At 35.7% G+C, this 144,179-nt stretch overlaps 10 protein-coding genes, 1 long non-coding RNA gene, 1 other non-coding gene and 1 pseudogene across 17 annotated transcripts in view; 7 read left to right on the top strand and 6 right to left on the bottom strand.

The window, feature by feature from the left end:
* Positions 1-8,298, bottom strand: part of LOC127800795 (uncharacterized) — a 12,837-nt gene extending 4,539 nt beyond the window's left edge. The window contains exons 1-3 of the mRNA XM_052335611.1: positions 7,883-8,298; positions 7,615-7,742; positions 7,409-7,521 (exon numbers count right to left, since the gene is read on the bottom strand). Coding sequence (XP_052191571.1) covers positions 7,409-7,521; positions 7,615-7,742; positions 7,883-8,241 — 600 coding nt within the window. The 5' untranslated portion in view covers positions 8,242-8,298. The remainder of the gene's footprint in view (positions 1-7,408; positions 7,522-7,614; positions 7,743-7,882) is intronic.
* A 23,637-nt stretch (positions 8,299-31,935) lies between these two features.
* LOC127799485 (growth-regulating factor 1-like) lies at positions 31,936-35,480 on the top strand. Its single transcript, XM_052333555.1, has 4 exons — positions 31,936-32,465; positions 33,069-33,302; positions 33,658-34,012; positions 34,405-35,480. The coding sequence occupies exons 1-4, from the start codon at positions 32,114-32,116 to the stop codon at positions 35,216-35,218; spliced, it is 1,755 nt and encodes a 584-aa protein (XP_052189515.1). The 5' UTR covers positions 31,936-32,113; the 3' UTR covers positions 35,219-35,480.
* A 1,518-nt stretch (positions 35,481-36,998) lies between these two features.
* On the bottom strand, positions 36,999-40,374 carry LOC127799487 (uncharacterized). Its single transcript, XR_008022640.1, has 2 exons — positions 40,212-40,374; positions 36,999-37,462 (listed from the first exon to the last, which is right to left on the bottom strand). It is a non-coding gene; the product is annotated as an uncharacterized LOC127799487 (long non-coding RNA).
* On the bottom strand, positions 39,781-39,868 carry LOC127800880 (small nucleolar RNA snoR8a). The gene has a single exon (XR_008022898.1). It is a non-coding gene; the product is annotated as a small nucleolar RNA snoR8a (small nucleolar RNA).
* Positions 40,375-52,454: 12,080 nt separating the features above from the next.
* Positions 52,455-68,467, top strand: LOC127799486 (growth-regulating factor 1-like). The gene is made up of 4 exons (XM_052333556.1): positions 52,455-53,049; positions 53,623-53,856; positions 66,745-67,102; positions 67,443-68,467. The coding sequence occupies exons 1-4, from the start codon at positions 52,695-52,697 to the stop codon at positions 68,239-68,241; spliced, it is 1,746 nt and encodes a 581-aa protein (XP_052189516.1). The 5' UTR covers positions 52,455-52,694; the 3' UTR covers positions 68,242-68,467.
* Positions 68,468-73,149: 4,682 nt separating this feature from the next.
* On the bottom strand, positions 73,150-75,927 carry LOC127799006 (uncharacterized). 3 transcript variants are annotated; one of them, XM_052332677.1, is made up of 5 exons: positions 75,197-75,927; positions 74,994-75,108; positions 74,426-74,916; positions 74,282-74,341; positions 73,150-73,286 (listed from the first exon to the last, which is right to left on the bottom strand). In XM_052332677.1, exons 1-3 carry the CDS (start codon positions 75,626-75,628, stop codon positions 74,429-74,431), a joined length of 1,035 nt encoding a protein of 344 aa, XP_052188637.1. In that variant the 5' UTR covers positions 75,629-75,927; the 3' UTR covers positions 73,150-73,286; positions 74,282-74,341; positions 74,426-74,428. The 3 variants fall into 3 exon arrangements, with proteins under 3 accessions (XP_052188637.1, XP_052188639.1, XP_052188636.1); XM_052332679.1 differs by having other exon boundaries at positions 74,282-74,359; positions 74,456-74,916; positions 75,197-75,926; XM_052332676.1 differs by lacking the exon at positions 74,282-74,341 and having other exon boundaries at positions 73,158-73,286; positions 75,197-75,926.
* A 2,185-nt stretch (positions 75,928-78,112) lies between these two features.
* Positions 78,113-87,485, bottom strand: LOC127798790 (kinesin-like protein KIN-7N). Its single transcript, XM_052332393.1, is given in 19 exon segments — positions 78,113-78,466; positions 78,469-78,709; positions 80,909-81,175; positions 81,269-81,427; positions 82,182-82,268; positions 82,972-83,265; positions 83,945-84,097; positions 84,530-84,589; positions 84,669-84,737; positions 85,126-85,206; positions 85,295-85,397; positions 85,472-85,614; positions 85,762-85,839; positions 85,938-86,005; positions 86,287-86,368; positions 86,449-86,562; positions 86,767-86,885; positions 87,107-87,196; positions 87,282-87,485. Coding segments are annotated over 19 exon segments (2,559 nt in total). The 5' UTR covers positions 87,439-87,485; the 3' UTR covers positions 78,113-78,272.
* Positions 87,486-100,127: 12,642 nt separating this feature from the next.
* Positions 100,128-103,454, bottom strand: LOC127798696 (U-box domain-containing protein 30-like). Its single transcript, XM_052332243.1, has one exon. It carries the CDS (start codon positions 102,574-102,576, stop codon positions 101,230-101,232), a length of 1,347 nt encoding a protein of 448 aa, XP_052188203.1. The 5' UTR covers positions 102,577-103,454; the 3' UTR covers positions 100,128-101,229.
* A 4,414-nt stretch (positions 103,455-107,868) lies between these two features.
* On the top strand, positions 107,869-108,951 carry LOC127798903 (uncharacterized). Its single transcript, XM_052332544.1, has one exon. It carries the CDS (start codon positions 107,872-107,874, stop codon positions 108,469-108,471), a length of 600 nt encoding a protein of 199 aa, XP_052188504.1. The 5' UTR covers positions 107,869-107,871; the 3' UTR covers positions 108,472-108,951.
* Positions 108,952-110,335: 1,384 nt separating this feature from the next.
* LOC127799326 (peptidyl-prolyl cis-trans isomerase FKBP62-like) lies at positions 110,336-121,869 on the top strand. Of its 2 annotated transcripts, XM_052333258.1 has the most exons (13): positions 110,336-110,616; positions 110,709-110,795; positions 111,106-111,363; positions 111,520-111,600; positions 111,722-111,802; positions 117,785-117,979; positions 118,796-118,885; positions 119,247-119,422; positions 119,991-120,113; positions 120,209-120,355; positions 120,754-120,881; positions 121,005-121,125; positions 121,475-121,869. In XM_052333258.1, the coding sequence occupies exons 1-13, from the start codon at positions 110,418-110,420 to the stop codon at positions 121,574-121,576; spliced, it is 1,788 nt and encodes a 595-aa protein (XP_052189218.1). In that variant the 5' UTR covers positions 110,336-110,417; the 3' UTR covers positions 121,577-121,869. The 2 variants fall into 2 exon arrangements, with proteins under 2 accessions (XP_052189218.1, XP_052189220.1); XM_052333260.1 differs by lacking the exon at positions 121,475-121,869 and having other exon boundaries at positions 120,795-120,881.
* Positions 121,870-122,442: 573 nt separating this feature from the next.
* On the top strand, positions 122,443-127,857 carry LOC127799329 (serine carboxypeptidase-like 2). The gene is made up of 14 exons (XM_052333264.1): positions 122,443-122,683; positions 122,781-122,926; positions 123,022-123,098; positions 123,207-123,329; positions 123,437-123,539; positions 125,533-125,570; positions 125,948-126,049; positions 126,152-126,232; positions 126,326-126,481; positions 126,652-126,723; positions 126,900-127,018; positions 127,115-127,228; positions 127,323-127,368; positions 127,509-127,857. The coding sequence occupies exons 1-14, from the start codon at positions 122,535-122,537 to the stop codon at positions 127,590-127,592; spliced, it is 1,410 nt and encodes a 469-aa protein (XP_052189224.1). The 5' UTR covers positions 122,443-122,534; the 3' UTR covers positions 127,593-127,857.
* On the top strand, positions 124,103-126,049 carry LOC127799328 (pentatricopeptide repeat-containing protein At3g56030, mitochondrial). Of its 3 annotated transcripts, none has more exons than XM_052333262.1 (3): positions 124,103-125,280; positions 125,528-125,570; positions 125,948-126,041. In XM_052333262.1, exon 1 carries the CDS (start codon positions 124,247-124,249, stop codon positions 125,231-125,233), a length of 987 nt encoding a protein of 328 aa, XP_052189222.1. In that variant the 5' UTR covers positions 124,103-124,246; the 3' UTR covers positions 125,234-125,280; positions 125,528-125,570; positions 125,948-126,041. The 3 variants fall into 3 exon arrangements, with proteins under 3 accessions (XP_052189222.1, XP_052189223.1, XP_052189221.1); XM_052333263.1 differs by having other exon boundaries at positions 125,517-125,570; positions 125,948-126,017; XM_052333261.1 differs by having other exon boundaries at positions 124,106-125,280; positions 125,533-125,570; positions 125,948-126,049.
* Positions 127,858-129,577: 1,720 nt separating the features above from the next.
* On the top strand, positions 129,578-135,515 carry LOC127799327 (serine carboxypeptidase-like 2; annotated as a pseudogene).
* The last annotated feature ends 8,664 nt before the right edge of the window (positions 135,516-144,179 follow it).

Raw genomic sequence — 144,179 nt, 5'->3', positions numbered from 1 at the left:
ATTCACATTGATACATGGGAATATTTGGAAATGAAACAATTTCTGTTGTGTGAATATGAAATGGCAATATTTTGAATATGTTTTACTTATACATACGAATAAACTACCACTGAATTATGAGTCGTTACTCCATCTAATCATTTTAGCCTTTTTAGGTGCACCACATAAATCTTCGAGTTGGACTCTGATTGGGTGTCAATCATTACCCTTAGATTCATTTTCCTCTGTTTATTCCAGTTGATATGTAGCTTTATTGAGGATATTGGCATGTTGAAGATTGTTACGGTTTTTCTCTTAATGGGTTTTGAAGATTTTTTAATTGTAATATGTTCTGGATTTTAGGCTTCATGTTCTGTAAATCTCAGCTTGAGATCCACAGCCTATTGTACCACCCATGTGAAGAAAAGGAATGCAACAAATATAGGCAATCATCAAACAGTCAAAGATATCAATTAGGCCCGGAGGCAGGAGCTCACACGCAAGTTTTTGGCATTCATGTTAATGGTGTTCACTGAAGGTCTACCAGTGCCCTCTAGGTGTCACGGAAGGCTCCTGAGAACCTATGATTCAAGTAGCTAGAAGTCTTAGTTATTTTTTGCTTGCTAATGTAATTTCCCTATTGCTGTAATTTTGTTCTTTTTACTGCTGTAACTCCACTATTAATATTAGTTAGTTAAGCTGGAAGATTCTCCACGTGGAGGGGGAATAGAATAAGACAAAAGGGCGGTTATAACTACATGGAGAAGGGATCTATTGTGGTCACCCTCCACCTATCAGTGTATAAATATTCCTAGGCTCGCTAGGAAGAGTATCACTGAATTGAATATCAGAATCGTTTTCTTCCTCCTAATGCTCTAATCTCTTTCACTCTCTTCACTCTCGTTCTCTCCCTCCCTTTCTCTGTTCTGTTCTGTTCTGTTTCGGTAGAAGCCCTCTCCTAACCCACTCCAGGCTAGGAGTGTTCTAAATTCATGGATGCGCCATGACATTTTGGTATCAGAGCCACCTTTCCTCGATCGATTAAGGAAGAAGACGATGATGGCAGAAAGGACCCACATGAAGAATTTGGAATCCCAATTGCAACAGGCCAGCTCAGCCATGACCGATTATCAAAATCAGATCAACCAGCTGGAGTTAGGACCTTCTTGGAGCCATGAGGCAATCATGGCATTGGATTGCCGAGTGGAGAGCACCATGGATGGATTGGAGCAGAGGCTGGAAGGGTCCATCGCAAGGGTGCGAGATGAACTGGGTGCTCAAATGCAACAGTTTATGGTCATGTTTACTCACCAGAACCCGATAAGGTTGTCTCCTAATTTTCCACCCAGAGCATATAGAACCAATCCTACAGAGGACCAGGACTAACAGAGAACGAGGAACTTCAGAGATTGGGGTGGATCTGGAGGAGGAGTTGGCCGGGTTGATGGATAGGGTCGGGAAGGCCCTGTAAATTATCAGCACTCGTGGTTTTCGATGCCCCAAATGGAGATCCCCACCTTCGAGGGAGTAAATCCTCGATGGTGGCTGAGGAAATTTGAGAGGATATTTGAGTGGTATGGTGTTCCTAAGAGGCAGAGAGTACCGCTGGTTGCAGTTGCAGCCTATTTCAATGAGGTGGTTGACGCATGGTACCAAGGAAGCATTAGACAGGGGAGGATTTACACTTGGGAGGAATTCTCAAAAAGGTTGTGTGAAAGGTTTGGGGAAAGAAGTATGGTGGACATTATAGAGGAGTTTAACAAACTGAGGCAAATCGATAGCGTGGAGAGCTACCAAAAACATTTTGAGGAGTTGAGATCTCTCATAATCGAACATAATCCTCACCTATCAGAGACCTACTTAGTGTCGAGTTATCTAAGTGGCCTCAATGACAAGCTCAAACCAATGGTAAAGGTGTTGAGGCCTCAGTCAATGGAGCAAGCCTCAAAGAATGCTAGGCTGCAAGAGTTGGTGGTAGAGGCCTTAATGAGGAAGCAAAGGTAGCAAATGAAGGGAGCAGTAGTAGGGTCATCTAATGCTGCTGGAAGACACCCCAATAGGGATCTGATAAAAGGAAGTAGCGGGGTGAGAGGGGTGGTAGGCCCTAACCCAGCTCCTTTTGGAGGGCAACTGAGGGAACAGAGAAGACTAGTGGGACTATGCTTCCGGTGTGGAGAGAAGTACCATGTGGGACATCAGTGCAAGTGGCAGATTTTGATGCTAGAAGGGGATGAGGAGTCTGATCAAGGGGTAACAGAAGAAGAAGAGGAGGAAGGGGCCAAGGAGGACAATGGAGAAATATCAATCCATGCCCTGAAGAGGGTAACCAACAACAAAATAATAAAGGTAGAGGGGCAGATTAAAAAGGCCTAATGGTCTTAATTAACAGTGGGAGTACCCACAGTTTTTTAGATGAAGGCATGACCAAGAGATTGAGGTGTCAACTCACGGGTACACCACCCTTAGAGTGTGACTGTGGCCAATGGCCAACGGGTGATGAGTACTTCGGCCTGGAACGGGTTTTGCTAGGAGATACAAGGAGAAAAATTTGAAGCAAACCTAAGATTGTTACAACTGGGGGATGTGATGTCATATTGGGGGTGGATTGAATGAAAGGAGTACGCCCAATTAGCTTCAACTTTAACCAAATGGAGGTGTCATTTGAAAAGAAAGGCAGAAGGATGATATTGACAGGAGGTAAAGAGGCTAGAACATGCGAAATGATAACAGGAAGGAGGTTGCATAAGGTACTTAGGGGAAAATGGAGTCAGTTGGCCAATCTCTTCTCCATCATAGCAGCTAAGGAGCTCCCAGGAGGGCACGAAAGGGCCTACCTAACTGTTAGCTCAACTGGGGAACTCCCTGACCAGGTAAATCACTTAGATTGTATTAATGAATTGCTAGCATAATATGAGGACCTTTGCATGGAACCCAATTCCCTACCTCCCACTAGATCATTTAACCACACCATTCACCTAAAGCCAAATACCGAACCCATTAATGTGAGATCCTATCGATACCCTCCACTTCAAAAGAGTGAAATAGAGAAAATGGTTAGGGAAATGCTTCAACAGTCCATTATTAGACCCAGCCAAAGCCCCTTTGCTTCTCCTGCACTATTAGTCAAAAACAAATATGGTTCATGACGATTTTGTGTGGATTACTGTCAACTTAATGCCATGACCATCAAGGACAAATTCCCTATACCTTTGGTGGAAGATCTCTTAGATGAACTTCACCAAGCCCAAATCTTTTCAAAGCTTGATTTGCGTTCAAGGTATCATCAAATTAGGATGGGGTTGGAAGACATACATAAGACAGCCTTTAGAACCCACCACGGGCACTTTGAATTCTTGGTAATGCCATTTGGGCTTACCAATGCCCCAGCTACCTTCCAATCCCTAATGAACCAAATATTCAAACCCTACCTTCGAAAATTTATCCTTGTGTTCTTTGATAACATACTAGTCTACAACCCTTCTCTTAGCCAACACCTAATTCACCTTAAGACCACCTTAGACATCCTCAAATCTAACTAGCTTTTCATTAAGAAATCTAAGTGTGCATTTGGTCAAGGGCAAGTGGAGTATTTGGGGCACATTATATCCAAGGGAGGGGTTAGCACTGATCCAAAGAAAGTGGAGGCTATGGTGTCCTAGCCAAGGCCTAATTCAGTGAGATCTTTGAGGGGGTTCCTAGGACTGACCGGGTACTACCGTTGATTCGTAAGAAATTACAAAATCCTGAGCAAACCATTAACAGAATTATTGAAGAAGAGGAATTTTAGTTGGGGCCCTGAAGCTGAAAAGGCCTTTGAAAAGTTAAAGGAAGCAATGAGTGGAGTGCCGGTATTGGGGCTACCCGACTTTAGCAAGCCCTTTGTCCTAGAGACAGACGCATGTGGGAGTGGTGTAGGGGTAGTCTAGTTCAAGAAGGGAGGCCATTGGCATTCTTAAGCCAAGCCTTAGGCCCAAAACATTTGGGGCTTAGCATATATGAGAAGGAGTTTCTCCCAGTGTTGATGGTCGTAGACAAATGAAGACATTACTTGGAAGTGGGGAGGTTTATAATTAAAACGGACCACGAAAACTTGAAATTTCTATTACAGCAAAAACTACAAACACAGTTGCAAAGCATGTCCAAATTGATGGGTTTAGACTATTCGATACAATACAAGAAGGGAAAAGAAAATGTGGTTGCAGATGCACTTTCAAGGTGTCATGAGAAGGGAAGTGTGGCAGCCATAACTACTCTCATTCCCAAATAGTGCCAGCAGTTGATAGAAAGCTATGAAAGAGATGTTAAAGTGAAGGAATTATTGGAAAGGATGGCAGTGGGATCTGAAGGGTTTGAAGAGTACACACTGTTTGGATGGAATGTTGAGACATCAGGGCCGAATTTTAATTAGGGATAATGAAGACCTCAAAAGGAGGATCCTGCAATCACTGCACGAATCTCCCTTAGGGGAACACTCTAGGATCCAAAACACTTACCTATGGGTGATGCAGCTCTTTCATTGGCCAAGGTTGAAAGCGGAGGTAAGAAAATTTGAGTGGGGCTGTGATATTTGCAAGGGATGCAAAGCTGAAAATGTGGCCTACCCGGGACTTTTACAACCCCTGCCAATGCCCAAGCAAGCCTGGTCTAGTGTCTCTATGGATTTTGTCGAAGGGCCAACTAAGTCGGAAGGAAATGATAGTATAATGGCTGTGGTAGACCAATTCACAAAGTTTGCTCATTTTATAGGATTGGCCCATCCTTATACGACCCAAGAAGTGGCTAGAATCTTCATGGATCAAGTGGCAGTTCTGCATAGGGTTCCTAAGACAATTATCTCCAATTGTGACAAGGTTTTTATAAGCACTCTACGGAATGAGCTTATGAAGGCGTTGGGCACTAAGTTGAATATGCCTTCAGCCTATCATCCCCAAACAAATGAGAATACTGAGCAAGTAAACCAAAGCTTGGAAAATTATTTGAGATGCATTTGCATCTTACAGCCCAAGAGCTGGCATAGATGGCTATCCTTAGCCCAGTGGTGGTACAACTCCAACCACCACTCTTCCCTAAAAATGTCTCCCTTTGAGACTTTCTTCGGATACAAGCCTCCTCTATTACTGGCTATTGGGGAATATCCCACAGTAGCCTTGGTGGAAGAATACTTGTAGCAGAGAAGAGTGGTATTGCAACAGCTAAAACAAGAATTGGCTACAGCTCGAAATAGGATGAAGCAAGCTGCGGATAAGAAAAGAAATGACAGGGAATTTGAGGTAGGGGAGAAGGTATACTTGAGGTTGAGGAAACCCCACTTGAAGGCTATTACTCAAAGACCGGTTTCAAAGCTTGCTCCTAGGTATTTTGGTTCGTTTCCCATATTGGAGAGGGTGGGAAATGTGGCTTACCGTCTACAGCTTCCGAAGGGGACCCGAATCCACCCTGTTTTCCATGTATCCCTACTAAAGGAAACGGCAGGATATGAGCAAGTGAACCCAGCAATGTGCCAATGCCCACCATTCTTGAGGAGGAGGGTAGAATGGAAGAACCGAAAGCTATTTTGGATAGAAGGGTAGTTCACAACCAAGGGGTTCCACTCATCCAAGTGCTGGTTAAGTGGCAAGGTGGGGCAGCAGGGAGTGACACTTGGGAGTACCTGCCTAGTCTACTCAAACGATTCCCAAGAGCTACCAGCCTCCTCAGCATTTCTTGAGGGCAAGAAAGGTGTGAGGGCGGGGGAATTGTCATGAAAGGCCCCCTGAGAACCCATGATTCGAGTAGGTAGAAGTCTTAGTTATTTTTTGCTTGCTAATGTAATTTCCCTATTGTTGTAATTTTGTTCTTTTTACTGTTGTAACTCTACTATTAATATTAATTAGTTAAGCTAGAAGATTCCCCACGTGGAGGGGGAATAGAATAGGACAAAAGGGCGGTTATAACCGCATGGAGAAGGGATCTGTTGTGGTCACCCTCCACCTATCAGTGTATAAATATTCCTAGGCTCGCTGGAAGAGTATCACTAAATTGAATATCAGAATCGTTTTCTTCCTCCTAATGCTCTAATCTCTCTCTTTCTCTCTCACTCTCGTTCTCTCCCTCCCTTTCTCTGTTCTGTTCTGTTTTGGTAGAAGCCCTCTCCTAACCCACTCCAGGCTAGGAGTGTTCTAAATTCACAGACGTGCCGTGACACTAGGCTACCTCATGCAGGTTCATAACCACATATCCTCTAAAGGGTAATATCTCATTATCACTTTATTACTTTTTGTCCAATGAACCAGAACTAAGACCAGCAAGATTACATAACACACAACCTAAGGGAAAAATAATCCAAGTACCAGTGCCTCTTGTGAACCTGAACCCTTAAAATGTTATTACTCATTATTATATTCAAAGTTCAAACTCCTGTGTTCTGTCAACATCAGGGAGTTAAAATGATCATTAGGGCAACAATATTCATGTAAAATATGCATATGCAATAATATCAACAGAGCCACCAAAGTCCAGTGCTTCAATTATATTCATCTCTTGTACAACCCTTGCATCCATTTTCTCCCAGATATCACAATACAAATTTCATAATGTAAATGGAGATCCAAAAGCAAAAATCTACCCTGCAAAGTCTGATGCTAAACTTCAATTAAAACTTTGGCACCCTATTTAAAACAACTTTTTGCATCCACAAATGCCAATTGATAACCTTACCTAAATTGATTCTTATATAATATCAACCCAGAGATCCAAAAACAGATCAGAAATTTCTGACCAATAGTATGCTTGAAAAGCAATTCAACCCCTCAAAATGCCAGTACAAACAGCTCAAAAAATGCCTTCATCCAAGTTGAACATAATCACTGAATTATAGCTTTCCCTAGTAAATAACAAGCTCATTTTTACACAAAGTGACGACCTCAAAAATTAAGGGCCTGTTTAGTTGTATAAAACATTTTCTAATTTTTCAACTCAATTTTCTAATTATTTATGTTTTCTAAATTTTCTAACAATGAATGCTATTACTTTTTGAAACACAAAATGTTAAGAGTATGTTAGTTATAAAATTGGAGTTAAAAACAAAAAAATATTTTCAAAACTGAACAGACACCAAGTATTTTCAGTTCATAGTTGAACTCGAAGATATCAGGTTAGTGATTATCATAACCGTAGAATTAACTTGACAAGCCTCAACTCAACTCAACTATGCGCAAATAAACCTTTTTCCCATCTACTTGGGAACTCAAAAAACCTCTATTCCAATTAGTTGTGATTGGCCAGGTGAATCTATTTTCTTCCTGGGACTAAATTCCAAGTAACTGCTATTACATGATTGACACTTAACACGTCACAGCATTCAACACAATGGGCATTCTTCGACTTCCACTGAAGAGTTATCTAAGTAATGAAGATTAAAGAAATACTAGTAAAAATTCCATCAACTTACCGGGATACCCAGAGACCATGATTTGGCAGCAGCAATGACAGCTTTAGACCGGCCATTCATTCCTCGGCCGTCCTCCCCGTAACCCCCAAGGAAATAAGCACCCAAAAACCATCCTGCAAAGTCCAATAAACCCACACAATCGGATTTGTCAAAAAAAGAAAACAATTGACACTCTTTATCACACATTTAAGTAAAGAAACACGTACCGGCAATAAAAGGATCAGCTGTGCGCAGAGTTTCAGTGTCAAGAACAGAGAATCCATGGCTAAACCTCCCGATTGCAGAGAATAGAAGCAAAGCCAACACATCACCACCAGCAAGAAGAGCCACCCGACTGAAACACAGCGATAAATATATCCACTTAGAATACACACAGAATGTGCTTGTTGAAATGTCACAGAGAACCCCTTCCAATAACAAACAAATTCTCAGAAAACAGTGTTACAGAGTCTCCGGAAATGATCTTTTTAATACCCCCATTTGCTGATAAGCGAAGAAGAATTGGGTTTGTCGAACTGAATGACGCCCTCGAGAGGGACGCTCTCCTCCCCGACAAATGACACGGCGGTGTCGTCGGCAATATAAGGCCGCGGCGCCGGCGGGCTGGGCTTGGTGGCGGGGCCGCCGCCCCCCTCGGCGTTTGCGGCGGTGAGTAGACTAGGAAATCTGTTGGCTTTGGGGTCGCTTCTGGACAGAAACTTGGGGCGGATGTGGACGAAGAGAGAGGAGGAATGGGTGAATTGGGACGGAGAGGATAGGGAGCATCTGGAAGCGGATGTGGCTCCTCCGGCGCTCGGAGGCTGAGCTTGGCTGAGCATCATCATCACCGCCATCTGCAGTCTTCTTGCAATCTTCGCATAATAAGGCCTCGTTTTCACCTATTCCTTCCTTCGCCTTTCCGCCTCAAAATTTTGCTCATTCCAAAATTTAATTTCAAAGTAAATTACAGTTGGACGCCCAAAGTTTGACTTAATTACACATAATACCCTTTGCATTCTAAAACCTATAATAATAAAGGTTGTATCCCTATCCCATATCATAAATGTTATTTAGATAGGGAGGTTATTTATTTTTTTTGTAATATCTAGTACTAATGTATTATTATATATTTACTTGTATAGTGAATAAGTTTATATAAAATTATTTTTTATTAAAATTAAGTGTTACAATTAGCAAAACTGAACTGATCATATATCCCTCCCTTCACCAAAAACTGAAGTAAATAATAGAAGGTTTAAAGATAATCAATATATAATAATGATATCCCGCCCCTCGACGTTTGTCTAATAGAAAGGAATTCAAATGGAATTCAGCCCTAAATTTAATAATATTTATAAATCTAAGGACTAGGACTTCTTCTCCACATTAAGATTTATAGACTGGGCCGTACTGTGGGCCGTGACTCAACCCGGAGTTCAAATAGACATCCAGCAGCCCACTCAAACTACACGGTCGACGGTTCCGTTTCATCTTCCGGCCCTAAACACGATTGCTCTGATTATTTGGGCTCACATAACAACCGTGCCTGGCCAAAACTGGCAGAGAAGATTTCCTTGTTGCGAGAGGAGGGAATGGAAGAAGTACTTCTGCCTCACTTGGAGGGCTATGAAAATGGTTGAAATGAAATATTATAAAATATCAAATATATCATAGTAGACTAGGGGACAGGTGCATGTGCATGTCAAAAAATAAAAAATTAAATGAAGATTCATTTGGCATGCTTGATAGTTCTAATAATATAATTTTTAGTAATTATATTTTTATTTTTTTCTATAATACATTGTAACTCAAGGTTATTTATTTTGTAAAGAATTTTTAAGAATTAAAATTTATTATTTATTAATATTATCCATTTATCTTTTTATTTTAGGTTGATAATCATAGTTTGGTCAAATTACTTATTTGATTTTATTTCTATCTTGATAACATACGAATTGAAATTTAATTCTAATTTTATTTTATTTTTTTACTTTTTATTCGTAATAAAATAAGAAAATTTATCATTTAGTTAAAATCATTAAAAATAGAATTATAATTATAATTCCAACAATCCACTAGAATTGATTTAAAGCATGGCATGGTAATTAAATAAACTGAAAGAGATATCCTTTTTAAAATGTTTGTGTTTCACAACTAGATTAATGAGTTATAATAACATTATTTTCACACAGATCTTGAAACATCTTTAATTTTAAAAAAATAATAATAAATATTTTTCTTGGTTCAAATTAACTATGGTCATATCACAAGAATTTGATAACCAGACAATTAAAGTTAAATAACCAAGATATGATAGTTTATTTATGACTATTCCTTTTGAAAGAAGAATTTGCAAGTTGAGAGGATACGTTAAATTAGTCACTTATTGCATAAGTGAATCGGTCTTTTACACATTTTCTCTTATAAACAACGATTAATTTTCTTGAAAAAAAAAAAAATCTTAGTAGCTACCAGTCAAGATTAGATCCGAAGAAAAAAAGAAAAAGTGATGGAAGCAAGAGGGTTCAACCCCAAGATGTTGTCACATGGGAGGATTGGAGCAGGAGAATAGTAAAAGGCAACAAAGGGTTTGATTAGTACAATGGAGTGGTCTAATGCGTGCGAATATTCGATTCTTGAGCCCAAATTATTATTTTTATGGATGCGTGAATTAATCATTTATCTAATCAATCCTCTCATGTGATGTGTGATCGATGGTCCTGAATCCTGGTGGACCTAGTCGTGTGCTAGCTAGCCAGTAGTTATAATTTATGTACTATAGGATGTGCTTCTGTACTGTGGTTGGTCTTGGTCTCCTCTCCTTTGTGAAATGCCAATATATCTCTCCCAGTATAGTTTGACTAGCTAGCCTTTCCATTTTTAGCCAAAAAAAAAAAAAAAAAAGAAAAGAAACATTAGAGACACTAAACACACATTAACAAGGTTGTCCAGAAACTTAAACACTTGAATGTCACTCTAGAACTCATTAATAATATTCACACTTTTAAATATTTTTCAAAGACAATTATTCATTTTATTTTCATATATACATTCCAATAACAATTCCGTTAAGAACTTTATTGGAATAACATAAACTCTTTTCTCATTAGACCGATATAATTATTATTATTATTATTAAAAGTTAATTAATTAAACAATGATCAAAGAGAAACTGCTAAAAAAAAACTTCCAACTTCAATTAAACCTCCTAATTCCTAATGGGGCTACCTTCTAAGTAGTCCAAGCTTTTTTAATGATGGGAGAAGCATGATTAAGTGGGCGATTTGGGAGTGAACTAACCCATGTGGGGGCTGTTCAAACCTTCATCGCTTGACTAATCTGTGCCACCTTCCCTCAAAGCCGAAGCACCATTTAATATTTAATTATATGCCAAGGCCCAAGGCCACTTTTTTTATCGTCCAGGCACTACATTGCATATATATATATATATTATTTTGTCTTGGGTTACTGCAGATTTTCGAGGAAAATTTGGGGGATGCATTGCATGTCATGAGTGGAAAAGAGCACAAACTTCAAACCCCCCCCAATTAAAAACTACGAAAAACTAGGCACCTTTGTCTTGGAATTTGATCCACACATGCATCAAACCTCTAGCCCCCTCCTTATATAATTTATTTGTTTTTTAGGATTAAAAATTATTAAATTGAAATTATGGTGTTATCTTCAAGTTAGTATGTATACTTTAGTTAGTAAAAAGGTTTTATACAATAAAAAAATATATGGAGAGAAACCCTAGTTGTATAGAGGTGTTCATGTTACCCAGCTCCAGGTGGGGAAGCAGACAAAAACAGCACCCTTTTCCATGCAAATTGAAGGAGCAAACCGGCGAGGCGACTTCATTTGCTACCTATATAACAAATATATATAAAGATATATATGGGCATGCAAATGTGAACATTCTATATTCATTATTATTCAACCACCACCGCCACCACCCCAACCCCAATGCCTGTTATCCATCTATATATATTTAAATCCCATTTAGTAGGTGAAATATCGAATCAGGTTATATTATATTTTTTTTATTTATTTGTAACCTAAATTATTATAGGTGCTTGATAAATGCGGGTTGTTATTATTAAGATAATTAAAAGAAAAAGAAAATCATTTCCACTAACAAACGCCTTCCGATGAGATTGGGATAGCTTCGAAGATGGTGAAGGGCAGCACTACAGAACCAGGCACCTAACCTATTGCACAGTACTACAGGCAGGGCAAGGCGACCAAGGCTGGGTTTTGGCAATTTTATTTTTTCCAATATCACATCAGGATATATATATATATATATCATGTTTCCTATATATATAAAGAACTAACATTTTCGACAATTATAAAAATGGTTTAAATAAGTGTTTTAACTTATATATAATTATTTAATAATATGGTCACTTTGACCAAGGGAGAAAGGTGATAAGACATGCCTTTTGGGGATTACACACTCTCACGCATTGTAAAACCCTAGAAAACGAATACATATATTTCTTTCGTGCACGCTCAAGCATCGATGCCCCGTAGGTTTGTCGCTGTTTTTCCTTGTCAATTTTTTTTTTTAATTTTTTTTTTCATGGTTAAAAATTGGTAGAACTAATAAACAGTTTTATATCACTCGCCATTGCAGTTGCAGCCCCAGAATAGATATGATAGGCCATACAATAAAGGAAAACTTAGTCCCTCTGTGTGTTTGTCCCCCCAAGCACCCCCTTCTCACATGAACCTGCAGCAAGCAGAGAGGGGGGGTACTAATGTCATTTCACGGTCAAGAACCAAGTGGGTTCAAAGGGGACCAAGTGGACCTTTTGAGTCAGCTTGGGTCAGCTAAAGATGAAATATGAAGTGAACAAAAGAAGCAAGTTGATTATGTTACTATATATATACACAACATTATTAATTCCATTCCTTCTAGTTATGATGTTTGTCTGTCTTTAACCACAAGAAATATGTGGTACACACTAGCATATATAATAATAACATTATTATTATTATAGATATTCAAGGTCGATTTAGAGACCGAATTGGTGGACCGAGCATCGGCCTCCAAATTTGAATTAAGTATGATTTATTCTTTATATATAAAATAGTGACTTAGTCTTAAATGCTGAGGAAAAAAAGTTTAAAATTAAATACAATGATATTATAATATATGGTTGGAGTAGTGGCTCAAAAAAAGGGCAACTTTTATGGGGGCAGCAATGGTAGTGTGATTTGTACCGAAAAGGCAAGATGTCAAAGCTAGCTAAGCTAGCTAGTTGTGATATTTATGTACTTTTGTCTCTATTATTTAGCCAGCTCATTCATGCTACTCCTATGGAACTAACCTATCAGTCTATACTTTGCTCATCAGTCATTCCCACAGCTGTTTCCCTGTCCCTATGGGCTACAGTTGTGGGCTTATTCCTATTCTATTCTGTGTTCAGGATCTACTTCATGTCTGTTTCTTTCCCTTCGGTTACAAAGAGACCCAATGTCAAATTAACTTTAACTGCCCTATTTCAATCACAAACTTAATTTGAGTATTTAATTTTTAAAATTCGTACTCTTATATACACGTCACACTAATTCTTAATATTAAAATTTTTATAATAACATTTAAGTCTATAACAAAATTTGTTGAGCCAACTTCGTATTTTTATATAATTGTTAAATTTTGATGATTATCAAAAATTCATATCGTTAATATAAAATGATGCCCCCAAATTATCTTATAAATTACTTTTCTGTTGCAAAAATATTTTTGTGAATGTTATTATGGTTGAGAATATTTTTTGATTAATTTTTGAAAAGGTTTAAAATATTTTCTTAAGTTTATAAAGCATAAAATAGTCCTTTGTATTGATTGAGTCGACTTCCAAGTCGACTCGACCGAAAAGGTGCTTTTTGAGTGTTTTGTTGCTCGATCAGTCAAGTCGAGTCGACGGGTTCAGTGGAGATATTTTTGGTATATCTTTTGCAAGTCGTTCTTTTCTCATATTTAAACCCCTATTCCACGGCTAGAATAACTCTAATGGAACTCTAAGCTCTCACAGCATACAAACCAATCTATCAACACATTCGCGCAAAATCCAAATATCGAATGGCTTCCGAGCGTACTGATCTTCCTTCAACAAGTTGCCAAAGCAGCAATAGTTTATCCGTCATCTTTTGGTCATAAGATCGAGGGTATATTATTCATTCTATTGCTTTGAGTTATTGTGCTTTTATTGTTTATATTTAGTCCAAGTGTGGATAAGTTCAAATATTTGTAACTCTAAAATGTTTTCGTGATTTGTAGTGGTTTTCTAAAACCATTTTCAATCTAGGTGTGTGTGGTTTTAGTTTTCAATGTGAACTAGTGTGGAAACTTTTGTGTTTGACTTAATGGAACCCCAAGAGTGGTTAAGACTTTGAGAGAATAGAATAGGTGTGTGTATCAACACCGAACCACTATATATTGTCGTGTTCTCTATTGTTCATTCTTTATTTTATTTGTTATTGCAGTGGGTTTGAAATCTTAAAATCATTAATCATAGTATTTGTTTGGATTCAATTAAATAAAATTTTTAAGAGCACTCAATTCACCCTATTTCTTGAGTGGCATACCCTAAGCAACCAATAAAATTAACCTTCACTAAAGCTCTAAATGCAAATCATATGTATTATTGCCATGCCTTTTGAAGTTTGGCTGAGTGAGATAAGATTATTCAATTATAAGTGACTTTGCAAATGTAACTAACTAAGGCTACCTTTAGCAAGCTCTTCTCTAGCTCGTTAAAGTTATCTTTGGCAATATTTCATTGGAAATCTTGTTTCAATAGTGCTCATTATGGCCAGATTGCCTCATCAAATTTTTGACAACCTTCAAATATCTCGCTATTGTTGGCAATTAGATTTTCTTGCCATCTCTTTCTCACCCCCAACTACCATCAATGCGTCCCCCCAATGGCCATTAATAGAGAAGAGAAAAGAAGAGAAGGATTGATCGAAGAAGATGACGAAATCAGTTGAACCCGACTTTAGATCGAGCAGCAGTGACGACAACGACTGACAATAGCATCTTCTTTGACAATGACGAGGAGCAAATCAAGCATTGGAAGAGTGATTGTGAGATTTTTTTTTTTTTTTTTTTTTGTATTGGATAAGTGATATTGTGTGTATTTGATTATTTTGTATATTTAATTATTAATTTTGTGCATGTGTATTTAATTATTTTGTATATTTAATTATTAAATTTGTATATGTGTATTTAATTATTAATTATTTATATATTAAAATAAATATAATTAAAATTTATTAATAAATAAATAAAATAGGGAAGCGAGTAAAGAGTATTATTTGAATAAATACAAATTTTAAGATAAAATTAGAATGGGAAACTAATTATTTATAGGATAATAGGAATTGAGATTGGGGCGCTTGTGGGTTTTGACCTTAGGTTTAAGTTACGAGGCAATTATTTCTATACTTTAACTTATTTGACTTTTTTTTTTAAATTAAAAAATATTTTTATTACAAATTTAAAATATATGAATTTGTTCCTTCTGAAAGTAAAAGAATCAATTTCCCTCTAACTTATATTAATATTAACTAATTTGACATTTCACCCAACAAAAATAAAAGGATTATCACAAATATCTACTTAAAATTTGGGTAATGTTAATTTACTTATTTTCAGACAATGTTATTTACTTCATTTTCTTTGCAGCTTTTAAACATTTTTATTAGTTAGTAAAATATTTTATTATTCATTATAAATTAATATTTAAGATATGATAAATGTAATTTATTTTTTAATAATAGATATTTATTGTACTTTATTTTTAATTTTTAAAAATTCCTATTGGTTGATGATGCCTATGGAAAACAAACTATATTTATCACAAACCAATGAGAATGTTTATTGGGTTATGTTAACGAGTCAATAATTGGCAAACTTGACCTTGTCATGAATGTTCACCGATCAATTTAATCCATAAGTTAAAGTACAATAGTCAATTTGACATTTTACTCTCTTTTGTGTTTTCTCAAAAAGACAAATTATTTTCTAAAATTCTAACTCGTAGCCATTGATTTGGTGAAAGGTGGTCGAAAATTTACAATTCATTTGTTTCTACCCTTTTTCTTAAGAGGATACTAACGATCAAAAGCATTAATTTGTGTCAACAAGAAACTGGAAAGAAGATTCTTGGCATGCACAAAGTGATTCACTTTTATCCACCAAATGCTTCAATAAATTATCATGGGCTTAATACATAATTTACACCATAAATTAATCAAAAAGATAGCTTTAAGAATATCAAATAAATTGTACTCACTGTTAATCCCTAGACAAAATAATTTATACACTTTTAGTCCTTGACTTAACCGACGTTAACTGAGACGTTAACTTTGCCTCGTCACCTATACATCACTCATTAGTACTGCCACGTCACAATGACTTAATGTATTTTTTAGTCCCTGGACTAATAAAAAAACTGACTTTAAGGATATCAACTAAATTGTGCTTACTATTCATCATTGGACAAAAAATTTTTATACATTTTTAGTCCTTGACTTAACCGACGTTAACTAAGACGTTAATTTTGGCTCACACGCTGTCATGTCACTCATAATATCCACATCTATTGTCCATATTTCTATAACAAAAAAAAAAAAAAAAAACGTCTCCACAGTTGGGCTCCCCGACCATGGCCATGGGAAGGCTGGGTTCCTCGACCTAGCCGTGGCTAGAATCGAGAACCTAATGATCGGGCGACTGGCCGCCATGGCCGTCAGCTGTTGGGGGTCGAGGAACCCTAGAACCTTGGTCCCTGACCCTTAGTCGTTCCCTGATCGCTGGGTTTAGGGTCCCCGACCCCAGTCGTTCCGAGGCAACCAGCAATGGCTGAATCGACTACGGGTGTAGAGGCAAGAGTGGTCCAAAATGAGGAGATAGGGAGAAAGGTGAAAAATGGCTCCCCATAGCCGCTGACAGCCATGGCTGAGTGTGTGTTGAAGTTGTTTTTTTTTTTTTTAATAAAAATATGAATAGTAGAAGTGAATATTATGAGTGACGTGGCAGCGTGACAAGACAAAATTAACGTTTCAGTTAACGTCGATTAAGTTAGGGACTAAAAGTATATAAAATTATTTTATTCAGGGATAAATAGTAAGCACAATTTAGTTGATATTCTTAAAGTCATTTTCTTTATTAGTCCAAAGACTAAAAAATACATTAAGCCGTGGTGATGCGGCAGTGCTGAGGAGTGACGTGTCGATTTCGTGACAGCGTGATAGACAAAGTTAACGTCGGTTAAGTCAGGGATTAAAAGTGTATAAATTATTTTGTCTACGGATGAATAGTGAGTATAATTTAGTTGATATCCTTAAAGTCATTTTTTTGATTAGTTCAGAGACTAAATTATGTATTAAACCAATAATCATGTCAACTTATATTTCTTTCTACTCCGATTTCAAATAAATTAGTTAGTCATAAAACTCTATAGAATTTTCTCTGCAAGGATTGATTAAATCAGGTGGTTCACTGCCTGGTGTTTAATAAATATTCTATTCTCTTGATGTTTTTCAAATGCCCCTTACTGTGAACTCTTGATTTGATTTTTTATTACGTAAAAGTAATTCTTAACGTCACAAAAAACTAAGGCGCATTTTTTTTTACTGTTTTTAAATTATTTTTCAGTTTTTATATTTTTAAAATAGTGAAAACTCATTTACTTTATTATTTTTAAAAATAAAAAAAATTATAAAGAAAACTCAATGTTATTTTGGTTGTTTTCGGCCAAAATAGCTAAAAAGAGAATGCAATTTATTTATTTATTTATATTTTATTCTTATAATGGGAAAAAATATTACAAGGCTCACTAACTTTAAAATGTATATATTTCATAATAATATATTAGCATTAAATAATTATAATTTATTGAATAATCAAATTTATTAAATAAAATACCATTAAAAAATTATTCTCAAAATTTCAAATAAAACATATTTTCTAGTTTTCTGTTTTGAGAAATAATTTTTCAGAATAACAAACAAAACACATTTTTTGTTTTCTGAAAATAAACTATTAAAATAAAAAATTCAAAATAAATTCAAAACTCAAAATTAAAAATTGGAAGTCAAAAAGAACACAACCAAGTTCATGTTCTTTTTATTATTTTTATGTTATTTTTAATTTTTAATTTTTTAAAATAGTGAAAACGTGTTTACTTTCATATTTTTTAAAATAAGAAAAAAAATTGTAAAGAAAATTTAAAATAATAAAAAGTCGTTTTGACTGTTTTTATTACAAATACGCTAAGAATTTTCAAAATACAAAAAATGCTATAGGTAAAAAAAATGCGTTTTCAATAATTTTAAAATAGACACTCAAAATATAAAATTAAAAATGAATTTAAAACTCAAAATTAAAAACTGAAATATGAAAAGAACAACCCTAAAGATTCTTAAATATACAAAAGAAAAAGTAAGGAGCAACTTTATTTGTGAATTTTATTGGCCCATTTGAAGTTAGGTTGCATTTGATTGCAAGTATGAAACTTGCATGGAAAGAAAATAAGTTTTAGATAATTGAATTACCTATTAATTATTTACATGGAAATTATCATTTAAAATTGTTTAATTGGTTTAATTTTTAACCTATAAATTCTTATATTTTTTTAATTTTTTATGTTTAATTACTATTATTTTTCATAGAATTACCTCCATGCCTCCCCTATCTTTCTTTCTCTCTCCCTTCCCGAACCCATCTCCTTCTTGTCCCTGCCTCCTCTCATCGTTCTCTTTCTTTCTCTTTCTCTCTCTCCTCTTTAGGTTTCGCCCGCTGTAGCAGAGTAGCAAATCCATCATTGCACATGTCGCTGTTGATGCAGACGTTACCTTTGAAGTCGTCGCCATCAACGATTCTGGGAGTTGGTTTGCAATGGCTGTCGCTCACCTCTGACACGATGGAGTTGGTTTGCAACGTTGATGAACGGATGGAGGCTAGAGCAACGACGGCTTCATCGGAGATGAACAGTTCAGGGGTGCAACATGGGCTGCCTTCCAATTCTCTGAAAAAAATTATTTACCCCCCCGTGAGAAAACCTTTTCTAGCAAAAGTATGAAAATAGTATTACATGACTAAAAATGAGAAAATAATTTGCCTGAAAAATTTAACCAATCAAACACTTTAAAAGTTGAAATTTGAGTAGAAATGGCTATTTTCGATAGAAAATATGACCAATCAAATGTACCATTAAGAAGATGACCAATCAAACGCACCATTTAGTGGTTGATGTGGATTTTTTTGGTTAACCTGCATGTTCAATTTGGACCATTGTCCTTTTATAAATGTTAAAAAAAAAATAAATTAACAAAAACTTTATAATTGGTCCATACCTCACTAAGATTTTTAAATGAGGTCAATTTAACCAAAGATCAATTATCAATAGTGTTATAGATTTAAATTGCTATCTAAAATATGATAAAATAAAAAGTTGATAATTGACTAATATGATTCTGCTTAAGAAAGTTTGCCCATTCATTTGACTAATTTTAAATTTTAAACCCATCAAGTTAACAATTATATCCTTAGATTTATTATCACTTGATTAAAACTAAATTAAACTCTGATGAACTTAATAGAAATTTGCTTAAAATAAAAATTCTTGATAGCTTTCACTAATAAAATCATATCGCTAGTAGAATTTATTATCTCCAACCCACCTCCCTATTCCACTCTCTATTATATTATAAACAATTCACTCCCTATTCTGATTTTAACTCAAAAACTGTACGTGCTCTAATCACACTTTATATTATATTCTCTATTTCACTCCATATCCCACTTATTTATTAATAAATTTTAATTTTATTTATTTTATCTCACTTATAATTTTTATTACTATACAAATTTATTATTTATTTGATAATTTAATAATAAATATGACATTATTAGATTTTTATAATATTTAATATATTTGTAAATAAATTTACTAATATTTTTTAAAAACGATTATTTAACAAAATTATTTGAAATATTTCTATAATTCAAAATTTAATATTTTAATATGTTAAAATTAAAATTTCAACAACAATCATATTCTAACTGCTACATTCCATTAGAATATTCCAACAATGGTCATATTCCAATGAAATATTCTAACAACGATCATATTTTAATGATTATATTCCAACAACGGTTATATTCCTATGCATTATAAATAGATGATTCATTTGTTCAAAAATTTACAACTCACAAATCTACAACACCAACTATCATTATCAATGTTTAATAATCTCGCGTTAGCCATCATATCCAACAACATCCGTATGTTCTTTTCAATGATCAATGAAGAAGTTGAAGATGATGAAGAGTATGACGCTATTGCTACGCTTTAGTTGAACACTATGCTCAACATATGGATTGTGACTCTTTTTCACGTTACCGTGGATCCATGCTGAACCGCCATGTCATCAATCACAATAGAGGTGAAGGTCATGAGAGGCTTATCATGATTATTTTACGGATTCACCAACATGTCCACCACAATTATTTCGCAGAAGGTTTTGTATGCATCGATCATTATTTCTACAAATTCAAGCATCAATTGAAACACATAATCAATACTTTGTTCAATGATTTGATTCCTTAGGAGTTTTTGGATTATCATCACTCTAAAAAATGATAGTTGCATTAAGCATGCTTGCATATGAATCACTTGCAGATACTGTAGACGAATATGTTAAGATTGGCAAAAGTACAACAATAAAGAGTTTGAAGAGATTCGCGAAAGTAATAGTTGAAGTATTTTGAGAGCAATATTTAAGGCAGCCAAATACTAGTGATATTGAAAGATTGATGAACGTAGCTAAGCAACGTGGGTTTCCAAGTATGTTGGGTAATATTGATTGTATGCATTAGAAGTGGAAAAATTGCCCAACTGCACGGCATGGAATGTATACATGTCATGCCCGTGAACTAACAATTATTTTAGAAGCAATAGCTTCCTATAATTTGTGGATATGACATGCATTTTTTGGATTACTAGGATCACTAAACAACATTAATATACTAGATAGATCCCATGTATTCTCTAAATTGGCAGAAGGTCACGGTCTTGAAGTTTTGTATACTATCAATAGACATGAATATACCATGGGATATTATCTTATTGATGGTATATATCCATCGTGATGTACTTTTATTAAAACCATTCCATCTCCTCAAGGGAATATGAAGAATTTTTTTGCTGCACAACAAGAGTTTGCTAGAAAGGACGTTGAACAAGAATTTAGAGTCATACAATCATGATTTGCAATAGTACATGGATCAGGGCATATGTGGGATGTTGAAACACTCAAATATATAATGACATCTTGTATCGTGTTGCACAATATGATAGTTGAAGATAAACGTGATACAATTCATGAATATGTGGATTTCAACTATGATACAATTACTGCTACTCCAACAATTGATTTGTCTTGCAATCGCACACGTGAAGTTATGGAGTTCATACAAGTTCACCATCAAATTCGAGACAAATACACTCACATACAACTCCAAAATAATCTCGTGGAGCATTTGTGGGAATTGTATGGTAAACATTCAAATTGAAATAAATTGATGTACTTGGTTTCTATTATATTAGAGAAAAAAAATAGTCAGTTTCGAGTTACCACTCATGAGAAATAGCCATTAATACTAAACACAACAACAATACATTACTAAAAAAAAAATATACATTACTAAATTAATGTTCATGAAGTTCACTTAATGCCAACTCCATATATTACTAAAAGGAAAAGATATATACATACATTAATCCTAACTACATTTTTACAAATCTGATAACCTTGCACTTTGTCTTTTCTGAATAATTTCGAGTTTGAGCTCGTTGAAATATTCAGTTTGAAGTTCATCTATATTACTAGTATCAATGCCCATAATTCTTTCTTCATAAGGCAATTGTTCTCACTCTTCCTTTTTTTGTTTCTCGCTCTTTCCTTAATCTTTCTAGTTCCACCATTTTCTTTTCAGTTTTAACATCTCATTCGATTGTTCAAGTAATAACATTTTGGACTGCATTCTCATTTGAGTAATTTCCGTCAACATATTTTTTATTGAATTAGTAGAAACTTTTGTTACCTTAGATTTTTTTTTCTATTGACCCTCATCTAAAGCATTTCTCCCCATTGGTTGTTTCAATGAAGGCTCGTTGATTCGAACATCAAAATCATATCATATAGGTTCATCGAATTGGGAGTAGATGGTGATGATATTGCAAGACTTGCATATTTAGAAATTTGGGATTTCTTTTTCAAATAACCCAAGAAGAATTTGGGTGGATGTCACAACTTATGCCAGCAATGTAGAAATGTAAAAAAAGATTTTTTTAGACTCTTGTACATCTCTACTGCTCCATAAATTTAGACAGTTAAATAATAATTAATGTTAATAAAACAATGACTAGTAACATGATATTAATAATTAACAAGTATCAAATAATGATGAAGGTTACCTTATTTTGTTCTGTTATTCCACTTTGATTTCTGCCATTTATTTGGTTATAGTATCCAAAGAATTTGCTCACAACAAGTTAAATTGTAGACCAACGATGCATCAGCAAATTACGATTTCGATCAGATTAAAACTTTTTATATTGATTGAAATATGCATGAATCATTTTCCAATACTTTTGTTTTTTTTTTATCGTTACCGTGTAGCATTCGTACTAATATTTAGCCATGTTGATACAAGCATTAAATCCTCTTACATTGAGAAATTTTTTTGTTTGTGACTTTCTTTGAGTATTGAGTTCAGATATATCAACTTGTGATGAAGTAGTTGCCATATTCGCATACTTGTCATAAATATTCAAGTTGTCATTGAGCAAATTTGTGTAGTATTATTTATTATCTCCTTTCATAGCAAATAAAAGGTAATTGATCAAACTAGCTACGTAAAAAAATATAAAAATAAACACTCTTCTTGTGATACAACAAATATTATTTTAAATACAACATTAAATAATCTAATTGAGTAACTTTGACATTTATTTTTAGGATCAACTTCAAAACATTATATTGAAACATGTAGAAAAAATATATGATACACAAAATAAATCAAATACACATAATCAATAATCAAATACACACATATACATATAAACAGATACACACACACATTACATTAAAATAATGAGATACATACATACATACACATAATCAACAATTAAATACATAAAATAATCAAATACACACAAAATGAATAATCAAATACACAAAATAATAAAATACATGCATACACAAAATATATAATAAAATAGACAAAATAATCTAATATGCACATACAAAAAAATGTATAATCAAATACATACATACAAAAATTAATAATCAAATACACAAAATATAATTCACCCAATACTTCAATACACAAAATATATACAAAATACACAATATACACCACAAACCGCAAAGGTCAGGGGCGAATCCAGAGGGGATCCAAGGGGAGGGCTAGAGCTTCAATTTGAGGGAGGGAGTTGTCATTGTTGGAGGAGGGAGTTGTTGCCGTTGCCGCCATTATTAGTCGCTACAACCATTAGTAGTCGAATCTGGTGTCTGCAAGTCGGAGAAAACGACGTTTTACTGGTCGTCGACACTAGATCAGGTTATCGTTCTACTCGTTGTCACTGTTGCTGTTGCTCGTCGTCGATGCTTTCTTTAAATTTCAGATCTGGTACAGAGAGTCATTGGGACAAAATGCAATAAGGAGCAATTTTTCACTCCTGAACTCTAGCTAGCCATTTGAAGCTCGGCCAAAATTTGGAGAGGGACAAGATAGATAGAGAGGTGGGTTGAAGATGATTTTCAACAATTTTTTCCTCAAATTTTGACTTGACTAGAATTTATCCACGTGTTGAAAATGGCCTAAGTAAGCTTCTAATTAAGGTCATATTTTAGTTTATGAGCTATTAGATAGGAAACTCATGATGAAGGCAAAGCCACCAGTAGGACCGAGAATTTGGTAGGATGAGGCATGCACGACACAAAGCCCTAGATGAGACATCTGTTATTCAATATCTAGTATCTAGTTTAGTTTAGTTCAGTTCTTGGTTTGGGTTGTTCTGTTGGATGCGGAAGGCAAGAAGGCTAAACTCCGTCGTAGAGTTTTCTTTGGAAAGGGGTTTCTTATTATTTAAGTCAAAGACAATAGTAAAATAACTATCCAAAATGTAATGGAGTTGATTAGGAGGGAACCGTTTTGTGCACAGGCGACATGTGATATTGATTAGGAAAATGTTATTTGTACAAATAATTAGGTTACCAAGAGAATGATTGAAAGCCTTAAAATTAAAAAATACCTTGATGTAATTTGTTGTCTATGGATCCTATGATGAAGCTCGGTTGAGATGAAGTCCGATTGAACTTCACCCAATGATGATGTCTGGTCAGAGTTCATGGTTGATAAATCTTAATGATTGATGATGAAGTTCAATTTGATTATCAGACTTATACATCTCATCGATACATGTAGTACGGTCTTATTGATTATTAGTAGATGTCGCCGTGATAGGGTGAATAATATACATATATATATTACTTATTTAGGAGATTATATCCTTATTCTGTTATATATGTAAATTGCTTATTTAGCAACGTGACAAATATGTCAACTGCTAGATAACACATTAATTTGGACTTTTTAGTGCCATTTGGAGTCTCAAGCGAGAAATTATCCAATCATAAACGATTTTTAAAACTTAACTGCCTTTTTTGTTACTTAAAACTCCTTAGATTTGGAATTTTGCTAACAAATTTCTTTACCTTTTTGAACAATTTAATAGAACCAGGTATGTATGAGTCTATTAAATTAAACAGGGTTCAAGTTTTGTAAAGTGCCAATAAATTTATTAGTTAGAAAGTAAAGGTATACCAAACTTTATGGTGATTCTTATTCCTATAAAAATTATATATATACCTCAAATAACAGGATAACATTTTACTTCCTAGCCTGAATTGTAAAACTACCTACCGTTACTAGTAATTCTTTATGACAACCCTCCTATAAAAGCACATGGCGCTACTAACAATTAAGAAAAAACCAATCACCTTTACCATTAAGTTTCATTATTTGACATGTGTGTGTATATATATATATATTGTAGAATATTTATATAAAAAAAATGTATCAGAAATTTCAAACTAGCATTACATGTGCTGGCAAAATATAACAGAAAAACAATGAGATTGCCATAAGACTAGCCAGAAAAGCCATACTAATACCTAAGCCAAATTTGGAGTAATAGAGAAGAGGCCAAGGAGGTAAAAATAGTTTAGAACTAATATTAAGAATGAATGCTTGACTCATATGATATATAGATGTTCCTTTTTTATTGTCATATAAAAATAATTATTTGTTTAGTACTATATTTTTTTTATTAGATAACATTTAAGAGTCGCTACCTACCCTAAAATAATCTAGAGGTATCAAAATTACTCTTGCAAACTGCACCTTTAAGATTTAGAAAAAGTATTTTATTCTAAATTTATCAAATTTTGGATTGATTGATATATACTGTAAAAAAATTTAATCTTTAAATAACATTTATTTGTATCGTAAAAGGTCTTTTGAGATTATGAGTTTTCTTGTCATTCGTGTTCTTGATTTTAACGGAAGAGATAAATGATAAGTGAAAGTTTTATTTTACTATGTCGATTAAAAATTAAAACTCATATTTTACTGTTATAAATATAAATTTATTATGATTCAACTAGTTAATCTTTAAAGTAAAACACCTTTCGTTGAATATATATATATATATTCAACGGCTTCTGGTGAGTTGAGGTTGATTGAAGCCCATCCTATGAATGGAGACCGAACCAGACTCGGCAAGTAAGTCAATTAACAGATATCATCAATATACATTGTGCATTGAAAATAATAAATAAGTTTTTTTTCCTTAATATTAATTACAAATGAAAAGCCCAAAAAATATCAAGAGCAGGGGGTGGGGTGGGGCCCAGCGTTGCGGATCCAAGGAGGCCCATGAAGAGAATCGGGCCGTACGAAGATTGACGCAAATGTGGACAAAAGCATGTAAAGAGGGGTGGGGGTGGGGCCCAGGCCATCCTGTCGGCAAAGAGGAAGCGAATATATATATACATATATATACGCACACACATAGGCGCATATATATAGATATATATATAGAGAGAGAGAGAGAGAGATGCATATCGATCGGTTGCTGTAAAGCCCGGCAAATGCAATGTGTCTCGTTGCTTGCTTTACTTTGCTTTCCTTGGGCTGCGTTTGGTTATGGCAAGGCATGGGAAGCCTTGCCTTGGCCTCCCCTCGCTTTTCAATTTGCTGCTGCGGGTGGGGACCACTGGTCCATGTGTTGGCGGGCCCACGTGGCACCTAATTCCACCGTTAAGTCTATGTCACAGCCCCTCCACCCATCTTTGGATAACAGCTAGCTTGCTAGTTAGCTAGCTAGCTGCCTTGAAAGAGATGATAGGTCTTACCACCACGCCTATCCCTCCTCCGCCTTTGGGATTCCAAGATGATATACATGATCAACCCCCGCACCACCCCCATCAGGCACCACCGTCATCATAATGGACATACATCCATCCACCGTCGATTCCTTCCTTAATTTCATGCATTATCTATCTATCTGTCCATCTTGATTTCAAAAATTAAAAGAAAACCAACTAAAGAATCTCTTCAGTATTGGAAACATATTTTTTGAATATATTTAATGATTATTATTTACCGATATTTGAATTTGGATGGCTTGGCTTGGACTGGCTTGGCTTGGCTTGGCTTGCCTCATCCTTGATGTGGTGTCAATTAATGGGTAAAATTAATAAATAGTCACTGAACTTTAAAGTTGTAATTATTTACTCACTCAACTTTAAATTGTAACCATTTACTCACTCAACTTTATTTATCGTTAACCATCCATCACTCGTTATAACTCCGTTAAATATTATAAACGGAAAATACTAACGGAATCTAACGTGACTAACAGAATCTGACGTGACAAAAGTAAATTTAACAAACACTCACTGAACTTTAAAAATGTAACTAATTACTCATTGAATTTTGCTCAACGTTAACCATCTATCACCCGTTACATCACCGTTTGCTCTTGAAAAACACCTGTTACATCACCGTTTTATCTTGAAACATATTAAAATTTTTTTATATACATTTAAGATCACTTACTTTTCAAACAAAAAGTCAAAAACTAAACTAATAATTTAAATTAAAAAAATTATTGATGCAAATCAAAAGTAAAAAAAAAATCTATTTAAATTTTTTTACCTTCATTACGAATAATGAAATTCACAAAAAAAAAATATTCAATAATGAGACCAAAAGTCAAAAACTAATTACAAAAATCGTATTTCTTCTATACAAAAAAATGCATATGATATCATTTTCTTAGAAATACGATTTTTGTAATTAGTTTTTGGCTATTGGTCTCATTATTGAATATTTTTTTTTGTGAATTTCGTTGTTCGTAATGGAGATAAAAAAATTTAAATAGATTTTTTGTTTACTTTTGATTTGCATCAGTAATTTTTTTAATTTAAATTATTAATTTAATTTTTAACTTTTGGTTTGAAAAGTAAGTGATCTTAAAAACATATAAAAAGTTTTTAATATGTTTCAAGATAAAACGATGATGTAATGGGTGTTTTTCAATATCAAACGGTGATGTAACGTGGTAATTGATGGTTAACGTTGAGCAAAGTTCAGTGAGTAATTAGTTACATTTTTAAAGTTCAATGAGTGTTTGTTAAATTTATTTTTGCTACGTTAGATTCCGTTAGCCACGTCAGATTCTATTAGTATTTTTCGTTTATAATATTTAACGGAGTTATAACGAGTAATGGATGGTTAACAATGAGTAAAGTTGAATGAGTAAATGGTTACAATTTAAAGTTGAGTGAGCAAATAATTACAACTTTAAAGTTCAGTGACTATTTATTAATTTTACCCGTCAATTAATATGGGCAGTACTTGGTCGAGTTGTCCTATCCGGAGCGGGGTGCGTTCCAGACCCAAAAGCCCGCGTCCGTATCATTTCCCACGCGCGTTATCATCAACTCTCTCTCTCTCTCTTTATCTCCCTCTCGAATCTTCTTCCCGGACTCCCGATCTTTCCCACACGCGCCGCCCGTTCATCGTTCGTCACCGCCGCTCGCCACCTCAATCCCCCTTGCCTTTCTCGCCTCCATTCCCTTCCCCACAATTCACAGCTGAAATTACATTTCCTGCCATGGGATACTACTACTACTACTACTACTACTACTCCTCATCTAAATTAATTTAAACCAAAAATTTGTTCATGCTTTCATCTCAAAAATAATAAATCTAAATTTGGTGTCGCTGCGTTTTCAGGTACAGTTGTTGAACGTTATTTTTCAATTTAGTTATATGTTTGTTAATCCTAACTATAAACTACCAACAAGAACGAGGGCTTACTCTAATAACTAACAAGCACGATGGACTCAATAGCCAGCTTATCTTAAATGCATAACTTTATACCCGACCAAATAAACTGAATTACCAATCAAATTGAATAAAAATTGTGGGCTCTATTTACATTTACATATATGGGGATTGACGAGCCAACAGTGTCCCAGACAGACAGGTAACTCAAAAGGGCGGAAGAGTGCTTTGAAGGGTTGTACGTTGTGGGGGCGAGGTAAAAATGGCGCTTTGAATACTGATATCTACTTTAGGGGTTGACAGGACTGGTTATTTATTGTAAATCTAGTGTCTCTTTTCCAATTAATTCAACTTCAACCCCTGTCTCCCCCAGGGTAACACTCCCTCAATCATGCTTATGGTGGGGCTCCATCTGGGACGTCCATTCCCTGCTTCCCAATCCCCCCCTTTTTTTTGATCAACCTCAGACTTGCTTTCATCCCATCATTCTGAATGACAATTTCATATAGATGCTATATACATATAAGGTGGCAATGAAGGGGGACGTGGATTTAGGTTGGCGAGCAAGGGAAGGGCGGTCATCTCGAGTACGGGGTTGGCAAAATAGTGATAGCATGTTAAATAAATAATGGAGCCAGCTACGTACAAGAAAACAAAAAAGAGTGAATGTAAGCCAGCATCGGTACCATTGCCTTGAAGGATCTAGCGGCTCTACTAACCCAATACTTAATTGTCTCACCAATAAACCCAATACTTAGTCCTTCCCCCCCCCCCGCCAAATACGCACTCATTCTCTCTCTCTCTCTCTCTATATATATTGTTGAATTATTAGCTGTTACTCATTTCATATATTATTAGATATATCCTTAGATTTATTTTTTATATTATTCTTATTTTCAACAAACGCCCTCACGTCATGTGTGGATAAATTTTTATTATTTAACCAGTCTTATATCACGTGTAATAATTTAAATACTAAATTAAAATTAATACTTAAATTCAAAATTTTTGTTAGGTCATACTGTGTTGAAATAATTGTTAATTAGGATTTGGTTGATATGATTTTTTTTACTTTACCTTTTGTTATTGAGAGCTTATTAAAAAATAAAATTTGTTACGAGTAATCCTCGCTTTACTCCTTATGGGGCTGGGCTTAATTCAATAGACCGACCCAATTGTAAAAGGCCTAATAGACCTCGAGTTGAGCTCATTAAAGTAAGTTCACATGCTGTTGGAGCTCAAGCTCATACGGTTGGATCAAACGAGCTCCCGGTAATGCCTTTAACTTATCAACGTATTCGAGCGGGCTCCTAGCTACGTTTCAAACAAACTCCCAACGATCCTTGTAATTTATTGGCTTAGCCAATCAACTTGCATAACAGAGGGGATGTATGCCATGGTATACCAGAAGGTAAGGGGCCACCCCAGTTGGACTATTCAGGCCCATTTTCTTGGCCCATGTCGATCCTATCCTGATCCCTTTGCTATAGCATCATTACAGTCACGCTTGGGTTTTCGTGTGTTCACCTTAGATCCCTTCCTCATTAATAACGGATTCCATCCACATTAATATGAGTCTTGTCGACGCCTTACTGCTGCATGGACATATCCATCGACGCCAGCTATTCCATTACATCATCTGTATACGTACAATGTATGCAGGAGGGCAAGTGCTCCTATATATCAGCCAGCTTTTCTGAGAGCCACGGTACGTAATTTTTTCTGTTTACGAATACCTTGCTTACTTGCTTCCTGAGTTTGGCATCGAAGTATCTTGTAGGGACGGGCCGATGGGTCAACAAATCGAGCCAGATATCCCATTTACTCCATCTCGAATCCACCACACTAGTGTGGCTCAACGAATCACCGTCGATCAATTCTGAACGTCGACAGAATTGTTTGATTGCAAAATTATAAACAGTTTAATTTTTTACTAAAAAGTTAAACTAATTTTTAGAGCTTGTATCAACATTTAAAAAAAAGCTCTTAAGAAGAGAAGCTAAAAACTCATTAACAAATTACACTTAATAAATATTGTGTTTGTACCAAACACTTTATAAGTTTTTTTTTTATAGGGAAATTTTTCAAAAATGTCTACAAACTCTTAAACGCTTATATAGAATATTAATTTTTATGTTATGAATTATTATGCATAGTCTGAACATTTTCAATGATTTGGGTATGGGTTGAGATCGAAATTGGAACTTGAAATAGGATTGGGAGGGGGAAAGGGGGACGGAAACGGAAATGGGGGCATGAATGTGACACAATTGGGCAACGTAATTTGTTGTGGGTGGGTCACGTGGGGTGGGGTGCACCTTTGTTGATGAAGCCCACCACTCCCTTGCCATATGGATTAAAATTTAAAAGCATGAGCCACGGAGAGAGAGAGAATGAAGGCGCTCGCGGACTTTTGCAAGGAAACAAATTTTGGCCAATAATTGAAACGAGGAGAAGGTCCCAAAAAAAAAAAATCAAAGTGGAATGGAAGACGCCAAGACGGTGGTTTGCTTCCCGGCTCTATGCTTATTTTCAGACGATTATTAATCTGTCTGCTAATTGGTTCAGTGATTTAGGGAGCCTTTCGAAATTTTATTTTCAATTAAAATTAAATAAAAAATAAAAGAAATAAAGAATAAAATTTTAGAGGGGGGAAGAATGGGGCATGCCCCCTGCATGGCAGACCATATACAGCTTCCATCCTTTTCCATGCATCGTGCTCTGCTTGGATTAGATATTACTCCCACTCCCAGCCTCCTCCAACCTACAACCCAGCCAGTGCTTGCATTTTTCAGAGTCAAAGGTGCTCCCAATTTTATCTTCTTCTTCCTATGTCAGCCCCCCCCCTATGCATCCACAAATTCCTCTCTATGATCTGATCTATATATATACTTCCACTTGTTAATTACCTCAGAAAATTCAATGAATTAGTTCCTAAAAATTTGATAAAACAGACTGACTAATAAATAAATGGGGGGGCAATATCCTGAGTTTTCCATTTAATTTCTTTAGCATTCCAGTTATGCTTTTTTAAATATTTTGGGCACTCTTGCCGTTCTGAGCTATGTGGGACACAATAACTAACTATATGTAGAAGAAAATGAGCAAAGAGAGGGAGGAATTTATGTGAGGTATTTATTATTTAACACTGTGCCAGTCAACACAAAATATTACTATAAATAAAAAGAATACGATGTATTACTCAGTACTCACAATCCGTGTAATCAATTTCTGTATTGCTTTCCACCATTTCCATATCATATATGGAACCCAAACTATAGTTATTCATTTATAGCAGCAACCTTGGAAATTGCTTCTTTTTTTGTCAATAAATTTTGGGCAGTGCTCATCCTACATACACACATCAGTTTACTTAATTAATTAATATGATTATATATTATATATATGTGTAAGATGGTCCCAAGTTCATATTTAGATGCCATTACTGATACTCAAAAGTAATACAATGATAGGATTAATTTAGCAATTAATTAGAATTTCTTCTTTATAAATAAAATTGTTTATTTAATTATCAATTAAATTGCAATGGGATGAGATAATTAGGTGGCAAATTTGCGAAGGTGAATTTTGGTGTTATTTTAAAAATAATTTAATTATCTGTTCTAAAAATAATTTAACAACATAAGAGTTTATACATAAAAAGGGATAACCTGCTAATAGTCATATACTATATTATAACTATGATTTATATTAAATTATTATTTTCATAATGTTTTACAAAAAAAGAATTTATCTTTTTTGGGGGAGAAATTCTTTCAATATACATATATATATATTTATTTATGTCGCTAGGAAGAGGAAGATGAACTACTACTGCATACAGCTGCCATGATGTGACGAGGATCCTTGTTTAACCCTCTCCCTAAAGTCTAAACTAAACTGGCCATCATACAGGCTCATGCTCTCGTCTTAAAACATCTCGAGGGATAAAAGCTTCTTTTTTAAGTTTGTCTGATATGCGAAGACCCAAAGAGGAGGGATAAAAGCTTCTTTTTTAAGTTTGTCTGATATGCGAAGACCCAAAGAGGAGCATTTAGTACTGCTAGTAACTCATAGCTCTCCTCTCCCTCCACCCCCCCCCCCAATTATTTTAACTTGACAAACATCAGCTCTTTTTCAGCCCTATAGTTAACCATACATTTGATGCACACCTCCTCTTTAAAATGGTGCTCTCTCCAACACCTCGAGCCTGGCTCTAATATATGTAATGAACCGATGCTCCATTATCTTCTCCTTCTTCTCTTGTAGGCTGTGGTTTCTGGATGGATCTTGGCATGGTGGGCTTGGATGGTCTTGTGGGTTCTGGTACTTCCCTTGCTAATTCCTCCTCATCCACAGATCCTGAGGCCAAGCAAAAGTGGTACGGATCTGCAGCAGGCTGCACCACCCTCAAGCAAGAAAGGTCGGGAGGTTCTTCCGAGGATGAATGGAGGAGCCTCAAAGTGGCCAAAACAGACGATTTCTCGGCTTCCAAACCAATGCTCTTACAGCAGAGAGGCGGTGGCCCTTTGTTGAGATCTAGTAGTACTCTTTTCTCTGATGGCCAGCAGATGCTCAGCTTCTCTTCCCCAACTTCTCAAACTGTGCCATTGCCTTACTATGCCAGAAATTCAGGTACTTGACCATGCAGCTACAGAGTCTGGCTTTTGGTGAATACACACACACACATGTGAGGGAGAAATCGAGTTGGAGCGAGATGTGGGGTTTTCATTGGTTGTTTATGTGTTTTGATTCCAAGTTGTGTTTGGATGATAGTCTTTTCATATGTAAATCTGTCTGTGTGGAGGTTTTCGTTTTGGGTCTTGTCAAGAAAAAGAAAGAAAAGGAACAGTAGAAGCTGTATTGGAGTGCAAAAGAAGAAAATAAAAAGTTGCAAAAACAGGAGAGCTATGTATACATACATATATATGTACATCAGATCCATCATTCCCTGGAATGGCTTCGATTTCTCTGATTCCCTTTCTTTTCTTGTTATGCCGTGGACAAGAAAATTTAATTATTGATGCAGCCTCCTTAAATGTGTAGCAAACGAGGAGTGGAGGGGATTGGTGTGTCCTGCCACATCCCTTTCTATGGCTCAAATTTTTCCCTTTTTCACTTGAATGGTGGACTGGAGGTGGCAGTGAAATGGGGTTTCGATGTTTGGCTTTTCTTTGTCTACCCGAATGGTTCTTTCATGACACTTTTTGGCTGAATCTTGTGATCTTTCTGTTTCAGGATATGGCTCTGGTGGAGGGTTGAATCCTGCAGCAAGCATGCATGGCATATTTACTGGCGTCAGAGGCCCATTTACTCCTTCTCAGTGGATGGAGTTGGAACATCAGGCTTTGATCTACAAGCATATCATCTATAATGTCCCCGTTCCTTCCAATCTCCTCATCCCCATCAGAAAAGCCCTTGATTCTGCTGGCTTCTCTGCCTTTTCAGCCGCCTCTCTAGCACCCAGTACCTGTAAGTTTCCTTCTTTTCCTTTCAAAACCCGAGTTCATTTCATTCTTAGTTGTTAGTCAAATCATCTTTGCTTAGTTACATCTATTAACTTTATGTCTAGTTTTTGGCAAGGCCATTTATTTCTTTAGATCTGCGGATGTGTTTGAGGAGAAAAGTTGTCATTTTTACGCTGGGTTTAAAAAGGGTTGATTTGGAAGGAAAATATTGGAAGATTGTAGATTACTGTTCCAAACATGTTAAGAGTTTGATGGTTTGTGTAAGAGTATGTGCTTGATTTTGATATATGTTCAGTGTTTTGTGGGTTCATTATATTGACTTGGAATTTCTATATATGGTTTCTGATGGTTAATGGTAGATGGATGGGGTGCTTTCCGGCTGGGATTCACCAGCACGACCGACCCGGAGCCGGGGAGGTGCCGTCGGACGGACGGCAAGAAGTGGCGGTGCTCCAGAGACGCCGTTCCTGATCAGAAGTACTGTGAGCGGCACATGAACCGGGGCCGCCATCGTTCAAGAAAGCCTGTGGAAGGCCAAAATGGCCATTCCGTCTCCGGACCCACCTCAACCGCCGCCAAGCTCCTTCCCACCACTTCCTCCACCTCAGCCTCGGCCGCGCCTGGCGGCGGCACGTCCGGCAGCTTCACCCTCGCGGACAACACCCAGCTCAAGAACCTCCAGCCTGGTTGCTCATTTCCCACCCAGATCAACAGGTGTGTTAAGATTAGAACCAGAACAGATTAAGTTTGGGTTACATTTACCCCCCCCCCCCCCCCCCCTTTAGATATATTTCGAGTTCCAACTCTTTATTATATTGTAGATTTATCATTATGTTTCTGATTTGTTCTAAATTTTCTGTAAAATAACTGTGGCATCCATTTAAAACAACAAAGTAGCTCTAATCACACTTGTTAGGAACCTCAAATTGTAATTTTTCGAATCGTAGTTTCTCATACACCAAGTCAGGAGTGTCACTCCCGACTTTCCAAATAGCATTTTCGTTTTTCATAATCTTTGGTGGGATTTCAATGCATGTAGAAGACATGAAACAAATTTGATTTGGGAGCTGTTTAGTTTAGATTCAAGTGTAGTACTCTGATTTCAGGATTGGTCTGAGCAAGGACAACGCGGGGGAGAGGATTCAGGATTCAACGGACCTTTCCATCTTATCTCCCACCATTGGTCTGAAAGAAAATCGGTTTTCATTTCCGAAGCAGAACCCCCCATTCGAAGAGTCCTCCAGACCCGAATTTGGACGAGTTTGCTCTGATTCCCTGCTCAATCCTTTGCAGAAAAGCTCCCCCCTTATCAGCTGCCGTAGCTACGGCTCCTGCCAGGACCTGAACGACCGGGAAAACGAGTCCCAAGTTCGGCACTTCATTGATGACTGGCCTAAGAACCAGATCGTTCACAACTCCTCCATTTCATGGCCCGGGATTGATCTGCAGGCAGATAGGACTCAGCTGTCTATCTCAATCCCGGTATCGGCTTCGGATTTCATGTCATCCACTTCATCTCCCGACAATTCGAAGCTCGCGCTTTCGCCGCTGAGATTGTCTCGAGAGCTCGAGATGGGGCTGGGCGTGGGCAGCGAAACGAACCAGAAGCAAGCAAATTGGATTCCCATTTCTTGGGAGACTTCCATGGGCGGCGGCCCTCTTGGAGAGGTTTTGAATAGCAGTAACAGCGGCACCGGCGACGGGAAGAGCTTGTCGGCCCTGAACCTGATGACTGAGGTGGCGTCGCCGACCGGGGTCCTGCAGAAGATAACGTTTGGGTCGCTTTCGAACAGCAGCGCGGGGAGCAGCCCGACGGCAGAGAGCCACAAGGCGCATGAAGGGGCGGCCAGCAGCAGCCTCTGCAATGACCTTCTCGGCTCGACGACTCTTGTGAGTTCGTCCTCCTTGCCGGCGTTGTAGGAAGGAAGGGAAGCCAGCCAGCCGTGGAAAGAAGCCCCCCTCCGACTCTTTTGAGTGTTTGATTGATGTGGGTGAAATGGACATTGCAATAATAATATTAGCTTAGCTTAGCTTAGCTTGTTCTTCTAGAGTTTGAATTTGTTAATTTCTGAAAGAGTTCTGTTACTGTTTTTATCTCATGTTATGGCGAACTTGACTCATCCCTGTCGGCCATTTTAGCTCTGAATCTTAATCAATCTTGGTTTTGCCTTGTTTCGTTTGACGTGCAGATGCTTGTTGGATCGGTCCTCTTCTAAGAATTTAATCGAGTTGTTAACAAGAATGTAGCTTTGGATCGTTATGACCCGTTGGCTTTATGCGACAAGATTAACATTTCAGAACTATTTTTGACCGGTCAAATACGAGGTCCATCCTTGTCTGTTCGGTGCCTTTGACTGCACTTGTAAGAATTTTTAAAATTCTGTAAGAAATTATAAATTAATGGGTCGGGTGAATCGTTTCCAATCACATTCCAATTGAAGTTTAGGCTTCTCTGATTATGATTTTAGTTTCAGGGAACTAAAGAATATATTAAGATAAGTTTGAAATGTTTTTAAAATATGAAAGGATGAAAATAAGATTGACAAGTATTTTAAATTTTTTATTAATTAAATTTTTAAAATTTTATTGATAATTATATTTTTTTGTTTGTTAATAGATATGATAAATATTAAGATAAGAATTTTTTTTATCAAAATATTCTTATTATCAAATTTATTCAAAATTATTTATTAACATCAATAATAAATTTATAATTAAAATAATATTTTATAATTAATATAAATTGTCAAAAAATAAATATAATATTTTATTTTTTAAATTCATATTTAAAAATAGATTTTAAGAGTTAAAAAATAAAAATAATTATTGTTGGAATTATAATCATTCTATCTAGATAATTAAAAATGATTAAAATATATTTTTATAATAAATAATAAAATATAAAATTAAATAAAATAATTTAAAAATTAGTGAAAGGAATTGTATTATTTAATAAAATATACACATAGACAAATTTAAAGTTTAAAAATTGATAAAAGAAATAATGTAATTTAAATTTTAAAAATTATCAAAATATATAATAATTTTAAAATATATTAAATAATATTAATTATAAACCTTAAATAAATAAGTTCTTTTAATAAATTTAAAATTTTAAAATGCATTAAATGATATTAACTATCCTAAACTTATATGCAAAATGTCAGATAAATTTATCTTAATAAAAGAAGATAAAAAGTCACCTAAAAATTTTTAAAAAATAATCAAATAAGTTAAACACATTAAAAATATGAAACATTCAAAATATTTTCCATACCTGAAATTTTCTCCTTCTCTTTTCTTAGTTAACAACATCCCCTTAATATATTATTTTTAATGACAATGTTGTATTAAATGTCGTGTGATTACTTACTGAGATAGAATTGGTGAGCATCATATATATAGCTGCTGCTTGTTTTTCAAATGAAGACGAGAACAGGCACAAAGAAGTTTTTACCATTTTGATTTGCTGTTTTGAGGTTTTTTTTGGAGAATACCGTCAACAAAAATAATTAACCAACTGTTTTCTAGTTTTCTTTCCAAAAGGAATAAAATAAAACACTAAAAGCCGCCGCATTTAAACTAAATGAGCCCAAAACTTAACTACATATTTTTAAAAAACCTTTTTAAGTTTTTGAGCCCTTCTCGGCTATTCTCTTCTAAAAACCCATTTGGCAGAAGAAAAAAAAATCCCAGATCAAGCAACACACAAATAACGTATCTTCCAAATCCAAAAAAAATTAAAATTCACATTATCTCAACAAGCACATGAAACTAGTTAAGATAGCTGCTACAATTTCATCAAATCAAAACCATAGCCCTTCAGTTTCACCATTCCCGTCTCTTTCCAACGAGGTAGTAACCTGAACCAATTCCAGACAACTGCAACCATCAAAACAACACCAAAGACGACGCTTTCCCCAGAACCCACCGGGGGGACCAAGTCATCCAATCATGGGGATGTGACCAAATGGGTAATTCCTCAATGAATTCATCTGCTCAAAGTCAAGTCTAGAACAAGAATGATGCTTAAAAATCATCAAAGCATCAAACCAGGAACTTGCCAGTGTACGTTAAATCTACATAGCTACAACTGCGTGAGCAGGCCCTGTTCAATGAGCAACTCAAAGCATTCCAGGACTTGAATAGCGTAACAAAATCGACCTGGATGGGGGGCACATAATCAGACAATGCAACAGAAATTGCACACATAGGCGCTGAAACAAAGATAATTCGATTATTAGAGTGCGCAGACTTAAAATCAAGAATTCTTGGGAAATTCTGCAAAGACCAAGTAAAAAAGGGATTGGATGCGAACTACGAAACTTTCTCGGAGGAATTTGGAGGTGAGCGTAACCCTAACCTCTGGATTTCTTTCTTCTGTCAGGTTAGGGCTTTAAACACCACCCAGATCCATTTCCGGAGTGGTCATACATACAGCGCCTACAGTTTTTAGATGCCATATTAATAATAAGACCAACTCCTATATCACATTTCAAGGAGATTAATGGAGGAGAATGTGATGCATGCCAATGGAGTAGACAATATGCAACATAGCATATATCGCAATGTTAACAACTATACCAACAAAGATAACAAATTCCAGCACTTCTAAAAACCAGAAATACACAGCAGCTATCTGAAGTTCTGAACCATTTGAATTTTTATGGTGGCACACTACATTGGACCTGTTTGTTGCAGCTTAAAAGTTGCAACTTTTAACTTCTAGCTTAAAAAAAGTTAGGATATAGTGTTTGTTTTAGTTTATAGAATTCTAACTTATAGCTTTTACTAGCTTTTAGAAGGGGTAGAAGCTGGCTTTTTTAAAGCTACAGTACCCCAGCTTTTACAATTTCTACTTAAATGATTATATTTTTGTAACAATTTTACCCTTATTTTTAACAAAGAATTACTCTTTTGTCTATACAATCATGGGTTTTTCTTCTCCACCGCCATCTCCATTTTCAAATCTCTTCTTCTCTCTCGCCATCTTCCTCTATCTATATAATTTAATTAATTTTTTTATAACACTTGAAACTTATACATATGCACTAATTAATTTTTAAATTATCATTCTATAACTACTAAGGGTATTATGGACAATTATACAAAAATAAATTATTTTACACCTTATGGTATCAAACACCACAACTAATTAACTACAACTTTTAAGAAGTTACAGCAAACAGGTTCACAACTTATTCTAAGTTTTAGAAGCTATAATTTCTTTAATTAAGCTGCAACAAACGGGGCCATTATGAGGATAAGCAAAGACATGATGATGATTATCTCAATTGTAAAAGAGTACATACTGAAACCAGTAACACAGGAAATTACTCCACGCTAGCTGTTACATGCACCCAAATACATTGCAAATCAAACTAAGCCACTTAAGATGATTAACAAAAGGACTTCATTACAATGAATAGAGTGTTCAAGAATGGCTAAAGCATAAATAGTAGTGAATCCATGAATTTCGTGAAAGACAGTGGAAGTGCAATAAGCAGGCTAACAGCCAACTTTTCATTTTGCTGCCAAAAAACCAACCAAACCTGATTCTTCCTAAGAAACCTTAAGCAAGCACAAAGAATATATAAACTGGCAAACTAACATCAAAATTCAATTGAGGAATTCTCACGCAATTTGGTTAATTTTGGAGTATAACCCACATGGGCCACTCCAACTCAAATTTGATCACTACTTTTCCCAATATGACATTATCAAATATCTTCCAGATCTAATTGGGTCTCAATTTTTTTGGCAGTTTCTAAAGGCAAATCCACTTATCCAAAAGGAAAATTGGTTTTGAACTTTTCAATAGATGACCTCGTGAAGTTTCATAACCTAAGGTCCACAAACTCAAAATCAATTATCATATTGAAAGCAACATAAATTCTAGTGTCTCCACACACAACAGACAAATCGTAACCTGCCATATTAAAACCTAAACACACCTCGTTCAGAATAAAAACTGTTGGGAACCTCACAGCAAACCATTTGCTACTTTAAAATGCCGAAATCTTAAAAGCCAAAAAATCCTATAAATGAGTTTTAGAAACGATGACATTGTTCTTGTTGCAGTGACTTAGATATGGAGCATTTTGTCAGAAAGTTAGGTCAGTCAATTCTATAAAAGATCAGATTTTCGGATCATTACGTTCAGTTTCAACTGTAAACACCATAAAGCTCTCAACTAAAGGGTGAGATGGGGATTTATTTCATAACTTCCCTAACATAAACAAAACCAAAATGTCAAAACCTTTTCAGGCGACCCCATCTCTTCTCTTCCCCAAAATAAATAACAAGATGATCTTTATGTTCCAACCCCATAACCTAAAAGAATGCTATAAATGTTCCAAACCCATCATCAACCAGTATACAGAAAGGGCCGGTAATATACCGAGCATCAACAAAACATATAATTTCTTTCCAGGTTGGACTTCATGTTGTATATAATTGAAAGATAGAAACAAGAATATGTGGGTGCTCATATTCTATGGGTGTAAGGCGTCTATCATGCCATGGCAATAGCATTCAGAACGAGGAATTGTTTATAATCATCGCACCCGACCAATTATAAGAATTAGAAAAACAAATAAAAACTTGATTTATATGAATTGCAGGCATCTAAAACATAGAATATCTAGAAATTGGATTCAAACATTGCCTTGGCCAATTAGTAAGTAAATTGAGTGGCATAAAACATTGCTAAGCATTGAAAAACAAATATTCTTCGAAAAGAAAAACTGGAAAACATTGAACATATACGATGGCCATAGCAAAGCTAGGCTACTGCGATTAAAGATCTAATCTTGGATGAACATTCGCAGTAAAACAGAGGAAGGATTGCAAAACAGCAAAGCTTGGTTAGGGGCGGATAAGAGATCAGCCTTGGTTCACAGAAGAATCCCACCGCCGATAGTGTTATATATAGATGAAACATGGGATGGGATGACGCCGAAGCTGAGATGCTTCCAAAACCCTAGCCCAAACAGCCGTTTGGTTACAGGCTTACAGCTCTGCTATTGAATAGGGGGGGTGCTTCTGTCTTTGGGCTGGGCCGTTTGGCAAAATGAGGCCGACGTTGTTGGAATATGGCAATTTCATTAAACCCCGTGAGAGGGGAATTCCTTAAGTTTCATAAATAAATGTTAAATGTGTCATAATTCTCAGGATTTAGGTGCATCGAACGTGGTATTAAATTAAGGGTGCGTTTGATAGAGATGAAAAATAAGAATGGAATTCTAATTTCATGGAATTTCAATTCTCACCCCAATCTCAATAAATTCTAATTCCTTGATTTTAAGAAAAATCTTTACTTTTTGAACTAAGATGGAATTCGAATTCCATAAAATTGAAAAACTGTTTGATAAAATTTCTTAAAATTTAAATGGAATTCAAATTCCACACTTATTTTCTACCCTATCAAATGCACCCTAAATTTCTTTTTGCATCGTTCCAATTTTATGTGATCCTCATGAAATCTTGGGACATATCAAAAGTAAACTAGATGCAATCTCTACGTGTTCCTGTTATCTTTCATATTTTTAAGTTATTTTTAATTTTTTAAAATAGTAAAAATTCATTTACTTTGTTATTTTTAAAAATAAAAAAAAATCAAAATAACAAAAGTTGCAAAACATGAAAAAGAGAAGGTAATTTATTTAAATTTATTCATATTTTATTCTTGTAAAAGAATAAAATATTACAAAATTTATCAACTTTAAAATGTATATATTTTTTAATAATATATTAGTATCAAATAGTTATAATTTATTGAATAATCAAATTTATTGAATAAAATGTCATTAAAAAATTATTCTCAAAATTTTAAACAGAATGCATTTTTTTGTTTTCTGTTTTATGAAACAATTTTTCAGAATGACAAATAAAATGTATTTTTTATTTTTTAAAAATAAATTATTAAAATAAAAAATAAAAATAAATTTAAAATTCAAAACTAAAAATTATAACTCAAAGAGAACGCGAATTAACTTTTTGAGTATATGGTCCCAATTGCACATTTCAAATTGTTTCTTAATTGGATTGAATATTAAAATTTTGTAGTCATGGTCTCAAGCCAATTATTAATAAAAACTTCAAAACTCTAAACCATAATAAAATTCTCTAACTTTACTAAATTGTTATAACAACACTCTCTAAAATTATAAAAAGTTATACATTAATGAGAGTTAATTTTTTCACGTGACATATAACAATGTATGATTATATATCCAAAATGCAAAGATTAAAGGTTAAAAATTGACTTTAAGATACTTATCAATAAATTAAAAGTAATTACAATTTAAATAAAAACATATATCTACAAGATAAATAAACTATCATTTATTGCACTATCAATGATATTAATGAATTTATATTGCTTTGACAAATGTGAAACCTTAGGGCTCAATAACTATGTTCTTGTTAGAGCTGGCAATTTTGGACACGACCCGATTACACGACACGACACGACACGGAGTTAAGCGAGTTAGGGTTGGGGTTAATCAGGTTCGGATCATAAACGGGTCAACCCATTTATGACACGATTATTTTCGTGTCTTAGGCGGGTCAACCCGTCTAACCCGTTTAGACACGAAATGACACGTTTAATTAAACGTGTTAACGGGTTGACCCGAACACGTTAACACGATTATATACGAAATGACACGTTTAATTAAAAAGGTTAGTGGGTTGATCTGAACACGTTAACATGATTATACACGAAATAACACGTTTAAAACTAATAACACGTTTAACAAGTGACACAATACGACCCATTTAAATTAAACGGGTTAAATAGGTTAACATGTGACACGACACGACACGTTTAGTTAAACCGGTCGTGTCGTGTTACACGTTTAATAAACGTGTCGTGTTCGGGTTTAAGAAATTTGAGGTAGCAATAAACTATTAAACTGATGTTGGCATTCAGAGAAAAACTATTGGCGGTGATGTGGGAGCAAGAAGAGGTGTTGATAGCGAGCCTAGCCACGGTGGTTTAGGAAAGCAGAGAGACTTGACCATAAAAGAAAAGGAAAATAAATGAAATATTGAGTCTTGTTTTAATTTTTTTCTTCTTTCTGGCTACTCTCCCAAATCGTGGGTTGGGAGATTTTCCTTTTAGTGACCGTTTTTTAAAACGAATAAGATAAAAGATATCAAGATAAGGTTAGAATGCATTTCGGATCAAAATATGGAATCATCAAGATAATGCTGGAAAGCATTCCAAGATTTCTATCAGAGTGTTGGTTAATTTTTTTATAATCCATTGATAATTGTATTTTTTCTTTTTATGTGTTTGTTAATTCATATGATAAGTACAAAAATAAGAGTTTTTTTACCAAAATATCTCTATTACCAAATTTATGATTAAAATAATATTTTATGATTAATATGAATTGTCAAAAAAATTAAAAATAAAAATAATATTTTATTTTCTAAATTCATGTTAAAAAATAAATTAAAAAAGAGTTGAAAAGTAAAAATAATAATTATTAGAATTACAATAATTCTACCTAAATAATTAAAAATGGCCAAAACATATTTTTATAATAGATAATAAAATATAAAATTAAATAAAATAATTTAAAAATTGGTGAAAGGTATTATATTAGTTAATAAAATATATATAGAGAGAGAGAAATTTAAATTTTAAAAATCAATGAAATGAATAATGTCATTTAAATTTTAAAAATTGTCAAAACATATAACAATTTAAAAATGTATTAAATAATATTAATTATAAGACTTACATAAATAATTTTTTTAATAAATTTAAATATTTAAAATGCATTTTAAATGGTATTAAGTATCCTAGAAGGGGCATATAAATAATTGAGTCTTATTTTGAAAGAGTCAGATAAATTTATCTAAGGGAGGGAGATTGGATAAATTTATCTTGAAATTGGGAGATAAGAAGAGGACACGTGAAGGTTTTTCCGAAAATGATAAGATAAGTTTAACAAACACGTTAAAAAGACTAAACATCTATATCTGATATTTTTTTCCTCTTATCTTGATTAACAAATACCTCTTTACTAGAAAGGGAGTCATTCATCTCTTATTTTAATCATTTAAAAAATAAGTTTTTCACTATAAGGTTTTGTGTTCAAAGAAAAAATACAAATGATAGGGGAAAAGATAAAAAGCTTAGAAATGAGAATGGGTTGGGAGGGTTTCTCTTTTACTATAAAAGGAGATCTCTCCCTCTCGTGTAAATCTTCTAAAAAATAGTCTTTTTCCTTGTAAGGCTTTGTGTTTTCTTTTTTATTTGTATTTTTTTTTAAAGTAATGAAGTATTTTTTAGTGGTATTCGCGAAGACGTAAACAAAATTAGTCGAACATCGTTAAAATCTAATGTTTTATTTATTGTTATATTTAATAATTTTATCGAGTATATTTATAATGATGTTAGTGATATATTATGTTATTAAATGTATCTCTAGAAAAAATCTATCTTAAAAATTTGAGTTTTAAGTAGGATGGCTTGTGACCCTTCTAATATTTTTTAAAAAAAATTATGATGTAATTTTTTTATATAATTATTTACGTACTATTTACTTACATGAGTATTTATATGGTATTATTCACATTCTTCAATCACGACACGTTATGAGAGAAATTCATAAATAGCCTAAAAGAAAATTAAAAAATTATTTTTAACCACTTTCTAATAAAAAAACGTTTTTGACAAATCAAACAAACTAATTGTATTCTATAGCCACTTTTATATGAGATGCCTAAAATACCCTTAATGAGATTTAAAATTAGAAATGCCATATTGTCCTTATTTTCATTTACTAAATTATCATTGTCTCTTTCATATTACCTTTCTCTTCTCTCTCATCCTCCAGCGTTCACGTTACACTCTTTCTCTCCATTATCAAACTGTAATATCCCGAAAAAAAAATATAATAGGAATAATAATATAACCATAATAATAATAAACGAAATTAAGGGAATAAAGCAAATTAATTTAAGTTAAAACAAATTAAATTTTGTGGCCGTGGGCGATGCTCGGAGATTACGCCATTTCTGGTCAAATGGAAAGCAGAAGAGCAGAGAGTGAGAAATAGAGATCAGAGGGAGCCGAGAGTGAGTAGGGAGTGAGAGAGCTCGGCTGAGGGAGAGATTGAGAGAGTGAGAGAGAGATCGAACGAGGGAGAGAGAAGGAGGTGGCGGCCATGGGAGGCTGGCCGAGCTTTGCTCGGCCATGGTAGCGACGCGGCAGCAGCAGCGGGGGCGGAACGACGCAAGCAGCAGCGGCTGAAGAGGTCGCGGTGAAGCCAGCCGTGGTGGCAGTGGTCGGCCGGTGGTTGCGTGGCAGTTGGAGGTGGCGCTGGAAGGCAGCAAGCGGCCGCTGGTGCGCTGGTTGCAGGAAGAAGAAGAGGGAGCAGTGGCCGCACGAAAGAAGAAAAAGGAATGGAGAAGGAGAAAGGAAGAAGAGGAAGAAGAAGAAAAAAGAAATGAAGAAGAAGAAGAAAAAAATAAGAAGAAGGAAAGGAAAGGAGAAGAAGAAGTGAGTTGCAGGAGGAAGAAGACACGAGAAGAAGAAGAAGTAGAAGATAAGAAGAGAAAAGAAAAGGGAAAAATAAATGAATTTTGGGATTTTATTTCGGCATGAGAAGTGATTAGGTACGTGGGTAAAAATTAATAAAAGCCTGATATGTTTAAATTATAAATTTTACGTGATTAAAATTAATTAATTTGAGTCTCGGTTGTGTTATTTGGTAGAAAATGATTTAATTTGTCTCGGGAGCTTAAGAGAGGTCGGAATCAGCTAGTTTCAGGCAAGTTCCTAATGCTTTCCTCGTGTTCTTCAATTCCCGTGAAAGACCCCGTGATTTCTTGTGTTTTATCATCTCCCTTACTCTAATTCGGCACCTAACTTTATTTGTTAAACTATTATTCATTTGTTTTAATTTAAATTAAAACCGAGACTTCTAGAGTTTTATTTGTTGAGCACTTACGGGGGTTTGTACCACCTCCACTTCTTTTGGGAATGATGTTGTACTCACCCGGGGCTAGGTTCTTAGCGGTTCGGGTATTATTACTGGATTTTTGGATGTTTATTGGCTAGAGCGGTTGTGCAGTAGGGGCAAGGATTGGCTGTTCGGTGACGGTGCGACCGTTGTACGGTTTATTTTAGGTCGTTGGTTGGTCTCTCCTAGTCACAGATTGCTAACCGGTGCCAGGCACTGCTAACTAGCTCAGCCATTATGTGATTATAGCATGCCTATTTTTATTTTATTCTTGTTACATGGTTTGATGTGCACATGGGTACGGGCTGCATGTTGGGATTATCATGATTTGGTTATGCTTGGTCACGGACATTCTAGTTTGGTTAGGTTGCATCCAGCACGGGCATATGCATCGTGTGTGATTTACTATGTGGGCGGAGCATGACCTGATGCTTGGATGTATGGGCGTCTTGTATCACGTTGATGCTCACTACGCCATTGCATTTTTATGTGCATTGCATGGCTACTGGTAGTTATTAGTTCTCGGACGGGAGTACCGTTCCGAGGGAGCCTATGGCTCAGTTGTCGGGAGTACCGACGGATACGGGTGACGGGAGTACCGACCTAGGATTGCGCGCGCAGGTTTGTGGAGATATTTGTTGTCTTTCAGGGTAGCGGCAGATTAGTATGGGACTTGGGTGTCATGTGTCTTGTGTGGGCCCCAATGACCGATATGTGCTTTTATTATGCTCTACTATTGTATTGTAGCGTCTCATAACTTGTGTGTACCTGGGGGTTTATTTTGGGGAGAGTTTTCTGGTTATGTTCAGCCTACAGCCTTTCTTTTCTTTATGCTTGCTGAGTCTCTCGACTCATTTTGCTTTCCATCATTCCAGGTAGTGCCAGCGTGGGTCCGAGCAAGGGAGTCAGCGTCTAGCGGCCGAGTCGGTATAGTGTACAGGCAGTCCCGTCAACCTCTGTCAACTCTGATGTTTGAGTATGGTTTACCCTATTATTTTGTTTTGTGCCAAGTCTTTCCTCGAGTCTCGTGTATGCCGGCACAGGAGTTTGTGTTTCTTTATTTATCTTGTGACCGTTGTGTTAGCGAGGTACCTATAGTGCATGCATGTCTTGAGCTTTGCTTCCGCTGTTCTTATTTTGTGTATACATGCCAGGGTGACCTTTGTCTCGTGTTTCATTATTTTTTTCCCTTCCGTAGGCGTTCCCGTTCGGGTAATCCTGGCGGCGGGGATATCCGGGCGGGGGTACTTACAATGTTGGTATCAGAGCGTAGTTTGAGTCAGTTTTGAGGGACGAGTTTCTGTACAAACCATCCAAATTCAGTCATTCATTATACATTCAATTTTTTTGCTTGTTGAATCATTTAACAATCTTCATCAATCACAGTGACCTCATTGAAATCTCATTCAATAAGATTATTTCTCTCCAACAAACAATTTTATTGACTGAATTTCTAAGACTTGATTTCATTTCTATTTGTTTTGTTTTGTGATCACATTGCTTATAAAGGCTGTGTAGTATATTTATGGTTGTAAATAAAACATATTTTGATAGATGTTATTCCAAATCTATAATGATTTCCATAAAAAAATATTTTTCAAAACTGCACAACGTCATCGGATTTTGTGGAGCCACAAAACTTGATTTTTTAATAAAAATAGATTTTTTATCTTTCTTTTTTTTGGGCCATGGGATTTTTCAAAGTTATCTAATAAAAAACGATGCATTTTTACATTTTTTTACTTAATTGAATTTATAATTCACAATAAACAACAATGAGATGATAATAAAACACAACAAATACATAATTAAGTGTTCTAATTACTAACAACATTGAATTAAATTGATATAATGATTATAAAATTTACCAAAAAATATAAATATAATTTTTAAACAATAATTTATTTTTGGGACTATTGGATAACTTGGAAAAATCTCATGGCCAAGAAAAGAAAAAAAAATGATCAAAATAACCATTTTAATAAAAAAAATCGGACTTTGTGGGGCCATGAAATCTGATTTTTTAATAAAAATGAATTTTTTAATTTTTTTTTGTGGGCCATGGGATTTTTCAAAGTTATCCAATAAAAAATAATGTATTTTTACATTTTTTGACTTGATTAAATTTATAATTCACAAGAAATAACAATGGAATGATAATAAAACACAACTAATACATGATTAAGTGTTCTAACTACTAACAACATTGGATTAAATTGATGTAATGATTATAAAATTTACTCAAAAATATAAGTATAATTCTTAAACAATAATTTATTTTTGGGACTATTGGATAACTTGAAATAATCTCGTGTCCAAAAAAAGAAAAAAAATCATAAAAAAATCATTTGAATAAAAGAAATCGGGCTTTGTGGGGCCACAAAACTTGATTTTTTTTAAAAAATGGATTTTTTTTTTGGCTGTGAGATTTTTCAAAGTTACCCAATAAAAAATGATGTATTTATACATTTTTTGGCTTAATTGAATTTATAATTCACAATAAACAACAATGAGATTATATAATAAAACACAACAAATACATGATTAAGTGTTCTAACTACTAACAACATTGGATTAAATTGATATAATGATTATAAAATTTATCCAAAAATACAAGTATATTTTAAACAATAATTTATTTTTTGGATTATTGGATAACTTGAAAAAATCTCATGGCCAAGAAAAAAAAAAAGATCAAAATAACCATTTTAATAAAAAAAATCGGGCTTTGTGGGGCCACAAAACCCGGGGTCGGGTTTTGTGGGGCAATAAAACTTGATCTTTTAATAAAAATGGATTTTTTGATCTTTTTTTTGGGGGGGGCTATGTGATTTTTCAAAGTTACCCAATAAAAAATAATGTATTTTTACATTTTTTGACTTGATTAAATTTATAATTTACAAAAAATAACAATGAAATGATAATAAAACACAACCAATACATGATCAAGTGTTCTAACTATTAACAACATTGGATTAAATTGATGTAATGATTATAAAATTTACCCAAAAGTACAAGTATAATTTTTAAATAATAATTTAATTTTTGGACTATTGGATAACTTGAAAAAATCTCGTGGCCAAGAAAAGAAAAGAAAAGGATAAAAAAATCATTTGAATAAAAGAAATCGGGATTTGTGGGGCCACAAAACACGGGCTCGGGTTTTGTGGGGGCACAAAACCTGATTTTTTAATAAAAATGAATTTTTTGATTTTTTTTTTTTTGCCATGGGAGTTTTCAAAGTTACCCAATAAAAAATTATGTATTTTTACCTTTTTTGGTTTAATTGAATTTATAATTCACAATAAACAACAATGGAATGATATAATAAAACACAACCAATACATGATTAAGTGTTATAACTACTAACAACATTGGATTAAATTGATATAATGATTATAAAATTTACCCAAAAATACAAGTATAATTTTTAAACAATAATTTATTTTTGGGACTATTGGATAACTTGAAAAAATCATATGGCCAAGAAAAGAAAAAAAAAAAGATCAAAATAACTATTTTAATAAAAAAATCGGGCTTTGTGGGGCCACAAAACCCGGCCCGGGTTTTGTGGGGCCATGAAACCTGATTTTTTTTAAGAAATAGATTTTTTTATCTTTTTTTTTTTGCCATGAGATTTTTCAAAGTTATCCAATAAAAAATGATGTATTTATACATTTTTTAGCTTAATTGAATTTATAATTCACAATAAACAACAATGGGATGATATAATAAAATACAACCAATACATGATTAAGTGTTATAACTACTAACAATATTGGATTAAATTGATATAATGATTATAAAATTTACCCAAAAATACAAGTATAATTTTTAAACAATAATTTATTTTTGGGACTATTAGATAACTTGAAAAAATCCCATGGCCAAGAAAAAAAAAAGATCAAAATAACCATTTTAATAAAAAAAATCGGGCTTTGTGGGGCCACAAAACTCGGGCCGGGTTTTGTGGGGCCATGAAACCTGATTTTTTAATAAAAATGAATTTTTTGATCCATTTTTTTTGGGCCATGGGATTTTTCAAAGTTACCCAATAAAAAGTAATATATTTTTACATTTTTTGATTTGATTAAATTTATAATTCACAAGAAATAACAATTGAATGATAATAAAACACAACTAATACATAATTAAATGTTCTAACTACTAACAACATTGGATTAAATTGATGAAGTAATTATAAAATTTACCAAAAAATACGAGTATAATTTTTAAACAATAATTTATTTTTGGGACTATTAGATAACTTGGAAAATTCTCGTAGCCAAGAAAAGAAAATAAAAGGATAAAAGAACCATTTGAATAAAAGAAATTGGGCTTTGTGAGGCCAAAGAAATTGGGCTTTGTGAGGCCACAAAACCTGATTTTTTAATAAAAATAGATTTTTTGATCTTTTTTTTGGGGGGGGGGGCCATGGGATTTTTCAAAGTTACCCAATAAAAAATGATGTATTTTTACATTTTTTGGCTTAATTGGATTTATAATTCACAATAAACAACAATGAGATGATAATAAAACACAACCAATACATGATTAAGTGTTCTAACTACTAACAACATTGGATTAAATTGATATAATGATTATAAAATTTATCCAAAAATACAAGTATAATTTTTAAACAATAATTTATTTTTGGGACTATTGGATAATTTGAAAAAATCCTAGGCCAAGAAAAGAAAAAAAAAGATCAAAATAACCATTTTAATAAAAAAAATCGGGGTTTGTGGGGCCACAAAACCCGACCGGAGGGGGGCGCCATGGGATTTTTCAAAGTTACCCAATAAAAAATGATATATTTATACATTTTTTGGCTTAATTGAATTTATAATTCACAATAAACAACAATGTGATGATATAATAAAACATAATCAATACATGATTAAATGTTTTAACTACTAACAACATTTGATTAAATTGATATAATGATTATAAAATTTACCCGAAAATACAAGTATACTTTTTAAACAATAATTTATTTTTGGGACTATTTGATAACTTGGAAAAATCCCATGACCAAAAAAAGAAAGAAAAAAAGATCAAAATAACCATTTTAATAAAAAAAAATCGGGCTTTGTATGGCCACAAAACCCAGCCCGGGCTTTGTGGGGCTATGAAACCTGATTTTTTTAATAAAAATGAATTTTTTGACATTTTTTTTTTGGACCATGGGATTTTTCAAAGTTACCCAATAAAAAATAATGTATTTTTACATTTTTTGACTTGATTAAATTTATAATTCACAAGAAATAATAATGGAATGATAATAAAATACAACCAATACATGATTAAGTGTTCTAACTACTAGCAACATTGGATTAAATTGATGTAATGATTATAAAATTTACCCAAAAGTACAAGTATAATTTTTAAACAATAATTTATTTTTGGGATTATTGGATAACTTGAAAAAATCTCGTGACTAAGAAAATAAAAGAAAAGGATAAAAAACCATTTGAATAAAAGAAATCGGGCTTTGTGGGGCCACAAAACCCAGGCCTAGGTTTTGTGGGGCCACAAAACCTGATTTTTTAATAAAAATTGATTTTTTGATCTTTTTTTGGGGGCATGGGATTTTTCAAAGTTATCTAATAAAAAATAATGTATTTTTACATTTTTTGGCTTAATTGGATTTATAATTCACAATAAACAATAATGTGATGATATAATAAAATACAACTAATACATGATTAAGTGTTCTAACTACTAACAACATTGGATTAAATTGACATAATGATTATAAAATTTACCAAAAAATACAAGTTTAATTTTTAAACAATAATTTATTTTTGGAACTATTGGATAACTTGAAAAAGTCCCATGACCAAGAAAAGAAAAAAAAAATCAAAATAACCATTTTAATAAAAAAAATTAGGCTTTGTGGGGCCATTTTAATAAATAACCATTTTAATTATTACAATTGAAAATAATATAAGAATCATTGAATAACAATTTTTCAGTTATTTATTTAATTAATTTTATTTATATGTAACAATACATATATATTTAATAATAAAAAAAAGATGGGAGACTTACTGTGGGTTCAAGATCCACCTAGTTATTAAATTATTAAAAAATAAGAATTAGTATTTAGAAATAATAATAATACTTTAATAATTAAAAATTTATTATTATAATTATAAGGGTTATTTGTCTGTGGGGTAAAATAGGAATTCAATTCTTTTGTTTGTTTTGTATTGAGGGTAGTTGGGTAATATATTATCTTTATTTTTATTCTTAATTTTTAATTAAAGTGGGGAGTTGAAAAGTTAAAGTTTGAGATGAAAAGTGATAAATTGGTTATTTTTTTTGTAATTATTTATTTGTAGGGGTAAAAACGTTTTTTTATCGAAAAGGGGACAAAAACGAATTTTCTATCTGTGGAGGGTTTTTTTATTTGCAATTTCCACTTATAAAATACATTGCTGTGTATTTATAATGACGACGGTGGGTTGTTTTGCAACTGAGCTGGTTTCTTCAAGTCGTTGATTCAGAAAACTTTTGCGGAACACTGAAGATTGGAGAAAACATCGAGTAAGGTTTTCTTTTTGCTCCTTTTGAAGATTTTGTTGATTGTTGGTTAAAAATCTAAGTAGTGATCGGTATGTATCGATGCTGTAGGCGCACAGAGACCATCGAAGAGAAGGTGGAAGACTCTCCACCCTCTTGCAGAGGTAAGGCAACCACCGTGCGCCGTTGTTGTCGGCTGGCAGAGGAGAGATGCTGCTTTGCCGTCGGCCCACACCCCCTAGTGCATAGTTCTTCGCCAGCGAGAGAGAGAGACCTAGGTACCTAGCGAGTCTCTCAGTCTTGAAGAGGAGGGAGATGAAAGAAGATGAAGAGGGCGCGCAGATAGAAATCCATTCCCCAACCTTTGCTGCTTCTCTTCCTCTCTTTTGCGGTAAACCTCTCTCTCTCTCTCTCTCTCTCATGGCTGGCTCACTGTGGTTTTTTTCCTTCTCTGTTTTCTTTCTGACTTGGAGGAGTACGGCTTTGACGCAGATCAAGTAACGCAAAGAAAGAAAGAAAACATTTTGGTGAGTTTAATAAAAAAAGTATAGGGGCAAAAGGGACTTTTTACTCGCTCGGCAAATTGGATCGCCCAGATTTATTGGTGTCTTCTATATCACTATCCTTTTCAAGTTTGTCTGGGATACAAAGCCCCAGAGACGAGCATTTAGTACCACTAGTGACTAAATAAGTCTCTCTCTTCCTCTCCAATTATTTAACTTGACAAACATCAGTCCCTTTTTAGCCATTGCCCTGATGCACATCCCCTCTTTAAAATGGTGCTCTCTCCAACACCTCGACCCTAGCTCAAAGATATGCAATGACCCAATGCTCCAATATCTTCGTTTTCTTCTTCTCTTTCTCTTGTAGGCTGTGGTTTCTGCATGGATCTGGGCATGGTGGGCTTGGATGGCCTAGTGGGTTCTGATACTTGCCTTGCTTCTCTTGCTAGTTCCTCCTCCTCTTCAGATCCTGAGACCAAGCAAAAATGGTACGGATCTGGAGGCTGCACCCGCAAGCAAGAAAGGCCTGGAGCTTCTTCGGAAGATGAATGGAGAAGCCTCAAAGTTGCCAAAACAGACGACGTCTCAGCTTCCAAGTCAATGCTGTTTCAGCAGAGAGCCGGCGGCCCTTTGTTGAGATCTAATAGTACTCTTCTCTCTGATGGTCAGCAGATGCTCAGCTTCTCTTCCCCCACCCCTCAAACTGCTCCGTTGCCTTACTATGCCAGAAATTCAGGTACTTGACCATGCAGCTACAAAGTCTTTGGCTTTCGGTGAATATTTGGGGGTGAAATCAGGTTGGATGAGATGATGTGGGTTTTGATTGGTTGTTTATGTGTTCAGATTCCAAGTTGTGTTTGGATGATGGTCTTTTCATGTAAATCTGTGTGGAGGTTTTTGTTTTGAGTCTGTATTGGAGGTGCAAAAGAAGACAATAAAAGGGTGCAAAAACAGGAGAGCTATATGTACATTATGTATGTATATCAGATCCATCATTCCCTGGAATGGCTTTGATTTCCCTAATTTCCTATCTTTTCTTGTTATATCGGGGACAAGAAACTTTCATTATTGATGCGGCCTCCTTAAATGTGTAGCAAACAAGGAGCAGAGGCCCATTTAACTGGTGTGTAGCAAATAACGAATTTTGGTGTGTCCTGCCACATCCCTTTGTATGGCTAAAAAATTTTCCCTTTTTCACTTAACTTGTGGACTGGAGTGAAATGGGGCTTTGTTGTTTGGCTTTTCTTGTCTCTCCGAATGGTTCTTCCGTGGCATTTTTTGGCTGAATCTTCTAATCTTTCCGTTTCAGGATATGGCTCTGGTGGAGGGTTGAATCCTGCAGCAAGCATGCATGGCATCTTTACTGGGGTCAGAGGCCCATTTACTCCTTCTCAGTGGATGGAGTTGGAACATCAGGCTTTGATCTACAAATACATCATCTCTAATGTCCCTGTTCCTTCCAATCTCCTCATCCCCATCAGAAAAGCCCTTGATTCTGCTGGCTTCTCTACCTTTTCAGCTGCCTCTCTTGCACCCAGTACCTGTAAGTTTCCTTCTTTTCCTTCCAAACCCCAAGTTCATTTTAATCTTAGCATTTTTTCTAGTCAAATCTATCTCTACTTAGTCGCCTCTAGCTAGTTTTTGGCAAGGCCTTGGCTATCTTAGATCTACAAATGTATTTGCATTTGGGTTTGGGGGGGGGGGGGGGGGGAAGAAAGGGAGGAAAATTACGAGGAAAGTAATCATTTCTTCCGTCTGATTTTAAAGAGAGTTGATTTGGATGGAAAACATAGAAGATAGTAAATTATTGTTCCAGACATATTAAAGTTGGATGGTTCATGTCAAGAATAAGTGCTTTTTTTTTTCTTCTGGTTAAGTAACACCAAACGAAAACAGAGCAACAAACAAACAAATCCCCACCAGACAGGCCTGGAAGAAACAAAAAACAACAAAAGTCAGGCCCAGCATGATGCCAACTTCCAGGAGTAAGAAGACTACAAGCTGAACTATCGAAGGGATTGGAGAGAAGGTCCTTTAAGCACTGATCATTGGCAAAGGGATGGAGCCGATCAGAGTGCAAAGAAGAGCACACCTTTGTCACTTTCGCCCAAGTGGCAAGATTATGAGCCTCCATGTTTGAAATCCTGTGAGAGTGAACAGCTTCCAGCCACTGCATTGCTAAAAGATCTCTAATGTCTTGAATTAAAGTATGGGACGCCAGTGAGGGGATTGATTATCAGTCTACTGGATTACAAAGCTGTTGGGAATCAGATTCCAGGACAAGCAATTTCCAACCTTGCTCAACTGCCACACATAGGGCCTCTCTAGCAAAAGCCGCCTCTGCTACTAAAGGGATGACTGCACAGCAATTCATTGTGCTAGAAAATAAGATAAGCCATTGCCATTCCTACCTATAATGCCCCCATACCCAGAATTCGGAGCCCAAGCAGCATTCACATTCACCTTGACGATGCCTCTACTTAGGCTGATCCAACGTCAAGCATTAATGGGGTGACATTTGTTCCTGCTAATCTCTTGGCCTTTATCTATCGCAATTTCCATATGCTTGTTCCGCGCCTCACTGATCTCCTTCATAAGGTTCATAGCATCACATTTTAAATGCTCCATTTTTGACAAATTCCTGGCCTTCCTAATTATATGAAATAACACTGCTGTGAATGCGCCAATCTGAACCCCTTTCTCTTGGAATGAATATTAGCATTATTGGGATCAAAATTAATGCCAACCAGTCCCCAATCTCCTGTTATAACCACTGATCAGAGTTATAGCCTCAAAATCTAAACCATTCTCCTCTAGCAAAATGACAGTGAATGAAATGTCGAATGGTGGTCTCTTCCTGACTTCCACATAGGCAACATGTTGTATCCTCTACATTCAATTCGTCTAGCTATCTCCATCTTAGTTAGAAGAGCATTTGCCGCAGCTCTCCAAAGATTCATCTTCAATCTAGCATGTATTTTCAGTTCCCACAATTTACTCCAAACCTCATGAGGATACCCATCCAGCTGCTGCTGAATCTCAAAAGCTGCTCTTGTAGAAAATTGATATTGCTTCTCACTAATCCATGCCCATGAGTCACTTCTGATCTGAGCTAGAATAGGAAGTTGTCTTCTGATCTGAGCTAGAATAGGAAGTTGTCTTATAGTTGCTACTGAAGTATCATCAAATAGCTCCTCTGGCTTCTCAATTAACCATGCTCTGTTTCTCCAGTCAATCAAATCTGGCGAGTTAACCAATGGCCTAAATCCCCTGAAATCTGCATTGAAGTTGGAATTTCACCATGGTGTAGGGATCCAGGAATCGTCCCAAACATTGATTCCTCTACTGTTCCCTATAATTTTGCATACCTACCACTTTTCTCAAGATCTATTTAGAGTCCGCTATAGTAGTCCACATAGGAGACTTTGTTGTACTGTTGGGGGCACTAAGAAACTGGTAATTCTTAAGTTATTTGTCTCTCATGACTTTCACCCAAAGGGGACTCTCATAGCATCCTCATAGATTATAATTCTCCAACCTAGCTTTGCAAGCAACACTTTATTCACCATTCATATGGGTGGAGCAAAAACCCAGACCTCCCTCCTCTTTAGGCTTACATAAAGCCTTCCATGATTTCAGGTGCAAATACCTCTCATTTTCTTGCTTTCCCCACCAGAAATTACACATTACTTTTCTGGAGATATCACATACTGACATTGAATGGATGGGTAGTGCAGAGAGTGCCGCTTTAATCAATGTGGCTCTGCCAGCATATGATAAACTTTTCGTCTTCCATCCACTCAGTTTGCAGTCCATTTTCTTCAACACATAGTCCAGCTTGGAGCTCTTCCTGAATAGGGAGAATACCAAGATACATAGCATCCTCTTTGTCTGCCTTAAGCTTCTACACCCCTCTGATCTCTCTAACCATCCTCCTATCAGTGTTTTTACTCAAAAACAGGACTGACTTGTTGGCATTAATCTCTTGACCTGAAGCTTTGCCAAAACTTTCCATGCACCTCTAAATGGCCGCCACACTGTTTTTGTTTGCACCACAAAAAACAAACAAATCATCTGCAAACATCAAGTGGTTAATAGGGTTAGAACCATTTGATAACCTCATTCCCTTCAGGTTGCCTCTTGCTGCTTCATAATAAACTTTTGAGACTAAATATCATTTGCTAAAATGAAACAAAATGGGGACAGTGGATCTCCCTGTCTCAATCCTCTTTGTGGTTTGATGAAACCCAAAGGGCCTTTATTAACGAAAACAGAAAGTGTTGTTGTAATACATTGTTCCACCATAGAATAAAGCATTCTGGAAATCCAAGTCTGAAGCTTGCACGGCACCCATATAATGAAAGGGCTTTCATTCCATCCGGTTATAAGCTTTTGCCATATTAAACTTAGTGGCCATGAGCCCTCTTCTGCACTTTTTCTTCATTTTATGCATAATTTCTGGGAGCAGAATCAGATTATCTTGAATACACCTACCTTGCACAAAACTAGACTGCATAGGGGAGATGATTTTGACCAAGACTGGCCTTTTTTTTTTCTTGATAGAAGGGCCGCGATTATTTATAAGAAGAAAAGCTACAAGAAAACATTAAAAAGCAGATACCCAAAGGAGAACATCCCCAAAAGATGAAAAAAATACAATCCTACCAGATGAGCAATCAGGGAGCAAACAGAAGAAGAAAAATAGATCATCTAACGAAGGGTGTGAGAACCCATCAACACCAATGCTTTAGGGGGGCTGAAGGAAAGAATAACTGTGAGCCAGCATGAGGAAAAGTCAAGTCAAATCCCTTGCATTCCACCAGACTCATGACTTTTAGGTTGAAGAAATCCAACCCAGAACTATCAGCTCCTTCAAATACGACACTATTTTTTCTAACCAAATTGTCCATAGACAGCTATAAAAAATCATAAACCAGAACTTTCTTTGAGATTTGCCCACTGCAAAGAGAGGCCACTACTCAAGTAGGTCCAATTATGAGAGGGAACAGACCCAAGAGGAACCCCAAAAAGCCCATGAAAATTTACAATGAAGAAATAAATGACCAGTAGTTTCCCTTTCCTCACCACAGAGGGAACAGTAAATCATTCCCAGATAAAATTCCTTTTCTCCCAAAGCATCCTTTGTGATAAATTTATAATGCAGGGCCAACTGATCAAAAATTTCAACTTTAGGGTGCTCTACCTTGCACTGAACTTTTGAGAGCATATGATCTTATGAAGAAATATTTCCACATACTTGAAGCTCCAATTGCTCAAGTATATGTGGAAATATAACTTAAAAGATTAAAAGATTACCTTGCAACTCATCTTGCCAAGAAAATAGAGGCCTTCGCCAAGATAGGTTCCAAGACCAGGAGGAGCTAATCCTTTCACTCAAGCTTTCAATAACCTTATTCTTATCCAAAGAAAGAAGAAAAAGCCTTGGCAATCTTTCTTTTAAAGGGACGGACCCAGCCCATGTATCTTCCTAGAATTTGACCAAATCATCTTTCCCAACTGCCATCCTCATGCCCTCCTTTTGCTACTTTTTTGGCGAAGGGGCAAGAGAGGCAGTTAGAAAGAATATCCCTCCAGATAGTACCATACTAGTTTTCCATTTCTAGCTCTAACAACTGAGGGGAGGACAAATTGAATTGGGTTTTTATAATTGGTTTCCAAAGATAATCCTATTAAGAAAGACTTAGGTAGTGTTCTCTTCGTGTTTCAGTTTTGAATTTTGAATTCATTTTCAATTTTGTGTTTTGAGTGTTTGTTTTGAGATTTTTGAAAACTTGTTCTTTTTGTCATTTTACAAAACTGTTTCTTAAAATAAAAAACTAGAAAACGCGTTTATTTTGGAATTTTGAAAAATTATTTCTTTTTTGTCGTTATGATATTTTATTAAATGAATTTAATTATTAAATAATAAAATTAACTATTTTTAATGAAAATCTACTATTAAAATAAAACAATAAATTTGATTATGATAAAATAACAACAACAACAACATATCCAGCCGTTATCCCACTATGTGGGGTTGGCTACATGAACTCTAGACTTCTATGTGGGTTACATCCCAACAGATAGTTTGTCTAGAATTCATATTTGGATCCGACTAGGTTTTACGCTGGCTGTCGGCTACCTAACGCAACCCTCCTCCTTTATCCGGGCTTGGGACCGGCAGTGGATAATATCCCTTGGCGGAGTAATGATGAAATGAAGTTTGAACACCATCTTCACATGGAGAAGTTTCATGAGATGGTGAAATGAAGTTTGATCGATGGGTTGTTGGGCCGTGTGTGCTGATTGTGATGGAGTTGCTCATTATCTGTTGTTAGTTTATCTTTCTGATTTATCTTGTTGTTGTATTTTATCTTCTTAGTTAGTTTTTTGATTAGATTTGTTTGTATTTAAGTTTGTTGTAATCTAGTTCTACAAAGTAGGAATATAATCTCTAAAATTTAGGAGAATTCTTAGGGTATCTCTTGTATAATTTTTTTTACTCAAATCAATAAAATCAGATGGGAATACCGCTTCCCTTTCTCCTTTTTCTACATGGTATCAGAGCCTCGTTAATAGGTTGGTACAGTAAACCCTAGTGCCTTCATTGCACCATCATTGTCGAAGTCAGAACACCACTGTCCGGCCACCGCCTACCAGCACTACCATCACCATTAGGTTTGCTGTCATCAGATCAGTTGACCATCAGAGATCCACCCCCGCCGGAGTCCCCATTTGTTGCCGCCAGTTTGCCTTCGACCCCACGTGCCGTAGCCAATTTACCTCCGACCCCACGCGCTAGCGCGTTTGCTGACCTTTCATCACCAGCTACTTCAGATCGACCCTCCAACGTCTGTTTAGCCCACCCCTAAAAGTGCCTTCATTGCATTTCACCTTTCTCGAGGCCTTTGGTTCTGAGTTGTTCCTTTTCTCTCGGCTTGTTTTTTCGAGTGATTCTTGAGGGCTATGACTGTGACACAACAACTTGTTCCTTTCATCAATCTCCCAGTGTCGAGTCTTCCAATGCTGTGTGCTTGTTAGTGCTGCTGTTGGTTTCTGTTAGTCTTTACCATATCGGATATTTTTTAGATTAATCCCTCAATGACGAAAGGTGGTACTTCATGTGATATGCCAAGGGGGAATACACCTACTAGTGACCTCCCTGGAATACATCTGTCCTATAGGCTTGATGGGAGGAATTTGTGCGGACATTTTTAAAAGGGACATGGGAAGATAGCTCACCTAACCGAGCCATCTTTAGATGCAAAGGATCCAGTTTTTTCAACATGGGAAATTGAGGATTCGATGATTATGTCATGGCTTTGGAGTACAATGCAACCTGAGGTAAGAAAAAATTGCATGTTCCTATCTACTGCTAAGGAGATTTGGGACACTGCCAAGCGTACTTACTTTAAGATGCAAGATGCATTTGTAATCTTTGACATTAGGGTGAAAATTAGTAGTACAAAACAAGGATCTTTGATTGTTACTGAGTACTATAATAAGATGAATGGTTTTTGGTTGGAGTTGGATCATTACCAAGATATAAAAATGAAGTGTAGTAAAGATGCAACCACTATAAATGCCATAGTTGAAAGGGATAGAGTAGTGGAATTCTTGGCAGGTTTAAATACATATTTTGATCAAGTAAGGGTGCAAGTTTTAGGTTGAGAAAAACTTCCTTCTCTCAATGAAGTGTTCTCTATTGTGCGGAGGGAGGAGTATAGACGGATAGCTATGCTAAATGAAGTGGTGGCTGAAGGATCTGCAATGGTGACTAATAAAAGGGATGGTGCTCGGTCTAGGCAGCAGCAGGGCAGGATGGAGTTCAACCCTAGGGGACAAAATTGAGAGAATCTATGGTGCACTTTCTGCAAAAAGGCAAGGCATACTAGGGAGACCTGTTTCAAGCTACATGGAAAAGAAGCATTTTTAAATAGGGTTGGAGGCATGAGAAACATACAGCCCAGAAATATTGCTCAAACTCAAGCTTTCCACACAACTAAGGAGGAGGAATCGACCCTAGCAAAGGCAGATTGGAAATTACAGCAGATCAGCTGAATGCTGACAAGATTAGCAAGCTCAAAGGAGATTAGCAAGCTCAAAACCTTCTTGAAGACCATCCAAGACAGCTCTTGTTCCATTGCTCAATCAGGTATCTGCTTAACTCTTTGAATTCTAAATCTAAGACTGCCTCACAAACTATTAGGGATAAGATATGGATCCGACTCTCGAGCCACCAATCATATGACCTTTGACATGAATGGCCTTAGCTCTTATATGCCAGTGAACAAATTCGAGAAGATAACAGTAGCCAATGGAGTGGCTATCCCTGTAGCCGGTCATGGTAATATGAACCTCAACCCTTCATTACCTATTTCCCATGTTCTTCATGTGCCCAATCTTTCTAACAATTTGATATCTGTCCACCAATTAACCAAGGATCTGAATTGATGTGTTGTGTTTTCACCTAACAAGTGTGAGTGTCAGGAACTGGATTTGGGGAAGAGGATTGGTGTGGCTGAGCTTTGGAATGGGCTGTACTACCTAAAGACTACACATTCTGCTATTGAGGGGGAGCAACCTGCCTCTACTGCCTTTTTTTCTTCCGGCCTATCCAGCCTGCATCTACCACTTCTACCACTTCCAGCAATAATTTCTAGCCTGTTCAGTCTACTTCTACAACTTCCATTAATATTTTTTGGCTTCAGCACTACCGTTTAGGACATCCTTCTATTAGTATAATGCAATCCTTGTTTCCAGCTTTGTTTCAAAACCTAGATATATCTAGTCTTCATTGTGATGTGTGTGAATTTTCTGAACACCATAGTCTCTTATCATGTGAGTAATAAATTATCCTCCATTTCATTCAACTTGATTCATTCAGATGTATGGGGACTATCTAGAATTCCCAATTGTTCTGGGGCTAGGTGGTTTATTACTTTTATTGATGATTGTACAAGAATGACATGAGTGTATCTATTAAAGGATAAGGCAGCTATCAACTCTATCTTGCCTACATTTTATAAGATGATATCTACTCAATTTGGCGTCAAAATTAAAAAATTTCGAACTGATAATGCAAGGGACTGCTTTAATCATCACTTGCGTACCTTTTTTCAGCAAGGAATCATTCATGAGTCGTCATGTATTGATACCCTACAACAAAATGGAGTACCGAAAAGGAAAATGAGGCATTTACTCAATGTTACTAGGGCTCTTCTGCTTCATCATTGTGTTCCCAAGAATTTTTGGGGAGAAGTAGTGTTAACTACTGTTTACTTGATTAATCGTGTTCCTCCTACTCTCCTTAATCATCAAAGTCCGGTTTAATGTTTGTCCTCCTATTAACCTGAAGTGGTGTTTCATATTCCCCTTCCTCTAAGAGTGTTTGGTTGTATTGCCTTCGTTCATGTGTCCAAACATCTTAGGGATAAGTTGGATCCTCGAGCTCTCAAATGTGTGTTCCAAATGTGTGTTCCTAGGTTACTCACCTACTCAAAACGGCTATAAATGTTACCATCCAGCTACTAAGAAATTATGTGTGTCCAAAGATGTTACATTTATTGAGAACCAATCATTTTTCCCTAAGTCTAGCAGTCAAGATAAACACACCCCTCATCTCTTGATCTACCAATTTTAGACACACCTCATGAGCCTCAAATTCACGATCCATCTATTTTGTTCATAGATGATGAAAAGCAACAAGTTCTTCAGGACCAATAGCCTTCAACAATGTTGCCCTTCTCTTCGGTTCGATTCAAGGGGTCTACTTATGTCTTCAAGAGACGAACACATCAGCTCATTTCAGAGTCTCTAGTGGCACCAACACCTTCTCCAAATCAAGGTACTGAGGTCACTTGTCCCTCACCTACTTCATTGCCTCTTACTAATGACTTGGACCTGCCCATTGCCCTTAGAAAAGGAATCTGAAGTTGCACTCAACATCCCTTGACAAACTACCTATCTTACTATCGTTTGTCCTCTAAACATAAGGGATTCCTAAGACAGTTAGTGAGGCTTTCAAAGATAAAAATTGGATTCAAGCAATGTAAGAGGAGATGCAGGCCTTGGAAAAGAATCACACATGGGACATTGTTACTAGACCAAAGGGAGTCAAGGCTGTAGGTTGCCGATGGGTCTTTAACCTAAAATATAATGTAGATGGAACCCTAGAGAGATATAAAGCAAGGATAGTTGCTAAAGGTTATACTCAGACTTATGGCATTGATTATCTTGAAACGTTTGCACCTGTGGCAAAGACGGTAACTGTGCGAATTCTATTGGCTCTAGTAGCACATTATAGCTAGATGTTACAGCAATTTGATGTCAAGAATGCTTTCTTGTATGGAGATCTAGAAGAGGAGGTATTTATAGAGCCACCACCTAGATTTGATAATGGTTTTCAGGAAAGGTATGCAAACTAAAGAAAGCCCTTTATGAGCTTAAACAATCATCGAGGGTATGGTTTGATTGTTTTTCTAAAGTTATGAGGCACTTGGGCTATCGTCAGAGTAGGGGTGATCATATACTTCTCTTGAAATACTCGAGTACTGGAAGGGTGACAACTCTTTTAGTATATGTTGATGACATCATAGTCACGGGGGATGATCTTGATGAAAAGGCACAACTTAAAGAAAATTTGTCACGGGAATTTGAGATCAAGGACCTTGGGGTCTTAAAAGTATTTTTTGGGGATTGAAGTGGCCTACTCAAAGGTTGGGATTTTTCTGTCACAAAGAAAGTATATTCTGGACCAATTACAAGAAACTGGGTTATTGGGTAGCAAAGGAGCAGGTACACCAGTGGATTTCTATAGCAAATTGATGGCTAGTTTTGATTGTTCACTAGTGGATAAAGGTAGATATCAAAGATTGGTTGGGAGGTTAGTTTATTTATCTCATACTAGACTGGATATTGCATTTGCAGTCAGTTTGGTTAGTCAATTTATGCATAATCCCACAGAAGAACATATGCAAGTTGTGAGATGAATTTTATGTTATCTAAAGGCTACTTCTGGTAAGGGAATTTTGTTTAAATCAGGTGCTGAATTACATGTTACTGGATATACTGATGCAAACTATGGAGAGTCTATAGTTAATAAACGTTCCATAACGGGTTATTGTGTGTTTTTTTGGGGGAAACATAGTGTCATGGAGGAGTAAGAAACATGAAGTCGTGGCAAGATTTAGTGTTGAGGCAGAATTCAGGGAACTAGCACTAGGTCTCTGTGAATTGTTGTGGTTGGAGATTATTTTGGAAGACCTAGGGATTTCTCATCATGGGCTGATCAAATTATGTTGTGATAATAAATCAGCCATGAGTATAGCACATCACTCTGTGCAACATGATCGAACCAAACATGTGGAGATAGATCAATATTTTATCAAAGAAAAGCTAGTAAGTGGGTTAATTTGCATTTTCTATGTACCATCTGAACAACAGCTAGCTGATCTTTTGACAAAGGGGTTGCCTATTAAGAGGTTTTAAAACTTGCTATGCAAGTTGGGAATGACTAATATCCATTCACTAGTTTGAGAGGGAGTGATAAAATATTTGGTGTTATTTGATTGATGGGCTACTGGGTCGTGTGTGCTGATTGTGATGGAGTTGCTCGTTATCTGTTGCTAGTTTATCTTTTTGATTTATCTTGTTGTTGTATTTTATCTTCTTAGTTTTTTGATTAGATTTATTTGTATTTAAGTTTGTTGTAACCTAGTCCTACAAAGTTGGAATATAATCTCTAAAATTTAGGAGAATTTTTAGGGTATCACTTGTATAAATATTTTTGCTTATATCAATAAAATCATATGGGAATATCGCTTTCCTTTCTCTTTTTTTTACAAATTAATAAATTACTAACATACATCTTAACAATAATTCATATTAAATTATACACTTAATAATATACTATATGTTATCTTACATTTTTAATTATAATATAGATATACTACATTTTTTAAATTTTAAATAAATATATAATTTTATTTTTAAAATTTAATAATAATTTTTTCTTCTTTTTTTCTCTTCTTTTGTTTTTTTTTTTCCTTTTCTTCTTTTCTGGCACCTTGCATCTTCTCTATCGCTGGTGACCACCACCGATCGGAGATTCACACGATTAGATCTTACCATTAGAAATTCTAAGCCAAGGGGGTTAACATACACAAAAATGAGCCAGATTTAACGGTTGGATTTTTATAGATCTAATTTTTAATTTTTGGTCACAAGTGAAAAATGCACTGGCAATCGCCACTGGCCACCGTGGCCAGTGGTTTACGGCGATCAGAGGCAACCACCCGACACCTAAAGTCCCATCGATCAACATATCCAAAAACCAGTAAAAGAAGGAAGAGGAGACAGGAGACAAAACCAGCAAGAGAGCGATGGGGGCAGTCGACGACAGTGGTAGTAGTGGTGGTGGGCGTGGTCAACGGCGTTGATGGCGGTCCGCGGTCGATGGAAGAGAAGAGAGGAGAAAGGAGAGAAAAGAGGAGAGAGAGATTAGAGAGGTGGGTCTATGGGAGATTGGTTGGGGGGGCTGGCTGGGTGTTTTTAGCATGTTTTGGCTGAAAACGCTCAAAACAACAAGTTGTTTTGGGTTTTCTTTACAAATTTTTTCTTATTTTCGAAAATACGATTTTGAAAATAGCAAAATAAATGCGTTTTCAGTGTTTTGAAAAACTGAAAACTCGAAATAGATTGAAAACAACAAAGAGAACGCAGCTTTAACTTTTTAAGTCTCTATCAACCCAGCCCCCATTCCACCAAGATTTTTTAGACTTCTCAACTAACTCCCATGTTCCCAGTGACATTCTTTGAGAGTCATTGATGCCAGAGGCTTGATTCATGAGGCTTTTTCTTCTTTCCTTGGATAAGAATAAGGATATTGAAAGCCTGGGCGAATGGATTAGCTCCTCCTGGTCTTGGAACCTGGCTTGGCAAAGGCCTCTATTTTCTTGGGAAGATGTGTTGTGAGGTAATCTTTTAAGTTATATTAATCAGTTTCCGCTTTCAGGATCTGAAAACGATAAGCTCATTTGGTTTTTCAATGGGGAAATGGTTTTTTCCACAGAATCTTGCTATGAGCAGTTGGAACCTCAAGTATTTGGAAATATACCAAAATCTTTGAAATAATTTTGTGAGCCACATTGCATAAGCTTAGCAGTTGATAATCCTCCACTTTCACTGCTGAAATATACTTACAGATTAAAGCTAAAAATGTGTGATTGAGTTGTTTCAAAATATAACCCTTCTAGAAAAGCTCCGGATCATTCTCATGAGATCATTTTGAATTAAATTCCATTGAGACAGATAAAACAGAGGGGGCATGCTATCTGGCCTGGCGCTGTCAAAGATGCCATGGGAATTGATCACTGACTTCATCTGCTTCAGGCTTGGGATCCTAGTCATCATATCAATATCTTGTTGATCTAAAATTGGATCATAGAGCTGCTCTAACTCAAGGGGAATTTTGGGGTTTTCTTCTTGTAATCAACTTATTAAAGTACCTAATGAATTAATCCTCTGCTTTTCTTCTATCCTGCACCATCTCACCCTCTTCATTTTAATAGCACTGATAATATTTCTTCTCCAAATGAGAGTTACCGTGTGAAAAAAATTGAGTTTTGATCACCCTCTAGGAGTCATTGAACCTGTGATTTTTGTTTCCGAAAGAGCCCTATTTGAGTTAACTCTCTTAATTCTTGGTTAAGGAGCTCCTCTTTTTCCTGCTGAAAATTTGAATTACTTGCTCCTTGAACGGTGTTAATTTCCTTAGCTGAAAACTGTTCCAAACATTTGCCTATTCCATTCTTTTAAATGTTCCTTGGATCTGCCAGCGTCCTACAAAAAATGTATGCACGAGATCCTTGAAACTCCTCCTGCATAGCATGCTAAATAACACCTTTACCTTGAGGATGTCTTAACCACATCACCTCGAATTTGAATGGCCTGCAAACCTTTTGTACGCCACCTTCCATAATTAGAATGAGCAGTGCATAATCCTCTTTCTGTTCTTTCTCTGATAACATGCGTCCCCCTTCTATTATTCGACCATGTAAATATTGGTTCCACCAATCCCAAATCAATTAAACCCATTTCTTCAATCATTTATTTGGAAAGTAGTTTCGACAACATTCTGCCAGGTGCCTACCTCCTTCCTTTTCTTCAGGATGCATTATAGCAATGAAATCACCAACTAATAATTGAGGGCCTTGATACACACCACCTATGTCTTTCAGTGTCTCAGACTTGGGGCTGATAATGCTTCTGGGGCGGTGCATACACAGGTCAACATCCAATCATCTTCCCTTTTTGATTCGGACACTAATGCAGCAGTGATATGTTTCTTTTTGATGTATGTTCACTGTTTAGTTTGCTTATTGTATTGACTTGGAACTTCTATATATATGTTTTTGTTGGCTGATGGTAGATGGATGGGGTGCTTTCCGGCTGGGATTCTCCAGCACGGCTGACCCAGAGCCGGGGAGGTGCCGTCGGACAGATGGCAAGAAGTGGCGGTGCTCTCGAGATGCCATTCCTGACCAGAAGTACTGTGAGCGGCACATGAACCGGGGCCGCCATCGTTCAAGAAAGCCTGTGGAAGGCCAAAATGGCCATTCCGTCTCTGGACCCACCTCAACCACCTCCGCCAAGCTCCTGCCCACCAGTTCCTCCGCCTCAGCCTCGGCTGCGCCTGGTGGTAGCATGTCTGGCAGCTTCACCCTCTCCGACCATAGCCAGCTCAAGAATCTCCAGCCTGGTTGCCCATTTCCCACCCAGATCAGCAGGTGTGTTAAGATTAGAACAATATTAAATTTGACGATATTTTGAGTTCTAACTCTCTATTATACTGTAGATTTATCTTTATATTTATCATTTGTTCAACTTTTCCCATAAATAACTTTGTACCATTCATTTAAAACTGTGTGTTAGATAGCTCTAATGCCACTTCTTAGAACCTCAAATTGTAGTTTTTTCCTGCGAAGAAGTTTCCATTCAGGATTTGAAGATTACATTGAGTGGTATCAAACATCTTCATTGGTGGGATTTCGATGCATGTAGAACGCATGAAACGCATTTGATTTGGGACTTGTTTACTTTTGATTCAAGTGTACGTTCTGATTTCAGGACTGCTCTGAACAAGGACACAGTGGGGGAGAGGATTCAGGATTCAACGGACCCGTCCATCTTATCTCCCACCATTGGTCTGAAAGAAAACCAGTTCTCATTCTCAAAGCAGAACCCATTCGAAGAATCCTCAAGAGCCGAATTTGGGCGTGTTTGCTCGGATTCCCTGCTAAACCCTTTTCAGAAAAGCTCCTCCCTGGTCAGCTGCAGCTCCTCTCAGGACCTAAACGACCGGGAAAACGAGTCCCAAGTTCGGCAATTCATCTATGATTGGCCCAAGAGCCAAACTGTTATCAACTCTGCCATTTCATGGCCCGGCATTGATCTGCAGACAGATAGGACTCAGCTGTCTATCTCAATCCCGGTGTCGGCCTCAGATTTCATGTCATCCACTTCATCTCCGGACAATGTGAAGCTCGCGCTTTCGCCACTGAGATTGTCACGAGAGCTCGAGATGGGGCTGGGTGTAGGCAGCGAAACTGGGCAGAGCCAGGCGAATTTGAATCCCATTTCTTGGGAGACTTCCATGGGCGGGCCCCTTGGCGAGGTGTTGAATAGCGCTAACAGTGGGGCCTGCGACGGTAAGAGCACGTCGGCACTGAACCTGATGACAGAGGCGGCATCGCCGACTGGGGTCCTGCAGAAGATAATGTTTGGGTCGGTTTCGAACAGCAGCGCGGGGAGCAGCCCGACCCCGGAGAGCCACAAGAGGCATGAAGGGGCGGCCAGCAGCAGCCTCTGCAATGACCTCCTCGGCTCGACTACTCTTGTGAGTTCGTCCTCCTTGCCTGCGTTGTAGGAAAAGTAAGGAAGCCATCCATGGAAGAAGCTCTCTGACTCTTTTGAGTGTTTTATTCATGTGGGTGAATGGAGACTGCAATAATAATGTTGCTAGCTTGTTCTTCTAGAGTTTGAATTTGTAATTTCTTGAATTCTGCTACTGTTTTTATCTTCTGTGGCAAACTTGACTCATCCTTGTAGGCCATTTTAGCTCTGAATCTTTAATCAGTTTTGGTTTTCCCTAATTTTCATTTAATGTCCAGATGTTTGGTTGGTTGTCTTCTTGAAAGAATTTGTTCAAATTGTTAGCAAGAATGTTCAAATTGTGGTTTATTCCATCAGTCTCAAACACCATCTAATTCATCCAATTCCGAATAAGTGGAGTGTCACTGTGGCCTAAACGCTTTTTCAACATTTCAGAGCGTATGAAAGTAGATCGGTTTGGCCGGTCAATTCATCAGTTTTTGTCTCTTAAAAATGAATATATTAAAGATGTGTTTGATTGTACTTGTAAAAGACTGTTTCCTGATTCTGAAACTAAGAAATTTGAAATCATAATGAATGGGTGATCATTTCTAGTCACGTCCAAAATGAAGATGATTAGGGGTCTCTGATTAGCCTGTTCAGTTTTAATAGATACATTTTTATTGATAATGTTGCCATTTTAAATGTTTTGCGGTTGGTGGGCTTGTTTAGGAGGAGCTTTTGGGGACAGCAAAACAGGACCACTGCACTTAAGATCGAATCTTGGATGAACATTTGGAATTAAAACAGAGGAAAGATTGTGAAACCGCATAGCTTCTTGATCGCCGGGGGCAAAAGGAGACCTGGTTTGGTGGCAGAATCGCATCAGTAGCAGGATTATATAAAGATTAAACTTACAGTGATATTCAATGTCAGTATGAACTTTTGTGGATAATAATTTTGCGCGACACTGAATGACACAAATATTTTTTGAGTTTGTTTGACAGTGGTTCAATAAACATATGTTATTATTATATGGAAGATGGGGCGGTAATGTAATGTTTGGTTTAGTGGCGTGTTTGTCTTTTTAAAGTAATTTGAAAAACATTTAATCTTAAATTTTGTTCGATTTTAACGAAAATTTCAAGTAAATTCTAGTCTCCCGATTTCACAATGTAGTTAGTAGGTGAGTCTCAATTAAATTTATTTACATTTAAAATAAGTATAAAAATAAAGATGTAAATATAATATTTATTTAAAACTTTATTAAAATAAATCTATAAATTCAATTTATTGAGAGCTATGTGCCTCCATAGTTGAGGTGTCTTGTGGATTTGGATTCTTGAAGCTGGACATGAATGCAGCATCAATCCATTACCACTACATGGGCCAGATTGGGTATTTCTGTTACTAGTCCCTTAAAGTCAGTTGGACCCAATTTCGTCCATTATGGGCTCAACTTATTGTTACACCCAATCAGCCCATAATCAAGGACTCCTCTAAGTCGTAGAAAATATTTTTATTTTTTATTAAATAATTAAAATTTTAATTTAAAAACAAAAAACTTAGAGCTCACTCAATTATAGAAAATAATTTTTAATTTTTAATTTTAATTTTATAACTAAATATCTCTTATGTTTTTTTTAAAAAACAATAGTATTCATTTTTAGTTGAAAATTAAAAATTGAGTTTTCTACTTTTAAATTAAATATTTAATCACTTAATAGAAATTGGAAAGATAGAAAACTAGAAAATATTTTCTATAGCTGAACAATCCTTCAATTTTTTAATTATTTAACATTTATACAATGAATTAAAAAAAATAAAAAAGACGTTTTTAAAATTTTTAAAAATAAATATTATTACTTTTTAAAATATAAAATATTTAGACATATTTAGTCGTGAATTGGAATTAAAAGATTAGATTTGTCTTCTACAACTAAATATGATTAATTTTTTCAAAATTTGGAGTTATTTTTAATGAACTTGACAAAATAAAAAAATTAAACAAAATTAATTAAGTTAAATTAATCAATTATGTCATTGAAAGAAAAAAAAAAAAAACTCAATAACATTGTTCTAAGAATATAACAAAAATTGGCAAATAGAGTTCGTTTCAGCTTTAATTTTAAAAGCAATTGCAGTCCATGACCCTCCCTAGCTAATAAGTCTTTTAATTTAGGAAAAGTGGTTTATTATTAATTATGGTATTGAGAATCATTAATGAGATTACTTAGTCGTTTAAAATATTTGATAATTCACACGACACATCAACATCATAGTTCGTTTTAGTCGTTAAAGATGACATTCCTACGAAAATTCAATTAGGAAAGTTGGAATATTGGAACATCACATGCATTCAACTTTGTTAGTCGTTAAATCAAACTTAATATGTCTTGAAAGACTGCAGCTCTTGCTCTTATGCATAATTTTCAATTTCAACGCACAATTAGTACTAAAATTTTTGTGTCTAATTAAGACAAGTCACTGTGCAGGAAGATCTTGTCCTCAAACAATCGATCATTACAAATGCACTTTGAGAAAGGGTAAACTAAGAACAAACTGAGATATCTTATATAGAATTCAACAGATATTAAGGCCAAACACCTGTATTCTTCAAACACTGCAAGGGGAGACACTAAGAAAAACATTTAACACACTGCATTTAAAGTGCATTTTTTCTTCTTTTTCCATTTAACTCCCATGTAAGTTTACATTTCCAAATGTTGTACTTTCCTCCATGTATAATAGTAAAACACATATCTCATTATATGTCCGTAAACACAAGTTACACGAGTCGAATTACGTAAAAACCTCTATATACTATAAGCAATGATGGATGACGGTGCATGTGCGTGTGATGTATGTTGCTTAATTTACTATTTATTTTTTTCTATCACGCATAATATAAGCACTAAAGTGATTTTTTTGAATAGTCTAGTCCTTGAAACTGGTTTTTAACATCTCTGAGCAAACATCGGAAGACAAATTCTGGCCAAGAGCAAAAATAAAGAATGTAAGTGAAGAAGAAAGTTAATTGGAAACCCTTCTCAAGCAATAAACAAAAAGCTCACAAAGTGTCGCTTAACCTAACTTCTCATTCGATGTTGATTCCTTTTACAACCAATATCATAAATGAAACCACGTCGACTAAGTTTATAAATTCCAAGGGCTAACCTTGGCCTCGATATCCCAACAACCACCCTTGGCCTCGGTATTCGAAAGACATCTCTAACCTTAGAACTCAAGCCGAAAGTGTGGCATCGTCTCTACTTCCTCACTTCAATTGGATTGAACTAAGCAAGTGGAGGACTTCTAATGATACCCAAGAATCAGCTTATGGGCCAGGCCTTGCTCGGCCTCAATACTTCACAAGGGGCCTTCAATGGCCCAAGCGCCAAGGCTTTCTCAAATTAATTTTCCAGCAAGTCAGTTTTGCTCGTGATTTGACTTCTGCAACCCAATGATCAATAAAAATTCTGATAAATTTGGGATAAGTCTTCTCTTAAATCTTAAGAGTGTGGCCTACAGGGATAATATTAATCCTCCCAATTGGTTAATTTGGTTTAAGAGTACAACTCAGAGATGTTGCTAGACTAAAGGACCGATTCCTAAGCTAAGGATGATCTCCACATACTTATAAAAGGAAGATCTCTTTTCTATAAGGTAAGCACTCAATTCATGCTCAATCTAAGTTTTAAGTTATCTCTAACTCTTGAGCCTCCTCTTTATTGCTCCATGCATGACTTGAAGCATTAGAATAGATTTTTCGGCCAGCCTCAAAATAGTCTCACCACTTCTATTTATACAAAATTTCATCTTATATGTTCCCTTCTTATTAAAGGTCAACTTTTTCATTATCAGCATCATCTACAGTAGTGCCTTGATAACTCTAAACGTGCATAGTACAATCAAAAAGAGAAAAAAAAGAAAAAGAAAAAGAAAACTGTAAACATGCATAGAATATATAGAATCGCCAAGCTGCCACACTTTTTCACGCGGCTAATTCATTTAGTTGACTAGTTCTGAGATTATCCCACCAAACATGCATTGCCATGTTCAGGTGGAGACAAATACACTGATGTGTAATATTGCCCTCATTTCAAAGCAAATCTAGAGAGACATGCAGATATATAAGAATTATATATATATATATAAAATAAGGCTTTTTCTTCCTCAAAGAGATCTCTCTATTTAACTACCTACCCATGCCAATTTGATAATTCCCTTTCCAAAGCTTGTTGATTTCCCAAACCATAAGAAGTTTCAGGAAAATTACTTGCCATTGCTTGTATTAACTATATATGTATGTATTCTTGCCAGAAAAACCCAAAAAAATCTCACCAAACTTAGAAGAGAGCCAGCCAGCCGCCTGATATAATGTATTCATATGCGTATATACAACTAATTCCAGTGTTCCACAAGACCTGATTTTATTATTATTATTATTATATCACAAGAATGAATGACTGACCATTTTGAAGTCGTTAAATTACACAAGCAATAATCGGCCATATTAATATAGCTCACGAACTGGGTCAATGAATTAATGGAAGATAACCCATATTTTAGAATTTTATGTTTGTCTCATAGCCGTTTAACTTTCTTGTGCATACTTTTCCATTCTTTCCATGACACTGACCCATCCATCCTTTCCTTTTGCATCATCTCTTGTTATTTCCGTTTAAAAGCAACCCTTCCCATCTCCTTCGCCTTCACCCTTACAAAAATCTCCCTTTTATAAAGCCCACAGAGAAGAATAAATCCTAATCAAGAAGAGACGATGAATCATAACAAGATTCATGAATGTTCTTCATATGGTGGGAATGTGCCATTTTCATGGGAGAACAGGCCTGGAGTTTCCAAGGTCAATAATCAACAGGAAAGGGATCATTTGGAGAAATTAGGGCAAAAGATTCAGCTGCCACCTCCTCCATGCCCGGTAGAGAATGGTTCTAGGGCTTGCTTTCATGATCTTCAAGTTCCTCTCCCTCCATGTGGGTTTCAGCCACCGTCGAGAAGCTCGTCAAGGAAAGGCCTGAGGAAGCAGCAGGATGACCCTTTTCTCACAGCTTACAGGGAGTGCACCAAGAGCAGCAACTGCAGGAGAGGTAAAGATTATGTTTCTGGGTTTGGACTGAGGAAGAACATGTCCATTTTTTCATGCAAGACTTCATGGAGCGTCATGGATGATAGCATGGTCAAGATCTCTAGGCTCCCCCATTCCAAATCAGAGAGAATGAGTGAGAAACAGTGAGTGAGTAACCACTATACACATATATGAGATGTGAAATGCGTATACTACTGTCCACACTATATATGAGTTTGTTTCATCTTAATTAATTACTTGAATTGGTGCTTTTATGAGTTTTGGAGGGTGAAGTTAATTTAAAAAAAATTATTTGCTTGTCTTTTCATTTCATTTTATTTCTAGATATGCAATTACATCTCTCCAACCCTTCTTCTGGAGTTGAGTTGTGATCCGGGGGCAAGGCTGACCTCATTGTTTGGAGCTAGGATTTTTGGAATGAAAATTAAAAAAACCTCAGAGGTCTGGTCCAAGGCCCAATCTCATGGGCTAGCTCGGCCTCATCGGGGTCTTAGCCTAGGTGTTGAAGGATTGCGGTTGCTCGGCCCAGCCCCAGTTATAATTTGGTAATTTCAGCTAAATATGACAATTGAATACATAAGACTATTTTGTTGTATATCTAAGACCCTCAACCCTCCTAGTAGACAAGTGACCAGGAATTGGGTTGTGGCGTTATAATTATTAACTAGTTATACGATCACTTATCCTAAAAATTTAATCTGTTAGGAAAAGGTCCGACAATGTATATCAAGCTTTTTAATAGTGATAGTGATTGGCATGGAATGTTAAAAGCAAAGTTGATAACTGTCTTTGGCAAATTCCGAAGGCCAAAAACCATGAGGTGGTGTGACCACTGGGACAAATTGTATATCTTTCAAACAACTGCAAAATGAACACAGATGCCCATAGCGCACGTGACATCTCTTTCCAAGATTTGCTTCTGTTGGTTGGTGGTTTGAACATCTACTTCTCACCATTAATCTAGTCTTGGGCAGAGAAAACAAACCGGTTTTGGAGAAGTCCGTCGAAGATTGATCACCCCCGTCCTGCCGGTAAGGCTGCAAGTCTATGTATCGAGTGTAGACTGTAATGCATATATGGAAGACATGGGATCAATACAATTGTAAATGAATAAAACAAAAATTTGAACCTTTCAAATAGTTTGGGAAAATTCTGGCACCACAATTTCAATCATGTCTGCAGCAATCTCCTTGCTGATGATATCTTCCAGTATGGCATCTCCAATCTCTGCAACAGTTTCCTTCATCGATGTTTTAAACTCGTGAAACTGTGCTTCTGAAGCCATGGAGTCCAAATTTAGCAGTTGGGCTGTGTTGCTTTCATTTGCTGATAGCTCACACCATCTCCTCATATCCCCAGAGAGGAGATGGCCAAGCTCCTCTGGCCCTGGGAATTTTACCGTGTGTCGATTCCCTCTGTCCAATACTCGCGACCCTACTAGCTCCTTCACGCAATCAAACAAGAGCTGTTTTGATTGCTTCATAGTCTTTTCGGCTATTAGCTGCTGAGAGCAAGGATCAAACCTGGGAATACAACTTGCCCTTTTCGTCGATGACTTAACAGTGAACTTGCATAAGGAAACTGCTACTAATGAGTCCTTTTTAATGATGTTCTCCTGCCCTGTAAATAGCGAGTCGACCAGAGTGAGATTCAGATTATTTGCATAATTTTTGAAGTTTCAAGCAGAAGAGACCGACTTATGGCATGAATTGATGAATCTTGGGAGAGATGTACTCCTTCTAGTACTAACATAGGGCTGTGCTGCTTGGTGTCTTCTCCAAAACTCCATTGAAGATTTGTATTTGTAAGAACCTGTTCACAATTAAACAACTCGAATCAAATCTCTTCCTGTAAGCTTAAATCAAGCTCCATAGAAAATTCAGTGATAATGTGATTCTACCTCTTTTTCTTGTAAAAGATTGGCAAGCTTGAAGGCCGGGCAAGTGTCTGTAATCGCTAATCTATTACCATCGGATTCTGCTTTTTCTTGCTTGATCCCGGCAATCTCCCTGACAGTATAATCGACATTGTTCCCTGAATTCTTCATTCTCTGGCTGGTACTAATGGCTACAACCTTTTTAAACACAGCTCTTACAATCTCTGAACACCTGGGAATGACTTTCCTTCTGTCATTTAACCCCCAGTTAACTGACTTCTTCAAGCAGCTGCTTGAATTGCCAATGGAACAGCTGAAACTCCTCCCCACATTCAACTTATTTCTCAGATACCCTCTCTCAAGGAGGTAGACTTCTAGGACGAAAGGCTCTTGCTGCTCTTTGAGAAGATCCCCAAGCTGCCTGGCTGAAGCCGGTTTCGGCACCAAGGAAGCCATTTAATCTTCCAAGTAACTGGGATAAAAGAAGGTATCTCTGGATAAAGAAATGAGGTATCAGTGTAATTTGTTAGGAGAAGATCTCTGGAGCTGTTGTTGCAGGTGTATTAATAGGGACAGACAAAGCCTATCGGATTTGGGGAAGACAAGAGGAGTGAAAACAGAGAAAATTTTTGGCCACTTAAGTAGGGCTGAATAAAGTTGAAGGAGCTGGATGAAATGATGATGATTCTAACACGAAATTAAGAAAGAGCACTAGAATTAAGCTTTAAGAGGAAGTTTAATAAACAAAAGGATTTGTCTGGGTGTGAAGTGAACCCACAACAGCATTGATTGAGACACAAGCAAAAGAGTCTTTTGCTGTGTGGAAGGTGATTGGTACGTGTGCCTCAGCGCGTTTTTATATTCAATTAGTTGGAGAAACTGCTTTGTGTATTCAGGCTTCTCATTTTATTTATTTCCATTGTTTTCCAAACCAAAAAATGTCAATTTTTAAACACCCTCCATTTTACACAATTTCCATTTTTTTGGTTTGTAGAGCTAAATACAATTTTACACCCTCCCTAAAAGCAAAATATTTTGAGACTTTTTTTTTAAAATTCTGTCTTTATAGTATCATAGCTATCTGATGATACCAGCATTTATGCTCAAGAAAAGTAAAATGAAAGGGTAACACAGAAAGAAGAAGAAAAATGATCAAGACAGAAAGAAATGGCCTCAGTATCATCAATTTGTCTAGCCTTCATCATCAAAAATAAAAATTAATTGAGTAGAAATAGCATAACGTTCGGAAATGTGACGCGCCCAACAGGACCATTATTTTTTGTGGGGGAACCATTGATGGCAAAAGGGGTATGGTGAACCCCTGACATTGCATCACTATCTAAGATTAAATCATGTCCCAGAGCTTCATGCTTAATTTGTTGTAGATGTCTTGCGTTTTACAAAACAGAGACCTCATAATTCTGAAAGCAAAGGTCAAATCCACTGCGACAGCCTGTAATGCTTTCTTACCTTTTGAGCTTCGAGCAAGACCACCACAAATTAACACATTAAAAAATCCATTGACTCATGAGAAAACCATACATTATGGTTGATTTGGCCCATATGCACATTATACGCCAGATTTTGCAACTCAACAAAGAATCAAGCCAACTGATGATGCTGTTGTTACTGCCACAGAAAATGCCCTCCAGGTGGCTAAACCAAAAATTAAACCTTCATGGATGGAAAGCAAAGCTGCATTCTTTTTTTTTTGTTTTCAATCTGTTTTGAATTTTTAATTTTTTAAAATACTAAAAACGCATTTTAAAAAACAAGACAAGAATTTATAGAAAAAAACCAAAACAACATTTGTTGTTTTGGGTATTTTCGGCCAAAACCCCCTCCCCCACCAATCTCGCAGAGACCCACATCTCTTTCTTCTCTCTCTTTTCTCCTCTCTTCTCTTTCTTTGGCCATCAACCGCCACTGCCACTGCCGTCAACCACGCTAGCCGCCGCCACTGCAACCATTATCGTTGACCCCCCCTACATTGCTCTCTTATTGGTTTTGTCTCCCTCTCCTCTCTTTTCTTCATTTTTTGCTGATTTTTAGGTATGTTGGTCAATAGGTCATTGGATATCGAGTGATTGTTTTTGATCATTAGAAATCACTAGTCACAATGGCCGGTGGCAACTAACAGTACGTTTTTTACTTGTGGCTGAAAATTAAAAATTAAATTTATAAAAATTCAAATATTAAATCTAGCTCATTTTTATATATGTTAACCCCTTGGATTGAAGTTTCTAATGATACGCTTTGATCTTGTAAATCTTCGACTAGAGAAGAAAAAAAGAGAAAAAAAAAATTATTATTAAATTTTGAAAATAAAAATAAAAATATATATTTATTTAAAATTTAAAAAATGTTACATATTCATATTATAATTATAATTAAAAATATAAGATAACATGTAATATATTATTAAGTGTATAATTTAATATAAATTATTATTAAGATGTATATTAATAATTTTTTTTATTTTAATAGAAAATTTTCATTAAAAAAAGTTAATTTTATTATTTAATAATTAAACTTATTAAATAAAATATTATAATAACAAAAAAGAAACAATTTTTCAAAATTTCAAAATAAACGTATTTTTTATTTTAAAAAATAATTTTTTGAAATGACAAAAAAAATATGTTTTTAAAAATCTTTAAACAGACATTTAAAATATAAAACTAAAAATAAATTTAAAATTCAAAACTGAAACAGAAAACATCACTGAAATTTCTATATTCAAGATGGTATAAACAAAGCAAGCCAGTGTGAACCTGAAAATTCTCAATGCAGTCACTACCTACACTGAAACAAATAAAAATAAAAAATACTTAGATTGTCAGAATGGTGTAAGCTTCAATAAGGGGTTCTTTTCACTAGAACGCTGAGCCTACCCCAAGCAATACCTCGAGTATGTGGTACCTAAAAATCCTTCACAGCTAAAGCAAGATGACCTCAAGTGCTAACAATATAAAGGTGCTAAGACAATGTCTGGACCAGGAGTAGATCCACATAAATACAGGGCAGTGAGGATTAATTAACAAAACCATAAGTTAATCAAGTTATTGGATTTCATTACATAGGAACACAACAAATTTAATCAATGCCCAAGAGATTTGGGTAGGGAAACTGGATTTTGTGCCCTGAAATGGTCAAGCTTAGATTTCAATTCACTGCAGAAAGATGTGAGTGAGTTCTGTCGGCATACAAAAGCAATGCCAAATTGTTTGATCTCTTCTTCAAGAACCTTCCTTCTACATGCTTCAATGTTTAATTCCTGGGAAACCTTCTCCTCTGTTCAATAGCTTGTGCAAGTCTTTGAGATGAACTGGAAACTGTTTGGAGCAAAGAGTCTCGTTCTTCTTGCACTTGGTGGAATTCCCTTTCTAGGCCATGATACCTTCCCTTGGATGCCTCAAGAAGACGAGTAGTGGTATTCAACTCTTTCTCCAAGCTCTTATATTTTTCCATGATTTTACTGAGATCATTACCCAGCTTTTCTTTCAAACGAGCAATTTCCCCTCCCAAAGTGCAGCCCTTTTCCACATTCAAAATAAATAATAAGATAGGCCAGAAACATACCTGTAATTCTTCTGGAAATTTCTGCAGAAAAGTAGTTCTTTCTGTTTTTCAATTAGTCTCAGCTATTTCTTGCTATCTCGGTTCTAGAATGTTTAATTTTTAGGAATTCATAATGAAGCTCAATACATTACGCCAAAGTCTATTTCAAAAACCACCCAATTTCAAACTATTAATCTAATTAGGAAAATTAGATGACTCCGTCTACCAACAAAACCATGCATAACTAAGTAATTGTTTCCCTCTGTGCTTGAGAATGTGAGTTTCAGGGAGTCAAAAATCAACTTCCAATACAAATTTACACTTAAAGGTACCATTTTGAAAAACCTCCAAAATTCAAACTCTCAATCCTGTGAAGAAACTTTGTTGACTCCAGTTATTTGCACTTCCATCCAATTATAACTTGAATGTAAATAAAGCACTCAAAATCAATCATCTATTACTTTTTTTTTTATTCAATCATCTGTAACTTTGAACCATTCTGAGTAATGTTTTAGACCTCAGTTGTATATTTGACTACTGCCAGACAAAAAAAAAAATCAACCTCACCTTTTTGCTCTCATGGTTTTTATCGAAGTGAGTCTGCATTATAAGCTAGTCTAGACTTTTTTTTTCCCCCTTTAGTCATATTTAACCTCACTCCCTGTATATGCATACAAGTGTCAGCATCAAACACATTATGATTTCAGTTATAAAAGGTTAGTTACTTGATTTTCCCAGGGCCAACTCAATGAAAATTCTAATTAGGATATAATGACATCATTTCTATGTGGCATCCATACCATGCAAAAACAGAATGCAGTTCGTTTGCATTCTTATCTAGAAGCACATTATTGTCAACTAGGATGAGAACAGTTGGAAGACTGACTCTAAATCTACAGCTCAAAATTACCCCCCAAAAGTCTACAACTTCAGAGTTCCAGAGGTAGGCACGCTACCTCTAAATTTATTGCACAGATATAGCATCTTCTTTCTTCTTCAGTCCGATTAAAATTGTTTTTATGGATACTTATAAATTCACCAGTCAGTTCCTTCTCTGACGGCTTGGCAAGAGTACTTGACAAATGATATATTTGACATATCCCAATACTGTAGTTTCTGTCAAGGACTTTAGACTAGCACTGAACAAGTGCATTATGATTTTACCATTTTTCTTAGTTTGAAAGTTGTTAATCATTGCAAGATATCTTCCTGTTATCCCATACAATAGAATCTATTCTCATAAAACTGCTATACTAAGAATGTATCAGTTTGATTCTTTATATTTGTTTAACAATGTCATGAAAATGAACTGACAGAAAACAGAATTATCCACCAAACCTCTGATCTATCTTTTTAACCAAGAACACAAAATGATATCCTTGCAACCTAGCTGAAGAATTTATTTGTTCACTACACACTGGAAAGAGGCTTCCGATCCATAAAAATAAAAAATAAAAATAGAAATCACTATCCAAAAAGTACAGCTTCGTTCCTATTTGCATAAAGACACGGCTGATAAGAATACACACAAGCATGGAGGGCATACGTGGGACACATGTAAACACACAAGAATGTGAAACAGCTGTTTTATTGCCTTACATCTTAAAAATGCTGAAAGAAAAAATGAGAAACCATATGAAGGTGAAAAACTATTCTACAGACTATGTGCATGGATAAGATCTGAATGCATGCAGTTAGAAATGAAGCTTTGCAAAATGGTGATAAAATTATTGTACAACTTAGGTGAAAATTTAATTTTCAGAGTCAGTTAACCTAAATGATTGCTTTATACACAATTACACACCGCACTAGTGGATAACATGAGGTAATGATTTGAAGAAAAATCATTATCAAATTTCTTGTTAACTGGATATGATGTGATATTGTAATAGACTCAGAAAAACAAGATAAATAGACTAATAGTTAAATAAGATGAGTTGATAATGAATATTTCAAACTCAAAATAGAAGTTCCAAAAAAAAAAAACAAAAGGAAATTTTCATTAACACTTTACTTTTTATTGTTATAATATTCAACTTCTTGTTGATGGAACGTAATGGTAACATGATCAATTGACATATCATATCAAATTGAGACAAGATATCCTAATATCAACAAGAAGAATACCATGAAAATTGACATGTGACATCTTGATGAAGGTGACTGGGCAGCTACCTTGTATTCCCAGCTGCATAATAGATTCCTTGGCTGTGTATTGTAATTCACCTGTGACTCTGGCAATACCAAGGACATAACCATGTTCTTCATCTTCTCACGCAGCATTTTGCCGTGTTCTTGAGTAAGAGCATTATTGTCCCTGGAGATCTGGCCGTCTACAGCCATTGACAAATGCGTCTCTAAAGTAGAGAAAAGACTTGACCCAATCTCGTATGTGTTTGAGAGTAACTTTGAGGTGGAAGATTTCTCATCAATTACAAAACTCTGTTCACATTAAGAATAATTATTAGCACTGTCACTAAAAGCTTTTGGCAAAGAAGGGTGAAAGAGCTGAGAGAAGTACATGCTTCATTTTACCTGCATATTTGACAACACATCCTTATATATATCTCTACAATTCGCAACAGACTGAAGAAGTTGTCGAGGAATTTCTTGGATAAGTAGAGCCTCTTGTTGAAGTTCAGAGACCTCCCCCATTAACTGATTGTTCAGCAGTATTTGTTCCTTGTGATTTCTCTATAAAAATATCAGCAGTGCATTAGATATGAAAGCATGAGATATAAAACTGCAGATGAATAAAATAGTAACAGGAGAGGGAAACAAAAACAGCCAAATCATTCAATTGAAAATATAGAACTACTTTTACTCATAACCAGTTTGTTTTATTTTTAGTTTTGCTTTTGCTTTTTCTTTTTTTATCCATTCATTTTCCTCACTCACTCTCCACCATAGGTAGGAGTACTATCCACCATTGGCGGTGACCATCATGGATTGGTCGAGAAGCAAGCAAAATGAAAATAAAACAATAATTGTGGATTCCATTTTTTGCAAGAGTTCTGAAAATTCTTGAAAACAAAAATAAGCAATCATACGTCATTTTTTGGTTTTGTTTTAAAATTTTTAAAAAAATGAAATGGAAGCCCTACCAAACAGGTTCTTACAAACATAATGATAGGTGTTTGAATGTCTGATAATGGTCTTAAAGGAAGAGAAGTAGACACAAATAATTTGAAAGAAATTAGCAGCCTCTTAGTAACGTGATTGCTATATTTTACTGAGAGGTTGGTCCTTAAAGTAAAAAGTGGATAAGTGAAACAACTGATGGAAAAGGAGAATCCTTATGCTTCCAATAGCAGTACCAGCACTGTTTGTATGGTCACTACTTCGAGCTGTTGGCTTCATATTGTTTATAGCAACATTGACCACATTAAATCCACTTTAAGTTTGATAAATAAACGAGTGTAGAGAAACAAAATTGCAAAACACTTGCCTCGAGATCATCTTTTTCTTTCATAGCAACCTCCAATTGTCTTTTAAGATTTTGTATCTCTTCCTTGCAGTTTTCAATAGAGCAAACCTGACAGATGAAAATAAGTTCAACTACTACTGGATTCACATACACATGAAACAAACTTATTGCCAGATTATCAACTAAAGCCCCACTGACCTTAATCATTTTCTCTTCCTTTCCTTCATAAGTTATTTAGTCTGTCAATTTTTATATATTCTTTTGCTCATGCAAAATCTTGAAATACCATTCAACTATAAATCAATTGTCTAAGACTTCAAAGACATAAACAAGAAGAAATGGCATGATAACAATCTGAACGTTAGCTGCAATGCATTAAAAAAAAGAAAAAAAAAAGAAAGAGATTAAACAGTTCATGATTGTTCAAGACAGTGACACTTTGACATTGCAGCAGGAAAATGACACTTAAAAAACACAACTAAGGACATGATGAAAATTTACAGCAAAAATTGAAAGAATAACACATTTAAGGATATTGCACTTGAAAGACAAATGGTTCATGATTTTTTGTTCTTCAAAATTTTTTTAGAGGCCATTGGTTCATGGTGTAAAAAGAGACTACTTTAACACCATTATTGTTAAAATTAGAACAGCAGCCCAGTTCACAAAGTTTTCAACCATTGCTCTTCATGCCTATGCAAAATTTAGAATGCTACTACTCAATAGTAGGTAGACAAATCTTTTGTAGCTATGAAAAAAGGGATAACAACAATATTGAGGGCAGGATGGATGTGCAGACAAGTGAACATACAGGAGTGACATCACCAGGGGGAAAGGATTGAACTTTTCTTGCAGGAGTCATCTGAAGTGAATCAAGGTCTGCTACATAGCCTCTGTTCATTTTCAACCATGTGTCTTCATCAGCAACATTGCTAAGTGTATCTGGGAAAGGACTATACTCAGGCTGCATAGAATAATTTGATCGTTTCACAACAAAGGCATTTGGAGCTGCCTTAAAACAAGGGGTTCTAAAACCATCTTCCTGGCATATGCTATGACTATCACTGCTCTCTTCTTTGAGGCTGTGCTTCGCAAATTCATGGTCCTGCCACCAGAAAACAGATTTAATTAAGAACTTTAATTTGTAACATCTTAAAATATTAAAAACATTATCGGCAATATATATACGTACATGAAACAGATATATATATATATATCCAGAAGTTCCCAACTTCAATACCAATCAGATAACAGTAAAAGAAGGGGAAGATTTATAAAATTATCCAGCAGATATTCCAATCTCAGATTTGTAGTAAGGCTAGACCTTCTGTCAGTCAATGAGATCCCTTGATTATTTTATGTTTGCTGATTTTTTAATGAAAAACAAATTTAGTCAAAAATCATATCTTGATCAGAACAAGTAAAGCAGTAAAAGAATTTAATCCTCTTTCCTTTGTACATGACTGATTTGGGAAATTTGGATATAACCAAACAGCCACCAATGACGGAATCAATCAATCAGAAGATATAGCTTAAGGTACAGAAAGTGGGGAAAAAATATTGGTTTTCTGAATACAAGCAACTGGAGAAAGGGTTGGTTAATTAAAATTGAAAATCTAACTTGTTTGTTGAGAAGGACGCTGCACTTTTGCTTTCTGAAAAAAAAAAAAAGAGCACAAGCAAGAAAGGACAAAGGCTGATAATGCACCATCTTTTCACAAAGGACTTAAATTTAGATTGACAGCATCAATAAATAGTTTAAAGGGCTAACATTATGCTCTTACCTGGCCAGAGTTTCTACCAGAGTCTGAAAAGGTCACGAGACTATTGAGATTGTCAATTTTCATTTGTTGCTCCCTAATGCATTGATCTCGTTCTTTGTGTGATTTTCTCTCCTCCTCCAGCTCCATGGCAAGCTTCTCTCGCTCTAGTTCATACTGATAAATCGAAAGTGAACAAATAAATAAAAGCAAAGACACATTATTACAGTAATACTTGTTGAAGGCTATGGCACATTTGCTGTCAAACCAGATTTCTGATATTTTGTTTATTTAAAATATTGATATTTTGCTCTTTAAATGTATGAATCTAGAGGCTTATACCAATATGTGGTAAAGCTTAATTTATGCGAGGCAAACAGTAGGCAGTCAGTCTGCCAGAGTTGGCGTTGACTTGAGATTTCTTTTGTGCTATTTCATATATATAAAAAATAATGAATGGAAAAAGGTGCACTCTGCAACTTTTGCTGAGCCCATCTCTTTGCAACCTCACCCTCCTTTCTTAGTTATCTAAAAAACCAACAATACTGCTCAATTTCTAAGAGAATAGACCTTGCGCAATTTAGAAAAATAAGAAAGAAAGGAACCTACCTTGAGCATGTCATTCCGCAGTTTCAGGATCTCTTGCTCCAGCACCTCAGTCCTTGATCCCTAGATAAAGGAAGTTTACAACACATAATTAGCTTTTGCCTCTACTTGTACTAAGAAAAAATAGAAATATTATCATCACCTGAAGTTTATTACGAAGTTCCTCTATCTCTATTTTTTGTCGCTTCAGTAAGGCTGCATCCGTCAAAATCTACAACAAATTCAATTCCAATTAGCCATATGAAAATTTTTCAGAGCAATAAGGGAACCAGCTCCAAAGCAGTAATTATCATTAGAGGGCATGCTTAATCATCATTTTACAACTACTTGAAGGGAAAACGAAGCCACGAAAGGAGAGAACACTTAAAACATGAAATTTGCATATAGGCTGTCCCCGGTGCCCAAGGCTCCCCATCTACACCTAACCCAATTGGATCCATCTTAAGTTGCCTCTGATAGCTAAACTCTATTAAACGGCAAATCAAGGTAAAAATTATATGCCAGCCACAGCATAACAAAACAAAGCATAATTTAAATTGAAATGCCATAATCTTACTAAGTTGTAAAAATTGAGATGCAAATAATAAAAATGAACAAACCTCATTGACTTGAACACAATTGGTTATTCTCTTAGCTCTACTAGCAAATTGGAGTGTTCCTTTTGTTTCCTCTATGTGAACCTGGCCATAGTAATTTTGAATAATAAAATAGTGCTGAAATTGACGTAAGACCCAAAATATATGAAAATGTAATGTATGAAAAGGCTACCTCTTCAGGTGCAACAGTGCAAATTATAGACGTTTTAGCATTACCACCAAGTGCAGGCTGAAGTATGCGAGTGAGTTTGCTATCTCGATAAGGAATGTGTCCCCTGCATTAATATTTTGTTCTGCTAAGACAAAGTTGCCTTATGAGATTGATTATCAATGGCACAAGGCTAATTACCTTTGCTTTGCACCATCACTTAGTTTGTTAATCACATTTCCAAGAACCATTAAGCTCTTATTAATGTATTTTCCTTCCTTCAAACGAACTCCATCAGCACCAGTTTTAGCAATCCTTTCAGAGCCAGCTAAATCAACCAAATTCTAATTCCAAATGAAACAGAAGACCCACAAAAATATTAAATTGAAATATGAAGTTTATATGATGGAATTACCAGACAAATCAAGAAACATGAATATAAATTTATGTGAAATTGTTCCTGAACAAGAATTAGAAAAAAAAATACCAACCAACACAGAAACCCGAATTGCATCATCTAAACTAGGATTGTCTTCAGAACCAGTCTTCTTTCCCTTACTTTCAATTACCTGGAGCAGATTAATACCTAACATTAGTGTTTTGAGTAAATGCCATAAGAAATTGAGCCCAGTCCGAGCAGCATTTCCAAAAAATACCAAGGCCATACCATCCTGAATATGGTGTGCGATCTACTACTTCGGATGTTCATATTTGTCTCACCAAAGTGCCGATTAACTGTTACAAGACAATTTCAAAAGCATGTGGTATCCTTCAAACAGAAATTACTATACAATTTTACATAAGAATCTAATTCTATGCACAAAAAATCTAACATTTGTTAACTTTTAAATGCCATTGTAAACTAGATAAATGTAGAAGTGTCCTAGAAAGAATGAGATTTAGCAATCTCATAGCGCCCATAACAACAATAGTTATATGGATCTTATGCTTAAACTGCGTCCATGTAACATTGAATATAAGAATCCTAGAAGTGTATTCTAATTGAGGGGTCAAACCTTCTCCAGCTTGGATGAGCTTAAGCACTTGTTCAGCACTACTGACAATCTCCTCCCTAAGGCCTGCAACAAAAATTCCACGCTAGAAAACAAGACTATCAATATTTCTGCACATTCCCAGAATGGCTTGCAAAATATCCAAATTCTCCATAGATAGCACACCTCCAAACTCTCATGAATTTGCAGTCTCTGGTTCTGTACAGCAAAAAGATCATTAATTTCTTCATTATAAATTTCCATGTAGGAAACTCGGATGAGAAACTCCCGGTCTATTATCTGTGGACATAAAAAAAGAATCTGGTATTAAAAGAGAAAGATTTCTGAGCACATTTAAATAAAAGAATAGCCATAGTAATTTCAATAAGAATAAAGATGCCAAAATTGCTGATGGTGTTGACTTTGATCATACTGATAATGATACCATTAGTTACAAAAAAAAAAAAGGATAGTAGCACCCATCATTATAAACAATAACAATACCATTTGGATTTTTGAGAATATATCTTTCACAGCCCTGTGAATAATTCCTGGGTCATTTTCAGAACCATTCATTGTAAAAGTCTTGCCACTGCTGGTCTGCCCATACGCAAATGCAGTTCCTGCACAACTCGGAATTATTGATTTCAAAATCGATGAAATTGAAAAATATTTTGAAATGCGACACGCGTAATTCTCTGTTTCGTTACCAAATAGTAGGTAGCCAATGAAATTTTTATAATAGCTTAACAAACATCAATCAGATTAAATTCATCCAGCTTAATTGCTCCTTCAAATATCTTAGGGCAAACAAAGTTGAGCTGAAAATAGAGGAAGCCTCTACCATTGAAACCCTCAACAGCGGCATGGATGATGTTCTGGGTGAGAAGCTCGTAAACCCTTTGATTTGTGCAGTCATGGTCAAAAACGTAATCTGCATAACGCCCATTGCATCAAATCCACTCAAATTATGAACTGGTGAATACGGAAAGAGAGGACGTAGAGACGCAAGTGGATACCGAAAGCGAAGGAAACGCCGGAGATGGGAGTGCCGAGAGACTTGTGAAGAGAGATGCGATTGTCTCCGACCTTCCAAAAAGCTCCATTGGAGGAAGAACTCTCTTCCGGCGAAGCCACCGGCGGTCTAACTCTGACGGCGACGCAAATCTTCTCCATTTGCTTCTGCTCTCTCTTTCGCTCTTCAGAGACGGATCTGATTTCAAAAGCAGATTCGACTGATGGGCGGGCTCTTTTGGGCGTTTGTTTGATTTTTGAAAAAGTTGATTTACGGAAATCGCCCTGACCCGGCCCATCATCAAGCCCAGCAGTCAGCAGAAACAAAGAGTCGGCCCACTAGAAGGAAGTCACAGCCATGACTTGTTGGACTGGGCCCCTAGCCTTTATAGATTACCAGCATGGAGGACGCCGCTAAGTGCTAAGTTAACGGTCCCTTGCATTGGCAATGGTTTTAACAATAACGGACACTGTCACACTACTTGGCAATATAAAGTTGTAATGTAAGGCTATTTTTTGTTTTTTTGAAGTGATTCGGAGGAGAGCTAAAGCCTAAATTGTAACCATAATTGGGTAATTGTTACAGGAAAGGACTTTCTATTGGAATGGATTTCATTATTCTGAAATAAACCACTAATTAATCAAATGGTTTATATTTATCAGTATTGTAATAATTTTTAATAGATATATTGATAAAGTAACATTTTCAAACATATATATATACACATATAGCTCCAGTGTTGAGCTACAGAATTAAACCATATTAGTGGTCACATGCAAACAGTTGGCCAATTCTAATCATCCCCCCCTTGCCCGTATTTTATTGTGGCATAATAATAAAATATTGCAAATGGGCAGGAAGACATCTTTTGTCCATGTCTGATGAGCACTTTGTCCGTCTTAGGATTCCTCGCACTCGCAGTTCACTGTCTTTTAGTGGAAAACCAAATTAATTGAAGCTAAATTAAACCAATGCGGGCTTGTCAATTTCAATTGACGACATCATTCAGACATGACAAGACAAAAAGGAAATTGTTAATCACTAAAGTTCCTTTACCTGGATGCTCGTCAATTTCAACTGCATCGCCAAATATATACAATCTTATTAGGATTATCGGTCTAGGATATATTACTTTTATCATGACATGTAGACTGTTTGGAAGCTGGGAGAAACTTTGTAACCATTTTCAACTGGGCATTCGATCAACCTCCCCCCTCAAAGAACAACCCAAGGATATGTGCAATGCAAATAAAAACAAATGTGCTTACTCCTTGCCCCGTTCATTTGCTAATTAAGCTACCTCCAAATGGTTAACATACACTAATTTTCTCTCATTGCATTTAATTTTTGTTCATGAAATCATCAATAGTATCCACTACTGGACTTTACTAGTAGAATTACTCACTCACTCGTGTTTAAATTCAGAATAATTTCACTCATGTTTGTATTTGTAAAAAGGGGGGAGAGAGAGAGAGAGAGAGAGAGAGATGCAGTTTTGATAAAAATAACCCTTATGAATTCATCCAATTTCGTCATTCCAAACCCATATAAAACCAGCAAACTTCCGATTCAAATCACATCATAATACATTAACTAATTAGGAAAAATAACATAATTTTCACGACTCGTCAATTCATAAAAGCCCTTCCCCTTAGTTACTTCCTTTGCCGCCGGCTTCCTCGGTCGTGGCGGACGTTTCCGTCACTGAAGATCAACGGCAAATCATCTCCACTGTCACCGTCGTCCGCGGTGGCGATACCGATGCAAGAACAACGTTCCAAAGAGGCGAAAAACGCGCTCGCTACGCCGTTGATGAGCCACGCAGCGACCCCGTCGAGCTTTCCGCATCCAGGCGAGCCATGGCTAGGCGCCGGCGGGCATCGGACCCTGGGATCGGCCGAGTCGGCGGCTCTGGAATTGAAGAAACCAGTGGAGGGGTTCGCCGTGGCCGTTGCCATGATGAACTGTGTAGACGCTCGGCAAATTATAAGAGAGACAAATTTAAGGGCGAAGAATTAGCTTATAACTTGCCAGAGGAGCGAAGAATGCAGATGATTAGTACGGAGGTCAATTTCCACTTATGCCCTTGGCGATCTGCATGATTACGAACATGTATTAGGGGACTAATGAGACATTCCACCCAAACCGCGAGGCTTTTAAATAATAAAAAAAAATGTGGGCGTGACAATTGATATTGATTTAATTTACTGTCATTATTATTGGAGTTATGTCCGCATTGAGTATGCTTTCTATGTCTACGCTCATTTAATTGAAGAAAGATTGATATAATTTTTTGAATTAATAAATTAAATCTAAAAATGTCTTTCAATTTAGTGTCCTGACTCGGATTGTCTTGGCATGTGAAATGGGGCACAAGGGACAGCTTAAGCTTCTTCTACATAATTAATGATCATTAGTAAAGTTTTATCATAACCTCTTCTATAATTAATTAAGGTTGTGATTTTGCGTACACGGAGTTTGCTTTTTTGCTTATAAACAAATTATTGTTAAATTTGATATTTTATAATGTGAATAAATAAATAAAAAGTTAAAAAGACATGTAATAAATTTGATTAATTTTTTAAAATCTATATATATTGTTGTATATAATTTTCGCACCACTCCTTACGGGTTACACTCAGTCTAATAGGCTAGCCCAATTGCTTAAAACTCAATAAGCCTAGCTTAGCTCGTCAGGGTAAGCTCATATGTTGCTAAAATCCGAACTCAAATTACGGAATTAAACGAGCTCCCAGTAAGGCTTCCAGCGAGCTCTTAGCGAGACTTTCAGTGAGTTCTCAGCGACACACCTAACAAGCTACCAACAACTCATCAAGCTCGCTGGCCTAATCAGTTAGTTTGCCGATCAAACTATTCAATTCGCATAACAACATTGTTATTGAATAACCGGAGACAATGACCCACCTACTTTATCTAATGCAAACCACATTTTTAGTAATACGGAGCCACACTCTCGATTTTATGAAGATGATAAGAACATCTTGTCCTCCATAATATCATCTCCAAATTTTTGTATTTTATGCAATTACAAACACCCATCACTATAAATAGGGGCCAATAACACGATTGTAAACGAGAGAACACTGATAATAATATACTGTTACTCTGTTAAAATACCTAAAGAATAGTCATGGAAGTAGGCATCGTTCTGACCGAATCACGTAAAATTTCCTTATCTTTGCTTCTATTTAATTTTTCCTCCTTACATTTTAGCTCATTTTCTCATTGTGGGCTTATGAATCACTGTCGGTTGAATTTAAACGCCGACATATATTAATTCTCAATTGTGATTATACACTTATTAATATATGCCCACTACTTTAATTTCATCATGCACTTATAATTTGTGATTTAAAATATAAATATAAATAGCATTAAAGTTTTAAAATATGTAATTTTGATAATTGTATTAATTGAAATAAATTCTTTCAGGGTTCTACATAAAAAAAGAAAAGAAAAAGAAGGAAAGACTAAATAGGAACAAATTTATTTTTGAAAAATTAAGTAAAGTAGTAAAAAAAATAATAAAATTGGAGAGGTGGGGACCACTGCCCCAGCCCCACTTTGCACCCCCAGTGCTTTGGATTACATGAACATAATTCCCTATAGAAGTTTAATTGAATTTTTTAATGCATGAATATTTCCCTATAGAAGTTTATGAACATAATTCATGAGAGGAGGAGGATGGCAAACATATAATGATTAAGGTCTATGCAATAATGGAGAGGACAAGAAGCATGCGATGCCACAATGGGAAACTGGGAAAGGATAAGGTTAACAACGGGAATCACATGGAAAACAATGGCCTCGAGACAACGATAAAACCAAGGGATTTTAAGTGTTTTTTCTTTAAGTAAATTAAAAGATAAAAGATTATGGGCGTTAGTATGGGAGTAGAAATTACATTATATTGATAAAGAAAAAATATATATATTATTTTTAAATAATTGATAATTAAAATAACTCATGGCCTCTCATAAAGTGCATTCTTAAAAATTTTAGTGTATTTGATCATGGGTTACATTAACGTCTTTCACGTGATAGATGTTTTGTTGTAAAAATAAGAACAAGATCAAAAGTCTAAGGAGTGTTAAATATTGTCTTCAAGGATATTTCGTTGGTGTAGCATATCCCCTAAGATTTAACATGCTCTTTTGATATGAAACCAAGAGTATGAACAATAAAAAAAATTTAATAGGAAAAAAACCTAACAAACAAAGAGCAAAAGATGTTTAGAGGAAGAAGAGACTCCTGTGTTCTTGTTGTATTTAAATTAAAAGCCAATGGTGGTATTTATAGTTGTCAAACCGTGTGAATGTTGGCAAAAAATTAGAAAATAATTTGGCTCGTTAGGGAAACATCAGAAGAAGTTAGTTTAGATATTATCCAACAAATAAAATATGTGATCTAACGAAATATTCAATGGCCATGGAAGGATTTGGCCTAATCTGAACAAACGTGGATAAGGCAAAGACGGGTGGAGAGAAGGTGAAAATGGTTGGCCGAAGAAGGAAGAATGAGAGAAAGAGAAGTGACTGAGCTATGGAAAGTAGCCATTGTGGCCATTGTTGCTATTGCGACTCTAGAGTAGTGCCCACTGCTGGAAACATATCTTTGAGTTATGGAGGAAAACTAAAAATATAAGAAGCTCAACTCTCTCTCTTTCTCTCATTCAGACTCTAGGCAACCATTAAATTTGAGATATTAGACCAAATTTGCCTTTGGCCTAGGAGGATTGTTATTTTTCATTCTATTCCTGCATTGAGGCGCATTATGGTCTGGCTTTCTACAAACAAAGCAAGTACCATTTTTCTTGAAGGTAGTGATATTAGGTTTAGGCACATAATCAGATTTCTTAGATTCATACCTCTTATTGTTGTTGTGCTTTTGAATTTTATTCTGAACCATATTAGCTTTTGTTGCAATCTTTTTCCCTTAGCAGCTTTGGCCTCCTTTCGATTGGTATCTTCTATGATGATGTGGGTGATCAAGCCGGCTAAGGACAATCGCTTGTGCTTATATTTTAGTTGCTATTTGTAGTAGCTCCAAGATTCTAGCAACTTCTCAATCAGCAATCCAACTACAAATTTTTTCTACCTTTACATTTTCCAAGAGCTTATGGTATTCATTGATTTGAGCCTTGATGTCCTTTTCATCAGTCATCTCCCAACGATAATAGTTGTCGATAACGAACTTCTATTTGCCAACATCCTCTGTAGTGTACTTAGTGATCACGAAGTCCCCAATTTACTTGGCTTTCTTGTAGGAACAATAGACATCGAAACGTTCGTTAGATAAGACACTGATAAAAGTATGTCTACATACCTTGTTAGCATAAAGCCATGACTCCATTTATTTTTATTAGCAGGATCCGATTTGGACTAGGTCAAAGAAACAATAATGCCATACATATCAAGTATTGAGGAAATTCTCTCTTGCCATCGCTTGAAATTTTGGCCACCAAAAATGTCAATTTTTGAGATATCAAGGAAAGGTTTTGCATACGACATCATGGGAAGAACGACAGTCAGAACAACATTAGTGGCAGTGACATTGGTGTTGGTAGTAACAGGGTTGCCATTGAGATTGGCAGCAACATTGTTGCTGGTAGCATCGATGGTAAAGAAATCACCGAAACATAAGTGTGCTCCATTGTGCACAAAAATATCCTTGAGATTGTTGTAAAAATAAGATGAACAAGATCAAAAGCCTGAGGCGTGTTAGACATTGTCCTCAAAGAAATTTCGTCAGTATAACATATCCTTTAAGATTCAACAAACTATTCTGATTCGAAACTAGGAGCAAGAATAAGAGAATTTTAATAGGAGAAAAACCCAACAAATAGATAGCAAAAGGTGTTTAAAGGAGGGAGAGACTCATGTGTTCTCATTGTATTTGAAGCAGAAGCCAATGGTGGTATTTATAGCTGCCAAACCATGTGAACGTTGACAAATAATCAAAAAACAATCTGGCTTGTTAGAGAAAAATTAGAAGAATGTAGTTTAGATATTATCCAACAAATAAAGACATGTGATTTGACGAAGTCTTCAATGACTAGAGGAGGACTCAGCCTAATTTGAACAAATGTGGATAAGGTAAGGACAAAAATGATTGGTTGAAGAAGGAAGAAGATGAGAGAGAAAGAGAAGTGAAAGAGCTATGAGGAGCAACCATTGCGATCATTATTGCTGTTGCGACTCTAGAGTAGTGTTCACTGTTGAAAACAGATATTTAAGTCAAGGAGAAAAACTAAAATGAGAAAAGTCTCAACTTTTTCTCTTTCTCTCTCATTCGGACTCCAAACAAAAATTAAATCTGAGATATTAGATGAGCTTTGAAAACTTCTTTGGCCACATGTAAATAATTTGACATAAAATATGCAAAATATTAGATAAATGTCTTTTGAAATATTTTTATTTATATGTTTAACCATCCAATCATTTAGGGTGCGTTTGATTGTACAAGATGGAAAAGAAAATAAATTTCAGATTCCATAGAAAATCAAACCACCCCCCCCCCCCCCTAAGAATTGATTTCCCTTGATTTTGTGAAAAACAAGGCATTTGTGTACTTAGATGGAAAACAAATTCCATAAAAAAAATTATCAATCAAACACCTAATGTTGAAATTTAACTGAAAAATATTTTTCTTTTTATATTTTTTTATGTGAATCAAACACACTCTTACATTTAAATTAGAGCGTGTATTGTTGACAAAAGTTTTTACAAGATACCCCAATTTATAGTGATATTTTATTATTTCTTTCATCTTAAAATATTTATAATAAATAAAGTATTCCCAATACAAATGAATCTGTTGGTTCTAGTCCTTGAGATCTAAACTAGATCTAATAAGTGTTTCCACTTTCCACCACCATGACCATCATCAGATAAAAGCACGGCCACCACTCCATGCTGTGCATTAGCAGTTAGCACTTTCCAGTCCCTTCTTGCGCATATCAAGTTCAAGTATCTCTCTTCCAAACCAACATGTTCAAATTGCAAATTACCCTGTTAACTCCAAGCAAGCACCTGTAAAAAGAGCAATATTTAAATTATATAAGAGACTTCACTCCTAATATTAAATTCAGCATCTTGTTTATCCCCGGCTCCACCGCCATTAACGAAGGCTGCTTATATAGCAACCAAATTTACAAGGCAAAAGTACAAGAGTCAAAAATTAAACACATAGTTTTTTCCAGAAAATATTTCATTAAGGACTAACGTTTCTTTTTATCTAACAATGACTTAAGTAAAAAAACATTACAAAAAATAAATCATAGCCTAATGTAACAAAGAAAAATCTCACAACACCAACGATCAACAGCGTGGAGATCATCATCTGTTTATGGCATCTAAGGTTTTTCAATCAAATAGGAAATACTCCTGGTTTGTGGATTATGGGTGCACCAAGTCATATGGCTAGAGATGCGAGCTTTTTCAGTATTCTAGACAAATTAATCAAAACCATAGTGAAGATGGGCAATGGAAGATTGCTGAATCAGGTAAGGGATCTATTGCTATTCGCACTAAAAAGGGTACCAAGCTTATGACTGATGTGTTCTTTATTCCTAGCTTGCATCAAGACTTGCTAAGGGTATTCTTTGTCTTTTAAAGGTAGTTTCTGCACCATTTATGATCCTAATGACCATGAGATTGCAAAAGAAAACATGATTGATAACAGATTTGCCTTTGTACTGAAATTCTGTCAAACATCTTTTTTTCTAGTTCAAAAGTTGATATATCTGATTCGGGTTCAAGAGATATGGGCATTGTAATATGAAATCATTAAAGTTTTTGCAATCAAATGAGCTCGAAAGAGGGATGTCTGAAATTCGGGTCGATAAAGAGCTGCCAACTAGATAATTAGCGGTATGGGCAAGGTTTTCCAGTTAACAAACTCAGGAGAGCAAAGGAGAAACCTGAATTGGTCCGCATGAATGTTGGTGACCAATGAGAATAGCCTCCATGAGCCAGAGGATTTATTTTATACAGTTTATAGACAATTTTACAAGGATGACTCGCGTTTACTTTCTCAGTAGCATGTCACAGGCTTTTTCTTTGTTTATGAAATTCAAAGCTCAACTAGAAACTCAAAGTGGCTGGCGACTGGCAAATCAAGACCTTGAGGTTGTATAATGGAAAATAGTACACCTCAGATGAATTTAATTAGTTTTGTGAAGATGCTGTTATTGCTCACCGATCGGCAGTAGGCTACACACCTGTTGTGATATGTGATTCAAAATTACATTATGTCAGATTGTATTTCGTTTACATTTCATTTACATGACATTTGGATTTAATTACAGTTTCATTTCAATATTATTTGGCTGTGTTTTAATTCTAACCGTTGATCTCTTATAAGCAGTCATCGTGTGGCTAGCATTCTTTCACTCTTGATATATAAAGCTGTTATTCAGAACCCAACTGTCACTTTTCACCTTTTGCAATCGAGAAACCCTAAATCGGCACAAGGAGAGGAGACGCAACCTGTGAATCCTTTGATCGGTAAGAACTTCCATTGTATTGCTTGATCTCCGGTTAAAATTGCTTCGTCGTGGGAGAAACGGTAAGGGACAGTGATGAGTACTATGGTTTTGCACGATTTGTTGCAAGTATGTACCCGAGTTGTATTCTGTCTTCTTGATGTAATACTGTAATCGTTTGTTCTTTGAAGAATCAGTGTAATCAATTTGTAATATTTGATTTAGTGGATTGACTAAAGACGAAAATTTCTGCCGTGAATAGGATACATTTACGGATTTGAACACGTATATCGTGTATACTGTGTGTGTTGTGTTCTTGGTGCGATTGTCATATATTTGATTCGATTTCTTGGCTTGGTTCTTGGTTTTTGTCTTTGACTGGTTATATCGTTTGCAGGATTAACAACACCAAAACAGAATGGGGTTCATAGAGGAAGAACAGAATACAATGGAAATGGTCAGGTGCATAATGTTGGAAAAGAAGCTTCCTAAAAGCTTTTGGGTATACGCTGTATAAAAACACCAATGGAGTATGAAATGAGTTAAAACCATCAGCAAAGCATTTCAAGATGTTTGGATATTACGTTCATATTCCAGCAGTGAAAAGAACTAGAGAAGCAATCTTGATAAGAAAGCTGAAACGGGTATCTTTCTGGGATATGCAGCTCAATTAAAGGGGTATATGGCTTACAATTTACAAACTAAAAAAGTTATAGTAAGCAAAGATGTGCACAGTGATGAAAAATGTTGCAATAACAGGCAATTAGGCTAATTTGAAAGGGTAGAAAAAGACAACCTACCTCTTGGCAATCTTCTTATTTAAATCACTGATATTTACAAATTAGGAGTTTAGAAAAGGAAACAATATACAAGGAAATAATCTATGTTGATTAGCAAAGGTCTCGCCCACAAAGCAGGATTTCTCCTCCACCAAAGCACTAGAGTTGAAGGTTGAAGTTCAATTATAAGAACTGGGATCCCTAAAGACTTGTAGATTGGGAACTAGTTTCGAGGCTTTCCTCATGATGTTGCACCCCTCCTGAGGAGACTATCATCTACAGATTCAGAACAGAGCACCAAAAGAGAGAAGACATTCCCCAAAACACTTAGCATGGTTAATAAATAGCCCTTTTCCTCCTAAAATGTCAAGAGCCACAGCATAACTGACTTAGAGAAGGTGACTCTGGCAACAAGAGCAGTCAAGGGCTTTGCTTAAGCATCCACCATAATTTTCTAACTCGTCTTAGATGCTCCATTCTATACTCGACTAGGGAAGACTGGCATTCTTTGTTCTAAATGCCCATGCCCATTAAAAGGCTAGCACATCCTCTAAAGGCTCCCATTATCCAACCTACCTAACGTTCTTTAGATTGTTAGCCATTCAACAAATATTCTTTAGACAATAAGCCATTTGAACTTATTTTAGAATTGAATATCAATGGACAAACTTTCCCCAACGTTCTGTATAAAGACCCGGGGTAAGAATGAAAGAGAACATAATCAATGAAGATATGTAAACTCGTTTACCAGCAATAAAACAGTCAAAAATTTCATTATAGCTAGTAAACAAAAGGCAAAACCTCCAATCACTCAAACTACGCCATGTTGTGATTAAGAAAATAAATGAATATATAAAAACCTGCCTTAAACTAGAATTCGAACAAAAAAAAAAGAGATCACCTCAAGGTCAAGTCTTGGCAGGCACAGAGGGTTGTGTTTGTGAGCCTTACTTATTGACTAAAAAAGAAGGGTTTTCAAAAGTCTAGTTAAAATTAGCATGAGCACCTCCTTCACATGTCACTTGAATAGGAATTGCATAAAACTGAAATTGCACAAGCCACGACAAACGGGAAGTGGCAGAATAGATTCTGGGGTTGAATCCAAGGGGAGTAAAAATAGAGTTGATTATGCCCCTTAATGTCCAATAGAGACGCCAAACTATAGAGAAGATACGGAGCCCATAATCATCCCTAAGATTCCTTGGGCATCACAAGTAGTTGATGTTTTTATCCCAAAATCCTGTAATAAGCATAAAATCAGCTAAAATTTTTGAAAATGATTTTCAATGAATTGAAAGAATCAAAGAACTATATGTTTTTTTTTTCCAAATAATTGGATGATTGTTGGTTCCACATTTCAAAAGTTGGACTCAGTTACCACTAAAACTCACGTAAACCGAGTTCCAATTTAACAATAACAAATGTAAGACTGTCAAAGTTCCTAGATTAAAGACCACATAAAAGTTGGTTCGAATAGGTTCCAAATAGGTTCAACCCATAACTCCTACCAAGTGCTGACATGAGCTTGCTCTTTCTTGAATTTCTCTTGAAATGCATCAGATTTGATAGGTAGGAGGTAGCAGTGATAAATACTAGTTATTTTTCTATCTACTATTTAGGCCAACAAACTCGAGTGGCATAATGGAATGGATGGAGACCTTGAATTGTCTTACAGGAAAGCCTGACTGAACTACAACCGATGAACAGGTGCTGCTGCTGCACTTCAACATGATTATGCTGCCACTGCAACGCGCACCCAATCAACTACCCTGTGTCTAACTCATTTCTTCAAAACTCCGTTGATCACAAAGGGTAACGTTTTCCAAACGCAACTAAAAGTTTTGAATCCCCAACAAGCCCGCACGTGTTTTGAATCCACAATAAATAGCCCATTTCTGACAGAACTGTAGAGTTTGGGCCATCCGTGTCAGGCAATTTCGTTTTGAAATTAATAGCGTTCACAAACCATCAATGTCGTCTTCTGCCTTTTTCCGAAGGAAAACCCAACTGCAATTTTCGACTGAATCTGATGCCTCCTCGTCAGAGGCGCACTCACTCATCATCGACGGATGGACGATCGGTGCAGCTGCTAGCTATATGGCGAGCGAGAAATGAGGCGACGCCCGGTCCAAGTCCAAGTCCAATTCATCTCCTCCATCCATCGCCGTCGATACGGAAACTGACGGCAACTTACAAGACAAAATAAATTTCTTCTTATTTGATTTAAAATCTTAATAGGAATCTTTGATTGTTTTTTTTTTTTTTTTTAAATCCTTTTATAAAAAATCAACAAAGTAACATATTGCATATTATCATATGATATATTGATTGATTCAATAATAATAATAATAACGATTACTTGGTTAAGCAGTAAAGTAAGTTAAGAATCTCAACGTAATTGTAATTAATCCAAAATCCCGATTTGACGCAATATTCCACTGGCTGATTGATTGGATCAATCATTCATCTGCTTTTTCTAGTGTTCTGCCACGTAAACTTAAAATCAAAAACACAATTTTTTTAATTAAAAAAATAGAGATAATAAATTATGTGCTTTGAAATTACAAATTTTAAATGATATCTTTAAATTCTTTTATTCAGGTAATATTAGATAATTTTGTATAGGAAATGTTAATAAAATAATATTTTCATAATCATAAACCACTGGAGGAGTGTCTCTTTGTCAGTATATATATATATATATAGTTATTATTAAACAACATTATTGATTCTATGTTAATATTGGATTAATGGTAATTATTGTCCTAAAAATAATAGTTATGGTGAAATAAATGTATATTATCTGAAACTAATGTGTTTCTGTTATATTTTATTTTTAACATTAAAATAATTTTGTTAATTGATGATTAAATAAAGTATATTTTAAAATACTAATAAAATTAGTTCAAGATTGAGAACAAAAGTGTATTGCTACACCTTGCCATGAACATTTTGTATAAAGTTGCTGTTAATATATCATTATTTTAAATATAAATCGTTAGGAATTTTATTATTATTGAGATTCAATCGTGTGCTGAATTTTATTATTATTATTATTATTATTATTATTATTATTATTATTATTATTATTATTATATTTGAAGTTCGAGTTCCCACTCTCAACACGTGACAGTAAGACGGACAGCTAAATCTTGATTTGAATCTGATCTCTCTTTTTGAGTTGAAAACAAACAAAAGCTAAGCCTAAGCCCAAGCCTATCAAATGAATATATAATTAAGTAAATAAACTAGGAAAGCATCCTCCTCCTCCTAGCCAAGGTGTGCTGCCTCTTGTGCCTGTGGGCGAAAACTATAGATGGTTGATTAACCGTGAAACCCTAAGCAGAGAAATGCAGTAAGAGAAGATTAATATGAAATTGTCCCCATTGAACTTATTCATCTCATGCGTGGGATAAGGGTTTAGTGCAACTCTAAACGTTACCCCATTTATTGAGAGAAAAAAAGAGAGGTTAGGGATTAACTTGAAATTTGAATCACAAAATTGAATCCATTTGAGTTGGTTTTGTGCACGTTAGCTTGTCTCCTTTGAATGGAATGGGATGAACAGTTTCTGACAAAAGAAATGTAAATTGGGGAAACACACAAGTGACAAAGCAGTGTGAAGTTACATCTGCACGGATGGAGGAGGCACAAGTAAAATAGTAATTGTACATTGGCAGCAAGCAGATGCAGATGTCTCTAAGCTAAATGGCTAACCTTCAATATATTAATTCCAAGTTTCACAATCTTTTTTTGGGTCTTAGTCAAAGATCCCAGATTGCAAATGCCAACAAAGACCTCGTACCTCACTCACTCTCCCCTTTTGAGGCACGACAATGTTTCATTCTCTCCCTCTCTCTCTCATCTTTCTTTAACCCCCCCTCTCTGCTTCTTTTTGTCTGGTCCAAGTGGGGAGGGTGTACGTGGGGTCGTGGGCTCGTTTCTATCAACCCAGAAGTTTGAATTGACTGTCTCAGAACAGTTCACTCCAGTCCAGTCCCAGTTCCAAGAAATACAGACTGGGAAACACACTATTGAAATTCAAAATCACATTTATAACCCAGATTTTAAGGCCTTCTAACAATCGAATTCATTGTTGCTTTCAAATTGTTTTCCTGAAGTTTCAATAATATGGCAGCACTGTGAATGAATTCTAGCAACGAGAAACAAAGTTGGAAGTGGATTCACAAATGATCTCGTATTGAAAGAACATACTCTACAATGGTGGGAGGACTCAATGCTGAACCACCCCATGCCTTAGAACAATGAAGAAAGAAATTAATTATGGAGTCCCCAGATAACCTTCAGCAATAAGCAGTTAAGGGACTGAAAATTTGGAACCTTAATACAAGTTAAATATAATAATAATTACAAGTGCTAACACGAGCCTGCAAGTTCTCCATTCAATTGGCTGCTCACACACATCCCAAATCCACTCCATTGCAAAGATACATGAATTGGTACCTTTCTTGGTGATATGTGAACAGCTGGGCAAACTCAAATAGGCTTTATGGGAAAACTTGGTCATCCACTGGCCAGAACAATTAGCCCATAAATTTACAAGCTTCAAGCTTCAGTATTCACAAGCTCCTCAGTGCACGCACTTTGTTTCTCCTCAAGGTGGAAGAAAAATGGTTGATGTATATAAACAGCTTTCTGCAACCCTTTCACTGTATTGTTTTTGTAAGCTTACACTTGGAAATAAAGATGGTGGCTGTGTAATTGAGGCTACACAACTTCAAGAGCTCGGCCGCCTTTTGCTTCAACACCGGATTGCAGCCACTCTGGATCACCAAGAGGAGCTTTGCTGCCAGGCCGGCATCCACGGCAACCGGAGCACATTCTTCCGGGGAAATCTTACAGACAGCCCACAAGATTGACAAAGCCAGCTGAGTGCAAGTCTCTGAGACCTTCATCAACAATTTGACCATATTGGGAATGGTTTGAGGGCAACCCTTCAAAGCCAATATGCCCGCCGGCAGGCTTAGCAATGCTTCAAGAATGCAAAGTGCTAATTCCAAAGACTCTGCACTCAGATTGGGCAAAAGCTGAACTAGCTGAGGAATGGCCCCAAAGCCTACAACTGAATTCCTAATCTCTTCGTGTGAACAAATCATTTTGAGCAATCCAAGCCCAGCTGCTACTCCGTTTGGGTGCCTCTTGTCCTTCACTAACCTCAATAGCCCAACCAAAAGGCTCAAACTTGACACAATTTCTGACTCAAAATCCTTCCCCACCATCAACATTTCTATCAATCTTGTACAATTGATCTTTGTCTCAATCGACCCCTCATTCAAAATGTCCACCATTATCGATATTTTGGCGGGTTGGATCAAATTAGCTCTTGACTCTGAATCGAGATTCAAGTTCACAAGAATTCCAATTGCCTCGGACCCAACAGCATGCGAAGTGAAAGGACCTAATAGGGAAGAAATGAAGCCAATACCACCATTTTCCTTCACTGTTTTCCTGGCTGAATCATGGCCATTGACAACCAACCTGAGCTCCTTGAGAGCTTTAACTCTGGCTTGGCCCTTGACCTTCTTCAATGTCTCCAGCAGCTCCAAGGCCCTTCCTTGTACATCCTCTGACCTCTTCTTCATCACCAAGTACTTCTGCGAAAACCAACTGTGAATCAGTTGGTGGAGAGTCTTGTTTGGCGTGAGAGAATCGTCCCAAAGCTCTACCATTGTGATGGGGCAAGTGAAGTGGCCAAGAGAAAACCATTTCAGGATGTTGGGCTTCTCGTACGTCTGGCCGGTGCAGAGCGTTACAGGATCTTGCATTGGCTCCAAGGAAATCGGGCAAATGAAGACCGCCGGGACCTCGATTGAGTCCAGCTCTTCAATCATCTTCTTCAGATCCAACTTCTCGCCGCTGCAGACAGCCCCGCCTCCGCCGCCCAAGATCCCGTCTTTCACGGCGGTTTCCAGATCCAACACCTGCCCGCCGCCGCCCATTTCGTGCTTCACATCGCCGTCCCTCCGCCGGCTAGGTGGTTGATACATCGGCATTTTCACAAAGAATTACAAGGCAAAGAAATGTTTATCGGAAAAACCCAGAATAAGGCAAGAAAAAATTAGTGCTCGTCGAAGCACATCAACGTCCAATTGACAGCAGAGGAAGCGTGTGGTAGAGAAAAAGAGGAAAGAGGGGGTAAGAGTTTTACACCCTTTTGGCTCTCTTTATTCTCTCTCTCTCTCTCTCTCATTGACAATCACAATCGAGAACAGACAATCAACGCAGACGTCTTTTCTCCATGGCCGCTTTTCGCTTTGAACAATCTCTTTCTCTGGTCAAAAGATTCACATTGTTCATTCCCATCATCATCATCATCATCATCAGGATGCAAAGCGCAATGAAAACATGTATGTAATCTTCGTCTCCAGTACCAAAGCTCACTTCCTCTCGAAGCTCATAAAGACCGAAATCATTCAAATCCAGATTAGAAAAAAGATCAAACAAAAAAAAGAAGCGACGAAAATTGAGAGAAAAAGAATAAACGATCACAATTCAACAGTCAAAGTTGAACAATGCCCACCCGAAGTTGCAAAGAAAATTCAAGGATCCTGACAACAAAAAGGAAAAGAGAGAGAGAGAGAGAGAGAGAGATTATCGACAATTAAAGATACCCAAACATGGGGAAAACCCGGAAGGAAACCACACGGATCCGCAGAGAGAGAGAGAAAAGCAGAATTAAAGCCATCCCCCCTGTGGACTGCTCTGCTCTTTTTCCTTGGACCGGTCCCAGAAACCCTACAAATTATTTTCTTTGCCGGAAAGAGAAGGAAAATGACCGGGTACAGCCGGGAAAGGGGCCGTTGGGTGCTTGTGAGCATCGGAGGCAGGCACGGGCTACAGCCGGTAAACAAATGGGTTTCCTTTGGAGAAGCTCTCACCGGGGCTTTAATGATTGGGTCTTTTGGGAGCCTTGAAAGTCACGGATAAATCTAAGACCCGAATACGCAAAGCCAGGTTTCGTCAGCGGGTCAACAGAATTACGCCGTTATTTTATCAAGCTGAAAAGATGTTTCTACCCTTCCCAACCAAATCAGGCTGTGTGAGATGCATGCAGGGTTGTTAATTTTAGTGTGTACTGTAACAACCTTTTTTTTTTTTTTTTTTTTTTTTGTATTTTTGTTTTGTATACTAGACAATAATACTTTTACTTAAAACTTAATGAGTTACTATCATCATTTAAGTGTATAGTGGCAAAGATATAACCAATTATTTATATTAAATAAATACATAAATATTTTATGTTCGCACATTTGTTTTTAAATAAATCTAAACTATGGTTACAAAAAATGCTATTATAATTTTTTACTGGGATTCATTGATAGTTAATTAATGACATGTGTTGCGTTGATGATCTTGTGGTGAGAAGAATGAATTTTTTTTTAATGAAACTATTATTGTAAGTTTTTATGTTTTTTACTAAAATTAAGATAAGCTTTTTTTATTATCAAGTAAAGAGTATAAACTTAGAACTTGAGAAAGGTAGAAATAGAAATTAAAATTATTTTTAATTAAAATACCCCCAATCATTGTTTAAAATTGTAAAACATTAAATTATAAAATAGTATTAAGTCCATAAATACTTTTTTAATAATTAAGTCAAGTGCAAAATTATTTTCCCTCCAAAATAATTGTAACAACAAATACAATAATAGGAAACGAACAGGATTGAAAATTTGTCACAAACAAAGGGGAAAATGAAATGTGGGAGGGTAAAAGGGTAGTTTGGTGTGGTAAAGGAAACAAAGAAAGATAAAAATCCCGTACTACTCGAGCCAAACGGGGCATTGGGCATAGAGTTCGAGAAGGAATGGGGAATGCACGTGTTGGAGTTAGGGAATCGGGACCCGCACGTGAACGCCCCCCCCCCCCCCCCCCCCCCACCCTCACACTCATAATCTTATACATGCCCCGTTCAAACACCAAAAAGAAAAAGAAGGCATCTCCTCCTCCTTCAATTTAAAATTAATAAAGACATTTTTAATTTTTAAACAAAAAAAACCGTGAAAACAATATCTGTAAGATAGTAGTTATTAGAAATATATATGAAGTTAGAAGAAATTATTATTATTATTATTATTATTTTATTTTGGTTTAATCTTTGAGAGGAAGGGGGGTGGGTTGAGGAAGCTGGAGGAATAGGACCCCGGCCGGCCAGGGGCAGAGCGTGGCTTTGGAAAAGTGCCAGGCTGCCAGCTTGCTTAAAGAGCAGAGGTTTGACCAACTCCTACTTTACGCTGCATCGGGCATTAAGACCACCGTCACAAGGCATGAAATGAAAATGGCCCCCGCAAAAAAGCCCATTGAAATTGTTGCGACAAAACCAATGGATCCATCCATGCCCATGACCACACACACCTGACACCTTCTTTCCTTGCACGAACGTGGCCTACTCAACTCAAGGGCAGCCAAAACCATTGCATATCCATCTCATCTCATTTTTAAATTCGTCCAGAGGCTTTTCTATATTTTCAGATGTTTGATTAAAATTAGCGATAAAAATCACGTTTTACCGTGTTGGATTCCAATTTCTTTTTCTCTTCTTTTCTTTTTCGCTTCATATGTTCCATAATTTTCCGTTTCATCCTTATATCTATCGTATTCGATAATTTAGTAAATTACGAAAATTATCCTTAAAGTTTTCCTTAATTGCAAACACATCCCTCATATTTTTTTTAAAAAAAATAGCGATAATCTTCTTACACTTACAAAAGAGCATATAATATGACATTATCCTTTCTCTCTCTCTCTCTCTCTCTCTCTCTCTTCCATTCCCTCCTCTCATTTATAAGAAATAAATTAAAAAAAAAAATTAGTGATGGTCAAAACATACACATGAAGAAAAAAAAAAAGAAAAAGAATCCTTTGACCAATGGAATTGTTGGGTTTGATTGAATCACAAGCCTATTGTAGACTAACTAAAGAAAGAGGAAGAGAGAGAGAGAATGAGTTGTCATTGGAGAGTGGGAGGCTGTGGGAGAAGGAAAGAAGGATGAGGAGGAGCATTTTGGAGATTTTATTAATGACAATTGTGGATTAAATTATTCTAAAACAATTTAATTTCAAGATAAATTAATATACTTTTTTAAAAATAGATGAGAGATCTCTCCAATTTTGGCTAACCTAAAGAGTATGGTGTGTATTTTATCCATGAAAAAGATATATTCTAATTATTATATGTATAAAAATCAGATACAATAGTTCACCAAAATAACATGACCCTATTATGCTTTTAAGTTACTTTGGTGGGTCATAAACTAATAAGGGCCCAATTTGAGTAAGTGATTGAAAGCATGCTCTGGACCAGACCAGAATGGATTAGAGACGTATGGCCCAACATAATATAGCTCCGTACTGGGACAGAATCCAAATATGGAGATAACTATGAATTATTTTAGTGAATCTCAATATATATTTGGGTTGAATTTGAGTATACTTTATTTTTTATTGGACGCTACTTAATGTTTATTTATAAAATTACTCTAATATTTTATTGGTACGGCAAAAATATTTGTTCCATTTAAGACCCCTACCTAAACATAATAGTCAATGTTTAACTTAAATAGGTGGGTACGGAATTATAATAATAATAATAATAATAATAATAATAATAATATGTAAAATTTTCAATGTATTTTAATCAAAATAAAATAAAATTGTGATAAATTATCAAATTTAACTCATTATATCGGAGTCATATATTATAGTAAAATTAAAACACAATGAATCATAATTACAAGATAAGGATCAAAATGGAAGAAGATAAGAATAATACTCCTTTTTGAGATAGAGATTAGAGAGGAAGTATGAATATGAAGTTGACAACTTGGTTTATGGGACATCTTAATTAAATGAAGAAAGTCAACTAAAATAATAGACTGAAAATAAAAAGGTGGTAGGCTAATAATCTTAGCCGGCACTGTCACCAATTAACATCAACATCAACAATTAATATTTTTTCATCAAACTTAATCCAAAATAATAATAATAATAATAATAATAATAATAATAATGATTGGTACGGCCAAATTGAAAATTATACATAGCGCGGCCACGTTGATTCTACGCTTCTCCGTTAAGAAACAAAAGAGTTGATGTCAAGTGAACTTGATAATTTGTCAAACTCAGTTTAGCTACTATATATATATATATATTATAAAGTGAATATATATGTGATGATGAAGTCCTCAAAGCCATGTGGGTGATGCTATAGATTAATAATTAGAAAAGACAGGTCATGGGTGGGGTAATAAATTAGTATGAATGGGCGGAGAATTTATGATCTCCCTAAATGTGGACGCATGGTTTGAACAATTTGCCATGAATAAGTCAGGTTCATACATATGGCCTCACTACTCACTTCTCATCCATCACAAACTCAATTTACACCCTTTTCTTTATTTATTTCTCCCATTTCCACTCCCACCCATCTTTTTCCACTACTACGTACTCACGCCGGCCTTCAATTTTGAATTGGTCCTCCCTCTCCCTTTCCATTTATACCTTCCCTCTCATTACACACGCACACACACGCATATATATTATATATAAAGATTAAAATTAGAGCAAATATGAAATGAGCTTCATTACTTGATTATACATGTCATAGGTTTTTAGTTTATTTTCTTTCTTTTTTTTTCTAATTCACTTGAGATATTCGAGTTTTGTCCGACTAACCTCTAGGGGTTAGTGACATTTTTCCTGATATATTTTCAAAATAAATTTGAATACAAATACAGTCTATATATATTCAGAACTGAACATTTAGCGCAGTTCATATTGAACTTACCTTCTAACCTTAATGCTGCATTCCAATTAAATGCTATATTCTAATAATAATTCTGCCTTTCAAATTATCACACTGATTCAAAATCTAATATTCTATATAAAACTCTAAATATTTTACTATTGTACTATCCTATGCGACTAATATTTAGTTTTTTTTTTTTTATCTATTATCACTTATACAACGTTCTTTATAAATAAATTTATGTATTTACACAAAAATATAATTCATTTGATATTATACACCTACAACTCCAACCATAATTATAAACTACCCCCCCCCCCCCCCCCAAAAAAAAAAAAAAAAAAAAAAAAAAACTCCAGCCATACAACTACGTTACCCTTTCAAATTTTTTTTACTTCCAAGTCTTCAATTCGCTCAACAAACCCCCCCCTAACCAAGTCCAACTTTTTAAGTGGCGTAGTCCCCACACGTACCTCTCCGAATCTTCAACTCTCTTTCCCTCCCTCCATCCCTCTCTCTCTCTCTCTCTATATATATATATATGTGTATATATATTCTTACAGTTAACTTGCACATATATCATCTTCTTTCTCGTATTTCAATTAAAGTTGAAGCCAAATACGTACAGAAGGGTTCTTTGTTCTTCAGCATGAGAGCCAAAGAGAACGGTCAAAGCAGGTTCCTGCGCTTGATAACACTGCCCATTAGGGCCCTGGGCAAAGCGAGGGACTTCTACGTCCGAAGCATGACCGATTATGCCGGAAAGCTGACACATGGAAACTACGCCTCCGGCCCTACTGCCGGCCAACTCTCCTCCTTGCCGAAGAGCTTCAGCGTTAGCTCTTCGAGGTCGAACGAGAACGACGACTTCAGAGAGCTGATCAGAGCCGCCTCCACCAGGAGTACTTTGGGCAATAGGGTCGACGTCAACGACATGGAGTTGTACATGCAGCAGCACGGCCAAGTGAGGCGGCCGGCGGCGGACGCCGTACCCAGGAGCCGCAGCGTCGCGATGGGAAGGATTGACGAAGAGAAATCTTGCGACTTTGGTGAAGAGAGCCTTGGTGTTGCTGGTAGAGCCGAGTTGATTTTCCCTAGAAGTCGAAGCCATGCCGTGGCAAAGAGGAATACCGTGTTCTGAATCTTCAGATCCTCTCTTTAACAGGAAAAGGGGAAAACAAAAATCCTCTTATTATTCTCTCTCTTTCCCTTCTTGTGTCTGTTTTTTTTTCGTTGGATAAAAATTACTTTTTTTTTTTCTCAAAGGATTTTATTTTGTCTTTTTAGTTTTTTGGTTCAAAAGATGAAATCGCTCACTCCGGGTGCCCCACATCCGACCCGATAGGACGTAGGGGAGGTTAATTATGGTGACCCAATCGGACGTAGTGGCTAGACTCGGACTCACCGCGCATAAAGAGCCCCCTCACTTTGGAGAGAGGTATCCCACACTGTCGCTTGCGAGACTCGATTCTTGATCTTGATCTAAAATTCACCACAAAAGACACTTTGTGTCCCCTTCTTGATCAACTGGGCTGTCCATGGGGGCTATCTTTTTAGTTTCTTGTATCGTATGAAAGGTTGTTGTAACTGTTAAATACTAATTTATTTCATTACAGTGCAATTTTCTTTCCAATTTTTTTGACATATAAAATGGGTTTGATCTGGATTCCTAACAAATATTTTTGTGCACTTAAATGGGTTTTTTTCCCATCATTTGTTTGAATTATGTCATTTCCAAATTAAGCATTTGAAGTGGTGATGTGTGTCGTTTCAAATAATCCATATATACATGTAGTTCTTGCTACCTAATCAATGCAACAATTGTCAACAATTACAAATTCTTTTGGCTAACAAACACCTGAAAATTACGTTTTTGTTTTTATTAGACTCTAGATAGGGATTGCTATGGTCATGACATGTCTAGGTGGAATTACCATCGCTATCATTTTTGTTTAATAATAATAACAAAATCCCCTTGATAAGATGACAATCTAAGTGTTAAAAAAATCCCCTAAATGTCACATCTCATGAATAATATCTATGTATCTATCTATCTACCTATCTATTATATATAAACTATGAACTGCAAATAAATCTTTTTAATACAAATTGTACCAGCAAGGATGATTGGGACGCACCCCATGGGTTGAGCCCATATAAGAAGTCACGAAAGTCGCAAGGAAAAAACTTCAATTTGTACATTTCGATTGAGAAGTAAAAGAATTTATTATAGCAACTCACAATTAAGACATTAATACTGCGCATACAAATTTTTTTTATAATTAATATGATCTTAATAGAAACAGTATGTAGGTTTCGTGTGCTCTGTCACTAATACCAGTTAATGTTAATAACGTTACTATTCTAAGGATAAATTGTATATAGATTTCTCTCATAGTTTGTATCATTTTTGTAAAAATTTCATATGGTTTAAAAATATTTCTTATGTCAGATTAAAAATGTCTCTTAATACGATGTTCAAGCAAAAATTTTAAGTCATACAGAGTTCCAATGGCATGTATGTAAGTTATAAGAATTAAAAATCTATTCAAATGATCTGTTAAAGTAAAAAAAAAAAAATTAGTTATGAGAATTTCTAAAATTATTTTTAAACCACACTCTCCTTAACTAGACCCATTAACCACAAATTACAATAAGTTCAAGAATTAATAGATAATCAATTTAATCTCTTAAAATTTTATTTTTATAATCGATTTGAGTTATTGCAGGATATTATCCAAACATAAGGTATTGGGCCGACTCGCACTATCACTGGCGAACTCGTTCCAGATTGGGTTTACCCCATTCACAAGTAAAAAGCCGATAAAATTGAAATACTTGGGCTTAGAACTGGGTCAAATAAAAGGCCATCAATCCTGGCCCAATATTATGTTTTGAAAAATTAAAGCGTTTTCCATACGTCCTATTTTTTCTAAATGACCCCTTAATTTCGACAAAATTACTTGGATACCATCCACTGTGCTACTACTTACTTTCCACTTGCTGATCGGAGTACTCAACGGCTCGTTTCAATTGCACAAATTTTCGAAGTTCACTTTTGGATCCATTCTGCAGTGATTTGGAGCGATGGTGGGAGGGAAGGCAACCAATGCGTCGGATATCGCGGACGAGGACGAACTCGATGAAGAACCAGGGGAGGTCATCGAATCGGCGCCGCCATTCGAGGTCGGCGAGGAGAGACAAATCAACTCCTCTGGTCTCAAGAAGAAGCTCATCAAGCCTGGCCTTGGTTGGGATTTTCCTGATTTCGGCGACGAAGTCACTGGTAATTTTGCATCTTTACTGGGTTCGATTACTTTTTACATCTTTGCGTCCTGCGTTTCAGTTTTTTTTTTTTTTCTTTTTGGTCGAATACAGTTCACTACGTGGGGACTTTGCTTGATGGGACGAAGTTCGATTCCACCAGGGATAGAGATGAGCCTTTCACTTTCAAGCTTGGCCACGGTGACTTTTGAATTTCACCTTCTCTTCTGTTGAATGCCATTTTCTTTGTTCGGATGCTGAGATAATTTCTGTGAAGAAAATGAATTAGAGTTGAATCTTTTGATTTTCATAATCTGGACAATACGGAACCTGTTTCTGAATATAGCCTGTGCTTGATTTAGTTGAGTTTCCATTCACCTGTCGACCCATTTTCATTTGGTTTGAATGCGGATTAATTTGGGGATGTTTATCTACAACGGTGTGTGTTCTATTTCATGAAGTTGCTTTTGTGTTTCTACTTACTTGATTGAGTTATTGATGGTCTGGTTAGGTCAAGTGGTTCCTGGATTAGACCATGCGCTTCTTACCATGAAAAAGGCGGAGATTGCATTGTTCACATTGCCCCATGAATTGGGTTATGGAGCCAGAGGCACTGAAGGTGTTCCTCCAAATTGTGTTATTCAGTTTGAAGTGGAGCTCATCTCATGGATCACTGTGGTTGATATTTGTAAGGATGGTGGGATTATCAAGAGAATTATAGAAAAGGGAGGACAAACTGGCCCGCCCAGTGATTTAGATGAAGTTCTAGGTAATTTTATTGATTGATTTTGTTCTCACTGATTTTGATTTGATATAATTTTCATTGAGACAAGTTCCATGACTATTAGGCTGTTCTGGCTGCAATTTTTAATTGTTATTAGAGTTGTTAGAACAAATGTTTAAAAGAATTATGTTTCTAATGCAGTGAAGTATGAAGCAAGACTGGATGATGGCACTATTGTTGCTAAGACGCCAGAAGGGGGAGTTGAGTTTTATGTGAAAGATGGTAACTTGCCGCCAAGTTATTGCTTTTATATTTATTTCTAATATGTGGGACCAATCACTATAAAGTTATAATTCTATAACCCACTATCTTTTAAATAAATTGATGTATTTGCTTCATTTAGGTCATTTTGTCCCAGCATTGCCAAAAGCAGTAAAGACCATGAAAAAGGGAGAGAAGGTCAATCTCATTGTCCAACATCAATGTATGTCATGCCATCATATGGCTATTTGTTTACCACTAGATGTTTAAGGCACATATATTTGTAATACTTTGTATTGTACTTCAAATTTTTTGAAGATATCTGTCCAATTGTGCGTGTGCATGTGTGTGTAAATTTTCATTTTCCCTTTTAAACTCAGTATCATGCCAAGTCCATACTTATGGTAAATGATGTTTTTAATTTTGTTTTTATACTATTCAAATGTATGCTTCTGGAGGTTATTTTATTATGATAAGTAGGTGGCCAATGCAATTTTTTGGTATATGTGTGTGTGCGTGTATGTATTTCTGAATGTAATTTTACTTGATAACAATATTTACCAACATTGAATGGGCTACAGCAAATTTTAATATGATTAGGAAGAGGCACTGTAAGCTAACCCTGCACAGTGGGATAAAAGCTTGATATATTGGTGTTGTTGTAGGAAGAGGCATTGTATATTAATGGTCTTAAATGCCCTTAAGTGACTACTTTCCTTATTGTCGTTAGTCTTTCATTGATATAACATTAAATACAACTTAAATGTGAACGACATAGAGGAAGTCATTATGGCGTACTATTGCAATTGGTTTACCTATCAAATTGGGGAGTTGTGTTCCAGCCATAGCTGAAATTGCCATGCCTAGAGGAGTATTTAGGTAGGTGCTGAAAATTATTTAGTGAATGCAAGTACTAGGGTCAAAGATAGCATTGTGCTGTTCATGTTCAAGCATTATTGTCTAGTTGATTCTTGTAGGAAAATGTGGTGAGGAAGGAGGAGATAGTAATACAGTTTATTTTTTCTTAAATCAATCTTTCCCTGGATTTTTATTTCACTGTACTTGATTTTTTTCTTCTAAAAACTGTGTCATTGAAATAATTATGAAAAAAAATCTGGGGATTCTTTGGATCACCAAAATTCATTCCCATATTTGAATGAAATTTTATCATGTTTTGCTGCATGTGCAACAATTCATGACTCGTTGGACTATTTTTTATTTCTACTATTTAGTTCATGAAGGCCAGGGTTTACGAAAGTTCTTGGAGTAAGGTTTTGATCCTAAACCCCTTTGACTAAAAGTCAAGCATAGAGACTCATGATTCTCTGAGATGTGTAGTTGCAGGTGGGACTCAATTGACATAAATTATTACATAAAAGTTGTCATAGTGTTTTTCAGGATCTATGTTATTTTAAATAGCTCTTGAAATGATTTGACCCACAATTTTACATTCTCATCTTAGAGGTGTCAAACAGGCTGATCCAGCCCCTTTTCTTCATTTCTTAAAAAAATTAAAAAATAATACAATGGAATAACAAGGTTATTACATCTAACAATTTCTTGTATTGAATAATACAATAAAAATTATTACACCAATACACTTCAAAGCCCAGAATGCATTTCAACAATTTCATCATCATTCTCCAATTTCTGGGTCTTCATCCTACATATGTATCTTCGTTTACCACTATGATATTTACGTCCCATCTATCTTTAATGTTTAAAACTAGCTGGAACTATACATATATTATTCAATAGTTGTATGATGCATAGTTGGTCTCCATTCTCAGTCGGCATGATTTATTAGCTGATATGTATACTCCACCTCATATTGAACTTTTAATGTCTAATAATGATCTTTTATATATTAAAAATTTGAAACTTGATGGAAATACGCATACCAACTATTTGTAATTTCTAGTTTATTTATACTCCCAAGTTCAACAACTATTAATTGTTGGTGTTTGAAGCTTCACCTAATTATAAAATCTTTTATAGAACATACCAACTGACCTTATAAAAATGAAATGACATCAGTTACAATGCCCTGTAAAATTTTTTACTTAATATTAAACTAGATGAAGCTCAAGCTATGAACTATCATATAGTTGCTAGGACTAGAAATATAAAATATTATAACCTAGAACTATAAGATCGAGAGCTTGAGAGAGTCAAACTAAGATATGAGTACAGGTGGCAAAAAGCTATATGACCCGCAACACGACTTGAAAACGACAGGGAATTAATGTGTTTGGGTTTAAGTTAAATGGATTTGGGTTAAAATGGGTCAACACTAGATTGACACGAAATTAATGGTGTCATATTTGGGTTGACGTCCCTAACACAAAATTGACACACTTAACTTGTGTAACTTATGTTAAATAATTAAAAAAGTATTATAGGGTTATTAATAATAAAAATTTTCAATAGCTACATGACCCTTTTTCGTGTTAAGAGGGGCTATTATTATATTGCATTTGTAAATTTTTAATGTTTTTGTAATTCTTTATATTAATTATGTATTTAATTAAACATGTAGTTGGATTTAATGGTTTTTATATTCCATAAATAAATTATTAAATGGGTTAATTGTGTTGTAATTTATTAAACAAGTTAAGCATGTTTGGGTTATGTAAAATCATGCAAATATGATTTATTTGGTAAATGGGTTATGTGGGCCATGTCAAGTTACATGTATAATATGGGTCGTGTTTGGGTTTACATGTCTGACATGTTTAATTAATCATGTCATGTTTGAGATGACCTAATTCTTCTTATACTCATGAGTTGACACGACACAAACGCCACCCGTGAACGTGAATTGCCGCCCTTAAATGGTGCTGTGGGGGGGGGGGGGGGGTGTGGAGGGAGGGGGAGAAATCTAATCCCCCCTAAGCTATGCAAGTATGTATCAGTCATGCTGGCCACCATAGGACAGCCAGGTCTGTTTGAAAGCTCTATCTCATCTTGACTTTTCCCCTTGCCATAGGGACTGAGTTAGGATTTGTCTTGGGTAAAGGGATGCCATGGTGAAAATAATAAAGCCTAAACAGTTTCTACATATTAGTAGAAAGATTTAAAATAAACTACATATACTTAAAAAATAGTTGTCTCCTCCTTATCTAATCACTATATATTTACACCAAGTGAAAGGTTGGTTGATCTTGTTTAGTTTCTATTTTAGTTACACCATGCCTTACACGTATATGGGAACATGAGCCACCCTAGCTACCATACGTAGATGGGAAGCCTACCCTTTTGTCATAACAACAAGAGGTTCTGCTCTGGAGATGTTTTCTTTCACTCTTTCTTTTTGTATTTTTCCCTGCACCATTCTTGAGTTCATTCTCCCTGCTATAGGATTTTTTTTTTTTTTTTGCATTCCAGAAATGTTGCTTTCATTGGTATTATTTTATGAATTTTTACATTACAGAACAATGGATTGCATGGAAATGAATTGCTGAGAATGCGAGCTCTTCTCTTCCCATACATTTGTATCTAGGAGCAGAAAATTTCAGCTGAAGCTTTCGTGATAAGAAAACTATAAATGTGATGGAACAAGCATAATATGCCTCAAATTGGAAATTAAGTTTACATGGAATCAGTTTACTTAATGTTTTACTGCTGTCTAAAATTTGAATAATTTGTTTGGATGGTAAATGTGTTTAAGAATATTTACATAGAAATGCAATTAGATCAGATTGTAATTATAAATTTTTAACTATATCCTTGCTAGCAAGACTACCCTTAGGTGATGGGTCCTCACTTTTCATTATGATGATTTGATTGGACTCTGATTCATTGTTTGAAGTTTCAATAAGTTGGGAGGCAAAAATTGCATTTTACTCCCAGTGTGAAGCATGAACTTTTTTCTCTCTGTGTTCATATTGGAAAAAGCTATTTGTGGAAACTAGATAATTTCTATCAACGTTATGATTTTTTTTTTCATTTTTATTGTTGTGCGTCAAATTTAAGAGAAAGGAAAAGGACTCCTGATGATTCCTGCCCTTAAAACCTCCCTTACTTGATGCCATTTTCTTTTAAATTAATTTTATTTAGACATGAGACAATGTAATGTTAACTCTGTTGAAAAATGAGTTTAGGGCATACTGGAAAATACATAATAAATAATGATGATAAGTTAATGAATAAAAGATTGATGGAGTGTTTGGTGGATTTGGTCTTTGTCTATTTCCTATCAAGTGCTTATAGATGTTTTTTTGAAACAAATTTTGGAGGAGAGTGGTGCCTGCAAAATATGCACAATGGGGGAATTTGACTTCTTTGCATGTTCTCATGTCTGGGTCTCTTGATGGGCGCTAGAGAATGCTGGGGAAGTGTTTAAGAATCATATTTGTCTGAAATTGAGAAAGGGTCAGATTGTCAGGTTCTGAAAAAGCCAGGAGATACTTGGGGTGGCCTTCCCAACTTTGAAGGGTCAGACTGTAGGCAAGTTGGTGTTTTGGCGCATCCTGGTCATAGAACTTGCATAGTTTCAGGAGGTTAACGGGTTTCTGGTTCTTATGGAGATGTTTTTACGGCGTGGCTGGGTTTGGCTTTGGGTGATAGCATGAGATGAAAAGAGCCTTGTTCATTGAAAGTTGAGAGAAAATCTCATTATGATAGATTGGTGGGTAGGAGGGAGTCTTCTGCAAAGCAACTACGAAGGAAGCCATTTTCGTATTGCCTGTATTGCATTAGAAAATCTTGATTTCAGGAAACTGTTTGCAGTTGTGGCAGGTTACTGTGAGGCATGTATGTGGAGGAGAAGGAATTGGTCAATGATTTTCTTTTTGTTTCCTGTTGCCAGTGAGCCATGGAAAATGGTCATGGCATGTTTTACAGTTTATTCAGTTTCCTGAATCTTGCAGCTGACTTTTTGCAGTATTGAGAGATATATATAGAGAAAGAGGGTTTACTATTATAGTTTATGTTGGAAAGAGAAATTGAAGGTCTTTTAGAGGAAATGAGGAACCTTGGAATGACATATCAAGCCTTTATCTCATTATGTGAGATTAGGTACATGAATTCTAGCTTGCCAATCCTTTCTATATATGATCTTATCTTTTGTAAGCCCTTATGATGCATATCATACTTAAGTGACTTCCACCGAGTTATCTCTACCTCTTTTGCTAGATACTTGTTCCATTCCATCTACTCTTTTCATAGGAGCCTCTATTGGTTTTCTTCTCGCATGACTAAACCATCCCAATCATGTCTCATTCATCTTATCTTCTATATGACCCACTACAACCTTATTACAAATAACCTCATTTCTAATTTTATCTTTTCTTAGATGACCATACATCCATCTTAACATCTTTATCTCCCCTGTGCTCATATTTTGAACATCTTAGTCCTTTACTGCCCAAAATGAAGGGTAACATTAAATCTTTTGCAATCAGCTTTCAATAAAGGATCAATTCAGTATGGAGGAACTTTGGATTTCAACACAGTGCCGCAATGGTTTTTTGATAGGTATGATCATAGATATGTATGATACATACCTTTTTTGATGCTTTCCCATAGTAATTACTTTCACCTGTAGATTGTAGACTGTGGAAGTAAATATACGAGTCTTGAAGGGACATCTAACTTTACCTGAATGATTAAATTGGAGAGAAACAATATGGCAGAGGCAGAAAGCTAGCTCCAGGAAACCAAATAAGTTTCAATACGAGGGAGATATAGAAATTAATTTTTTGCTACATGGTGAGATTGGGTCCTCTTACACTGGATAATAGTCCATTTGCTGTTGGGGCTAGAATGAATTCCAGTTTATGTTATTAGCTATAATGGCAAAGAGTCTGCTGATGGAGCAGAATCATATCAAGTGCCTTCTTTAATAAAAAATGAATGTGTCAAAACCATTTACTCATACAGTTTTCTGGCGCTTGTGCTAAAATAAATGCACTATAGTCAAACCTAACCTAGTGAAAATGAAAGAGGCAAATCCTACATAAAATTTCATGTAATGCTTTAAATGTGCTAGCACCTTCCTCTGGTTTGTTTTGATAAATGTCATGTGCACGCACACACACACACGCATTGTCATTCTAAATTGTTTTTTTGTTCCTCATGGGATATTTTGTGATAGCTATAAACTCGGTTGAAGAACTCACATCTTTCATTTCTGTTGGCAAAATGTTTTTGGAATGTGCCCCTGCAGTTTATAAGATGTTTTCACCATTGGAAATTGTTGCAGATGCTCTCTGGGATAGTGGTAGCAATCCTAAAATTGAGTCTATTTCATTCCCTCTGTGTTCTGTATTAAACATTAATCTCGAGTTGGTGTCATTCAAGCCTGTTATTGATGTCACTGGTGACTCCAAGGTAATTAAGAAGATTCTAAAAGAAGGTGAAAGCACTATCACTGCAAATGAGGGTGCAGCTGTTATGAGTGAGTATTCTGATCTGAATGTTCAATATTTGAGCATTATGGTACAAATTGATCTGGATTAGAAACTTGCAACAACTGGTTGGCGTAGAACTCAAAACGTCAAATTGAGCTACTTCATATCCAACAATGTTGGGACTAAAAATGGCTAAAAGATTGACATTTTACGAGCTTAGTAACATATTGCATTGTAATGAAGGGTGGCCCTTTGGATCATGGGTTGGATTGTTAGAGTTCATGTACTTTTTCAGATTTCTGTGAATGTTTTGCATCGAGATGTAAGCATTCTCTTGAAGATAAGATGGATGGTTATGACCCACAATGAATTCAATTTTAAACTAAATTGGAGAACGTGTTTAACATGTTGCATGCATGACTTTGACTTTGGGGGGGCGGGGGGGGGATCTCATGCTCCTCTTGGTCATGCTAACTTATTCATCACGTTGCTTGTGTGTGGTCAACTTCTTTCTTTTCTTTCTTGATCTACCTGCAATTGGGCTAATATTCTAGTCTCTCCTTTATGCTATTATTTTATTTATCCAGAACTTCTTGTCAACAAAAAGAATTCATAAACACAATTTTACATGGTCCTTGCTTAGTCTATCAATATATGTTTTTGTAAAATCCATGATTGAAACTAAACATGATTCATAACTTTTGGGTCTTGCTCTTGCAAAGAGAACAGCCATGGAAAAGAAGTTCATTTAGAACGTAGACCCGTAAGCTTTTAAATGCATAGAAAGGTAGCTTCTATTTGAAACAGGAACTTTCCTAGTAAAGCTCAGTTTCCCCTGTATTTGTTTCTGCTATTTGCTGCAGTTAGATATACAGCGATGCTAGAAGATGGCACTGTGTTTGAGAAGAAAGGCTTTGATGGAGAAGGGCCATTGGAGTTCATTACAGATGAAGGTAATTCCATCTTAATTTGGTCTCTGTTTGACTTGCTTAAAATTGTTTGCTTCTAATGATAAAGTTTGATTTGTCAACATGTCAGGAATATAATGTTTATTTAAGAGTCATATAGGGTTTTATGCACCTTTGTTCTCGCAACCCAAAAAACTAGATGCTCTACACTAGGCCTTTTCCCTTCTTCATCTCATTGAACTTGGATGGAAACCACTTTATTTGCCAAAACAGATTATGGGCATGTTTGCATATCAAACATGCTCATAACTCTATTATTTATGGGTAATAAGTGTGCCAAGTTTGTGACTACAGAGGGCATTTTCGAACATTTATTAGTAATGTGTTTAAATTTGTCTATTTGTAGAACAAGTAATTGCTGGATTGGATCGAGCAGCAGCAACAATGAAGAAGAAGGAGCAAGCTATACTGTCAATAAATTCTGAGTATGGATTTGGAAGCACAGAAGTTAAGCATGAACTTGCTGTAGTTCCACCAAATTCTACATTAGTCTATGAAATTGAAATGTTGGATTTTATAAAGGTAATTTCTAAACTAGTGAAATTGCAGAATATATGAGGATTGGATGTTAGCCTTGAGACATGATTACCTGAGTATTTTTTGACCATAAATATTGTCCTTCATGGTATATTGGTCCTAACCCCTTAGGCATTGATTTCATTTATTTTGATGGATGAACAAAATATATTTCTTTTTCGCCAGTACTTTTAATCCAATTAGTAAACTCAATAAGGTCTTTACTTACACATCATGCCAAGCTATGTTCCTGGAAACTTACTGGATGTTTAGATTTCTTTTCTGTTTAGGATGGATTATGAGCATATTTAAACAACAACAACAATGATGTTCGAGTTCTATCAGAGTACTATTATCTTTATCCATAGGACTACCACTACTAAGATAATTCAGTTTTTCATTTGAATACCCTATATGTGTTAATGAGTGAGAATTCTCATGATGAAATTTCTGATAGAAATTATATTTCCCCTGCAAACTTTCCAAGAAAAGTATCTCTCTCCTATCAATAGGCTTTTTGTTATGATACAGCCTAAATTCTCATAAATCCCTGTTCTGTTTGTTCGATAAAAAGGAGAAAGCACCATGGGAAATGAGTACTCAAGAGAGAATTGCGGCAGCTGAGAAAAATAAAGGAGGAGGCAATATACTCTTTAAAAATGGAAAGTATCAAAGAGCTAGTAAAAAATATGACAAGGTATTATATTGCATCATATGCCTTGAATTTCTCGAGGCTCAATGTTGTTCAATCAACTTCCAGATGATGATCAGTACTTAATATTTTTGGCTCAGGCTGCAGATTATGTTAGTGAAGATGCATCCTTTGGACAAGATGTTCAAAAGCTTGTCAAAGCATTACGAGTGTCATGCTGGCTAAATGGTGCAGCTTGTAGCCTCAAGCTAAATGATTTCACTGAAGCAATCAAGCTTTGTTCTAAGGTAAAGTTTGAAAAAAGAATAAACAGTTTAAGTGCATTTGTAAAATTGAGAAACCCAACAAATGCATTTTTGGTTAGAATGTGAAGACATGATTTACGAGGATTCACATTGAAAAGCACATATACAGCAGAAAAGAAGTGCATGCTACTCTTATGTCATGGATGCAAACTTTCCAAAAGATCACTTGTATATGTAGATACCAAGGGTGAAAATGCTATTTATGCTGCTTGTGCTCTTGACAAAATTTTGGTTGTAGACAATGTCAACTAACCAAGCTTGAGAGTTAGCTCAAGCTCAGACTACTGAAACTTGTCAAAAGTTGTAGGAACCCAAGCTTGTTGGAAAATGTGGTAACTCTGATATTGACTGGGTTCATTTGCACATTCAATCTTCACCAGGTCCTAGATTTAGAGTTCCATAATCTGAAAGCTTTATACAGGCGGGCACAAGCTTATATGGAAACTGCAGATTTACAATTAGCTGAGCGGGATATCAAGAAGGCCTTGGAAGTTGATCCTAAGAATAGGTATGGACTTGCAACTGGTCTGTCCAAGCTTCTGGCTCTGTTTGGGACTGTGTTTTTGCTTCTTTGACATGTCTGCATTATATGCTTTATGGGGGCCAATTAGCAAGAAATGTTACTTTTTAGGGAGGTAAAGTTGATACAGAAGAATTTGAAGCAACTCCAAGCTGAGAGCAACAAGCGAGATGCAAAGTTTTATTCAAATATGTTTGCTTGTATGCCGCAGGACGACTCCGTGGCATCAAAGGTTAGTGGTCTTGAATGAACCCCAAGTTTGATATCCCTAGTACATGACAGAAAAGCTTTTGAAAGCGTGAAAATGTGGGAATCAATAATCCCTCCCCCCCACCAAAAAAAAAAAAAAAAGAAGCATTTTTCTTGTTTTTTTATGAGACTCTTTATTTTTACAACTCGATGTTATTTTGCATTACCTTTCCTTTTCTTTTAGTGCTTCCTAGAAATGAACTCCCATTATATAACTAAGAAGCAACATGGCATAATTCTTCATTTGCTTATCTTACCTACAAAACACAGTGCCATTAATCCCTTCTGGCTTATCTTATATCTCACTTAACCGAAGTCTCTCTCCTTTCCAGAGATTAAAAGTTGAGCAAACTGAAGATAGCAAGAGAGAGGAAGAGGCCATGGCAATGGAGATGGAAAAGGTCGCGGTGAATTCCCCTCCCCTCGCCCCCTGACACTAATGCTGCCGTCAACCATTCTTCTTCTTGATCCATACCATTGCCATACATATCTGTAAAGTAAAAGCCCATAGTAAACCGAGAGGTCGGTGTTTCATAGGCGCAGAGAACATACTGCCATAGATTAGGGAATAGGCACCATACCCAGCTTGGTAATTACTTTTCTGGAAAATGACAATGTGACAATGTTCATACAAGAGGATTTTGTTGTAAAGAAGACTGTTACATTCAGAGAACCGTTTATATTTGTCTATAGTTTCCGGTGTTGAATCTCTCTGTTTAGACTGTTATCTTAGCACAAGATCGCTCCCCCAACTTTAACAAAAGTGAGTTCCATTCCTTCCCGTTTTCAAAGGAAACTGGTCTTTATTAAATTTTATTATGAAAAAAACTTGGCCTAAATTTTGAAAAAAAATAGCTCCTTTAGCAAATTCTGTGCTAAAACCCTGTTGTGAATCGGAATGGTTTGGCAGTTGGCAGTACTGCAGATAATCCAACAATATGATCCAATATCTAATGTGTGGAGTGCCCAAAGTATTTAGCTTGTAATCTTAATCACAGCCAATGGAATCCAGCCGGCTTTGATTAAAGTTTAAAACGTCATTGTCCAATAAGGTTTGGAATTAACTTGTAAATAATGGACCAGCAAGGAACTGGGATGTCTAAGTCTAATAAAAAAAGGGAAAGCATATATAAATATAAGTTGTATATAGAATTTTAACATAACATTATTTCATCAGCAAATCATAAATTGAGAAAGATGACACCCAGGAGTGTCATTACATCATTTAGTGACTTATTGGGTAAAAAAAATAGTGAAAATATCATTTTCCATTTAACAAATTAAGACAAGTGCCTTGACTCATTACCCAACAAAACCACGCAAGAGCCTTCACTGGTTCTGGTTCTTATTATCATTTAATCCTTCCAATTAAGCAGAGTCTTGAGTCCAAAAATGGCTACCTCGGCCAACCTGATCTTCTTCCATCTGTTCTTGCTACTTGGTCTTTTACTCCTTTCTTGTTCAGAGCTGGTAGTGTCTCACTCTGTGGTTGAGTCTCTCCCAGGATTCCCAGGCCCCCTTCCTTTCGAGCTCGAAACCGGGTACTCTCTTCTCCATTCTTGTTCGAATTATATATGAGTTAGCAGCTAGTCGCAGTCGGTAATGAACAAGTTTTGTTTCTGTTTTATGTGGGATCAGATACATAGGAGTGGGTGAATCAGAGGATGTGCAGCTATTCTACTATTTTGTCAAGTCCGAATCCAACCCGAAAGAGGACCCGCTTCTCCTTTGGCTAACTGGGGGCCCTGGCTGCTCTTCCTTCTCTGCCTTTGCTTATGAGTTAGGTACAATCTTCCATCTCTCCAAGTGACTATCAAACCAATACACATGTTTGTGAAGATTATTATTAGGAAGATGACTTAAACAATTCACTTTGCAGGTCCCCTGAGTTTTAAGCCCATGCAGGAAGATGAAGGCATCCCCACACTAATCCTGAATCCTTTCTCATGGTCTAAGGTAGAAGAATACCTGAAGCATTTTGAATTATTTCAACTTTCCTTGTCAAGAAATGTATGGTATTTGGTTGATAGTTTAGTGTAACGAGTATATATTAATATTATTCAGGTGGCAAGCATAATTTTTTTAGATTTGCCTGTTGGTACTGGATTCTCTTACGGAAGAACTTCTTGTGCTTTCCAATCTACTGATTTGCAAGCATGTGACCAAACTTATCAATTTATGAGGAAGGTGCTCTCTCAAACTCTCTGAGAAAAAAGTTGTTACAGCAATGGAGAAAACTTGGTAGTATTATATGTTTTTTTGTTTAATATTTGTTTTTTAAAAATATTTTTCAGTGGTTAGCTGATCATCCAGAATTCCTTTCGAATCCGTTTTACGTGGGTGGAGATTCTTACTCAGGCATTACGGTCCCAATTATTGTTCAACTAATATCAAATGGTAAGGAAATAGATAAAGTGAATTTTTTTTAAAAAAAAAAATTGAAAGTTTACAATATCATCTTTTGTCATAAGTAATAATTTAGTTATATATAATAATAATAATATGCATGCTGATCCAATTAATAGATTAGATTGCTTGATAGGAGCCAAATTATAACTTTTATATCTCTGCTTGATTTTATAGAGTGAAAAACAAATAAGGGCAGAATTATAATTTTACTCTTGCTAACTAATTAAAATTGGTGGATTGGATTAACACTCATATGGTGATTATAATTAAGAACGAAAATCATACCACAATCTACAATTTTGAATGTTTACGGGCTTCCCAGACGAATGGCAGATTATTATCGCCCTAATTGAAGTATGAGCTTCGCTATTCAGTTGGAAAATGAGACCAATTAGCATTATTATTAGTGAAACATTAAAATATTTTGTTGGATAATCAATCGGAATTCACATCCCATGCATGCAGCTCAGGAGTTTGGTTTCGGTCCGATTATTGTCCATCCATTTTGATGGGCCGGGCTTCACAAAACGAAAGCCCATCCTTAAAATGAAATGTAGAAACCTGACCTAACCTAATCGAACCGAATCGAATCGAACCGAACCGACCGAACCTAACGTCTTCTCTTCCGCCGCCCCCAACATCTGCTCTGCGATCTCATCGCATCCGATCTCCTTGAGAAACCCTAAACCCTAGCCATGCAATCTCTTCGCCCCAACTCCAAGCTCCTCCTAAGTTCCCCTTCTCTCCTCCGCTACATTTACTCTCAACATCCGAAGCCGAAACCTTTCCCCCCACAAGAGCCGAGCTCCGCCTACTACGACAGTCTCGTTCGCGAAGCCGCCGGCAACAGGGACTTCGCCGCCATCCGCCACCTCCTCAACAAGCGCGTCAGGGATGGTTTCTTCAACACCGCCAACACCTTCAACTTCCTGGCCACCGACCCCTCCATAATCCCCCACCTCTGCCTAACCCTAGCTCAACTCGACAAAGGCTTCGCCAGAAAGAGCGCGTACGACTCTCTAATCGCTTCTCTCTGCAAGCTGCATCGCACCGAACTCGCCCTGGACGTGGTCGATGGGATGGTCCGGGATGGCCACGGCGCGAACGCCTGCACGTTCCATCCCATTCTCAATGCTCTCAGTAGGAAGAAGAGGATGGACGAGGCGTGGCGCGTGCTGGACTTGATGAAAGAGAACCGAATCCCGCCCGATCGAACGGCCTACAACTATCTCCTCACTGCTTACTGCTGCGCCGGAGATTTGTCGTCGGCCGCCGGATTGTTGACGAGGATGGCGGAGGAGGAAGGGCTGGAGGCGGATGCGAGAACATACGATGCGCTGGTTCTGGGGGCGTGTAAGGCGGGGAAGGTGGAAGGTGCTATCGTGGTGCTGAGAAGGATGGAGGACGATGGAGTGCCGCCGTTGTACTCCACCCACGCTCATGTCGTTGGCGGCTTACTGAAAATGGGGTTCTATTCGCAGGCGGTTGAGTTTGTCATGAGCTATGCCGGAAGGGACAGAGGACTCGACACTGAGAACTTTGGCCTTCTGAGCAGCCGCCTGATTGATTTGAAACGGTTTGACGAGGCTAGATTGGTTTTGAAGGAGATGGAGAAGATGGGTCTCAGAATTCGTTCTGCCAAATTGAAAGAGTTCGTTCCTGGGCTAAATGTCAAAGATTGAAGACTAATTTATTGACCATATACAGGACAAGTATCTAATCGTCTAAGGTACTTAATTTTCATAAATTGGGTACATATTTTGTTGGGAAGCCTACCCAACAAGATATTTCAATTATTTGTATTATTAAGATGTGACAAATAACAACAAAATGTTTCAGTTATATGTTTGAAACTAGGATTTTGTGGGAGTTTGATTTCATTTTAATGATGGACTTTGTGGGAATTTGGTTTGTTGCTGTTATAAATGGTGCACAAGCGAATGGAAATTCTACTAAATACTTAAGCCTCTTTCAAGTGCAGGAAATGAAGCAGGGATTGACCCACTTATTAATCTCAAGGTTTGTAGCAGCTTTCTCCATTCTGTTATAAGAACTAAACCATTTAGATACTTATCTGAAATAATTATACAGAAGAGGCAAAAAACTTGATCAATCAGACTAAGCTACTCATATTATTTTCCTATTTGGAAGATGCATAACTGTTAATTTTTAATCCTGGTAATTCTTCAATCTCCTTCCGGATGCTAATTACCAAAATTGAAAGATTAAGCAGTATGCACTGCACCATTTGACATAGTTTCTGAAATTTGTCAATTTTGGGCATGAAAATGGTTGCACGAATAAACTACACTAGCCACTGTGTTAGAACTAATATATGCTAGTAATATGAGTTAGATTGTTTTTTCCTTGAACTTTAACATGTCAAATTCTTTCAGGGATATATACTTGGCAACCCATCAACAAATTATGTCAAGGAGAGAAATTATGACATCCCATTTGCTCATGGAATGGGGCTTATTTCAGATGAGCTCTATGAGGTGAGTTGATAGTTGAAACTTGAAAAGCCTTTCTCCCTCTCTTGAAATACAATCACTCTTTATAAAGGTGTGTTCGTTGATCCATGCCTTTTTCTTTTCCAGTCATTGCAGATAAGTTGTCAAGGAGACTATTTCAATCCCAAAAATGCCCAGTGCTCACAGGATATTCAAGCTTATTATAAGGTTAACACCATTCTTCTAAGAAAACCCTTCCATTATCTTTGCTTTTCCTCTTAGATTCTGAGCTGACAACAGTTTACTCTTTACATTTTCTAGTGCACTCTAGGAATTCAACTTGTTCATATTTTGGAGCCGGTGTGCCATTCTTCTAGTCCAAGACAACATGAATTTTTCAATAAAGGAAGATCCCTTACTGAGAGAAACGTGGAGCTTGATGTTCCTGAACCAGCATCACCCTGTGCACATAATCGAGTAAGTTCATTTTATTTTCCCAATAACATCTGCTCTAAACATAGACTTCATTCAAAAATCAATGCTAGCTGGAACTATCCAATAGAATTTAGCATTTGAAACTGATCCTAAAGTGTTTTTGAGTGGTGAGATTTTTCTTACAATTTTCAAATCACCTTCCATGTTTGTAGGATGCTCAATATCTGATTTCTGCCCGTTGGCTCAACAATGACACTGTCCGAGAAGCACTCCATATCCAGAAGGTACATCTGAGACAATTTCAAAAGCAGAAAAGGTTTATGTTACGTTTCAAACTAGGATATGTGAAAGGAATAGAACAAGAAAGGAGTAAAATTGCTTGTGTATAAAGAACGCACTTTTCATTTTCATTTTCGTCCTCCTGCTAGTTCAAGAAGATGAATTGGAACTCTTTATATAGGGCAGCATTGGGGAATGGATAAGATGCAACTATAGGCTCTCTTACATGACCACAACCTGGAGCAGCTACCAGTATCATGTAAATCTCAGCAGCAAAGGCTACAGGTCTCTCATATATAGGTGAGGCGTCAGCGTAATATTTTGCATCAACCAAACAAGAAAATCAAGAAAATGAGAATTTTTTAAACTATTCTATTTCTAATGGTGGTTGAGCAGTGGTGATCATGATCTGGTGGTTCCATTCTTGGGAACTCAGGCATGGATAAGATCTCTTAACTATTCCATTGTTGATGACTGGCGTTCGTGGATTGCAGAAGGCCAAGTTGCCGGGTGGGTTATGAAAATCAAGCCTCAGTTTTTCATCTTCATAATTTGAGATTGAAGCTAGTCTGAAAATTTTACTTTTTAAGTTTTTTGTGTGCAGATATACAAGAACATATTCCAATAGGATGACATTTGCTACAGTAAAGGCATTGAATTTTCCTGCTCTTCACTTCACCTGCAAATTGTAGTAGAATCAGATAAATTCAAGGAAGATATGATCCATTGTTCTTCTTTCTCTCTCTGTTTGTGCTCATTGTATATCTTTACTGTAATTGGTTCTTAACAGGGGGCAGGGCATGTAGCTCCAGAGTACAAGCCTCTTGAATGCGCAGCCATGTTTGAAAGGTGGATCTCTCATCAGCCTCTGTGAGCAATCTGGGTTACCCAAAATGGTGAAAAACCTTATGATCAATCTTAAGTTGCAAAATCCCGATGTGGGATATGGTTCTTCTCATTGTTATCTGTTGATGGAAGTTTTATTTATCCACATGTTTCGAGGGATGTAATATATCTCTTCTTTTATTTTAAGAATATTAAAAATGGATTGCTTGGAGCAAAACCATTTTGATTGGCAAACATAAGAGGGCTTCTTACCCTCGAGCTTATGAAGGAAAAACATTAGTTAAATTTTACCTTGATCTCTTGTGGTTTTGGGCACTCTTTAGAGGTTTACTTTTAATTTTGAATTTCCATTTTATTTTTTTAAAACAGGTTTTGCATGATAAACACATTTTTGATCTAGTATAAGGTGTTGATTTGACACCCCCCCCCCCAAAAAAAAAAAAAAAATAAAAAAAAATCAAATCCTACCGTCCTAAAATGTCGTGCTTTATATGGATTTAGATGAAATATACTCAAAAACAAACATTTCTTGATTTCTCTTTTTATTAAATCATATAAAAATTTATCTAGCAATAAAAAAAAAGAAAAAAAAAGAAAACATATAAAAAATGTTCCTCTAATTTTACTTTTAATATTTTATATATTTGAATGTATTTAGACAATTTGATAAGTAATATGTAATTAATTGAAGAATAAACATGTAAATATATATACTTACTAGTTAAAAGTTCAGAATTGCGTGACTGTAACTCCAGGACCATCTTAACCAATTAATTAATTATCTTAAAAAATTTTAAAACAAATAATGATGGGCAAAAATAGTAAAAACAAGCAAAAAATCTAGAAAAAAAAAATATGTCGACAATGGACACAGAGCACCCAGTCACTTTAATTTGGGAAGCTACCCTTTTTAATAGAAATTTGATCTAAACAAATCGGTAACTACCCAAATTGAATTGACTTTATAGTCCTAATTTTCCAATTTGATAATTCTTCTAAAACAATACTATCCAAAGTCTTAACAAACAAACAACAATCATTTAACCCACTCTTTTGGACAATCAAAAGCCTCGCAGAGTTCCTATATTCTTGGGGTTTCTTCTGTTTTTTTTTTTTGTAATAGAAAATAATTGTTATCATAAGAAATTGCTAGTTAAAATGATTCAATCTCCTCAGCAGTTAATAAATTGAAACCCTTTGGAGTTTTTAAATATGATATTATGTTACTATATTATTCAAATTCGTTTACAATTTTAATTCTCTCTCTCTTTTTAGATAAAAAAAAAACTCTTAAAATGATTAATGAGTCGATCAATCCTTTTTAAAAAATTACATTTAGTGATCATTTGTCTTCTCCAACTCTAAAGATTTAGAATTTTCACTTTTTAAGATCTTGATAATCAAATTCAAACCTAATCTAGGAGGATTAGGGTTAGGAGGCCTGACTTTTCAAAGTTTACCTTTTTTAAATGGTTTGTATAAATCATAATAGTAATGCATATACTATTTTTTATACCCCAAAAATATTTGTATAGTAGAAAATATTTTAGTGATAGAGTTTTTAGTTAACATTTTTCTGTTTAAATATTTATATCGAAGTTTTATGCAAATAACTAAGTGATAAAACAAATGTTACATAAAAAATCATATTAGTTTTAGAGATAAATATCATCTTGACAGACTTGACCTTATGCGGTTTTGACCATTTTTAACTTTTAGTATTTTCTTGCAAACCAAATAATCAAAATTGTAATTATATTAAAATTATTAAATTATAACATTAGAATTCTAATACTACTATTCCCAGAAGGAATATAAGGGAAAACAAATCATAAATTGTATTTGAGTCACAGTCCTACTGAATTATTGGCAGTGCGAGCAATCAACCGTGAGGGCCCCAAATATTTTTAATTTTCAACTGTCCGAGGTTGCAAAATGGAGAGTCCAAAAAGTCCATCTTTCTGAATTTAGAATCAGCACGGATGAAAAAAAAGAGGTAATTCCCATAAATTAATGATATATATACAGCCAAACAACATCCATCCTCGTTGCCCCAATCCCTGTCCCTTGTATATGGTAGCTAAGCATCCAGAGATTTCGTGTTGTTCTGTTTTCTCCTTCCAAGTGAGGCACAATCTTGAATCCAACCAAGAATGGCAATCTTGAATTCCAAGGCCAAGCTGTTCTTGTTCAACACCCACTTGCTCTTCTTCCATTTGTTGTTGCTAATTTGCCTTTTACTTTTTCCTTGTTCAAAGCATGTTGTGTCTCACTATTTGATTGAGTCTCTCCCTGGATTTCAAGGTCCGCTTCCTTTTGAATTCGAAACCGGGTTGGTTTCAGTACTCTGTTCTCCATTCTTGTTCATGTCTCTTGTCTCGTGAATAGGCGAGATTATGTAGGAGTTGATGAATCCGAGGATATGTTTTGTGTGGGATCAGGTACATAGGAGTGGATGAATCAGAGGATGTGCAGCTATTCTACTACTTTGTCAAGTCCGAATCCAACCCGAAAGAGGACCCGCTTCTCCTTTGGCTAACTGGGGGCCCTGGCTGCTCTTCCTTCTCTGCCTTTGCTTAAGAGTTAGGTAAAATCTTCGATCTCCAAGTTTATGGAAGATTATTCTATTTGACAGTTGAACTAACATATATGTTTGTGAAATTATTCACATGGCGTAACAGTTACTCTATTAGAAAGCTATTGCAATAATCCGACTTCTTTTTTTTTTTTGGTTCTTTTCCTTTCTTTATCTTCTGTTTTCTAAGGGCAAGCTCTTGGACCGTGAATTCCTACTGCATTCTTTACAAGGGAATTTGCAGTAAGAGGATAGAAGATAACAGAGAAGAAATAAGCTCAAAGAAAATAAAAACGAAAAGAAAAATAATAGATGGATTACCGGAACAGTATTGTTCTGAACCTTTTGATTTAGTGAGAATTAATACACTTTGCAGGTCCACTAAGTTTTGGGGCTGTGCAGAAGGATGAGAGCACGCCCACATTAATCTTGAATCCGTTATCATGGTCGAAGGTAGAATGATAGAACCCTAAGCTTATTCTCATTACAGTTTTGACTGTTGCTGGAGGCCTTAAAACTTTGCATTTTGTAGCATTTGGTATTATACGTGCAATTGTTGGGAAGAAATTTACGACATTTGAAACTCGTCAATGATAACTACCAGGTGGCAAGCATAATCTTCGTGGATTTGCCTGTTGGTACTGGATTCTCGTATGCAAGAACTTCAAATGCTTCTAAGTCTACTGATTTGCAAGCATGCGATCAAGCTTATCAATTTTTGAGGAAGGTACATTGATTCAAAATTGTTTTAGAGTATAGATAGACTTTTATTTATTTTAATTATTTGTATGTGTTTTTCAAAAATATCTGTCAGTGGTTCCTCGATCATCCGGAATTCCTTCCGAACCCATTCTATGTGGCTGGAGATTCATACTCGGGCATTACAGTTCCAATTATTGCTCAAATAATATCAAATGGTAAGACGATGAGGCTAAAAGTTAAGGGAAATTTGGATTTTCTTTTTACACCGATCATCCTTCTGTGCCAAATTGGCCCTGTTTCCAATTGTTGGCTGGCTTTTTTGAGAGAGCATATTAACTCATTTTCTGAATATGTTACCAGTGTAAATTTTAAACATGTTATTCCATTTGGCTTGGATGGTGATTAAGCGCTTGCACGAGTAAAGATTAAACATTTTAACCTGTTTCAAGTGCAGGCAATGAAGCAGGAAATGAACCGCCTATCAATCTCAAGGTTTGTAAATTCTGTTGTCTATCATGTCATAAGAATGAGGGGATTATGTTCGTGTTGAACAAATTGTTAATTATGAGAACCCTAGTCTCTTATAGTCCTGCTGTCATTTAACCTCTGAACTAAATAACATAAATAAAAGTAAAGCAAGATCGCTACGGGATAAACAGCGTAGTTCAAAATTTTGAACTTACCCCGATCCTGGCGATTAGATCAATGTCGAAATTAAATCATTCACAAACAAATAAATAAATCTAACCTTTAGATTATCGGGTCGTTCGCGGATTCGAGCCGTCTAAGCGTCCGGTCTCTAACTCGTGATATGCGGCACGCATCCGTTAGCAAGGAGAGCAGAATAGGAGTGCTAGCTCATTCTCCTTTGCGCGACTTGTATATGGACGGTAAAAGAACACCCATGTTTCAAATCGATGCCAAAAGAAACGGAAAGAGTGAACGACAATACGTTTTTCAACTCTTGAAAAACGACATAAAAAACACTACTATTTTGGGCAACCCATAAATGGATATTTATAGTGAAATATTCTAGGGTTTCTAAAACCCTAATGGATTGGGCTTAGCCCAATAATTCTAATTTAATTAGAATATTAAGTGGGTTTATTCTAATATAACTAGAAATATAATTAAATGGCCCAAATTCTTTTATAGGTTTAAATAAAATATTTTGCCCCAAAACTAATTCAAGCCCAAATATAATATTTAATATTTGGCCCAAATCTAATTTGGTCCAAATATAATATTTAATATTTGGCCCAAATATAATTTAGTCCAAATATAATATTTATTTTAATATTTGGCCCAAATCCAATTTAGTCCAAATATAATATTCAATTTAATATTTGGTCCAAATCTAATTTAGTCCAAATATTAACTTAAGCCCAAAAACATTTTATTTCCTATTTGCCACTCCAACAAATAGAAAATTATTAAATTAGAAACTCATTCTTAATTTAATAAATTGTCATTTTAGGAAACTCTTTCCATTATGACGACCCCTCGTCATATCGACGTCATTACGTCTATTTGTTCATTTTCCGTGAGAATCTACGACGGCACAACTTCTTGCCGAAGTGTCCCACTTAACCATACGTCCACTCTCCTGGTTTAAGCCAGGGACCGTGCCTATTGCGTATGACTCATTAGGCTTCCGAATATGTTGGCAATATGTCGGTACAAACACATAAAACAAGATTGGCCTCTAGCAAGGCATCATGCCTACCCAATTATTTAGAAGGATTCATAATCCGCAAATAACCTTTCACGAGCATGGTTACTATGTAATTCGATCTTCTCGTCAATGTATCTTATGTGATCTTAAGTATAGCAATGTGTTGCTTGATAACGATTACATGAGTTTTCTTCGGTCTTCTGGATATCTTCACTTAATAGAAAGTAAATCAATAACTCCTTATTGATCTCTTTTACCATGGCCATGGATTTAAAGTGAATATCCACCGAAGGTGCCTTAGATACATCATTCTCTATCAAGGGATAGACGAGTCTCATCTTGGTTATACACCCATCTCCATAAGCCTCATGATATGCTCAACGATCGCTCACGTGCAGCCTTTATCTAGGCCCATCGAAACGATGTCAAAGCATATCGGTCTTCTTATGAGATGATCGTGACAACCTCAGGTCCAAGGATTAGTTGCACCCATCTCGTATGAGAATACCATCAACATATAACCAAAATGGATTCTCATGGCGAGTCATGTCCAGTGACACGTTGTCCAACATTGGTCACCTATGTACTTGTCTAGGCATCCCCATGCCTATGGGTGTGAGACCCCCATTGCTATCACATAGCAAAAACATAGCACATACAAGTCTTACTGCAATTGTCAATGTCCATTCTTGACATTGCTACGATTTGGGACGTTTATTGATGTCTAGAAACTGTGATGCATCATCTCACATCTTTATAAATTATTCATAGTATACATCATATGGACTTCTATCTAGTTTCATTCGGTTATTACAATAATAACAAGAAACTAATAGAATGACTTCTTGTGAATTTGAATAACTCCTTATTCAAATAATAACATGATTACAATTGTCAATGTACAACATATCAAATTTGATTGGGTCTAGCGCACCTACACTAACAATAAATTTGCAATTCATGTGGTATAAGAGGGACAATTGATATTCTCATTGTTAAAGAGGTCTAATCACGTATATAACCTCCTCTTTTTCAAGCTTAATGAATGCAGTAAGACTGTAAGAGCATAATACAGATAAAAGTAGGGGAGTTTTTCTTTTTAATTCTTCAACAGTTAAAGGTTGTTCTTCTTGTTCTGAAATGGTTTCAGGGATACGTACTTGGCAACCCAAAAACCAACTCTGATCTTGAAAGTAATTCTGGAGTCCCATTTGCTCATGGAATGGGGCTTATTTCAGATGAACTCTATGAGGTGGTTTAATACTCAAAATCCTTTCCCCCTGATGAATTTCATTCAAACATAACTTAGTTTGACTAGCGACTAGAATGAAGTTGGTGCATGCACAATAGAAACGTCTTGCCAACCCGTGCCTTTTCTTTCCAGTCTCTGCAGAAAAATTGTCAAGGACAGTATTCCGATGTTGATCCCAGCAATGCACAGTGCTTGCAGGATGTTCAGGCTTACTCTGAGGTGAATACTGAATGCATCTCTGTTTGGCCAATCCTTCCTTTATATTTGTATAATATCTTACGTTCATTCTTGGCGTTTCTAGTGTACTAAAGGGCTTGCACCTGGTTACATTTTGGGTCCGAGGTGTGATTTTGCTTCTCCAAATCCGTGGGAATTTGTGGGTAAAAGAAGGTCTCTTGACGAGGGAAACATGGAGCTTGGTATTCCTGAACAGTCAGTCTGTGCATCTGGCACTGTAAGTTCTTGCTGTTTTCCCTCTAGTCCGCTTCCGAAGACTTTCCTTAACATGTTGTGTGATCACCAAGGGCAAACAAATAACATCAACATATTTGAAAAGCTGATCGAGCCAAATTGAAAATCTGCAAAATATTTGCAGGTCCTGTCCGGCATAATTTAGCATTTTAGCTGACTCTTTCTGTTCAACTGTGAGATTGTTTCTCATGATTATTTCATTACTTGATCATAGAATGCTAGACATCGGCTTTCCTATCGTTGGCTTAATGATGATTCTGTCCGAGAAGCACTCCATATTCGAAAGGTACATCTTCTTGCTGAGATGGAAAATGTCTAGAAGTGCGACCTCAAGAAAATGAATTGCCAACTCTTGATATAGGGCAGCATAGGGGCGTGGATAAGATGCAACTATGGAGTTGCGTACGATATCTCAATCTTGAACACCTTCCAGTACCATGTCAACCTCAGCACTAAAGGGTACAGGTCTCTGATATACAGGTAAGATCAATCTCTTTCTTGCGTTAAAAAATTGCTTTTTGTGCTAGCAATTAGAACCGACAAGGAAAAAGAAAGAAATAACAGCCACTAATGTTGGTTGAAACAGCGGGGATCAGGATATGCTCGTTCCATTCTTGGCAACTCAAGCATGGATAAGGTCTCTTAACTATTCCGTTGTTGATGATTGGCGTTCATGGAGGGTTGGAGGCCAAGTTGCCGGGTGGGTTGCCATGCCACACTCTAGCCTTAAGCTTTTCACGTTCATTTGGAGATTAAACCTTCTTTGAAAGATTAAATTTACCGGGTTTTTGTGTAGTTATACGAGGACGTACTCCAATCAGATGACATTCGCGACAGTAAAGGCATGAAATTTCTCTCCTTGCGAATTAGATGTTGTTCATTAACTAAATCATCATGTTCTAGGAACATATGGTCCTAGGTTCTTCTTTTTCCTTGGTCTTCTGTGTTTGCTTTCTATTAATTATTGCAAATTATTTCTTAACAGGGAGCTGGGCATGTAGCCCCAGAGTACAAGCCTCTTGAATGTTCAGCCATGTTCAAAAGGTGGATTTCTCATCAGCCTCTCTGATCAATCAAAATCTGATATTTTTACCCAGAAGGAGGCTGCAAAAACTCTGAATGACTCCAGTGTGTGAGACATTCGACTGACTAATTCTCTCGGAATCCGAGTTACTGCTAGTAAATAATTATAAACCCTAATCTAATTAGCTGTGACTGTAATCTATATACGTGTTGTACGGTAAATAAATTTAAATTTTAAAATAAAATTAATCTCCACTAAGTGTTACGTATCTATAACAATATAACGGGATATAAGACATTTACACACATATTTTCTGACCATGAAAATGTTTGAACTTTGAACTACTACCGTTAATCACAGGCTAATCAATTTGATAAGTGCAACCATTCTAGAAGATTAGTAATTACTCAAAGACTATTGAAACAGTTGCAGACAATTTTTCCAAGTGACTATATCGGTGGCTATAAAGATAATATATATATATATATGTGGGTGATATATATGTACGCAGTGGAGGCTCGTGGGAGAATCATGGGACTAAAAAAATACGCAACATGACAAAAGGTAAAATGGTTGTTTAGGGGCGCCCTTGGCTTTTAATGTGTTTGCTAACTCAGATACATTGTATATATCCCTCCAAAAACACCACCCCAAATCAACAATATTCACTAGCACTATGTCTTACCTTATTATCAACTGCATGCCTAGTCGGTCAAAAGGATAAATTTCCACACACGCACTCACAGATTCTTCCTCGAGTTCAAAAGCATGTGGTCTAATTTAAAATTTGTTTCTTAGTGATCTTATGTTTAATAGTGATATTGGTCGGATACTAGATGGATGAGACCCGTTCCCATCGAGATTGTAATTTATTGTTTATAAATAAATCATCTCTACTAGAGTTAGAGATAGGAGATATCAAGCTACATAAATAAAATTATCAAAGTGTGAGTGAATCATTATTTTAATAATCAGAATACTCACATAGTTTTCAATTGTTTTATTATTTTTTTTTCGCCAACTAGGTGATAGTTCTTCTACATTTTACATAATCATATATCAATTAAAGCTGTCAGTGATAGTTTTTTACCAAAGAAGTCTTTGATCATATAATAATTTGTAGAGTTTAACTTTAAAGAGTGCATCTAAAACAACGGTGCATTGAATCCGTGACCCAATCGATTGCGCACGTAACCACAAGATCTTTATCCATTGCTCGCTTTGTGAGGCCATTTAAAAATGTGCACAGAATGATACTACTATATTATATTTAAAAAAATAATGTTATTGATATATTTTTGTGTGCATTTTGAGTTATATAAAAATGTATCAATAATAAAAAGCTTTTCATGAGACACATAGAAGCGCGTGAGTCACATAGAGACGATGAAATATAATTTTTGCACAAATTAAAAGGGTTGGCTGGATTAAGAACATTCCTTGCCTTACAAGGCCGATGAATTATAATTTTTGTCTTTTTTCAATCCCCTTTCATTCTAATCCCTACATCTCCTCTTTACCCACTCCACTGCAACGCCTATATCACGGAGGGCGCATTTCATTTTTTATTTCTGCCTTCTCAATTCTTAGAAGCATCTGTCTCTGGCCAATGTTCTCCTCCCTCAGGGAAATTTTTTCAGTTTCTTCCTTCGTGTGTGTGTGTTTTTTTTTTTCAATTTTATTTGACTTAAGCATCTATACTTTTGTTATTTATTTGTCTTCTTTATTATGTCTCTGGAAGTATCAGGCCTAACCTGACCTTTTGGCCAAAAAAAGCTCTTGGGGCCTATAAATAAAATTCCTCCCAAAATTCACAAGCCCACATATTAGATTAAAGAAAAATGCGAAAAACTGTGAGTTAAAAAACCAAATGAGAAACCAAAAGAATAAAAGAATAAAAGCAAAAGAACTCCCTGTTGTCGCCGGCAATGAAGGAGTTGAAGGTAGGGCTTCAAGACTCAGATCGATCAGTCCAAAACCCACTAAGTTAAGCCAATAATCGGTCCCAAGAAAAACCCAAGAAACTAGCCTCAGATCGAACCCAAATGTATCCAAATCGAAAGAAAATAACCCCAACCCGAATGAATACCAACAACCATTTGTGTCTCATCTTCAACAATCTTTCGCACTCTCTTTCTCTTTCTTTTTTTTCGCCTATTCAAAAAACCACCCTCATAAACACGATATATATGTTGATAACCATCGAAGCATCTCACAAAGACAAGCTCCCTAGGTATTCGAAAGAGATGAGATGAGGGGTGAGGAAAAATGGGGAGAAACCAATCTAGTTTGAATGGCAACGACTAAGTCTCCAACAACTTCAAAAAAATTGGATCAAATGAGTAATGGACTAGATGAGAGATGAGCTTTCTAATGGGCTAGACATATATGAGAAGAATAATGGGCTTTCTAATGGGTTTCAAATAAGGCAACTAGTATAATGAATTGGGCTTGGTTCTTGTTTTGAGCAACTGGGCCAAGCCCGCTTTTCTCAAAAAACAAGATAAATTACTTGAGTCATCTTCTTATCGGGCTTCCTATAAGTGGGTTTGGACCTTTAAATCTATCAATCCTGGACTGAAACCTATGATAGTTTTATACTTATCCAATTTTACCATCATTGCCTTGGACTTGTTGGGTATCACATCTTAACAAATCTCCACCTTGATACCTAACAAAGCTTGCACACAAGCAAATAATACATTAGTTGACAAAAGAACCTTAGTTCCCATATCTGAAGGGTTATATGCAGACAATACCTTCTCTAGCCTAATAACATCTTGAGATACAATGTTGTGAATAAAATGAAGTCTGACATCTATGTATTTAGTGCGTTCGTGAAATACTAGATTTTTACACAGATGAATAGCAGATTGACTATCAGAATATACGATCACATTATTACTTAAAACACTTAGTTCTTTAAGTAATCCCTTAAACCACAATGCTTCTTTAGTAGCTTCAGCGGCAGCTATATATTCTGATTTGGTGGCAGAGAGTGCAACAACGTGTTGAATTTGTGATTTTCAACTAATGCAAGAATTACACAAAGTAAACAAACACATAGGAAGATATAGATTTCCTATTATCCCTATCATCAGTATAATCTATAAAACCCTTTAATTGTGTGTTTATACACCAAGCCAATATCATAAGAACCTTTTAGATATCTTAATAACCATTTCAGAACCTCCTAGTGTTTAGGACCAAGATCAGGATCAGACATAAACATGCTAAGTGTACTAATTGTGTGAGCTAAGTCAGGTCTAGTACACACCATTAAATATATTACCAATCCAATAACGCGTACAATATTTTACTCATGTATTCTTTTTCTTCTTCATTAGCAAGAGAATGTTCCTTAAACAATATGAAATGGGTAGCTAGAGGTAAGGTGACAGGCTTACAATCATGCATGCCAATTTTTTTTAATATTTTTAGGACATAAGATGATTGATGTAAAAATAAATATGAATTTGATCTATCCATTTCATTTTCATTGCCTAGGATTTTTCTAGCATTCCCTAGATATTTCATATCAAATTCTTTATTTAGAGTTATTTTCATCTCATTTATCATCTTTAAATCTGGGCCAATTAAAAACATATCGTCAACATATACTAATAAGAACACACAATTCTTATCATATTGTTGCAAATATAGGGATTTATTAAATTCACTCATTTTAAACCTAATGGAATGCACAAAAGACTCAAAGCGTTTGTACCATTGCCTAGGGGACTATTTCAAACCATATAACAATTTTTTAAGATAACACGCATGATTAGGTTTCTTTTTATCTTCAAAACCCCTGGGTTGAGACATGAAAATCTTTTCTTCAAGATTACCATGCAAAAATACAGTTTTAATGACAAGCTATTCAAGTTCCCAGTTAAAATGTGTAACTAAAGCTAGCATGACACATAGTAGTATACTTGACAACTGGAAAAAAGATTTCATTATACTTTATCCCCTTCTTTTGGGTGAATCCCTTAACTACCAACCTAGATTTAAATCTTATTGGTTTATCCCCACTAATACATTCTTTAACTTTATAAATCCACTTACAACCCACTAAGAATTTGTCCTTTGGCTCTTTATCAACTAATTCTTGGTAATTGACATAACCAAGACTATAATCGATTCTCAATCTTTTGGGAGTTTTATGTGGTCTTCTCTCTCTATCTCTAACCAATTGATAATTGGTTAGAAGGTCATGGCCATCAAGATGATCTTTTATTATATTCTCACTATTCTTTTCCTCAATAATAAGCTAATCTTGTGTGCCATTTTCCACTTTACTCAGGGCAATAGGAATGTGGGTACTCACTTTCTCCACCTCAACCTCAAACTCTTCACTACCTTGTTGTTTCTCACTCACCAAATCAGACTCATCCTTAAGACATGACATATCTAATTCATTAAATGTGACATCCCGACTAATAATAATTTTAACACTTTTTTAGCTTCTATCCCATAACCTGTATCATTTAACACCTTTAAGATAACCTAAGAAGACAATACTTCCTAGCTCTAGGATCTAGCTTTCCCTCACTCTGATGAGAGAAAGCAGCATAACCAAAGGTTCTCAACACAGAATAGTTAGCACATTTACCATACCAACATTTATAAGGAGTATCACCATTCAAAATGACAGAGGGAGTCAAATTGGTCAAATAACAAGTAGTCATAATCACTTCACCCTAGAACGACTTAGTCACACCAGAACTCAACATCATACATCTAACTTTATCAAGTCCTATTCATTCTTTCAACAACTCCATTATGTCTAGTGAAGACCATTATCCGTCTTCAAAAAATTTATTTTATTGCCAATTTGATTTTCAAATTTTTGGAAAGTATTTGATTTTTCTTTTAGAGGGCATTTGTTAAAATGAGCAAGATAAGGTGGTATCAAGATAAGATTGTGATGTTTTCCGGACCAAGATATGAAATGATCAAGATAAGGCTAAGAAGTATTCTAAAATTTTTATCAGACTATTTGTTAAATTTTTTAGAATTTACTGGTAACTGTACTTTTTCTTTCCATGTGTTTATTAATACATATGATAAGCACCAAGATAAGGATTTTTTTACCAAAATATCCCTATTACCAAATTTATAATTAAAATAGTATTTTATGATTAATATGAATTGTCAAAAAAATTAAGATCGATTAAAATTAAAAATAATATTTTATTTTCTAAATTCATGTTTAAAAATAAATTTAAAAAGAGTTGAAAAGTATAAATAATAATTGTTAGAATTACAATAATTCCACCTAGATAATTAAAAATGGCCAAAACATATTTTCATAATAGATAATAAAATATAAAATTAAATAAAATAATTTAAAAATTGATGAAAGGAATTATATTAGTTAATAAAATATGTATATATAGAGAGAGAAATTTAAATTTTAAAATCAATGAAATGAATAATGTCATTTAAATTTTAAAAATTGTCAAAACATATAATAATTTAAAAATATATTAAATAATATTAATTATAAGAGTTAAATAAATAAGTTTTTTTAATAAATTTAAATCTTTAAAATGCATTAATTGGCATTAACTATCTTATAAAGGGTAGATAAGTAATTGAGCCTTATCTTGAAAGAGCCAGATAAATTTATCTGATGAACGAGGTTGGATAAATTTATCTTGAAAAAGGGAGATAAGATGTCACGTGAGGCATTTTCCAGAAATAGTCAGATAACCTTAATAAACACGTTAGAAAGACCAAACATCCGGAATGTTTCGCATATCTGACATTTTCTCCCTCTTATCTTAATTAACAAAGACCCCCTTAGTAGATAGACCCAAACACGCCTAGAGCAATCATCAATGATAAATAAAAAATATTTATTGCCTCCAAAAATGGGATTGCTCACAGTACCCCACAAGTCTGTATGAATGTACTCTAAAACTCTAGATGTCTTATGACTGCTAGATGAAAACGAAAGCCTTTGATGTTTGCCAAGCATGCAGTGGTCACAAAATGGCAAATCTAACACTTGATCCTTACCAAACACACCCTTATCGTTAAGGAATTTAAGTCCCTTAATACTTATATGGGCATAACCTATTATGCCACTTTTGTATGTGATCAGTGTCAATGGATGTAATAGTAGAAGTAGTGTCACTAATTACTTCAACATAAGTGATATAAATGCCATTTTTCCTAACCGCCTTAAAGGCTCTAAGTGCGTTTTTAAATATTTTAATTATGCCACCGCCAACCCCATTCATAAAATCTATCTTCTCTAATTCCCTTACAAAAATCAAATTTCTACCCATTTGTGGAATGTGCCTGACTTCATTTAGTGTATGCACAAAGCCATTTTCAAATTTAACAATTATGTCACAAACACTAGCCACTTTATAAGCAACATTATCACACGTAATGACATGCTCATTATCAGATTCATGTAAGTTTTTAAACTAGTGTATATTAGACGTGACATGAAAAGATGCACCAGAGTCTAGAATCCACTCATGCATATGAGAGTTTATAAATAGGTTAATTTTAAAGGGTTCAGTTTCCATTAACATATATACCTCCCTGGTCTCACATTGAGAAGATATAACATTGGCCTAATTCTTTTCTTTCTCTTTTTGTATGTTTATTTATTTATTTTTTTGCATAGCAATCTTTTATAAAAATGCCCTAGTTTTCCACAACCATAACATTTGCTACCTTTCGCCTTCCCTTGTGACTTAGACCTATTTATATCTTTTTTCTTGTCACTCTTATTTTGTCCCTCACCACCCCTAGTTTAAGACCTTCCCCTCACAAGATGTATTTCTCCACCTCTTCTCTCGTTTCTTTCAACTTTAATTTCTCTCTCCTTACACTTAAGAGATTCAATTATAATATCTAGGGTAAGGGTCTCCCTCCCATATTTGATAGCATTCTTAACCTCCTTATATATGTCAGGGATAACATTTAAAAGAATGATAGCTTTATATTCTTCAATAATTTTTTCACCACAATTAGTGATATCTTGAAGAAGTTTATTAAAAATATCAAGATTATCATCTATATCTTTCAAAGGGTCAATTTTAAAGCTAAAGAAATTTTTAAGTAAGAAGAGTTTGTTAGGAGTGGACTGAGTTAAATAGAGTTTTTCTAGTTTTTTTCAAAGTTCTTAAGTAGTATCATGTTTATCAACTTTGCGTAAAATCGAGTTAGACAAATGCAAGATAACAGAAATATATGCAAGTTTATCACTTTATTGTTTTTCTTCATCAGTAACAGATTCATTAAAAGAGTTATCAATAGCTTTTGAAATCTTTTGTTGAACCAAAATTCCTTTCATTTTATGTTGCCAAATTACAAAATCACCTTTTCCATTAAACACACCCAACTCAAAGTGATGTGTAGCTATGAGATGCACAAAGCACACACGTTGCAACAAGAAAGAGATTCAAGTAAGCTTTTCTTGATTGCAAATACACACTGCTTTTAGACCCTTTAGATGCCAACCGAAACAAATTCTTAGGCTAAGGAAGAGAACTAATGCAGGTATGGATTCAAAGTGCAACTCTAACAGCAACTAAACAAACAAGAAATCAACAAAAAAACTGCCACTTAGTCACACAAAGAATGTTAAAATAATAATTACATTTAATGAATGCAAGTAATCACAATTAATGAAGGCAAGTAATCACAGTTAACCCTAGTTCTAGCAACATGTAATGGTTACAACCATAGTGTAACCCTCAATCCTAATGACCACCCCCACATAATGGCTTGCTAGTTGCTGGAATTTAAATTAGGCTTAGAAAATTTCTTACCGAGTAAACTGATTTTATAGTTTATAAATGAAAGAGAGATGGGAAAGTCAAACCATGTAGGAATGACGGGCTCGTTGATCTGAGCACGTTGTTCAGAGTTGTCTGCCAGAGTCTTATGCGCCATCATTGTAGCTGCCACACGTTGTCCCTAGAATAGCCACTCGTTGCCTGCCACCGAAGGTTCAAGCCTCACGCGTCACACCCACAAGTGTGCCTCGACGTCATGAGACCAACGGAAGGTCTCACACGCCATAATATGAACAGAGCAGGGAGATCTTGACCGATCTTCGAATCTAGGTTAGGGTTTTGCGAAACCTCCCAGATCCGAAATTAGCTAAGAAACTTTGATTTCCTGCACCCACGAAGCCACCAACGTGGCTCTAATACCAATTTCTAAAGAAAACTTCCTCGCAAAATCCACAAACCCATAGATTAGATTAGAGAAAAATACGAAAAACAGTAAGTTAAAAAACCAAATAAGAAACCGAAATAATAAAAGAAACTCCATGTTGTTGCTAGCAATGGAGGAGTTGAAGGTGGGGCTTCAAGGCTCAGATTGATCGGTCCCAAACCCATTAAGGTAAGCCAAGAATCGATCCCAAGGAAAACCTAAGAAACCAGCCTCAGATCGAACCCAAATCTGCCCAAATCGAAAAAAAATAAGCCCAACCCGAATAAATACCAACAGCCACTCGCGTCTCCTTTTTGGCATTGGTTTGTAAAGAAAACTTCCTCGCAAAATCCACAAACCCACAGATTAGATGAGAGAAAAATGAGAAAAAACAGTAAGTTAAAAAACCAAATGAGAAATTGAAAGAACAAAAGCAAAAGAACTCCCTATTGTTGCCAGTGATGGAAAAGTTGAAGGTGGGGCTTCAAGGCTCAAATCGATCAGTCCAAAATCTACTAAGGTAACCAAGAATCAATCCCAAGGAAAACCCAAAAAACCAACTCTAGATCGAACCCAAATTTGCCCAAATCGGAAGAAAATAACCCTAACCCAAATGAATACCAACAACCACTTGCGTCTCCTCTTCGACAATCTCTCACACACTCTCTCTCTCTCTCTTTTTCTTTTTTTTGGCCTGTTCAAAAAATCACCCCCATAAACTCGATA

Source organism: Diospyros lotus, chromosome 4 (assembly GCF_014633365.1).
Source record: "Diospyros lotus cultivar Yz01 chromosome 4, ASM1463336v1, whole genome shotgun sequence".
NCBI lineage: Eukaryota > Viridiplantae > Streptophyta > Magnoliopsida > Ericales > Ebenaceae > Diospyros > Diospyros lotus.
Note: the sequence above shows the minus strand (reverse complement) of the source record. Positions and strands in the feature narration are given on the sequence as shown.

Coding starts and splice junctions, on each gene's coding strand:
- LOC127799006 (XM_052332677.1), bottom strand. CDS start 75,628: ATGGCTTCCTTGGTGCCGAAACCGGCTTCAGCCAGGCAGCTTGGGGAT. Junction 75,109..75,196: donor ATCTTTTACAAGAAAAAGAG/GTAGAATCACAT, acceptor AATTGTGAACAG/GTTCTTACAAATACAAATCT. Junction 74,917..74,993: donor TTCATCAATTCATGCCATAA/GTCGGTCTCTTC, acceptor CGCTATTTACAG/GGCAGGAGAACATCATTAAA.
- LOC127798696 (XM_052332243.1), bottom strand. CDS start 102,576: ATGCCGATGTATCAACCACCTAGCCGGCGGAGGGACGGCGATGTGAAG.
- LOC127799486 (XM_052333556.1), top strand. CDS start 52,695: ATGGATCTGGGCATGGTGGGCTTGGATGGCCTAGTGGGTTCTGATACT. Junction 53,857..66,744: donor CTCTCTTGCACCCAGTACCT/GTAAGTTTCCTT, acceptor GGCTGATGGTAG/ATGGATGGGGTGCTTTCCGG. Junction 67,103..67,442: donor TTTCCCACCCAGATCAGCAG/GTGTGTTAAGAT, acceptor TTCTGATTTCAG/GACTGCTCTGAACAAGGACA.
- LOC127799485 (XM_052333555.1), top strand. CDS start 32,114: ATGGATCTTGGCATGGTGGGCTTGGATGGTCTTGTGGGTTCTGGTACT. Junction 33,303..33,657: donor CTCTCTAGCACCCAGTACCT/GTAAGTTTCCTT, acceptor GGTTAATGGTAG/ATGGATGGGGTGCTTTCCGG. Junction 34,013..34,404: donor TTTCCCACCCAGATCAACAG/GTGTGTTAAGAT, acceptor CTCTGATTTCAG/GATTGGTCTGAGCAAGGACA.
- LOC127799329 (XM_052333264.1), top strand. CDS start 122,535: ATGGCTACCTCGGCCAACCTGATCTTCTTCCATCTGTTCTTGCTACTT. Junction 122,927..123,021: donor TGCCTTTGCTTATGAGTTAG/GTACAATCTTCC, acceptor TTCACTTTGCAG/GTCCCCTGAGTTTTAAGCCC. Junction 123,330..123,436: donor CTTATCAATTTATGAGGAAG/GTGCTCTCTCAA, acceptor AATATTTTTCAG/TGGTTAGCTGATCATCCAGA.
- LOC127799328 (XM_052333261.1), top strand. CDS start 124,247: ATGCAATCTCTTCGCCCCAACTCCAAGCTCCTCCTAAGTTCCCCTTCT.
- LOC127798903 (XM_052332544.1), top strand. CDS start 107,872: ATGTGTATATATATTCTTACAGTTAACTTGCACATATATCATCTTCTT.
- LOC127799326 (XM_052333258.1), top strand. CDS start 110,418: ATGGTGGGAGGGAAGGCAACCAATGCGTCGGATATCGCGGACGAGGAC. Junction 111,601..111,721: donor TGAGTTTTATGTGAAAGATG/GTAACTTGCCGC, acceptor TGCTTCATTTAG/GTCATTTTGTCCCAGCATTG. Junction 117,980..118,795: donor TGAGGGTGCAGCTGTTATGA/GTGAGTATTCTG, acceptor TATTTGCTGCAG/TTAGATATACAGCGATGCTA.